The sequence below is a fragment of the Osmerus mordax genome, chromosome 12 (assembly GCF_038355195.1).
Source record: "Osmerus mordax isolate fOsmMor3 chromosome 12, fOsmMor3.pri, whole genome shotgun sequence".
In the NCBI taxonomy this organism is placed as follows: domain Eukaryota; kingdom Metazoa; phylum Chordata; class Actinopteri; order Osmeriformes; family Osmeridae; genus Osmerus; species Osmerus mordax.
Genome location: NC_090061.1, coordinates 14,474,473 through 14,618,651, shown reverse-complemented (window position 1 = coordinate 14,618,651; position 144,179 = coordinate 14,474,473). Strand labels below are relative to the sequence as shown.

The window sequence follows — 144,179 nt, the reverse complement described above, 5'->3', positions numbered from 1 at the left end:
GCTTTTAAATCTATGTAATCTTTATAAATAATAAGTAGGCCCGATGCATTTTTATATAAAATATACAGACCCCTGTGCAACCGACGCAAGCAAGCACACCCTACAATTTCCCCAGAAATTGTATCCTCTCTAGTTATTATTATTATTATTCTTTTTGCCCCCCTAAAACTCAGTAAATATTTGGCCTACATAGACAACGTAGGTGTCAAAAGTTTCGTCTTGGTAGCGATTGAGTTGCTTCTATTGGAATTTACGTTCCGTTGCATGGTTTGGGCTTCAGTTAAGTTTTTGTGGCGAAAAGTGAAGCTAACGGTGGCTAATTTGCTAGCCACAGTCACTGACGTTACTAACGTCACTAACGTCACGAAAACACGCGTGACTACCTTTGGCAGAACATTCGTTTCGCATCTGTTAACTTGGGGGATAGCTAGGCTAACTATAGCTTTACTGCAAGGCAGCTGCAGAAACGCCACAAGCAAAGAGGCCAGGGTGATAAATATTTAATCATTTTACTTTGTGATACGACACACAATTGTGATGTGTAATGTACAATATAAGCTGATATTATTAAGGAAGTACATCTACTTTCGGAAACAGTAGTCTACTATTTCACTGACATATTAGCATCATGACATTAGCCTGTGTTGCCCGGGCAACACATACTACAGTGGTCTATGATGTATCTGTTTTCAATCGTTAAAATAAACATTCCTCACATATACATTTTCGTTGTAGGATTTATTCTGACATTAGTAAACGATTTGTTGGTGAAATTACCATTACCTGTGGTTTCAAACCAGTGTAGCTCACTGCAACGCTGTAGCCTACTGTACCCGAGACACTAGTGTGAGTAGCTAACAACAACTCCTCAGCTGTTTAAGTCAAACGGCAACAGAACATGTTCGGCACTCCCCTTACTCAAAAGTCTTTCAGTAGGGAAACTATCTGACTACTAACCTGAACTTCATTGCCACAGCCTAAACTTTGTCAATCTGTTCATGAAAATAATTAATTTCAGCCTAAACCGTACAACGGAACGTTTAATCGAATTCAACCAACGCAATCGCTATCAAGACGAACACAGCAGTAGTCTAGTACTGTACTGTAGTAGTAGAATTTACCGGGGCAGCTTCTCCACACAGGGCTATATCGCATTTTGAGTTGTTACTGACAATGATCGCTACCAGTGAGCTTTTTATGAATGAGCTATTTTCCACTAAATAAATGTCAAGCTTATTTACGTTTTTGGGGGCATATTTGCAGTTAGCAGATGGTACTGTTTGAATCGCGATTCTATCTTCTGCCGGTAAAGTCGTAGAATAATCTTAAAAGGGGGTTCTTTATTAATGAATGAATGCAATATGAGTAGTCTAAATGCCTGAAAATATCACGAGAAGGGACAACTTAAAAGGACGTTTAAGTCATAGAGATTAGGTCCATTTGTACACCGGTCTGCCAAATGTATTCGTTTTGATTCAGCCTGTCAGCTGCCTCTTGCAGGGGAAATGAGAAGACATCATATTTCATTCTACACTTCACTCATATTTTGAGTTGTAAATGAGCAGCAAAAAAAAGATGCTTTTAAATCTATGTAATCTTTATAAATAATAAGTAGGCCCGATGCATTTTTATATAAAATATACAGACCCCTGTGCAACCGACGCAAGCAAGCACACCCTACAATTTCCCCAGAAATTGTATCCTCTCTAGTTATTATTATTATTATTCTTTTTGCCCCCCTAAAACTCAGTAAATATTTGGCCTACATAGACAACGTAGGTGTCAAAAGTTTCGTCTTGGTAGCGATTGAGTTGCTTCTATTGGAATTTACGTTCCGTTGCATGGTTTGGGCTTCAGTTAAGTTTTTGTGGCGAAAAGTGAAGCTAACGGTGGCTAATTTGCTAGCCACAGTCACTGACGTTACTAACGTCACTAACGTCACGAAAACACGCGTGACTACCTTTGGCAGAACATTCGTTTCGCATCTGTTAACTTGGGGGATAGCTAGGCTAACTATAGCTTTACTGCAAGGCAGCTGCAGAAACGCCACAAGCAAAGAGGCCAGGGTGATAAATATTTAATCATTTTACTTTGTGATACGACACACAATTGTGATGTGTAATGTACAATATAAGCTGATATTATTAAGGAAGTACATCTACTTTCGGAAACAGTAGTCTACTATTTCACTGACATATTAGCATCATGACATTAGCCTGTGTTGCCCGGGCAACACATACTACAGTGGTCTATGATGTATCTGTTTTCAATCGTTAAAATAAACATTCCTCACATATACATTTTCGTTGTAGGATTTATTCTGACATTAGTAAACGATTTGTTGGTGAAATTACCATTACCTGTGGTTTCAAACCAGTGTAGCTCACTGCAACGCTGTAGCCTACTGTACCCGAGACACTAGTGTGAGTAGCTAACAACAACTCCTCAGCTGTTTAAGTCAAACGGCAACAGAACATGTTCGGCACTCCCCTTACTCAAAAGTCTTTCAGTAGGGAAACTATCTGACTACTAACCTGAACTTCATTGCCACAGCCTAAACTTTGTCAATCTGTTCATGAAAATAATTAATTTCAGCCTAAACCGTACAACGGAACGTTTAATCGAATTCAACCAACGCAATCGCTATCAAGACGAACACAGCAGTAGTCTAGTACTGTACTGTAGTAGTAGAATTTACCGGGGCAGCTTCTCCACACAGGGCTATATCGCATTTTGAGTTGTTACTGACAATGATCGCTACCAGTGAGCTTTTTATGAATGAGCTATTTTCCACTAAATAAATGTCAAGCTTATTTACGTTTTTGGGGGCATATTTGCAGTTAGCAGATGGTACTGTTTGAATCGCGATTCTATCTTCTGCCGGTAAAGTCGTAGAATAATCTTAAAAGGGGGTTCTTTATTAATGAATGAATGCAATATGAGTAGTCTAAATGCCTGAAAATATCACGAGAAGGGACAACTTAAAAGGACGTTTAAGTCATAGAGATTAGGTCCATTTGTACACCGGTCTGCCAAATGTATTCGTTTTGATTCAGCCTGTCAGCTGCCTCTTGCAGGGGAAATGAGAAGACATCATATTTCATTCTACACTTCACTCATATTTTGAGTTGTAAATGAGCAGCAAAAAAAAGATGCTTTTAAATCTATGTAATCTTTATAAATAATAAGTAGGCCCGATGCATTTTTATATAAAATATACAGACCCCTGTGCAACCGACGCAAGCAAGCACACCCTACAATTTCCCCAGAAATTGTATCCTCTCTAGTTATTATTATTATTATTCTTTTTGCCCCCCTAAAACTCAGTAAATATTTGGCCTACATAGACAACGTAGGTGTCAAAAGTTTCGTCTTGGTAGCGATTGAGTTGCTTCTATTGGAATTTACGTTCCGTTGCATGGTTTGGGCTTCAGTTAAGTTTTTGTGGCGAAAAGTGAAGCTAACGGTGGCTAATTTGCTAGCCACAGTCACTGACGTTACTAACGTCACTACGTCACTAACGTCACGAAAACACGCGTGACTACCTTTGGCAGAACATTCGTTTCGCATCTGTTAACTTGGGGGATAGCTAGGCTAACTATAGCTTTACTGCAAGGCAGCTGCAGAAACGCCACAAGCAAAGAGGCCAGGGTGATAAATATTTAATCATTTTACTTTGTGATACGACACACAATTGTGATGTGTAATGTACAATATAAGCTGATATTATTAAGGAAGTACATCTACTTTCGGAAACAGTAGTCTACTATTTCACTGACATATTAGCATCATGACATTAGCCTGTGTTGCCCGGGCAACACATACTACAGTGGTCTATGATGTATCTGTTTTCAATCGTTAAAATAAACATTCCTCACATATACATTTTCATTGTAGGATTTATTCTGACATTAGTAAACGATTTGTTGGTGAAATTACCATTACCTGTGGTTTCAAACCAGTGTAGCTCACTGCAACGCTGTAGCCTACTGTACTCGAGACACTAGTGTGAGTAGCTAACAAAAACTCCTCAGCTGTTTAAGTCAAACGGCAACAGAACATGTTCGGCACTCCCCTTACTCAAAAGTCTTTCAGTAGGGAAACTATCTGACTACTAACCTGAACTTCATTGCCACAGCCTAAACTTTGTCAATCTGTTCATGAAAATAATTAATTTCAGCCTAAACCGTACAACGGAACGTTTAATCGAATTCAACCAACGCAATCGCTATCAAGACGAACACAGCAGTAGTCTAGTACTGTACTGTAGTAGTAGAATTTACCGGGGCAGCTTCTCCACACAGGGCTATATCTCATTTTGAGTTGTTACTGACAATGATCGCTACCAGTGAGCTTTTTATGAATGAGCGATTTTCCACTAAATAAATGTCAAGCTTATTTACGTTTTTGGGGGCATATTTTCAGTTAGCAGATGGTACTGTTTGAATCGCGATTCTATCTTCTGCCGGTAAAGTCGTAGAATAATCTTCAAAGGGGGTTCTTTATTAATGAATGAATGCAATATGAGTAGGCTAAATGCCTGAAAATATCACGAGAAGGGACAACTTAAAAGGATGTTTAAGTCATAGAGATTAGGTCCATTTGTACACCGGTCTGCCAAATGTATTCGTTTTGATTCAGCCTGTCAGCTGCCTCTTGCAGGGGAAATGAGAAGACATCATATTTCATTCTACACTTCACTCGTATTTTGAGTTGTAAATGAGCAGCAAAAAAAAGATGCTTTTAAATCTATGTAATCTTTATAAATAATAAGTAGGCCCGATGCATTTTTATATAAAATATACAGACCCTTGTGCAACCGACGCAAGCAAGCACACCCTACAATTTCCCCAGAAATTGTATCCTCTCTAGTTCATTTTGAGGTTTGTCTGGATAGGCCCATGTCGGCAACCTTGACAGTGAGATCTTCTGTCAGTAGCACGTTGAAAGGTGTCAGGTCTCTGTGCACTATACTCAATCTATGCATGTAGGACAGAGCACTGGCCACTTGGCTAGAAAAATTAGCCACAAAACTCAACGGCAGGGATTGTGGCGGCAGGTGTTGACAAAGGTAGGATCCCCCACCTTGTTGGTTGTGAATCACTTGGCTCAGCGTGTAGGGTAGGTAGGGCATGAGCATGGCAAGTATTCCATCTTCTATGAACCAATCGCACATCTGGATTATGTGAGGATGACCACTCAGTGAAGCGAGACAAGACATCTCTCTCACTGTCGAATCCTCCACACCGTGGACGTGACACTTTAAGGCGAATACATTTCCTGTTACCCGACATTTGACCATGTATACGACTCCGTAGGCGCCTTTGCCGATAATGTCACCCTTTATGTAATTCTCCATTCTGAGTCTGATGGGATATAACCTTTCAGCTATAATTGTGGACAAGCTGAATGAGGGGGTTTATAAAGGGGTGAACAGTTCCATAAAAAAACTGTTACGTCCAACCACGACTGATACAGCCAACCTCAGTGCTCAGCCTTTACAGATCCATTGGAAATTATATCAAGACTGATGTTTTCTGGGAGGTTCTCCTTGATATCTGGATCAGGGACAAGGCTTCGTAACCCTGAAAAAGAAAATTGTAACACTAGTGGAGATGTAAGTTGGTAGAACGTGTAACCGTTTCTATGTATATATGTGTTATAAACCTGACAAACCATTTGTAGCAAATAAAGAATGAATATACGTTTAAGCGTGTGTTTTAAGCCTTTATTACATTTTTACATTTGTAGATGTAACACCAGAGCAGAGGGTTGAATTCAGAACTTCTTCAGTGTCAACAAAATCAGTGTTGCTGCAATGTCAAGACATTTTACGATTGTGTTACTCAATGTGGACAATGTGGACTGTCACTTGAAAGAATTTGACAAAGCCATCCTGTGAAATGATAATTAACATTAGATTACACTCTTACACTCAGTGTCACAAACGGAAACGTGATCCGTTAAGCCGTTACACAGCTTACCCAGGAGTTGTTTTCGACCAGCCAAGTCTTCTGGTTGGTGGCCAGGTAGACAGCTATGTCCTCTCCCACCAACTCTACACAGTTGTCCATGCCCCCGTCCTTTAAATGTTGACACACTACAGCTCCAAAGGCTAACAGGCTGGCGACACGGCCCCAGTTGACGATCCCGTCTTCGAAAAGGTGATTTGCTACTACATCGACTAACTTCACAATGCCCTCTATGTCAGCACATGAAATTGTCCTGATCATACCTTTAAAAACAAATATAGATAACATTGATAAAAACAGCGTTGAGTTTATGCCATTGGATTATTGTTATCATAGACTTATTACCTACCATTGTATACTCCGGCGTGCTTCTCCAATAATTTGCCGACAACCCTTTTCATCGTTGACATAGGTTCCTTTTCTTTCCAGCTAGGTTTAACCACTCCTTTAAATTCCCCTAGAAAGTCTCTGTGTCAAACACATCGCGCCTGGGGCTAGACACCTCAATGTTGACTTTGGATACTGTGTAGATACCCGCCGATGACATCACTAGACTCCTCTAGAATTTGAAAATCTAAGTTGACAATTTAAGTCTAACTGGCAGCTTATCACTCACTTACAGCAAGTGACTAATGTCAGGATCCCGCCCAACTGGGTGTGGCATACACCTTGATCGTCCAACTACATGAATAATGCAAAAGGACAATGTACATGTATTTTATTAAACAACATCAGAATCAGAAACAGTCATAGACATATGACAACATAGACAGTCAAATTAAACTACCGTTCATGCTGACATGTTTGCTACAGTTGGACATTATCTTAATAAAGTACAGGAACATGTATGAATAGAGGACAGTGGTACAGACTTGCAAGTATCATGCCAGAACTTTGAGTTGCGAATGCTTCCTTTTTGTCGTACAGGAAGACGTGCTATCAAAATCTTACATTGACACAAGATACTCTTGAGTTGGCGTCAGGGTCACTACATACCGTTTCGGTTAAGGTATGTAATCCACTGTAATTATATTATAAATTTCATAATTCTGCTTACTTGTAAGAGATTTGTTCATTTCGTAACAGTGTGGATAGTGCCAAGGGCGTAGGTATACCCCCTGGACGGTCATGGCGCTGCAGACAAGACAACGGTTCACCCCGCCGATTGTAATGAACCCGTAAACAGCGTTGGTGATACCAGCCGGGAAGGCAATTGATCCCTTTCTGTAACGTTCCTTACCCAGTTTTGACATCAATTCATTTCGTCGATCTTTGAATCTATCTTCAAGGTATGGACATTGGCCGCCTGCGTTGTAGACATGATATATGTGTTCACCCAGTTATGTATCATTCTGCACAAAGTTGTTGATATCGATATTACACTGAAAGCATGTATGCATGTCAACCGTCTGTGGACGATGATACATGTTGGCAGAGTCTCCCAATACAGTGAAGTCATTGGTGAAGTGTGCTAAAGAACTATCAGTTTCAATACCGTGGTCGTACAAGCGCCAGGATGGCTCGGGTCCTGTGAACAAAGGAGCATCGTTGCTGGACTTAACTTCCAAACTCTTCAGTTTCACCTTAAGGCGTTTGCAAATCTCCTTGCATGCGATATAATGGTCTTCTCCAAACGGACATGTGCAGATGCTGCAGTGTCTCGCCCCTGCAATGTTAACGTATCCATTTTTGGAAGACAACAAGAACTCAGGGAACGCGACAAAGCCATGCTGGAAGCGAAGTTTTCCTTGTAAAATCAGAAGCTCATTTTCACGACCCCTGTATATCGCCTTGATATAACGACAATGTCCTCCTCTTTGCACATGTTCATTTAAACCAGGGTCACCTCTTTTGTAGCCAGATAGTACTATGTTACAATCAATACACTTATACGTATCGTAAGTCCCAGGTATATGGATCATGACGCGAGGGTTGTTTAGCAGTTCGAATTCATTTCTCAAACTTCCACCAAACTGTGTGATGTCATGCGGACGTCTGCTAGAATCTCCATCTGTCTCTAGCTGACAGTCAGAGACTGTCACGATCCTGGGAACCCCCTGAACCATCAGCACCTCTGACATTTGACGAAGTTCGACGTTGTTATCATCTGAAGTCTGCATGGTTCACTCTGATATAGCGCTCTTGGTGGGTTAATAGACAGTTGTGAGGAGATCCATTGGGTCTCGAATTTATAAGTTGGTCATTGTCCTTGGTTGGATAAAACGGTCAGGTTAGCTAATCTCCGTGTGATACATATCATCTTCTCGGTCGGAGAAAGGAGAGCTTCCTCTTCTCGGTCGGAGAAATGAGAGCTTCCTCTTCTCGGTCGGAGAAATGAGAGCTTCCTCTTCTAGGTCGGAGAAATGAGAGCTTCCTCTTCTCGGTCGGATAAATGAGAGCTTCCTCTTCTCGGTCGGAGAAATGAGAGCTTACTCTTCTCGGTCGGAGAAATGAGAGCTTCCTCTTCTCGGTCGGAGAAATGAGAGCTTCCTCTTCTCGGTCGGAGAAAGGAGAGCTTCCTCTTCTCGGTCGGAGAAAGGAGAGCTTCCTCTTCTCGGTCGGAGAAATGAGAGCTTCCTCGTCTCGGTTGGAGGAATGAGCTCCCTTGGACGGTTGGACTGTTGACAAGTTCCATGACATGAAGTCTAAAAGGCTTCTGTATTGTTAGCAAGATTATCATAGGCTTTGTGTTTAGCTGTATCACAAGAATGGACGCCATCGTCAACATCACATTCAATAACACATCATACTATCCAGAGTTTATTTCACAATGTTATTCTCTTTACGAATACAATTGACATTTTACATCCCTTTCCGCCATGCACTAATGATGATCACCGGCTTGGCTGTCAACCTGTATATGAGCATGGTGCACATTGTTTGTGTAGAAAGGAATCAAGTCGAAGAAAGAAGGTCATAAGTAGCCGTTATAATATAGAGTATTTTATTATCTGTTTAACATGCATGTGAATTAAGTGTGGATGTAATGTGTATTGGTATAATTAAACCACAAACCCTCATGGTGTACATCGTCTTTGAGTTTATTTTTGATAGTACAGGTGGCACATGTGATTACAGTGGTTGAAACTTCACATTGATGAAACTACCGCATGTTCAGGTCGTTTAACGCCCATGATTCATTTCTATCACACTCACCAATTCTGTGGGGACAAACGTCCAACAGTTGCGTGTCTTCATCCGACGGTTGATCAAAAACAAAGTCACATCTGATCAACGGGGCATGGTCTGATGTCCCACTGTGGAGAGTGTGCGGCATTGGAACATCATTCTCGTCCAATTCCTCAGTGTCCCTCGTAAGCACTCGGGTTGAACTTGTTGCTTTCACTGGAAGTATATCAGGTTTCGACTTGGTTGACTCAAAAGGAGGATGTGAATTAAGATCAGACAAGCATAAGGCGCTGTCTACCAGCGCCTCTATCATATCAATCAGTTTGGCGTAACGGCTGACAAACTCGTCACCATGAGCTTTGTACTGTTCCAAAGACATGCTTATGAACTGGTGGAAGTTTATCTTCTGAAAGAACACTTCAAACCGGGACATTCCCAGACATTTATAAATTAGAGGGTCGATCCGACATTGCTGTCCGATCCGCCTCAATCTCTTGTGTTGCTGTTGAGAATACATTTGTTTTATGATCCAAAACTAATCCGTATCTCAGATCTATTAAAAATCTAAATCAAGTAGCACACCAGGTTGTACGTCTCTGACTGTGTAATGTATAACTGACTAGTTGAAAAATTGAAAGATGTGCACACTGACATTCTAAACTTCTGATAAACCGATAGCCTTAAGTATGTAAAACAGTGGGTTATATACACTTGAGGAAGGAGGTAACTCGGACGATGGTTGCATTGTTGACAAGTCTCGGTTGGATTTCCTTTCACAGGTCTTAACCTTAGACGGGTGTGGGTTGGAGGAACCAGCTAGTAGCGCCTATGGAGAATTGTATTACTTGCAGAGGTCACTTTAGAGACTTCAGTTTTCTTGATCTTCCACCCTGGCGACTTTTCTCCTTTTTGCCGCAAGCTCATCCACAGAGTACTGTTGAGTGCCATTGCTTTTATGTCGCTGGCTACTTGTAGTGAGCGACTCTTCGAGAGGTTGAGTCTTTTGCTTTTGTGGATTGTTTACTGGCCTCGCCGTACCCTTTCTCATAGCAAGCGCAGCTTGTCCGTCCGAATCGTGTAAAGCCTTTATCATGGCAATGAGTTTTGTTGACCGTCGAGGCCTTTTAGTTATCAACTCTCCCTTTACGGCCATCATGGTAGCATAGTCACGTTTCAACGTTTCCACGGAAAATGTGTCTACTCTGTGAACATTGTTGAATACCTGAACCGCATCCTTCCACTCCCAATCCTCCTCTAGTTCAAGTAAGTGTCCACGATCATCACGGTTGACTCTCAGAAATATCTTGTCTTGATGATAGACGGTCCGCGTAGTACAAAATGAGCTAACGTTTTTCACGGGTACACCTGAGTACTCTGTTGAATACACGCTCAATCTGGGACCGTGGAAGGTGCCTTTTGGACCTAGTCTGGATTCTTTCAGGTGACCTTTGTCGTACGATTCCTTAGGGGAATTTGAAGACATCATTCTTCGGATAACCCCTCCGTAATACAAAGGTGCAGAACATTGAAATGTCTCCCCTCCCAAGGGGCACTTGTTGAAAGTGAGTTCGTTAAGGGGTTGGATGACCGATGTAGCTTCCAATATCACAGAGCAAATCGGGTCAGTGTTGAAGTCCAATGTGAATCTCAATATGAGCTGCTGCTCAGTGCTGCTGTCAGTAGAACATTGTCCAAATGCATTGACTTGTTGAAAGTCTCCATTCTTGTAAGCATCCATCATCGCGACTGAGATATGCTCCCAAAAGACAGTGTGAGACGTTGGCGCATACAGGGCCAGCATGTCATAGACCGCTTCAAGTGGAATGGTGACAGATCCTATTTTCTTGTAATGATTCGACTGTAGTTTCTTGTTATGAGTCGTGTTAGTATTGGTGGCGTACCTGTAAGTGCACAGATTGTAGGTCTTTATCTTACCAGCACGAGGTGGGACTTTACATGTTGAGCACAACATCAACATCTCGTGTGCTGCAGCGTGTCCACCCTTGATCTCTTCCGTTGAGAAAAACATAACATCTACACCTGAAATGCACAAGTTTCCATTTTTCAAACTGGTCTTAAGGCGTTGCTCATGTATCTGGGTCAAGATGTACCCTAGCACCTTGCACGCAAAGCGTCCCTGTATGTCAACCACCCGAGGACATATGTCCGGTAGACAGGCTGCTGTGCAAAGTTTGTATACAGCGTTAGTCTCCAAGCAGATCTGACCGAATGATAACTTGTTCAGAGCTTTCAGTCTATTCTCATCCATTTGCTTCATGTAAACCCTCAAGTCAGGACAAGCCTTCTCATCAGGGATGTCGGTCCACGGAGGGATCCATATGTCAAAGACAAAGTGACAGGCCAACTTCATGGCCTCAGCAAACACCAACACCAAGTACTGCTTGTACTTGAAAGCTTGCGGGGTGAAAGACGTCAGTGTTTCTATACAACCCTTTACCCTCTTGAACTGATAGTTCAACACGTTGTTAGCGTAACTCTTGCCCTCTCCGGGACCTGTGACGTTGAAGAACATAATACGCTCGATTGTGTACCTGGGCGCAGTGTTGACAATGATGTAATTAAATGTTGTCGATGCCTGGAACAATCTGCCAACTTGAAGACTGTCACAAAACAAGTAGCTCACCACTGCAACGTCGTACAATTTCACTGGATTGAGAACGATAGCGTTTTCCGAGTAGTCACATTGATCACTTGGTGAGAGGTAAAACGATTCGTGGATCTCCAAAAGGTGACAACCGAGAGACAAGCTGGAGTTGCTGAGTTCGTTGTCCATAACATCGCAAAGACCTTCGTAAAGTGCTTCGTTTTCACAGAATTGATGCCGTATCAGGATGTTGAAGACCATATCTGCTATACTCTCGAATTGCCTGCGTCTTGACTTTGACTTTCATTTCTTTGCTGAGGCGCTCCAGTTTACCCAGATGAGGGTAGAGGCGTGCAAAGTAATAGACGTGCTCGTCTTTACTCACGATGAAGGGGTGTCGTAGGGACGAGTTGTAAAAACATGAGTACGCAGTCTGACACTCTCCGCGGCATGCTGCAGTTCTAAATTCAAATCCAAACCGTTTGCAATAACACTGTCCGTTGCTCACAAGTTGCTCACAAGTCGTGAGCAACCGTCAAGATCTTTTGTGAAAGCCTTCAGATTGTCCACAAATTGCTTATCGTCCAACATGGTCATGTCATATCCAGTTCGAATGACTTTCTGCTTCACACATTGTGCACTTGTGAGTTTGGAGAGGAGTGATATGAACAGTGTCTTGCATTCTCCATCGCCAACACTGTCCGTAAGCCTACCTATGGAGTTTTCCAGAACCTTGAGATTCATATCCATTATAGTATCTGGTAACATGACCACTTGCCTCCCCGCCTGACAGGCTGGTGTATACATTGAACCCTGTAGGTCCTTGACTTTCTTCTTGTCGACTTTGTTAGAATTAAGTGTGTCGTTGTGGATGTCCACCCAATCAAAGATAGAAGACAGCTCTCCCTTATTGTCTCGCATGACTATCATTGCGTTATTTAGGGATGACGCCTTTTGTCTAACCAATTGCAGTCGCATAAAGGCGTTGAAAGCCTCCTCCTGTAGTTCAATCATTGTCAAATCTGTTGACGACGCTACGCTGTCAGCATCCTCAGGGTCGTCTCTTCTGAATACATCCATGTTTACACTGTGTATGAGACTGAGCAGCTGGCTATTGGACACACCGTCATAGGAGTCTGTCGGCTGTCTGGCTTGTAAACCGTGGCTAGATGCTAGGTCATCCGTGTCAACTGAATCTTCACTACTCATTTCCAGAACGAAACAGAATAAACGCCTGTGAGCAAAGTCTTCTCTGATGGGAGGTGACATGCTACGAAAATCTGGATGCTCCAAAGTCACTTGGAGAAATACCCCTTTGCAGCAATATGTCAGGTATAGGAGAAATTGAAACGTTGCCCTGTCGTTTGGCGACAACGCGCCGAAGGACAACTCTTCAGACAGTTTGTCGTACAATACATCTGTTCCAACTGCAAGGAATAACGCTTTTCTATTGGACGGTAGTCTTATGGTTTCTAACACAGAGGTATCCGCTTCTCTATGAGGCAGTATGTTACATTCGACTAACACAGTCTTTCCTTTCTTATTTGCCATGACTAGCAAGTGGGGATTCTTCGCTCTTACGAAACGAGCACAGTGTCATTCCTCCCTAACCCTTAGACATGCATGTTAGACTGAGTGTCATTCCTTGAAAGAGGGGTTTTAAGCTACACCCCTTATATGACAGCTGGACATATCCGTCAAGGTTGGAGACTTCCTCCCTATTTTTTTTAATGATGTATATATACACGTAGATTCTTCCCTTGACTCGAACCTGTTCATCCAGATGGATCGGTTTCAGGCTTGGATGTTTGCTACACATACAAGAGTGTACATTTGATATACAAACATTTTGGAGAAAACTCACAAGTTTACCGATTTGGAATCATGCAGAAAGCAGTGCCGTTTGTGGATTTCTTTCCTGATATCTACCCTCAATGCAGAGTCGTCCACCCTGAAGTTGAACATGATCTTGTCGGGGTGATATTAAAATCCATCCTCTTTCACAAGCAAGAAGAGGCTCTCTTGTGCAGAGTTTTGGTGGTGCAGGGCCGACATGCTAACATCTACACCACAGTACATTTAAAAGTTACTGAAATATCTCCTGTTGTGGGTTACGACCTAGACCTGATTCTAGACCAAGACGGCGAGCAAGAGACGTGGGAAGTTGTACATAAAAAGTGGTCCCAACATTTTGCTGCCGATCCGGTGAACATCCACGTTTTTCACGATGACATTAAACAAAAAGTAAATGCACAAGTCTTTCCACTTAAATGCATTTCTTTGGCCAAAAAGTACGTAGAAACTGTAAGAGGAGCGCTGACTTTCGGAGACTTTTGTCCCGATAAGGGATACTACATTTCTCAAGATGGTAACATGCCTGCTTTATGCTCCAGTGTTATGTTTGGCAGGATGTATTTCCTACCTACAAACAAGCTGAACGGGGCACTGTCAGCCTCTGAACTGATCTACGATCACGACAAGTCAGTGGTTGAGACTAAGCTGTTTGACAGTAAACATATGCCATATTTCTACAAGGCAGCGTGTCTGGAAATTGAGACCGTCTTTGACAAATGCCACCAGGATAAGTCTCTAATATGCAAATCGTTTGCCTACAAGTTCCCATACTGTACCCAGAGTAAGGTTGCGGATATGATAGAATATAGAACCAAGCTGGTTCAGAGGCTAAACGTCGGCAGGAAGCAATTGCCGAAAGAGAGTAGAAATGTCACCATCCCTACTTTGTCACCCGATATGCCAGGCCAGCAACACGAGATAACGTGTGTGTCTCTCGTAATTCTCAACTCTCATATACCCAAGACGTCACCCAACCACCACAGAAAGGCCCTGATAGTTCTCTATAACAAATGTAAGGTAACACAAAATCGTAACCTAGAAGCTGATTACGAATTGGCCAAGGGAGTCGGTATAGAAGATGTCAAACGGATTTCGTTTTACCCCTGTTCTGGAGAGCTCAGACTTCTGGAGACAACTATCCGACTCTTGTATGACCACGGTGTAGAACTTCTCTATGTGTTCAATGCCGAATTTGACGTGCGGGTAATTGAACAGCGTGTTCATTTCTACGCTGACTCGGATTACACCAAACTCTGCGACAGTGCTACCCAAAAACGATGCTCCTCATTATTACGAGCCTGGCATGGACTCTTTGTAACCAGGGCCATGGCAGATGATGTGTTACCTTTCTTCCAATTCGAAAACGTGCGCTACCTGGAAATGTACAAGGACATGCTCAATAGTATAGGTTCGGTGTTACAGAGCAAAACCTTAACCGACTACAAACTCTGGCTGATATCTGACCACATTGACAAGTTCAACAAAGGGAAGGCGAAATTGGGACACTTCAAGATGAATAGCTGTGGCATGAACATCATAGATCTCTATAGGGTGGTGGGAACTCAAGAGATTAAGTTTGCATGCACTAGCATGAAGTTGAACGACGTGACACCTTTTGTAATAGCAAAGGTTAGGGAGCTGCACAAAAAACCTCCAAAGGATGCCAGAAAACTGTGCAAGGTGGCAGATGTCAGTTACTCTAAAATGAACAAGATGATTACAATGGGAGGGAAAAGTCTCTTTGCCGTGCTCATCTATAACTTGGTCGATTCTCAACTTTGCGCCAGGTTGGCTAAAGTGCTGAACCCTGTATCGTCTCTTTTCCATCGATGTAGGACGACTCTCAATATAGACGTTGTTGTACATGGAAGAGGAGATAACTTTGGAGGTTTCGTGCAGAGTATCCATTCTGTTCAAATCCCACAGCTAAAGTTTAGACTTGATAGCCTCAAAGTCAAAGCTGGACCTGTGGGTATGGAACTAAACAGTCGTCAGCGATGGCAGCCCCAGTACAACTCTGAGTGGAAAGGAGGTGCTGTCTTTGACCCCCTCACCGGCCTACACTACTCCGGACCCGGTATGGGGTTGGAGCTTTCGTTTGACTTCTCTGGCATGTATCCATCCATCATGTGTGCTCTCAATATCTCACCTGAGACCACCATCCCTTGGCCTCCTGTGGACTTTCCTCACGATCTGTCCGGGTGGTTGTGTTACAACTGGGAAGCTGAGGGTTTTGAATACTCATCCCTCCTTCTCAAGTACGACCAGGCCCAAGGAGCCTTTGTTCGTGTACCAGCCGTATTATCTTCCTCGGTCGAATACTATCTTAATCAACGAGCTGAGTTTAAAAGTAAACTCAAAAACCCTGACATCAGTGAGGTTGATCGGGTATACTACACTACGCAAGAGGGTGAGTGTAAAATCCTAGCCAACTCCTTCTATGGGACGGCTCCTTACCCCTGCGGGCCTCTTATATCTGGTCACGGTAGACAACAGATGTCGGTGGTGAATAGCTGCGTGTCTACTTTTTACCGACATAGATCCCCCGTAGTCTACGGAGACACTGACAGTGACATGGTCTCCGTTGGTTACACACCTGGGGGGCGTCCTGAAAACTATGTTAGCGATGTAGACTTCCACAAAAAAGACACAGCTGACCCTGGACCTGAAAACAAACACCTTAAGAGCTTCGCCTATAAGGCCAGAAAGGCTTTGGCTGACAAGTTTGAACAGGCTGGCGCACAGGTGCCTGGGTTTCTGAACCACGTACACACAGCCTTGGTTGAGGACACTCTTAAGAGGATGTATTTGATAGGCAGAGGTAACACACACCAAAATATAGTCAGAGACCCAAGTGGGAGATTCACCAAGGAAGGATATCCCATCTACGGGGCTAGAGTCCCTGGGTCTGAAGAATTTGTAGATGTCACCGGACCCTTCGTTAGAGACAGGAGAGTTAAGCTGGAATATGAGAACAGCAGCTCCATATATTGCCATGTAACCAAGAAGACATACGTTGCTCTCACTCATATCCTAGACAACAAAGGGAGTCTTTCGTCAGTCTCCGTCATGGTCAGGGGGTTGTCAGCTTTCAAAAACATTCGCACACCTTGTGATTCCGCTGTGACCGACACTTTCATAGCGTGTGTCATGAGGGGAGACTGCATCAAACTGGCGACTGACAACGTCTCATGTTTTTCAACATGTCCCTGGCATCAGCTAAAGCGAGGAGATGCAATATTGTACACGGATAGGGAACTCCTCGTTGATGACCTTGGTAGGTGGCTAGAGTTACATCAAGCTAGTTCCATTCTCACCCCTTGTAGAGTGGAAGATGTCATAACGTTACAACTGGACTCGGGTTTCTTTGCTGTCTCCACAACGTTGACCCCCGTGCACGACCATAAATCAGTGTCTGATGCTACCCTTACAGTGAGAACGCTTTACAAGGACCAGAAATATTGCATGAACCATATGTTTTCACGCAAACAATCCATTCTCAGAGACCTACTCACATGTAAAGCATCTGAGATCATCGCGTCCAAGATGGGAGCAGGCTTTTTTCCTTGGAGTAGTCTCATTAAATCTTCGAAGAACAAGCACTTTGGTCAACAAACACTGGATCGGTTGAAAGTGTCCAACGCCAGTGTCAAAACTACCTATGTTGAAATTGTAAAGACGTGGTTAAAGCCGATCACAGGACTTTCCATCACACCTGTGAAGTGTTATGAGTATTACAAATGTAACCCTTGCGAGGCTGCTTTTCACAGATACCCGTTGAACCTACAGGCTGAGACAGGGTGCGTCACTGCTATGTTTGGAGGCTCACTCAAATGTGAGGCTAACCTCTGTGGATCCGGTAATGTCTCTGAAGACGATAAGAGGTGCAACGGTGACAGTGCATTATGCCAGGACGGTGATGACGGGTCTGGTGATCATTGCGAAAGACAAGACGAACCCTTGATCGACTCCTCCTTTCAGACAGGTCTCGTATCTCGCCCAGACCAGCCCAACAAATGTTTTGCCAACTCTAGAGTGTGGATATCTTACCAGGCAGACTCCACCTTGGTCAACGTCTCCGGAAAACTTGTTGCTCATTGCATTATAGACTACTGTCTACCTTGCCACATGTACAGCCCTGCGTTGGTGCCACACTGTCTAGATGATTGTAAACAGCATCTGCTAACCACAATATCCTCTGTCAGAGAGAGGTCGAAGAGAGCAACCAGTGCTTTCAACTCTGTAATGTATAATTGCCCTGAACATATGATACCGGCCTGTGGGATTCGGGAGTTTGAGCACTTGAGGACAAACCGAGAGACTGTGACACGTATGCCGGGTGAGAAACTCGAAGTTTGTCGCAAGGTCATAGTTGAAGACATGTCCCTACGACCCAGTGATGTTTACAAGACGCTAAGTGTGTTACTTGGAAAAAAGCTCAGTAAAGCCATCTCTGAAGGTATTGTGGTACATAGAGACGACTCATCCACCCCTCCCTGCTCGGACACCGACATTCCACTTTCGTTGCCAAGTGTCATCTTGACAGACGCTGGGATAGAATCCTCTACTGGTAGACTTTCTATAGCAAGAAGCGAAATATGTGAGAGACGTTTGGTTGACTTGGCTAGTCTTCTGTGTCAGGCGGTGATCGTGTTGCAAATACACCCCCCCAAAGTATTTAGTTCGGGGGCCGTCATGTATCCCGAGTCTGTTCTTTGTATCATGCCTTACTCTTGTGAGGATGCAAACCTAATGGGAAGGTGGCTAGAGACATTCAGAGATAAGAAGTGGCTCAAACGCATCGAAGCCAAGCACCTCGACAATCCAGGCAAGAGGAAACTGTCTACAGATGATGGCAGGAAGGTTACCTATCATTGCACAGGCTGTAAAAAATTCTACAGACTTCTGACCGCTGACAACGTCTCACCTGATGATCTTGTGCAGCACGTCTACGGCCAAGACAAGAGGAGAAAGATGGGGCAGTGTATCACCGAAAGCCATTATTCTTGTCGAACTTGAATTGAACTGAAACATACCGTATATATACGATTCTGTATCCATACATTGGATAAAAATTCCAGTGAATACACATTCTTGCTCATAGTCTCTGTTCCATTGTCCAAGATGTCTTTCAGTCAAAAGGACTACGTCTTCTCCCATACGATGAACAAGCTTGGTCAGGCTCATCAGCCTGCAATGTTTAAACTTAACTTGCGTGACATCATACCGTTCGGAGAATACAGTACTCTGTTTGTCATTGATAACATGCGGATTAACGCCTACAAGCAAGGTGGCTTGGAGACAATACCAGTGATGTTTACAGTCATCAACGATAACACAAAAAGGGTCCTGACCAACGACCTGTGTAAGCTTTCTTCAGAGTGGCATGTCGACATTAACGGTGGATCCTATATGAAGATAGCAGGCACCGATGTCGTACCTTTCAAACGCAACCCATCGGTTTATGACGTTGAGCACAGACAGGCTTTTGCCAACGTCTTGGCTTTCATGATGTCAAACAGCCTGTGGGCCTCAGACAGAGCCAGAGGGGCTTTTGACAAGCTAATCGCCTCTACCCGAGGGGAGTTTGAATTCACATGTGACATGTGTTCAGGAATCAGACTTGCTTGCGTCGTGAAAGGACCAAGTGGATTACAGTCGTTCAATTTCCCACAGTGACCCAGTGACAGGCTCTAAGAAATATCCTAGCACTCTTACGATCCGCTTCCCTTGACAACCTTGACATTTTCAAACTTTTTACTCTGGAGATGGCCTCCTATAGAGGCTTTGAGGACCTCAACTGTGCACATTTTCCTCCTAGGCATATTTACACGGGGGGTATTGTAATCCCATATGTGTTGATGAAATACATAACCTCCTTTTACCAGACAATGAGTGAGTACGCTGACAACATCGCCATCATAGACGAAAATACACCTCATATCAAAGTATTAATCGAGAGTCCCTCTGACAATATAGGTGAAATCACCGGTTGTTTGTCCCTTACACTAATCTACGGATTAACCCTCTCTGCCATTTATACCAAAATCACCAACGGTCTGCGTCGTGAGGAAGAATTTGATGAAGAAGAAATCTACAGTCATGCAACTTTCACACAGTTGAGCACGGATGTGTTGGTTAGGAGAACCCGGTTGAATTTCATGTTGAAGAATCACATGTCCTTAAAGGATTGGTACGACTTCTACTATGGGTGAAAAGGGAAGCTTTCGACGCTAAATGACATTTCTAATGTATATGAATAAAGACAGCATATCTCCGAAACAATGTTGCTTTATTGAACAAAATTGTTGAATGTACCTGAAACTCACAAAGCATGTTGTATTGGTTTAATTTTAAAAGTGTATAGATTTGTTCAAGTGGTATTAAACAAAATTGTTAAACAATCACACAGGTCTTTCTTGAATGCTCTGTAATAAATGCGTTGATTTTGGCTTGAACTTGTCTTACCATTCCCTTTATTGACTGAGACAAGATGAGTGTTTTATAACTGAATAGTTAAGATTTGCTCACCATGATTGCCTCAATGCACTTCATTAAAATGGTGAGTGTGTGTCTTATATGAAATAACCATCTGCTGTGTCAAGTTACAGTAGTAGGCAGGTCAAATATATGCTAGTCATTGCTGCCATATAGTTCAGAATTAACACCTCAAAATCATTGCACATCTATCCCATTTTCTATCTTACACTAGTGTCAGTAGGCCTATGTATAATACGGACGATCATACAAACGAGTAAATGGCTCGTGATACCATTTCTCAAACCATGGACTCTCCAACCATGGACTCAGTTTCATTTGGTTAGCCATGGAACACTATAAGTTGGCATATTGCACACTTGCAAGTGCAGATGACCGTTTGCCTTAATAGGAACTTTCTTACATCAACTCTGCTCACGATTCGAAATGTAAGCTAACCGCGTCAGAGGCTCACCGTCCAACGTATAAAACCATGTCGAAATCCAGTATCATTGATATTGCAGCCGACGGAACCTGGGTCAATTTGGAGGTTTCAGAGACGATTGAATTGGTGTTAACTTGGATCAAAATCAACGGTTCGAATCAAAAGAGGTTTTTGCTGAAAGAACATGACTCTGTGCGTATGCTGTACTGGAAATCCGACCGTGTCGTCGATAGCTACAAACATTTTATAGAATTGCACATCAAGAAACCTGGTTCAGGGGAGACGTATTTTTATACAGATTCTTTATATAAACCTGTAGTGTACCACTTTGAATATCTGGGTTGAAATGTACAAGTGAATATTATACATGAGAAGTTGTGACTTTTCAGGGGCAAAGTGATATTATAGGTATCTACCAATTTATAAAAACCCAGACTCTTCACTCATGAGGCTTATGAACATGGAATTTACAGCTCAGATGTCCTAAGCGATTCAATTATCTAGAAAGATATAATAGATAACATCCTCAATGAAATGTACATTTTAAAATGAGGATCCTTGGGAGGTAACAAGACATGATGGATGCCGAGTTGAAAGTGATATGTGTAAACGTGGTATATGACAAATTCTCAGACAGTTGTGATTATAAACTTTATTATACACAACACACTTTATAGAAATCACAATTCTGTAGAATTTGTGTTTCATAATCTTGCATATATAAAATGTGAACATTAGTATGTCATGCTACAATTTCCAGATCATACGTTAGATTACATCACACGTCCCCGACGAGTCGCCAAGTGAGGACTTTTACAACACCATCACGCACACATAACCCATATTCTAATCCCGGTCTCGGACACTTCAGCTTCCACATTTGACAGGTGTACTTCATTGTCTTGACCATCAATTCACAATCTGCCGCAGTCCAGTGTTCAGCTTGGGTCTTCACTGCGACAGTTGTAAAATCGGCCAACTCCAGGCCGATTTTGTGATAATCGTAGCATTTTGGACATGAGCAACCTCTTACATTCCAGAGAAGACTCTTCATCTTTTTACACCATGACGAAAAACACTTGTAGTTGGTTACCACTGTCATCAATTTATTAATCCCCAGCATTTTCGGAATATAGTTATAATCTGTCCCACATAGTGCCATGAAAAACACCTTTTCCATTTGCTCCGTCTCATTTCGTGTTATATTTCCTTTTATTTGCATGAAAAAATGTCGTCCGGCTTGTTTCAACTTCAAAAAACGTCCATAACTACCCTGTGGCACCATCCCCCTCCTGTACGCAGTACTTAACTGTTTGAGGCCATCCATGACTTTGTCTTTTTTGTTGTTGACAACCCCATTTTCTGTGCTGTTGTCTAGGTTAAACTCAGTGGCTGCCTTCTCCTCCAGACATGACATCTTCATCTTCTTATTGTTGACAACCCCATGTTCTCTGCTGTTGTCTAGGTTAAGCTCAGTGGCGACTTTCTCCTCTAGACATGACATCTTCCTCTTCGTACCAGTGGACGGAGGTTCATTCGAATTATACCCTGAAAGCACACTCTTGTCAGATGTAAGGTCTAGTGTTTTGAATATTTGACCAACTGTATTGTTACTGACACAACCTTTGATGACTCCCCAATCCTCCAATATATTCCAGACATTCAACTTGAAAAACTTGCTAGGAAGGTGGAATACACAGAGCCTCTGATCCCGCCTTCTCTTTAAAGTCGACCTTGGCGTGTTTATCCAAAATGACCTCGAATGAGTCGTGTTGCTTTCGAGCCGTCTGCAGCAGATGTTCGTCCTCAGCTGTGATGTTGCACATCATTCGGAATCTATCGTCAGTTAAAGTCATCTCCTTAAATGGAAACTCGGACGACCGGTTTTCAGGACTATCGAATACATTATCCCCAAAGGTCGACATGTACATGTCTAGATCTTTGTAGTAGCCCTTGTTTTCTAGTCTCAAAGTAATACCCTCGTTTCCACAAGCCATCAGCACTGCCACAGCGTCTGAGTCTCCGGAACAAACTGTCACGCTACCTTCCAGAAGGTTTGCTAACTCCACGAGTAACATGTCAGCTTCTACATTCTTACATTGCAGACAGGCGTCCCTCAATGTAGAAACTTCTACAGTCTCAGGATTCGCAAAAGTCGCCACGGATACACCCTTGAATCCGGCAGGTCTTTCTATGGAGCCGGTATGGCAACCGTCGGGTGTGTCACACTCAAGAGGTTTCATATCTTCAGGTGTCGTCACAATTACGCTTTTGTCCTTACACTCCTGGCAGTCCAAGTACTTTTGGTGAAACGACACCAGGTTATTGATCAAGTTTCCCTTGACTATATCATTCTCTACTGAGTCTCCGTTTGACCCGGTTACTAGAAACAGCTTGTTTTTCATACCCATGCCAGCCAACATCTTCATCATGGTGTATTCAATGGCGCACAGATTACGTCGGCAGAACTTTATATGAGGCTCAGGGTCTTGCTTCTGTCTGACCTCTGTCACAGCTGGCTTCGGAGCTGCTGCTCCATCCTTCACAAGCACTACACACCGACTGCCTGAATCTTCCCATTTGTAATGAGACGCCAGCCTCCTGGCCATATTCACAATTGACGCTTCTGAATCATCCTTAATGTAGTCAACAGCTTTGACTTTGTGGATTACCATTAGATGATCTATCAGAGTCCAAGTCTGTTGTTCACAAGGTTTGTTGACAAATTCAAATGGTGCTAGGTGAGGGTTAGCTAGCATTGCATGGATAGCATTGTGTTTCAACCCCATTTCGCCTTCTAGAAAAATGATGTTATCCGATAAAATGTAATTAAACTTGGGTATGTGCTCTGTTTACACACTGACTAGAGTCCTCCGTGAGTGTGCTTTATAGTAAGCACAGGTGGATGACTATTGCAGGGTTGGAGGCTCACAACTACCCCCTGCACATGGAACATTAGGACAGTACATGTGAGTATATTATTACTATTCATCTTGATTTGTAACAGTCTGCATTTTCAATACGACGTCATCTGAATTCTCAACAACTTTCATCCTTTTCTCCTGGTTGAAAAGTGTGTTTCTGTAACACAAATCGGTAGGGTCTAACCAGGAGACAGTGTTTTTCAGTGAGGAGGCCAGCTTAGTTTCTACTCTCATGTTAACACGCATAGGAGTGAGACAGTTAAGTACCTGGGAACAAAAACACTTCAGCAATGGGAACGTCTTGCGGATATTCTTAGAAATCGTTGGCCTTGAACAACTTCTTATAGTAACCTGGTTGGTCCCCGGTCTGATTATCACCAGGTAGGCAGCTGACCGCTCTGCCATGCTGGGGTAAGTGAGAGAAAACATCACCCATGTCAGCCACAGCTGAGTGTTGTATCGTCTCAAGGTGACAGCGGCTAGAATGTCACGGTTCCTAGTCTTGACCTCCAACAGTGCTACATTATCCTTAACAGTATCATGTGCCACCAGGTCCACCTCTTTGTACAATCCCCCCGTGTAGCAAATCGACTTACAGCCCCTAGTACAGCTGTTATGATACGTGTACGATCGAGGTTTGCTGAACATATCCGGTCTAGGTACACCGGCGACCTTAAGGCCTGCACAAATTGGAGTAAGACGCAGAGCCTTCAGCTGTGTGAGTATGAGACGTGACACAGGGCCTACATCATACATGGTCTTTTTTCTATTGAACACGTCCTTACACTCCTTGTCTACCGCAACACCTATTCTGATCGACATACGACTATTGTCCCATAGGAGTCCGGAGTGGTACAGAGTCAGGGATTTAGACCTAACGAGTTGCAACAGCGCTTCCTTGAATTTTGCAACCTTCGATTCTGGAAGGTTCAGATTTTTTGATAATCAGAAACCCACTCAATGGAGCTATCCGGGTTGTCATTAATTGTGTAAAGATCCATGTTTATCATGTTGTGACCAACCGAATGCTTTTTGTACCACTTGAGTCTATTCAGAGGTTTGGTGATACCCTTGACCTTATACCAACGTTGATCGGCTGTTGACTTTGCATACAGCACACCAGGTTCCGTGCTTCGGAAGTCAATCGCGGGTCTTTGGAGCTTCATTGTATTAAATGTTCAGGCTTGTTACGTTGCTACAACAACCATATACTTTTGAAAGAACATAAGGTTGAAGTTTGCAGAATTACAGTTGAGTCAGACCCACGTTGAGTGACATGAGTCTCAGGAAACCAAACATGAGAGGCTTTGAGTCTCTGATATCCACAAGTAAGGATCTGTTTAACAGTAGAATGTCAACGATGCCAACGGTGTCATTATGAATGTAGCCAAGTTCAAGGGCAAGTTGGGGGCCACCATCGCTGTCATCACCTCTCTGATCGTTGGATTTTTGACAATCCCTAACAACATTCTCTACTTCATCAACAACAACCACAGTACAAGGATTAAGGGCAGGCTAGATGCTGACTCCGCTCATCGGTCTCCCTCGGAGGGGAGACCTGACTATGAGTATGCTTATATACACTCAGGAATATCACTCATCACACTCGGATGTCTGGCCATGGTCGTGAGTATAGTGCTTAGTTATTTCGCCTCCAAAAGCAAACGGAAAATCAACGATTCTGAGGGTTCTTACAAGGGTTTGGAGTCACCCAACACTACCGGGACAGTGATGGCATGTCTCATCATGATGAACATTGAGTTGTTCATGTCTGTGATCGCGGGCTGCATGGAGTTACTGTACCGACCTTTGATCACTGATGCTCAGAGATTGCATAATATGGAGTGTGCTATAGCTGTGTTCAATATCATAATCTACATCATGTACGTGGTGACCATGGTGTTGACTTCCACTGTCCTAAAGGGAAAGTATAAAAGAGTCTCGATTGATGTTCAGAGAGAACCGTCTGATGTGGTGAACATGCTACTCTCAACCCGAGACTATATGAGCAGGGGTGTCAACTCTTACAATTCACAATCCAGCTTCATGTAACAAACTCACCACCTCCAAAGTCTTCACATTCTACGTTGGGAAACAACCTTGGAACTGGAACGCTCTACACGTTGACAGTCTGCTGCCCTCTGGAGAACCTGGTTTATAATATTGCTGTTATTATACATTTCAAAATAACCTTGAGTGTCTTGTTGTTACAACCCATCTGTCAGTATAGCCCGCAGGAACACAGAAAGCAGTCAGACCCTCTAGAAGAGACGCTGTCTAGGACAGACGCTGTCTGAGTTGTTATGTAGTAGATGTTTTGTTATTGTTATTATGTCTCGATGTAGATGATTGAAGTACTGTGTGTTAGTGTGAATAAAGTACAATGGAACTGTACCACATCACGTTTCATTTTTATTCACTTACAACCAACATAAAAAGGTTATGTCTATTAACATGTAAACTTACAATGAATTGGTTTCATGTGACAGTGCATATTTATCCAGGCTACATTCACTTTTTATCACAAACAGGGAAGCTTTGCAGGCGAGGCAGTGGTAGACTGTGTCAAGATGATCATTCTTGAAGAAATTATAGACCTAGCAACCGATCAGATGCCTAGTGAATGACAGAAATGTTTGTTATCACTTTCACAATGACAACTTTAACAATACAGACATGACACAATGTACAAGATAACAAGAGTTGAAGAGTCCATCTCACCCAGAAAGTAAGAATAAAGCAGACATACCTAACCCTCCTGTCACTAACTACCAACATATTAACCATGGAGTCATCACAAGATGAAACACCCAAGTCACTTACATAACTAATGTGGACATCTCAACCTCTCCATCCTCCTAACAGCGTTCGTCAACTCGCAGTGAAATATTATCAACAGGCAAATGGATCAGTTTTACGATTGTCTCCTCGTAAAGAACAGGATCCTGACAAAATACGAGAAAGAAACCTTACAGAGCGTCAACGTAACATTCTCTATCCACGATGATGGTGATACCATGATATCATGGGAGTCAGATGGCTGAGCGCTGAGGGAGTTGGGCTAGTAATCTGAAGGTTGCCTGTTCGATTCCCAGCTGTGCCAAATGACGTTGTGTCCTTGGGCAAGGCACTTCACCCTACTTGCTTCGGGGTGAATGTCCCTGTACTTACTGTAAGTCGCTCTGGATAAGAGCGTCTGCTAAATGACTAAATGTAAATGATAGGACTTACAGACAGTCACTTAATCAGACCCATTTACCTAGAGTTGACACACTACTATCATCTTGACGCGATATTAGCCATGGTTGCAACTTACATAGATTCAGGAGTGAAAAGTCTACATGACTATCCGGTGAGACATGTGCGATGTGAAGCAACATAGGGAGTCCAATCGTTACGATCCACTGTCACTTACAGGGATGAATACATTGTCACTTCGTAATATGGCACATTCAGGCTTACATAACAACAGCAAATGTTAGAGATCATCCCGTCGCTGCAAGTTCCACAGTATGTATTATACCAATGGAGTGAATAAAAGTATGACTGAACATCCCATTTAACCCGTTGGTGTTGGTGTTACACAAGTCCCAAATGTGCTACGGAAGACGGATTGCACAGTCCATTTAACACTTATCCCATTCCGTTGTGAATGTTTGTGTCTATATATATCTACATATGTCTCGTTGTGGTACAATGCAGAGACAGATGGCTACATTTTATATCACGCATATGACAGTTGTTACATTCCAGGTGTGTGGTGGTTGTGCAAAATAATTCATTACTGAGATGTGTGAGGTGTGTTTTTCGTGAGGACGGACTAGGTACTAGGGTTACAGCCTGTGTGAATTCCAAAAGTGGATTTAAAAACACCCCTCCTCTACTGTTATCATGTCGACTGTGAAAGGTCTTCAATAACCCTTGTGCTACCTTAGGGTCGTTTTGACCCATAGGTATGTTTTGCTAATTTTTCATGCTAAAAAAACAAAGTGAAACATTTTCTCTATCCTTCGCGCGGTATCGGGGTCGTTTTGACCCACAGCTATGTTTTGCTAACTTTTCATGCTAAAAAAACAAAGTGAAACATTTTCTCTATCCTTCACGCGGTTGCTTCTTTGGCTCTCGACGAAGGCGGTCGCATTTTTCTATCCTCCCCTCCCTGACCTTCCCTGCTTGGCTGTGTCTTGTCTTGTCTCAAGATACTCTCTCATCATCACTCTACGAAACTAGAAGCATGGAATTAATTAGCTGGTCTCTCAATGCAATTGACACCATCTTCTCGAAGAGAAGCTCGGGTTCGGGGGAACCTAACTGTCCGGACGGGACGTTCGTAGCTGGCTACACGATGGACGCGTGGGAGAATTGGCGTGTGGTGTGTCCAGCGGCGCTTTCCATGGAGGACGTTGAAGACATCTTCATATTCGGAACCATGATTACAGGCTTTCTGCTGTTTGGAATAAGCGCTGGCTTTGTATATCGGAAAATCAAGGAAACGGCTGCAGCCATCAAAAGCCCCGTTAGGCTGCCCGACATGATTGATGCGGTGGGCAGAGTTGTTGGAGCTCAGACTGTGAACTTACAACGCAGCATTGATTACAACAGGGATAAGTTTGCGGCTCTGCAAAGGAAGATGGAGGACATGGAGACCTTCGTGAAGGGTGGACGTGAAAATTGAGTTGCGGCTACTTGTCAGAACAACTACCCCAATCTTATTCACTTTCGGCCCCGTAACCAGCACAGGCCTTGGCCAAGGCCGTCGCAGGGAAACAACTCCCCTGGAGAGCGCTGAAGCGGGACTATCTTGCTCTTCCCTCCCCCCCCACGACATCTGTGGTTTGGTCTCTGCCCGGGTCATGACCAAGGATGTCTCCTGGTCAACACAATCTGCATAGGGAGAATCGGACTGATTGTGGCCTAGGTCGAGGGCGCCAACCCAGACCTACTCACACATTAACTTTCACCTACTACAGATATCACCACCCCCCCACCCCATCCAACGCCTTCGCCTGCTTGTTTCCCCAGGGTGGCTGGCGGGTCTGTGTCCAGCGCCTACCATAGCTGCAGGTCCAGATGCTGCTTGTCTACCCCCCAATTCCCGTTGCAAGTCACGTGTTTTTGTAAATGTTGTTGTGCTTATGTGCTGAGGTTTTTGTCTGTTCCCACACTGTACTCCTCTAGGAGCATTGTCTGGGGGTTGCCTTTTTCTCTCCTCCTCTCTCCTCATGTTATGCTGTAACATTCTAGTTGGCGCCGAAAATGGCTGCCTAGGTAGGCTCTCCTGCCAAAGTAAATTCCTTGTCTGTGCAAACTTTCATGGCGAATAAACACCAATTCTGATTCTGATTCTGATCGGGGTCGTTTTGACCACAGCTATGTTGTCTGCGTTGTCTATTACATCACCCTCGCGCTGTCTCCGGGTCCTTGTGAGCCCCCTGCACTAATGTGGCATTGTAATAATGTGTTTTGCTCCTTGTATATTCTAAAATAAGGAGGAGGAGGAGGAAGCATAGTTTCATTCTCAATATAATGTTTCAGTGCTTTTGACATGCGTTTGTTTAGAACCATCATGAGTCAAAGTTGAGTCATAGTTGGTGTGTGTGATGATGATGACAGTGATATAGACACATCCAAGACTACCAGCACTAACTGGGATGGAGGGAGGGTGAACACCTCCAAAATAATTGAAACTAACACACACACACACACATACATACTGACAACTCTGAGAGACAGGAAGAGTAAGACAAAAAGTGAGAACATTTCATTTCGAAATTTTATTGTATATAAACAAACTTAAAAACAACAACATCAGTGACCCACAAACCCTATTTACAGAAACGTTTATCTTTCAGACAAGGGACAAAGTCATGGATCAGCAGACTACCCTCTTCCCATATATAGGACAAAGCATTTACACCCTCATCCAACCCACACCTACATCCACACCCATATCCTGTTAGCTGGAGTGTAGACTAAATGACTCAGACTCTGTGGTAGTAGAGGTTCCTGGGCGTCTAGGAGGTGGGCTTGTCATACTGGAGATGAGGAGACCCAGTGTTGAGTCCTCCTGTCTGGCGGACCTCTTGAAGTCCGCCCCCAGGAAGGCGTACAGCAGCGGGTTTAGACAGCAGTGGGCAAATGCCATGGGTTCAGCCACCGCCAGCCACACACTCAGCACCACCTCCAGACTGCAGCCCCTGGGAAGGACCTGTAGGCGCATGAGGGCATCCACAGTGATGCCAGCACCATACGGGAGCCAACACAGGAAGAAGCAGAGGATCAACGCCACAGTGGTCCTGACAGCTCTGCGCTTCTGTCTCTGCCCCTGCAGAGGCCCGATGCGTGTCAGCCTGGACACGATGACACAGTAACACGCCAGCAAAACTAGGCCCGGTACCAGCAAGCCCACCAACACCAGCTGCAGGTGGAGCACTGACTCCCAGAGAGGAGCGTTGTCAGCTGGGTATAAGCGCTGGCACACAATTGTCCCATCTCCTGCTTCCCAAGTCCTGGCAAACACTATGTCTGACACGGCCAAGAGAGCCGCAGGCGACCAGGCTCCTGGAAAGGAGAGGGGGTGAGGGAGACAAAGAGGAGATTCGGTGGTTAGATCAGGAGATGGAGAATACAAGTGAAGATGTACCCCTGTGCATACATCTGAAGCATGGGCACGTCATGAGAGAGATAGAGAGAGGGATGAGGCTAGAGACGTAGCTCACCTACAAACACCAGTCTCCGTGCCAGTAGCTGTCTCGTGCGTGAGGTGTGCGCGTCTGTTGCTTTGACCACAGCTAGGTAGCGGTCCAGACTGACGAAGGCCAGGATGAGCACACTCCCATACAGGTTCACCGTGTAGATGACGTGCACGGCCACACAGGTTCCTAATCCGAAATGCCAGTCCGTCAGGGCGGCATCCGCTGCCCAGAACGGGAGCGTCAGCACAAAGAGAAGATCGGCAGCAGAGAGGTGCAGCCGGTAGCGGTCTGTCAGACTCAATTTTGACCTGGGGACAATCAGATAAAACCATTTTGTGTCATCTTCTACATCAGAATCAGAATGTGTTTTATCCGCCATGTAATGTGTTGTAACACAAACAAGGAATTTACTGTGACAGGAAGGTGCATATAATAAACGAATGTACGGATCTTTCGTTCTTTCTTTTTCAAAAGATTAAAATGTACAAAGTAACTAACTAAACTTACTAAAGGACTAAACTAATATAACATCTTTGTCATCGTCTTCTTTATTCTCACCTGCGCTGGCAGCCAAGCACCATCAACACCAGGCCGTTCCCAGTGATGCCCAGGACAAAGATGAAGCCGTAGACCACAGGGAGGAACACTCTCTGGAGGTCAGGGGTTATAACTTGATCCAGGTCATGCGGATCCTCCAGAGCCAGCCCCAAGTCGCCAGAACCAGTGTCGTTTATGTCATAGTCAAACACAATATGCTGTAGGGAGGGAGAGACAGAGAGACGGATAGGAGGGGGAGAGAGATGGCAACAGTCATGAGATACATAGAAAGACACTAGTAGATGAAGTGAGATAGAATAAGCAGTTTCACCATAAGCCACCATAACTTGCCTTGATAAAAAGGATGACATGATGACTGTTCTGAATTGAACTGAAAAGATTCTTGACCAAACATATATTTTTTAAGTTGCACAATCATCTTTCTATTTGCTGAGACCAACTTTCCAGACTATAATGATCCTTTATCCTTTTTATAAATATCCTTTATCTAAAGATAAAGCCCAAATAACTAGACAGACCTGCCACATTGTGACTGTGGGACCTTCCATTGGGGAGCAGTTGTAAAATGACCTTCAATGTACACCTACAAATCATAGATACGTAAATACAACAACAAAGCTGAATAAGACCTTGCCGCATACCTCATAGTAGGACATGATTGAGAGGAGCCTGGGTCTCTGTCTCCTCTGCTGAGCGGAGCTGAGTACACTTCTCCCTTCAGTGGAGTTTAATATCTCTCACATTCACCCCCAGAGCCCATACAAGTCTTGGTAAGTAAGTAAGTAAGACTTTATTTATATAGCACATTTCATACAAGAATTGTAGCTCAAGGTGCTTTACATAAAATCAATAAAAACCATAATACAAGTGATAAACAATTAAAAAAATAAGATCTCTGTTCAAGAGAGAAAACAACTTTAAAAGTAGGAAAACCCTTTTGAGATAAAATTACTTAAATGCTTCGGTAAAAAGGTAGGTTTTAAGCTGTCTTTTAAAAATGTCTAGAGTGTTTGCTTCCCTAATATTTATGGGTAATTTGTTCCATAGTTTTGGGGCGTAATTGACAAAGGCCGAATCACCAATCTTCTTATGACTGCTTCTGATGACCTCTAATAGGCCTGCATTTGATGATCGCAGTGTTCTAGCTGGTGTGTAGTTTATAAAGGAGTTAGCAATGTAGCTAGGTCCTTGTCCGTGTAGAGCTTTGTATGTGAGGAAAAGGACCTTAAAGTCAATTCTGAAGGTAACAGGGAGCCAGTGTAAAGTAGCTAGGACAGGACTAATGTGTTCTCTCCTTTTAGTTTTGGTTAATAATCTAGCTGCAGAATTTTGAATGAGCTGTAGTCTTTCAGTGGTTTTCTTGGGAAGACCAGTGAAAAGTGCGTTACAGTAGTCCAGCCGGCTGGATATAAAAGCATGAATTAACTTCTCTGCATCATTTTGGTTTATGAATGGTCGTACCTTTGCTATATTCCTCAGGTGAAAGAAAGCTGTTTTGGTCACTTTATTAATGTGAGAGTTGAAATTCAAATCTGAGTCCAGGATTACACCGAGACTCGTCACCTCTGGTTTAAGACAGGGGGTTAAGCCTCCAAGATTCTTAATAAGCATCTCTCTTTTGGATTTGGGGCTACATAGTAGGACTTCGGTTTTGTCTTCATTTAATTTAAGAAAGTTATCATTCATCCATTTGTTTATTGCCAACAGGCAGTTGGTAATGGAATTGATGGCCGTTGCATCGTTGGGTTCAGTGGATATATATAGTTGTGTGTCATCCGCATAGCTATGGAAATCTATGTTATGTTCTCTGATTATGTCGCCGAGTGGTAACATATAAGAGAAAAAAGTAATGGACCTAAGCAGCTTCCTTGAGCAACCCCATAGCAGTTCTCATGTTTGTTGGACCTATGGTCACCTAAACTAACATAAAACTTCCTTCCTGTGATATATGATTTCAGCCAGTTCAATACACTATCCGTGAACCCAATAAGCTTTTCCAGTCTATTGATTAGGATGTCGTGATCAATTGTATCAAATGCTGCACTGAGATCTAACAGGATAAGGATAGAGACTTTATTTGCATCAGAGTTTAGTCTGAGGTCGCTAATTATTTTGGTGAGAGCAGTTTCAGTACTCTGATATTTCCAGAAACCTGACTGCGAGACTTCCAGGATGTTATTTTCTTCAAGAAAAGAATTTAATTGGACTAAAACTATCTTTTCCAGTACTTTACTAATAAATGGAAGGTTTGATATTGGTCTGTAATTTGCAAGTAGACTGTTATCCAATTTGGGTTTCTTTAATAGGGGCTTTACAACAGCTGTTTTGAAGGCATCTGGGAAGACGCCAGTTCTAAGGGATGTGTTTATAATCTCTAGCACCGGACCTGAGACACTATCAAACACTCGCTTAAAGAATGTTGTGGGTATAGGATCAATATCTGAGGTTGTGGAGTTAGATTCGCTGACAATTTTGGAAAGTTCACTAAGTGTGATACAGGTAAATGTGCTCATGGTTATGTTGCAGAATCTACTGATGTCAGTTTCGACCCCACTATTAATAATACTCGCTCTGATCAAAGTTATTTTGTTCTTGAAGAACAAAGCAAGCTCTTCACATTTAACTGCTGAGGATGGAGGTGGGGCAGGGACAGTGTTTAGCAGCTGGTCAATGGTGGAGAAAAGAACTCTGGAATTTCTGGCATTTTCTGTAATAATGTTGGAGAAATATTCTCTCCTTGCTAGACGGATGGTTTTGTTATAGGTGGTTAGTGTATCTTTGTAGATATTGTAGTGGATAGTGATCTTTGTTTTCCTCCATTTTCTCTCTGCTGCACGGCATTTTCTTTTCGTTTCATTAACATTTTTATTTCTCAGCCATGGGGAGGTTCTGCTTGTGCACTTCTTTTTGGTTTTCAGTGGTGCAACAGAGTCTAACACAGATAATAGTGCATCATTGAGGTTCTCTACCATTTCATTCAGAGAGCAATCATGGTTAGTCGGCTCATATAGAGCAAATTGTTCAGAAAATGTCATCATAGCTGTATCGTCTAAATATCTTCTATGGACTAAGAATTCTTTTTTGTTTTTTGTTAGGATAATTTCCACATTAAAAAGTATATAATGATGGTCTGAGAGGGGTAGATCAGTTATTGAAATAGTATTGATATTTAGTCCAGTTGTTATCACTAGATCTAGTGTGTTTCCGTGCCGGTGTGTTGGGTCTGTTATGTGTTGAGTTAGATTGAAACTGCCAAGGAGATTTAAGAGCTCAATAGTTCTTGGGTCTGCTTTTTTATTTACTTGGATATTTAAGTCTCTGTTTAAAACTACTTTGTCATATCTAGTGACACATAGTGATAATAGTTCAGAGAATTCTTGTATGAATATTGGCGAGTGCTTGGGTGGCCGATATATAATAACAAAAAGTATTGATTCGGTTTTGAGCTCTATAGCAAGATATTCATATGATGTGAATTCACCTAGCTCAGTGATTTTGAACAACAGTTTAGAGGAGAAAATAGCTGCGACTCCTCCACCTTTTTTTGATGTCCTTGAAACTTGGTGAAAGCTGTAATCAGGCGGACACGCTTCTATCAAAGTTGCTGTTGCCGTGTCATTGTTTAGCCAGGTTTCTATTAGACAGATGCAGTCTAAGTTGTTTTCTTTGACCAGATCATTAACTAGGAATGTTTTGTTATTTAGTGATCTAACATTTAGAAGGGCCAGTTTCATCTGTGGGGTATTAACAGATAAAACAGGGGTAGATAAATATGTTGGAATAATATGGATAGTTCTGTGACTTCTAACACTAGTTTCAGGTTTGTAACCATGCATTTTACCATGCCATTTTCTGTTTGTGATGATGACCGGTATGTCCAATGAAATAGCATGGTGGCTGTCCTAGCGTAGCTTTTCTTTGGGAAAGTCTCTGTCACTGAGCTGTTCCATCACAAGGGAATTCATCCGGGGGGTGCAGATCAGTGCAGGGCCCATGTCCTTGCAGGAGGCTGTTTGAATGTTCTGTTCTGTTCCATGGGAGGTTGTTTGGGATGTGTCAGTCAGCTTAGACACAACAGGGATAGGGAGAGAAGCTTGATTTGTGGTCAGGAGCACGTGATTGATGTTTGCTGTTAGTAGTCGAGATCCTCTACGGTTTGGGTGGAGTCCGTCAGCTTGAAAACGGTCTGCACAGTTCCAGAACACATTGAAGTTATCGATAAATCTCAGTTTGTGTGTCAGACAGACAGATGCCAACCATGTGTTGAAGGATAGTAGTCGACTGAAGGCTTCTTTTCCTCTGCGAAAGCATGCAATCGGTCCACTGATGAATACATCTTGATATCTGTTAAGTGTGTTCAGTAGCTGGGTGAAATGTTTTTTAAGTATCTCAGTGCCAGTTTTCTTGTGTAGGATATCAAACGAGCCAGTGTGGATGATAATCTTAGGGTTGTTTGGTTTATTGTTGAGGATTGTTTGTACCTCTGAGGACAGTTCCTCGACAGATGTGTTGCTAAGACAAATATTTTCTGTCTTTGCCAGTTTAACATGTGCTGTCATGGCATCTCCAATCAAGATAGTGGCCTTATGTGGTGTTGTGTTTGCATTTCTAACGTTTGCCTTATCAGTAGCTGCGGGGCCAGTTCTTATCTTATTTGGGTTAGCAATAATAGGACCTTGTGCTAGACTAAGGTTAGACACTGCGTTAGTGCTAGCAGTAGATTCTATAGTGCTAGCAGTGTTAGCTCCTCTAAGTGTTGATGGGCTGTGGGTAGTCTTAGCATACCTTGGATCTTGATAATCCTGTGATATTGTTGTCTGATTAGGCTTGATAGGGGGTCGAACAGCGCCCCGAGTGGTCCGAGAAGGGCTTGGAGTGAAATGGGGGACTCCCGGTCGCAGCAGATGATGATGTGTTGGATTTGCATGTGTGTAGTAGCTACCATCATGGTGTGTCGGCGATCTGGGCCCTTCATGTTTGTTAGCTGCGTGGCTAGCACTCCTGTGCCTCTTCGCCTTGGATTCCACACACAAGGGAGAGAAAGTTCCCAGTGGTTCAAAACCGTTTCTGAGTGTGACAGGAGGAGAGGTGATGCGGGAAGAGTTTCTGCCTCGCTTTTTTTGCTGTTTATCCTTGGTGACAGTCCCATCTCTGATGAAGGTAGAAGCGGCGCTAGGCCTCTTTGGTTTAGCGCCGAGAGCAGGCCATGACTCATCCGGTCCAACGGCCGGTGGAGAGAAAGCTGGTTCCAAGGGTGGCTCATTGGCAGGTAGCTTAGCCTCCGGGCTAGGTAGCATGGAATCTATGAAGTCTTCAGTCTCTCTGATATCTAAGAGGGTTCTGACTTTTAGCTCCAGTTCGACTATCCTCTGAGTAAGTTGTTTGCAGTCATTACAAGCCATAGTTCTACAGGGAACAAGCTTTAGTTGCCTTGCCTGTGGTCAGTCTTGGAGGGCAGCCCAAAATACTTCTGTTCTCCTTGGGCTTCAGTCCTCTCAGGTTGTTCCTTTTTGTAGTATTTGATTTTGAGTAATATCTTCAAAAACTATCCAAATGATTGAAACTTCAGAGCATTTCTCCGTGAATAACTAGACAATACGATAGAAGCCAAGCAGGGAAGCAAGCAGGGAAGGTCAGGGGGAGGAGAGGGAAAGAAAATGCAACTGCAACGCAGAGAATGTGTCAGAAGAAGAAGAAGGCGGAGAAGCTAGCTACATTTCTGTTATTCTCTCGTATAATCGAGCTAGCGCGATGACTCTCCATAACTAAAAACGGTTCGACTTTTTTTCCACAATCGACCAAATTGGCCAAACAAGGTATGTACATTGAGCTTAAAGTGTACATAATCTAGCTAGATCGTTTTTATTTTAGCAAGTTTCACAGAAATCTGCAAAAATCGAGGCTCAAGACTGTTATAGCTGACCGTCACGAACAGCCAAAAACCGGGGCTGGGGCATGTGTTTGCTGCAGCTGGCGTTAATCCTACGAACAAATGCTTCGTAACTGGAAAGTTTTTACTTTTAATTGACGATATTGAACACAGATGTTAAGTAAATTGTTTTTACTCTAAATATATTCTCCTTTTTCAATTTGAAGCAGTAAATCTAACACAGTAGGAATTCTCCCACGACATCCGCTCACTCTGCTTTGACTAACAAATATGTTCTCAGTCCACCATACATTAGACAAGCTAATTTTCGAGCACTTTCGATACAAGATACAGGCCATGTTAGAGTTGAATTGTGTGGTCAATGTAGAACAGCAGACAGATTTGAAATATGATCTTTTGTTATGGCCATTCTAGTGACACTACGACTGTCATCATACAGCGAAACCAGGTCACATAGCTAGCTACGTTTTTCCAGACATAATATTCGTTACCTAGCTACAAACAAATGCTTCGTAACTGAAGAGTATTTACTTTTTATTGGCGATATTGACAACAGAGGTTAAGGAACTTGTCTTTAATCAAAAGATGGTCTCCGTTTTCAATTTGAAGAAGTAGATATGGCTTACTGTAGAAAGTCTCCCATTGCATCCTCTCTCTAGCTTAGCTTCGGCTACAGATGGACGACAATCACTATGCATGCATTATTCACGCCTACGGTGTTAATACAGTCTGTAAAAATACCACTTTGACACACTTGCAAGATGATCCGCTGGTTAGATGTAGCATGATCTTATTTACTACCCACAATAGTTAAACAGCATTTTAATCAGTTAGCTCCAGGTCCTCTCTAAAATACATTTCAGACCAATTTGAAACCTGAGCAAATGACTTTCTACAAAATTTTCTAATTCTTCTGAATTATTTTTCTTTTTGCATTATTCTTCTCTTTTCTGTAGTTTTATGCTTTCGTCCAGCTCCTGCCCCTTTGAAAAATACCTTTCGGGCGCTTTGAAGCTTCAGCTTATAACTTTCTACAAAATCTTCACAATTTTCAGCTTTTTTAGCATGGTCAGCTATCCCCATTCAGGTTTTCAGCATTCTCACTGCTGTTTCGCAGGAACAGCCTTTTCTAGTTATTATTTATTTTTGCCCCCCTAAGTCTCAGTCAATATTTGGACTACATAGACAACCTAGGTGTCAAAAGTTTCTTATTGGTAGCGATTGAGTTGCTTGTATTTGTATTTACCCTCTGTTGCACGGTTTAGGCTCAAGTCAAGTTTTTGTGACGAAAAGTGAAGCTAACGGTGGCTAATTTGCTAGCCACAGTCACTGACGTTACTAACGTCACTACGTCACTAACGTCACGAAAACACGCGTGACTACCGGTAGCAGAACATTTGTTTCGCATCTGTTAACTTGGGGGATAGCTAGGCTAACTATAGCTTTACTGCAAGGCAGCTGCAGAAACGCCACAAGCAAAGAGGCCAGGGTGATAACTATTTACTCATTTTACTTTGTGATGTGAAACACGAATGGAAGGAAGGAGGCCCACATCTACTTTCGGAAACGGTAGTCTACTATTTCAATGAAGCATTAGCATCATGACAGATTAGCCTCTGTTGCCCGGGCAACACATACTACAGTGGTCTATGATGCATCTGTTTTCAATCGTTAAAATAAACATTCCTCGCAATTAATAACAGTATATTGTGTCTATGTGTCAGGTTAATAGATGTTCGGGGTCAGGAGAAAGTACTGGCATTGCCACAGCCTAAACTTTGTCAATCTGTTCATGAAAATAATAAATTTCAGCCTAAACCGTACAACGGAATGTTAAATCCAATTCAACCAACGCAATCGCTACCAAGACGAACACAGCAGTAGTCTACTGTACTGTAGTAGTACAATTTACCGGGGCAGCTTCTCCACACAGGGCTATATCGCACTTTGCGTTGTTACTGACAACTAGAGAGGGTACAATTTCTGGGGAAATTGTAGGGTGTGCTTGCTTGCGTCAGTTGCACAGGGGTCCGTTTTCTCATCTCTGACAGTGACAAGTCAACCTACAGAGAGGAGGTTGATACCCTGACATCATGGTGCCAGGACAATAACCTCTCAATGTCAGCAAGACTAAGGAGATTATTGTGGACTATAGGAGGCGGCAGGAGGAGGAGCATGCTGCTTCAGGTCAGCTGCAAGCAGGTCAGCTGCTTCAGGTTCCTCGGGGTGAACATCAGCAATGATCTCACCTGCTCACACAGTAGTTAAAGCTGCCCGGAAACGCCTGTTCTTCCTGAGGAGACTGAAGAAGTTTGGCATGGACTGAGTCATCGTCATCCTCACTAACTTTTACATTTAGTCATTTAGCAGACACTCTTATCCAGAGAACCAGATACAGATGCACAATAGAGAGCATACTAACTGGTTGCATCACAGTGTGGTATGGGATCTGCACAGACAAGGAACACAAGGTCCTACGTAGTGTGGTCAGGTCTGCTGAGTTCATCATCGGCAGGAAGCTCCCAGCCCTACAGGACACCTACCACACACGATGCCTCAGGAAAGCTGGCTGACACTGTTACCACCCATCCTTCAGTCTTTTTGCCCCGCTGCTTTCTGGCGGGCAATACTGAAGCATTCGGTCTCGCACACGCAGACTGGAGAATAGTTTCTTTCCAAGGGCCATCAGGCTTCTGAATGGACACATTCTCACCACTTTCTTACTAACCACTTTACACACTGTCACTTTCAGCTACTGGTTGTACTATCAGCAATATTGCACTAATTGTTACCCCACTTGTCTTTAGGTTAGTATAGGTTTATACGGTTAGTTTAGGTTAATATGTGTATTACAGGTTTAGTATACTGTATTGTATATTATTTTGTAGTTTTTAATTTATTTTCTTATCATAGATGTAATGTGCAGAGTACTTATATGTTATGCCAGGTTGCTTTGTATTGTCCTAAGAATTTCAGTGCCCAGTCTGACCTTGTGTTGTTCTGTGCATCTGACAATAAAAGACTTGAACTGGAACTCAGCTAAAAATCAGACTAAAGGGTAGAAGTGAAAACCAATCCTCCTGTGGACACAAAACAACTTAAAATACATGATATGGTATTACATTTTAAAACCAGCACATACAACTCATAGTCACCTCTTCTTTGTCAGGGACACATTAAAAAGGCTCTCTCTTGATAGTGACTTAGGACTCCAGCAAATAATATTGTCCAAACATTGAAAGCAGGCACAAGGACAAGTAACTTTAAATGCAAAAACAGTTTATTATCAAAATAGTAAGATAATCAATACATTATGACAATGTAACAAAATCAATACAGAAACAAACGCTACCTTCAGAGCAAACAATAACAAAGGTATTTTAAATGCAAATAAACATAGCGCACCTAACCTGGGGGGTATTCCAGGTAGCAGGTTTAGTGAAAACTTTGAGTTGTTTAACCCTGAAAAGAGGCTTACTCCGAGGTTTCCGTTCCAGAAAGAGAGGTAACAAAACCTTTTGGTAAGTTTCCATGGTAACTTACTCCGTGAAACTAACCTGCTCGCTAGAAGGTTTTCCATGCCAAACTCTGCGTTTTTATCTATCCCCTCCCTCTTTCTGAGCCTGATAGCGTTGGCAGACTAGGGATATCCTTTCCTGGTTCAGCCAACCGATCTCGAACAAAATTTAATTCGCTTAGTTATACGCCGGGAGAGGATTTTAAGACTGCGATTCGATGTGCTTTAATTCACTGATGAATACCTAGGTTAACGTTACCGTTTCCCGTCACAATCTGTAATGTATTTTAGCAACATTGTCAGCCCTTAGGCCAACATCGCTAATGTTACTCGCCGTGGACGTGCACTCAGAACTGACCAAATGCTTTTTGGCACTGAAATAAAGACAAATAATTGAAATTGTATTTGGTCTTCTTCATTGCCTACAAATAGAAATTTAACAATGAGTATGTTTATTGGCTATTGTTCCTATAATTTACATGATTCACCTGTGACCATGTACCATCCTGTAACTGGTGTTTCAGCAAATCTATTTCAACATTGTAGGGGGTCAATATTGGCCAAACAACTGAAGCTAATTCCCCTATGGTTTGAAGGAAGATGGGAAACTGAACAGTGTATTAACATTAACCAAATAATGCCAATACCAATGGAATTACAGTTATTTGACTCTATGGGTTAAATCAGAGCAAGAATGGTCAAAGTAAGGTTAAATAATATAATAATGTAATCATATTGCAAATGAATGAAATCAATGAAGGTTAACTCTTACCTACTCTCCCATGATTATTGTAAACTAGAGATAGAAAGCAAGAGGTGAGGAAGAAGGAGTAGGACAAGCCAGAGCTGAGGAGAAGGTCTCAGGAGATCAAGAATCCACAGATGCTTCACAATTCCTTTTATACCCAAAACAACTAATAACACCAAAACCTTGACCCTTACTTATCAACATGACTAGCAATGCCACAGTAAGTTACACAATGATGTGTGAGAGCCATCAAGTTGAGACTCCATCCAGTAACTCCAGATTTTACCATATGAGAGGTGGGGGCAGGTTGATAGCCTTACAAGATCAGCCTTTATTCTTCTGCCCTAAGTACACCATCTCTTGGTCAAAATAGAAATTCAGCAAATTCAACAATTAATATTGATATAGATTATTGTTTCTACAATTAACATCACCTGTTACATGCATCCTCCTGTAACTGGTGTTCCAGGAAATCTTTTTCAAGATTATCCTTTATTCTTCTACCCTAAGTAGGCCTACACCATCTCTTGGTCAGTTTTTGGCAATTCTTCATGAGGTGCAATTTGTACAACTCATGTACTTGTAACTGGGAATACATGGGATTGCATTACATTTCACAGTTCCACATGCAGAATTCACCTGCCATTAAATGAACATATCACTGTATACTGCATCCATGCTCTGTTCAACAGGATCAGAATGTGCAAATCGTTTTTTTATATTCATTATTCTCATAATGTCAGTGTAACTGACAATTCCACACAAGCCTGTAAATAAAAGTACATGGGGAGAGAACTACCAGTAGCTACCATACATAATTCTCTGCATATTTTCTGCGGCAGCAGTCAATGTCTCTTCGTCATCTTAATCATCATCGTCATCATCCTTTGATGAAAATATTAAGCAAATTACCAGAACTGCATTTTTCCATCTACGTAATATAGTCAATATAGCCAAAATACAAAAATTCCTGTATTTTGTAGCAATTCAATGAGGGGATCCCTCATTTAATTGCTCCTCCCAAGGTTTCTTCAATTTCTTCTCCTGAAGTGGGTTTTTCTGGGAGTTTTTCCTTGTCTTCCTTGAGGGTTTAGGTTGGTTGAGGTGCAGTTCTATGGGCGTATGTGAACCCCTCGACATGCTTGCGTGTAAAAAGGGCTATACAAATACATTTAGATTTGATTTGAAAAGCATTCTGTTGGGGGAAACTGCTATTACAAGTTGAAATAGGCACCAATTGATATTTACTTTGTATCATGTCGATATATGATTAAAACCAAGGTGACTTCGAGGCTACAATCACAAGCGTATAGCTTAAGCAAAATATCTTACCTGTTTGTAGTATGTTTTTATATTCAATATAACATTGAACATGCTATTTTATTAAGTCTCCCACTTTTTCTTCTGTAATATTAACGGTATGGATTGGCTATTACATCAAATGTATGCATTGACTTGGCAGTTTGTCTCCCACGCCAATTGTATACGCTGCTACAGCCGTGTTGCTTTTTTTCCGTAATATGTGCTCAGATTGAACACGAAATAAGACTTATATCTGAAGTGTGGTGAAGTAGGACAAGGTTTTTTGTTGCTGGGTGCCATGGTTGATCCCAGTATCGGAGCTCCATTGATGTTGGCTTTTAATAGTTCTCATGCGCGCGCTTAACTCAGAGTTGACGTACTCCGAGTTGAGTTAACAAATTCAAAGCTTTTCTGGAACCGAGTTTTCAGAGTTTCCAATTTTAAAGTAACTCAACTCAGAGTTCAGGGTTAGGCTCAGAGTTTGTTAAACCCGCTACCTGGAATACCCCCCTGAGCAAGTATAGGAGGCTAATCAAACTCAGTGTTTGGTTTAGCTTCTCCTTTTGTAAACCCATCCTGCATACTAAAATAGCGACGCCGGCTATATGAAGAAACAATTGCCTGACACATACAAATTCAAATGGACCATCACCGGTACTTGGCTGCAGTAAGCCAAATATGCCTTTGCAAGACAAGAGAATATGTAAACACTTGATCATGTACTTTCATGTTTTTCTCCCATTGATAGCTAGCTAGCCACTTAATAGCATAGCTAACTTACCACATAATGTCAGACGCTTGGCGTAGCGGCGTCCGTGATTGCAGACGCTTGGCGTAGCGGCGTCCATGATTGTCAGACGCTTGGCGTAGCGGCGTCCATGATTGCCAGATGCTTGGCGTAGCGGCGTGCATCATTGCAGACGCTTGGCGTAGCGGCGTCCGTCATTGCAGACGCTTGGCGTAGCGGCCTTATGGCAGGCCTAGTGGGCAAGTATTAAGACGCCCCCGTGTGTCAACCACGCGTAATTAACGCCAACTTTGCATGCAAAGACGGCGTCCATTGCGCCGACTTCCATACAAAGTTGGCGTCTTTTTCGCCTCAAATCGAACCGTGTCACGTGACACGTTCAAAGCACGCGTCTAAATAAACGCGTGCTTTTTTGAGACGTGTCTAGCAAACCACACAAAATTAACGCCTGGTTTGGCTCAATCAGCGTCTGGTTTTCCAAAATTAAAGTCTGCTGACTTGAATCTCCGATGGGAAATTATGACAAGAATTGTAACAACTAATACGTAAGTAAAGTAGGTCTAAGGATGCTCGTGCGAGCTACTATCAAATACTATGTTGGTTAGCTAGTTAGCTATTAGTATTAAGTTGGTGGTCACAATTGCAATACTGTAGGATATAAAAAGGGGTGCAGACAAATACAGTAATATCAGGCTGGCTGGCTGTCTGGCTTGGAGCTTTGTGAACTTCCCTTGCGCTGCGTTTGCGTTGCCTCAGTATTGTGCGCAATTTGGTTTCACTGCCAACATCCCTTAATGTAAGAAGCAATGCGCAAACTCAGTTGGTGGCAATATACAAGTGTTGTTAGGCTACTATTCAAGTCAAGTGTATTTTATTGTCATTTTCAGTTACGTATGGTTGTACATACTAAAAACGAAACAGAGTTTCAAGTTCAAGATGCACAGACCAACACAGGGTCAGACTGGGCACTGAAATTCTTAGGACAAGATAACGCAAAGCAACCTGGCATAACATGGAAGTAGGCTACTCAGAAGGCAATAACATGACGTATAAGTACTCAGAACAAGTTTACACCTATGGTTGTTTCCATCCTTATTCTATAAGTATAACTTATTTTAGAGTTCTCTTCCCCTGGAACAGATTTCATGTTCCAACCGAGGGGGGCTGTCGCTGTCTTGGTGTGTGGGGCTGCATCAAATACCCCTTTTTTGCTCTGTTAAATTGCTGCACCAGTCCACACTTGACCGGTGGGGATCTCATTCTATTATGACTGTAACTGTTAGCTGCTCCTGGCATTCTCTAATCCCTGCTCTCCTCTCTCTGTCCCCCCCCACACACATCCCTTGTGGTGTGGGGGGTTTGAGTTGTCAGCACCTGCCTGGTCGTCGGTCGGCCAACGCTGGACCTGGTCGCGAGTCTCCCGGTCCTGTCCTACATCTATAAAGTTGAACAATGGATTTTGGTGTTTCAAAACCCATCGACACTGTATGACTATGTTTAGCCTGTGTTCTGCTCCTCTCTCTCATCAACCGTCTCTGGATGAGGCGATCCCTCTCTGAATTGCTCCTCCCAAGGTTTCTTCAATTTTTTCTCCTGTTGAGAGTTTTTCTGGGAGTTTTTCTGGCAGTTCTATGGGCGTATGTGAAGCCCTCTGTGACATGCTTGCGTGTAAAAAGGGCTATACAAATAAATTTGATTTGATTTGACAAGCAAACATAATGTAATAAACCTCCTAAATAAATACAAAATAAACAATAGAGTATACTAAACCTATAGGACCACAGGACGAAACCTATTTCCCCAGGACCATGATGCCATATAAAACAACATATAACAGTAATTGGTGCCAGTGCAAACGTATGTAGCCTACAGTGACAGGACAGTATGTACAGTGACAGGACAGTATGTACAGTGATTGGAGGTAGCAGTTATGAAGTGATAGGTTCTCGTGCCAATATATTGTGATGCCAATTTGTTGAGCGGTCATCTTCCTTGTATAGACCTAGAAAAATGAAATACACAGCCAAGGTGACAGAAATAAAGGTGAATCAGAATCAGAATGGGATTTATTCGCCATGAAAGTTTGCACAGACAAGGAATTTGCTTTGGCAGGAAGGTGCATACAATAAACATATACCTAAAATTTAAATATGTGGACTATCTATACTAAGGGTACATAAACTAGCAGTACTAAGTGGTATTAGAATAGAATTAAATATACAATAAAATAAAATATAAGTTGCCGTAAATTACAATATAAATACAAAAATACAAAAATACAAATATTACAAAAAATACAAATGTACAAATGTATACAAAAAAAATACTAAAAAAATACAAATGTAATACAAATGTACAAATGTATACAAATGTTCATCGGCTGTCCTTCACATTCGGCAAAAAATATATTCCCCTTCTAACTTTTACATGTTTGCAACTAGTATCAAAAGCTTTTTATGGCACACTCTACAGGGCATGAGGAGCCACCAAAATAATGTTGGGGTGTGTCAGATCTTATAGTCCCAAGATATGAGGGGGGGAGGATTTCGGCAGGTGTAACTTCCATGACTCAATGGAATACTCAACAGACATTATTTCATGTAGAACTCCCCATGCCTTCTGACATCTTGCAAAGTATTGGCTACTGTCAAGACAAGAGTGTACACATTTATGAATTGTTGAATTTGTGACTGTGTGTGTGTTGGGGGAAGCTTGACCTGTCTTGTTAAATCTGCTTCCATGTTTTTATTTATCTATTTTATACATTGTCTCTTTATCATTATTGGCCTTGTTCTGTTATTTTACTTAATAATTTGTTTTCTATTTTTTTTTTTCCTATACAAATGTTTCTATGTACCATTCCATCAACCTGCCCAGGGACTACAGGTGGAAAATAGCAATCTGCTAGAACCTGGCACAATGCATATTCTCTTGTTGTACATTAATGTTTTATTGTGCGCTGTCCCTATCTTGAAATAAATAAATACAAATACAAATAAAAACAGTGTTGCCATAATCCTACTCCCCTTCTAACTTTTACATTTTTGCAACTAGTATCAAAAGCTTTTTATGGCACACTTTACAGGGCATGAGGAGCCACCAAAATAATTGGGGTGTGTCAGATCTTATAGTCCCAAGATATGGGGGGGGGGGGGGGGAGGATTTCGGCAGGTATAATGAACAGTGTTGCCAAAATCCTACTCCCCCAGTAAGTTAAAAAGAAATACTGAATTGCTGCATCATTAAATAGTTGATTCAAGTTGCAGTTGGTTTTTAGGATTGTTAAATTGGTGATGTAGCGTGCGAGATAGAGAATGCATACAAGGTCAAAATATGGGGGCATTTAGTTGTATTAAACACAGCTTTATTTGAACATTTCAGGGAATTCAGTTTTATCATACTGTTTCTATAATGCATTGTGAAATGCATTGTACTGCAAATGCGACGTTTCACATAACTGATTACGTAGGATAATGTCTGCGGATTGAAAAACATCTGATTGCTGTTCTGCTACAAGGCAAACTGTTATATCCTTAATGGAGAAAGTGTTTGTCATTTCACTAACGGAGTTACAAAATTAAGCTGAGTTGTGGGTTTTATAAGAAGTCTATTATCAATCTGCAGATTGGAGAGAATGTTTAAATAACACAACAACTTTAAATGAAGTCTCAGAGGATAGGATGGTGTTGATAGTGAATAGAGAAAACAAATATTACATGATTTACAGTCAAATAGGGTTTGTCAGGAATCAGAGTGCAATCCTCTTTACAGAATCTCTCCAGATCATCCAGGGTCCTACTCTCTTGTGCACTCATCTTCAACTCAGCCCACAGGTTTGCAATAGGGTTAAATGAATATTTTCCAATGTGTTGCCAGTAATTCTGGAGTTGGCTGTATGAACAGGTGATAAGGAAATGGCTATTGTGATCAGCATAAGCACATAGGAAATGTATTTCTTCCACCCCCTATATCCCTGAAATGTTCAAATAGAGCTATGTTCATCTATGTTTACAGTTTTTCTCGATTGGTTACACACATTTTCTGAATGCTTACCTCATACTTTCAGAACTCTACACACAAATAAAAAAAACACACACGCAATGGGCAAAACCCCTCACTTCTGCAAATTTTCAAATGGAAAAAAAGACCATCATATGAATAGACATTTATAATTAAGCAATAAGGTACGAGGCAGTACATTATCGTCCATAAAGTACGTGTTCCAGGGTTTGCCGGCACTCCGCTGCGCGTCGGGCCTAACAACACCCTGGAACACGTACTTTATTTACATTTACATTTATTCATTTAGCAGACGCTTTTATCCAAAGCGACTTCCAAGAGAGAGCTTTACAAAGTGCATAGGTCACTGATCATAACAACGAGATAGCCACAAAACATTGCGAGTAGCCAAAACATGAAGCACACATTGTGAACAACCAAAGTAAGTGCCAAAGGGAAGAACCATAAAAGCATGTAGTTAAACAAGTTACAATTAAACAACATGAACTGCTATAAGTGCAAGTGTACCTGTGGGGAAAAAAAAGACAAGCAACAATAATAAAAAACAATATATCACAGCGAGTACAAACAATTTTAAATCAGTTACCACTAACCACAAGAGCAACAAGTCTCTGAGCAAGAGTCATTGTGATCCTTGAGGGAACTAATATCGGGTCAAGCGAACCATTCCTAAGTACCGTTGTACTCCCGGAACAAGTGCGTCTTGAGCCTTTTCTTGAAGGTGGAGAGACAGTCAGTGTCTCTGATGGAGGTGGGGAGTTTATTCCACCACTGGGGGGCCAGACAGGAGAAGAGCTTGTGTTGGGACCGGGCGGTCTTGAGCGGTGGGACCACCAGGCGGTTGTCTGAAGAAGACCGTAGGTGACGGGTGGGGGTGTAAAGCTGCTGGAGAGACTTGATGTAGACGGGTGCAGTCCCGTTCACTGCTCGGAAGGTCAATACCAGGGTCTTGAATCTGATACGGGCCATGATAGGTAGCCAGTGGAGAGAGATGAGGAGCGGGGTAACATGGGAGCGTCTGGGTAGATTGTAGACCAGGCGGGCCGCTGCGTTCTGAATCCTCTGAAGAGGGCGGGTTGCACATGCTGGGAGACCAGCGAGCAGCGAGTTGCAATAGTCCAACTTGGAGAGGACAAGTGCTTGGACTAGCAGCTGGGTGGAGTGCTCAGGCAGGTATCTCCTGATCTTCCGGATGTTGTAGAGGGTGAATCTACACGACCGGGAGACCGCAGCAATGTGGGCCGTGAGGGAGAGCTTGTCGTCCATGGTAACCCCAAGGTTCCTGGCAGAGGATGAAGGGGTCACTGTCGCAGATCCAAGGGTGATTGAGAGATCGTGGGAGATGGAGGGTTTAGCCGGGATGATGAGAAGTTCTGTTTTGGCGAGGTTCAGCTGGAGGTGGTGCTCGGTCATCCAGGCGGAGATGTCTGTGAGGCAGGCCTCAATCCTAGCTGAGATCCCCGGATCGGTCGGGGGGAACGACAGGTACAGCTGCGTGTCGTCAGCGTAGCAGTGGTAGGAGAAGCCATGGGAGGGGATGATTGGTCCAAGTGAGGTGGTGTACAGAGAGAAGAGGAGGGGTCCAAGGACGTAGCCCTGTGGGACACCAGTGGAGAGCTGGCGAGGGCCTGACAGTTTGCCTCCCCAGGAAACCTGGTAGGATCTTCCCGACAGGTAGGATGAGATCCAATGGAGTGCAGTGCCAGTGATGCCCATCTCAGAAAGTCTGGCGAGCAGGATCTGGTGGTTAACCGTATCAAACGCTGCAGAAAGGTCCAGCAGAATGATGACGGATGACCTGGAAGCCGCTCTGGCAGACTGGAGGGCAGTGGTGACAGAAAGGAGGGCAGTCTCTGTGGAGTGGCCAGTCTTGAAGCCTGATTGGTTGGGGTCAAGCAGGTTGTTCTGAGAGAGAAAATTAGACAGTTGGTTAGATACAGCACGTTCAATTGTTTTCGAAAGGAAGGGTAACAGTGATACCGGTCTGTAGTTCTAGAGGACGGCGGGGTTAAGGGAGGGTTTTTTGAGTAGAGGGGTAACTCTAGCCTGTTTGAAGGGGGAAGGTGCCAGAGGTAAGAGAGGAGTTTAGGACATGGAGAAGAAAAGTTATGATGGAGGGGGAGATGGTTTGAAAGAGAGGGGAGGGGATAGGATCAAGGGGACAGGAGGTGGGGCGATGAGAGAGAATGAGGTCAGAGATCTCTGCCTCAGACAGGGGAGAAAAAGAGTTTAGACATTTAGTTGGGTCAGTCATGGAGGGTGAAAGGGTAGGAAAGGTGGGTTTAGGGAACCGACTGCTAATGTCGGCAACTTTTTTCTCAAAGAAGGAGGAGAAGTCGTCTGCTGTCAGGGTGGAGGGAGGGGGTGGGGGAGGTGGGTTAAGAAGGGTGGAGAAGGTAGAAAAAAGTTTGTGGGGGTTTGAAGCAGAGTTAATTTTGTTCAGAAAGTAGAGGGTTTTAGCACCAGTTATGTGAGAAGAGAAGGATTTGAGGAGGGAGTGATACTTATCAAGGTCCAGACCGCCTTTGGACTTGCGCCATCTCCTCTCAGCTGCCCGAAGGGTGGACCGTTCTTCACGAATAACATCCGTAAGCCACGGGCAGGAGGGAGAAGATCGTGCAGGCCTAATGAAACACTCCTAATGTTTGATCATTCATTATCATTCCACAAATTTGTCTTAATGTTTATCCGAAATCTCAGGTTGGCAGTGACAGCTGCCTCAGATGGTTCCATCACTGTTGTGCTCAAATCCAACTGAGAGGAATATGTCTGTGTGGTTTTCAACGTCAAACAAACGACTTGATTAGCTAACAATCAGTAGTTTTAGCAGTAGGTAGCTACAGTACAGACATAGCTTGCTTCCAAACGAACTGTAAATTGTTAGTTTACTGTGTGTTTATTTGTTTAATGAAACAGTAGCACAACGTAGCTTATGTGAATCAAGTATTGTTCAACATATTTAAGTAAGCTAAACGTTTAAAACAATTCTGGTACAATCATCTGCAGGGCTCTCAAGTTTTGAAGACAGGCAAGAGTGACGTAGCTTATGTGAATCAAGTATTGTTCAACATATTTAAGTAAGCTAAACGTTTAAAACAATTCTGGTACAATCATCTGCAGGGCTCTCAAGTTTTGAAGACAGGCAAGAGTGACATTCTCCCCCCCCCCCCCCCCCCCCCGTTGTCGTCAGGGGGTCAAAATAAATTTATTAATTAATTTCTTTTTACCTGACATCTTTGAAAGGCAGCAATGATTAATGCATCGATGGCCAAGATATAATTATAAAATATGACATTATTTTTAAAGTGACCTATAACATCGACTATGCAAAACACTTAAATGTATTTAGTGCTAATACAATTATTACGCCTATTTGGAAAGAGATGTTTATAATGAGACAATATGTCAGTCATCGTGTGATAACGAAAATAAGACTAGGCCAGTTATATATAACAGACGAAGTATTGCAAGCTTCGTCAGAGGTATCGAGCCTATGTTCGTCCCGCACTGGGTTCGTACCTGCCACCTCTGACATTCTCAGCGCAACCACTACCAACTACGCCAACGAAAATCTGGCAATCAGTTGATGCGTGTGGCCTGTTACATACCTGAGGAGTGAGTTTCACCGATACACACTGGCTACATCTATGAACTACTTTTTCTGAGCAGGTGTTGTCAGTGAACAGACTGTAAAACTGTTGGTTAAGACACTCATGAAAAACTGATGCTAATTATCTGGTAAACATTTTCTAACAGCAGTCAAGTTGTCATTGTTTGTGTCAAACAAGTTGTGAATATGTTGTAACAGTAAAACAGGAGATCATGACTGTGCTCAAAGTGATGCTCGAGCTCCAGTGGTTTGCTTTGTAGGTGAACAAAACTTTCAGAAGATGTTGTAGCAGAATCACGAAAAATTACAGGATATGCTTTTTTCCCATTGGTTGTTGCATTAAATCTTACCCAGATACAATGGTGCTATTTTCCGATTGGCTATTGTATAGACCCTTTCTTTTTTTTGATTGGCTGATAAGTGGCAGGCTCGACTAAGAACTCCAGATTAAGCCTATGAGAGCGGCGCGGACAGAGGAATTTTGGTTGGGTGCTGCGGCATATTAAATATATTATAAATATCTTTTTTCTGCGTGAGAAATACAATGTGTGGCGGGAGGGCGTGACAAAAGACAGAAATGAGTGACTGTCACGCTCAATGCGTGACACTTGAGAGCGCTGCATCTGTTCACTTATGATAATTTTATCCAATACGTACTTTTAGACTATTTGTTTTGTTATATTGAAACCATAGTGCGATTTTGGCAAGCCCAACTACTGTAGGTGTCTTATATGATAAAGCCAGTACATTAATAAAACTTCAAAAAATTATGAAAGCAAGTGGATTTGATCTGTCAGCTAAATGAAATCTGCAGCCTACTGTCTTAAAATTAACCATATAATTTGTGTAGTTCTGCACAATGCCATACAACTTTATTTACATTTAGTCATTTAGCAGACGCTCTTATCCAGAGCGACTTACAGTAAGTACAGGGACATTCCCCCCGAGGCAAGTAGGGTGAAGTGCCTTGCCCAAGGACACAACGTCATTTTGCAGAGCCGGGAATCGAACTGGTAACCTTCAGATTAGTAGCCCGACTCCCTAACCGCTCAGCCACCTGACTCCTTTATCATCTACTATTAATACCTTTATTAATACCTTTATTATCAACCACTTAAGTAATGCTAATTAATGTACACTACTTTGTTAGTGTAACTGATATTTATGCTCACCTTGAAGCAATATTGTCTACTATTTCAGTGAAGTGGAGGAGTTTGATAGGGGGATATCTAAACAATTGTGCACAAAAGGGAGACCATTCAACTAGTAAGTAGTGCTGTTACCGACTTCACAATCTGGGGTTTGAATATTTAAGGACCAGGAAAAGTCCAATATCCATAATGTTTTTTTATATTTGTTTTTCTTGCTTCTGTCTCTCATTGAAGGATGAAGTTGTACGGAGGTCGATATGGAGGTCTAGATGGAGTGATATGGAGGGGGGATGGAGTGATATGGAGGGGTGATTGTCATTGTTTGACAATTGTTCAAAATAAACAATGTATATCTTGAATCTGCCCTGAGAGTCAACCTTGTGTCTTGCCTCTCTAACATTACACATTTGTGGTTGAAATTGAGTAACTGCAAAAGCCATAGCAAATAGAAGAGAATATAACTTCACTTTACCAGAACTTTGTGGTGTCAGACACATACAAAATGTAGCATGCACATTGGCATGTGCAGTATTTACAGGTACGTATATGAAAGATGATCTGATCCACTGACGTGGTCAATGTTTTGAGTCATGTCCAATACAAAACAGTTCATCCTAGCATGCCCATCCACACCAAAGGAAGCATCCTTATGCAGCCCATCCATCCACCATAGAGGTTCACCACCAGCAGCAGAAGAGAAGGAAGCGGTGGATCCTCCGCAGCCCCATCCATCCCACAAGAAAACGTTTTTTTTTGTGATGACATGAAAAAAATTAAGTATAACTGATTAGAGTTTAACTTAAATTTCCTCAGATAACTTAGATATTTATGTATAATAGAGCATAGAATAAAATAATTAAATGAATCATAGAATACGTACATTGCATAAGTATTTTGACCGGGGAGAAGACAGGACTCTGTGTGTGTGTGGAATTTAATTATCTGCAGTATGAATCAAGGATTTACTCATGTTTAGTAGTTGTATTCCCAACAGATGTGGTTACATTCTCAAGGCATAATGTTTTGTTGACTTTGGTGAAGTTAAGCCCCTCAAAGCAACTCTAGAACGAGTTCAGAGTATCTGCAAATGTGCCCGAATCCTTAAGGCCCATGTTGCAGGGTGTACATTGGTTCTCTGTAGTCCCAGAAAACGTTTTAAAGTCACTCCAGGCATCACACCTGTCCACATTGATATATTGTCCATCTTTTCTTTAGGCTATTTTATCTTCCTTTATTTGCTTACTTCATATTATCAAATTACACTGGATCTACCTGGAAGCTATGTTGTCGGGGGCTTTATGCCCCTGGTAGGGTCACCCAAGGCAAACAGGTTCCAGGCGAAGGATCAGACAAAGCGTGGCTCAAAAAAACTACCATGAAGAAAACGAACAATGGTTCTCAGTTGCCCCTGCCCGGAAGCGGGTCACCGGGGCCCCCCCCTGGAGCCAGGCCCGGGGGTGGGGCTCGATGGCGAGCGCCTGGTGGCCGGGCCTTTTCCCATGGGGCCCGGTCGGGCACAGCCCGAAGAGACAACGTGGGACCCCCTTCCAGTGGGCTCACCATCCGCAGGAGGGGTCATGGGGGTCGGGTGCAGTGCGAGACGGGCGGCGGCCGAAGGCGGGGGCCTTGGCGGTCCGATTCTCTGCTGCAGAAGCTAGTTCTAGGGACGTGGAACGTCACCTCGCTGGCGGGAAAGGAGCCGGAGCTGGTGCGCGAGGTAGAGAAGTTCCGGCTAGATATAGTCGGCCTCGCCTCGACGCACAGCATCGGCTCCGGAACCAGTCTCCTTGAGAGGGGCTGGACTCTCTTCCACTCTGGAGTTGCCCTCGGTGAGAGGCGTCGAGCTGGGGTGGGAATACTTGTTTCCCCTCGGTTCGGCGCCTGTACGTTGGGGTTCACCCCGGTGGACGAGAGGGTAGCCTCCCTCCGCCTTCGGGTGGGGGGACGGGTCCTCACTGTTGTTTGTGCTTATGCATCAAAATGCAGAGTACCCACCCTTTTTGGAGTCTCTGGGAGGGGTGCTGGAAAGCGCTCCTCCCGGAGATTCCCTCGTCCTCCTGGGGGACTTCAATGCTCATGTGGGCAATGACAGTGAGACCTGGAGGGGCGTGATTGGGAGGAACGGCCCCCCCAATCTGAACCCGAGCGGTGTTTTGTTGTTGGACTTCTGTGCTAGACACAGCTTGTCCATAACGAACACCATGTTCAAGCATAAGGGTGTCCATATGTGCACTTGGCACCAGGACACCCGAGGTCTCAGTTCGATGATAGACTTTGTAGTCGTGTCGTCGGATCTGAGGCCGAATGTCTTGGACACTTGGGTGAGGAGAGGGGCGGAGCTGTCAACTGATCACCATCTGGTGGTGAGTTGGCTACGATGGTGGGGGAAGACGCCGGTCAGGCCTGGCAGGCCCAAACGTAATGTGAGGGTCTGCTGGGAACGGCTGGCAGAATCCCCTGTCAGAAGGAGCTTCAACTCCCACCTCCGGGAGAGCTTCGACCATGTCTCGGGGGAGGCCGGGGACATTGAGTCCGAATGGACCATGTTCCGGGCCTCCATTGTTGAGGCGGCTGACCGAAGCTGCGGACGCAAGGCGGTCGGTGCATGTCGCGGCGGTAACCCTCGGACTCGGTGGTGGACGCCGGAGGTGAGGGAAGCCGTCAAGCTGAAGAAGGAGGCCTATCGGACTTTGTTGGCTGGTAGGACTCCAGAGGCAGCTGATGTGTACCGGCAGGCCAAGCGGAATGCGGCTTTGGCGGTCGCGAAGGCAAAAACCCGGGCATGGGAGGAGTTCGGCGAGGCCATGGAGAATGACTTCCGAACGGCTTCGAAAAGGTTCTGGACCACCATCCGGCGACTCAGGAGGGGGAAGCAGTGCACTGTCAACGCTGTATATGGTGGGGATGGTGCGCTGCTGACCTCGATGGGGGACGTCCTGGATCGGTGGGAGGAATACTTTGAAGACCTCCTTAATCCCACCAACACGCGTTCCGACGTGGAGGCAGAGTCTGGGGACATTGGGGGGGGCCCTTCTATCTCTGGGGCTGAGGTCGCCGAGGTGGTTGAAAAGCTCCGCGGTGGCAAGGCCCCTGGGGTGGATGAGGTCCGCCCGGACTTCCTTAAGGCTCTGGATGTTGTAGGGCTGTCTTGGTTGGCACGACTCTGCAACATCGCGTGGACATCAGGGACAGTGCCTCTGGACTGGCAGACCGGGGTGGTGGTTCCCCTCTTTAAAAAGGGGGACCGGAGGGTGTGCTCCAACTTTAGGGGGATCACAGTCCTCAGCCTCCCTGGGAAAGTCTTTTCAGGGGTGCTGGAGAGGAGGAGCAATGTGGTTTTCGTCCTGGCCGTGGAACTGTGGACCAGCTCTATACCCTCGGCAGGGTTCTGGAGGGTGCATGGGAGTTCGCCCAACCAGTCTACACATGTTTTGTGGATTTGGAAAAGGCGTTCGACCGTGTCCCTCGGGGGCTCATGTGGGGGGTGCTCCGGGAGTACGGGGTACCGGACTCCCTGATCGGGGCTGTTCGGTCCCTGTACGACCGGTGCCAGAGTTTGGTCCGCATTGCCGGTAGTAAGTCGAACTTGTTCCCGGTGAGGGTTGGACTCCGCCAGGGCTGCCCTTTGTCACCGATTCTGTTCATAACTTATATGGACAGAATTTCTAGGCGCAGCCAGGGCGTTGAGGGGGTCCGGTTTGGGGACCTCAGGATCGGGTCGCTGCTTTTTGCAGATGATGTGGTCCTGTTGGCTTCATCGGGCCGTGACCTCCAGCTCTCACTGGAGCGGTTCGCAACCGAATGCGAAGCGGCTGGGATGGGAATCAGCACCTCCAAATCTGAGGCCATGGTTATCGACCGGAAAAAGGTGGAGTGCAATCTCCGGGTCGGGGGGGAGATCTTGTCCCAAGCGGAGGAGTTCAAGTATCTCGGGGTCTTGTTCACGAGTGAGGGAAGGATGGAGCGCGAGATCGACAGGCGGATCGGTGCGGCGTCCGCAGTGATGCGGGCTCTGCATCGGTCTGTTGTGGTGAAGAAAGAGCTGAGTCGAAAGGCGAAGCTCTCTATTTACCAGTCGATCTACGTTCCTACCCTCACCTATGGTCACGAACTGTGGGTAGTGACCGAAAGAACGAGATCGCGAATACAAGCGGACGAAATTAGTTTTCTCCGCAGGGTGTCCGGGCTCTCCCTTAGAGATAGGGTGAGAAGCTCGGTCATCCGGGAGGGGCTCAGAGTAGAACCGCTGCTCCTCCGCGTCGAGAGGGGCCAGTTGAGGTGGCTCGGGCATCTGATAAGGATGCCTCCTGGACGCCTCCCTGGTGAGGTGTTCTGGGCACGTCCCACTGGGAAGAGGCCCCGGGGAAGAACCAGGACACGTTGGAGGGACTATGTCTCACAGCTGGCCTGGGAACGCCTCGGGGTCCCCCAGGAAGAGCTGGTGGAAGTGGCCGGGGAGAGGAAAGTCTGGGCCTCCCTGCTTAGGTTGCTGCCCCCGCGACCCGACCCCCGGACAAGCGGAAGATGATGGATGGATGGATGGACACTGGATCTAGACTTATGGATAGGAACATTTGTTTCAAATTTTATGTGATTATAATTTCTTTAATTATCCTGTTTATTATTCGAACATATTTTCAAATATTATACCTTGCTATATTATTGTCTCATCAAACGTCACATATGCCAGAGTTTTCCTTGTTTCTTGCCTCTCACAAACTATTCAACTATCTTGTTGCGATCTAGTGACATCGTTAGGTGGCGCTGTTATGGTCCTAGAACTGCGGTCCTGAAACTGCAGCTCTACGGGTCTCCGGGGTCTCCGGCTCTGCAGGTTCATACTATTGGGCAGTTGTCCCCTTATTAGACATTCTCTGGTACTATTACAAAAATGAGATGCTTTGGATATGACTTCACTCTACTGGCAATAGTCAGTAATGCCCCCCCCCCTCCCCGACTCCATCGTCGCTGAATGATGACGTACATTTTACTAGGTGTTTACAATGGCGGCTACATGCTAAATGAAGTAATAAAGCAGCATTGTTTTTAATAGTACCAAATACCTAGCTTGTAGATGAACATTTTCCTTACCTACTTTTGCAATGAGTAACAGAACAGCTTATTTCTACGACCCGGACGTGGGAAACTTTCATTATGGTATGATTGGTTTCAAAATGAGAAAGAATAAGTCTAAGCAAGCTAGTGCGAGCCGACTAACGCGTTAGCAATATAGCTGGTAGCGTACACTGTAACCGGTTTCTAGTTTTCTAGACAACACTGCGTATTTGTTATTCAAAAATATTTTATTAAGCCTATAGTCGACGAGCCATTTATATTCTATGTTCATATGTGCTCTCAGTGGTTGCTAGCTTTCTCACTGATTGTTATTGGACCATAATAATCACTAGTCACTTAAACCTGGCGTGTCTAGTTGTGTAACGTTTCCAGGTTTAAGATAAAAGTTCATTCTTATCATTCAGGTGCGGGTCACCCAATGAAACCCCACCGTCTGTCCCTGACGCACAGCCTCGTCCTCCACTATGGGCTCTACAAGAAGATGATGGTGAGGTTTCTACATCTGGAATAGTGCCTTGATACTTCCAGTGTTATGTTCTTGCATATACCATGCATGATTTAACTTTGATTTAGTAATAGGTGCAAAATACTCCTGGAAGCTTCAGCCTTGTCATACATTTTGGTGTGTGTGTGTGTGTGTGTGTGTGTGCACGCCACAGGTATTCAAGCCGTACAAGGCCTCCCAACACGACATGTGTCGATTCCATTCAGAAGACTACATAGACTTCTTGCAGAAGGTCAGCCCTAACAACATGCAGGGGTTCACCAAGAGCCTCAACACTTTCAATGTTGGGGACGATTGGTGAGAATACTATTCATTATATTATATCTGCTACTCTACTGTGCTCTGCTGTTACATATCATTATTGTAAGGTGTTGAGTAGATGGGTAGGACAAAATCGATTTCCTTTTTCCTTTTGGAGGAAGGAGTATATGGAGTAGTCTGTTTGGATGAAACAGGAAATTGTTTCAATTTTCCAATGGGTTGAATACATTTGCAGTGCTCTGCATTTCAAACAATGAAAATTTTCAACCATACAGACTCATTTAAAAATAAATAAATGAAATTGATGTTTTCCCACCCATCTACACAGCACCCTATATTAAAAAAAGATAACACCTTTTATTTTGTTGGGACCCTTCAGCATCATACCTAACTGTGTCCTTTAACTGTCTCTCTCCAAAATCTTTCAAACACTTTGCATTCAATGTGTTTCTATGAGAAATCAAATGTGGATCAATCTCTGCTCTTAATTACTCTGCTAGTATGCACTTTCCCAGAGTTAACTAACTAAATAACAGCAAGTTATCAAGGCTCTTGGGCAGCAGACTAGCATCAAACTATTATACAGCTTTTACTGAACATTGTGCTAGCTATGAAGGACTGCTATAGCAGTTATTTGTGCTGACAAATGAACCTATTAATCTCTGTAGGAAAATGACTGTCAGTACATTGTGTCCATGAGTTGAAAAAGATTGCTATCTAGTATGTTAATGTGTATTATTGGCACATGTGTTCCTATAAGGTTACATGCTTGTGTTATGTTAACGTGCCTGTCTGTTGGTCAGTCCTGTGTTCCCAGGTCTGTTTGAGTTCTGCTCCAGATACACCGGAGCTTCTTTGCAAGGGGCCACTCAGCTCAACCACAAGGTAGGACACACACACATAGTGTATGTTGGCCTTCAGGGGTGATTGTTATCTAGTCCAAAGGACCAGCACAGTTTCTCTGCTGTCCTGCAGGGCTAGGGTAACCGTCTCAGCTGTAGTTGTATCATATGCTTGTGTGTGTGTGTGTGTGTGCTGTGTTGTCCTACAGATATGTGACATAGCCATTAACTGGGCCGGAGGACTCCACCACGCCAAGAAGTTTGAGGTGAAAAACATTTACTTTTTATCCATGGCTATTGAAGTGTTAAGGTAACTGGGCGTGTTACCGGAGATTGTGATGACCGACCACGTTTTGTGTTTCTGTAGGCCTCGGGGTTCTGCTATGTGAACGACATTGTCATCAGCATACTGGAGCTGCTCAAGTATGTCACACGCACACACACACACACACACGACACACACACACACACACACACACACACACACACACACACACACACACACACACACACACACACACACACACACAGACCACCTCTGGTTCTATCTAGCTCCTCCAACTAGAACACATCTCCTGCGTTTCTCTACCATCACCTCTAACTACAAAGCCACACAGTTACGGCACATAGTCTTCAAAAGCTGTACCTGTTAGTGTCCTTGTTACATTGTCCCTGTTACAATGTCCTTGTTAGAATTACCTTGTTACAATGTCCCTTTTACAGTGACCCTGTTACAGGGTCCTTGTATATATAGTTAGCCTTCACATGGTATAGGACTTCCTCCTCACGTGTAGCTGTTTCCATAGATACCACCCTCGGGTACTGTACATAGACATAGATATTCACCACGGCGACGGGGTACAGGAGGCCTTCTACCTGACAGACCGAGTCATGACTGTATCCTTCCACAAGTACGGGAACTACTTCTTTCCAGGGACAGGTAAGAACTGTGTGTTTTACATCATGCCAGGATAGCATGTCAGTCTTAATGGTGACCCTCGCCTCAACGTGTGTGTGTGTGTGTGTGTGTGTGTGTGTGTGTGTGTGTGTGTGTGTGTGTGTGTGTGTGTGTGTGTGTGTGTGTGTGTGTGTGTGTGTGTGTGTGTGTGTGTGTGTGTGTGTGTGTGTGTGTGAACTCCACCAGGTGACATGTATGAGGTTGGGGCAGAGAGCGGGCGGTACTACTGTCTGAACGTTCCTCTGAGGGATGGCATCGATGACCAGAGTAAGTCTACTTCCTGCCTGCTACCTTGTTGGCCAAGCAGGAAGCTGACACTGTCAGTCTGGCCAATGAGATGTCAAAGGGGTTGGAGTTGTGTGTTACATCAAAAACATTCAGGCTGTTTAGACTGTATTGCTAATTCAGCCTGTACTCTTTATGTGTTGTTAGGTTACAGACAGCTGTTCCAGCCGGTCATAAAACAGGTGGTGGACTTCTACCAGCCTACCTGCATCGTTCTACAGGTGAGTCCTGACAAACACTCTCTTACACTCACACACACATACACTAACTCCTGTCTCAAACACACACACACACACACACACACAACTCACTCTTGGCTTACTGACCCTGTCTGTGTGGAGTGTATGGGTGTTCAGTAACAGTGTGGCTGTACCCTCACCCTCCTGTTGTCCACAGTGTGGCGCTGACTCCCTGGGCTGTGACAGGCTGGGCTGCTTCAACCTCAGCATACGAGGACACGGGTAAGAGACGCCCTCACATCAGGCCTGCGCTGGGTCTAGGAGCTCATAAGACATTTATCTATATGCTTTTTTTTTTTTTATAGCATCAAATATTTTTTTTGACAGTGGCTTCCTGTCTCTCTGTGAATATGTCTGTACAGTACAGCCATTCTTTTTTCCACTATACATTCAATTTTTGCATTAGAATTAGAACTCGGGATGTTGAGCTGTTTTTAACATGAACTCATACTACCCCCCAGTGGTGGAGAGGAGATGAACGTGAGGGAAGCTGATTGTATGCTTTTGTGTTCCTGTGTGTGCGTGTCCTGCAGGGACTGCGTGGAGTTTGTGAAGAGCTTCAAGATCCCTCTGCTGGTGCTGGGAGGTGGGGGCTACACCGTGAGGAACGTGGCCCGGTGTTGGTGAGTGGGGCTTCTGGGTCACAGCAGGGTGTGTGATGTGTGTGTGGGGGGGTCCTGTGTATATGTATGTGGCCTGCGTCCAGACAGGAAGTGATGATCTCTCTGTGGCTTCCAGGACCTATGAGACGTCTCTGCTGGTAGACGAGCCCATAAGTGATGAGCTGCCATATAGTGGTGAGTCCTCCACATGTACACACACACAGATACACAGACAGACACACAAACACATGACCCCTGCCCTCTATGAACACTTGTTCCAACTTTCTAATGCGGTCTTTATCCAACCCTTAAACCCCCCCTCCAGAGTATTTTGAGTACTTCGCTCCAGACTTCACGCTCCACCCGGACGTCAGCACCAGGATAGAGAACCAAAACTCCAGACAGGTACCGTCACCTAGGCAACCCTGTTAACCTTGCCGCCCGCATATAACAAAAAATCCAACGGCAACATCAGACTATACGGCGGAGGCGACCAACAGCGCTGTGTGTGCGTGTGCGTGTAGTACCTGGAGCAGATTCGTCAGACGGTGTCGGAGAACCTGAAGATGTTAAACCACGCCCCTAGCGTCCAGATCCACGACGTGCCATCCGACCTGCTGAACTACGAACGCGCGGAGGAGGGAGACCCTGACGAGAGAGGCTCCGAGGACAACTACTCTAGGTGAACACACACACACACCAGGTTTACAACTACTTTAGGTGAACACACACACACACCAGGTTTACAACTACTCTAGGTGAACACACACACACACCAGGTTTACAACTACTTTAGGTGAACACATACACACATACACACACACAGGTGTTGTGGTGTGGTATTCAGTCTCATAAATTATGTTATTACCTTAGGCCGGAAGCCTCCAACGAGTTCTACGACGGTGACCATGACAACGACAAAGAGAGCGACGTGGAGATTTGAGGGAGCAGACCTTATCTCCCCCTCCTTTCTCTTCTGACTGGGACTCTATCCATCCATTCATCAGTCGTTCCACCAGCTGTACTGAGGGACTTAATGGACTGGATCCAAAGTCAGAACACTCCTCTTCTTCACCATCGCTCTCTTTTTCCTTTTTTATCTGTTTATGTTCATATGTACTCTTTTATATGTGTAGAGGACAGAACCAGAGCAGATCTGAGTCGGCACTTCATCATTGTCAGATTGCTGAGTCACTGTGATGGACCCTAACCCTGGTACAGATACTACCAGATAAACTGCTCAGCCACGCAACATGGTCCAATACACCAGATTTAATACGGGGATGTTCTGTATCCCAGCCCCCGTGTTCCAGTTGCAGATAAGTTAATGGTGGTAGAGGGGTTTACAGTTTCAAGGTGTTAGGCTGTTCTCTGGGCAGCACTTATCTGTTTGCTGTCAGACTGCCAACACACACAGGGCTGTCCTCAAACAAGCCAGGAAAAAAAAATGATCTAAGGTTTTGATGAAGTCTTGTCAACTTTTTTTTTAAATGAAAGAATAAACCAACGGAAGTGTTTGTTGTGCTCCCTAAATGAAAGGCTGCCCTCAGCCAGTCACATAGATAGCGATTATTTGGTGTTCAATACTCAACTTAAATCACATGTAGGATTATATTTATCAATGCAAACAATTGAATTTGTAATTTTTAAATTTTAAGTTACTTAAGGTAATTACTTAAATCGAGATTGACGTTGACAAATAATGTCTATACACCTACTGTAGATAGCAGTATTGTATGTTCCAATTAGGGAGTCAGACTGCTAGTGAAGTCAAGGAGCAGAACATGCAGAAATTAGGTCAGAGAAACTTTATTACTCATTCATTCAGTTTCACATCATGCACAACGATGCAAGACAACACTGTAGACACAGGTAAAGAGGTGTACTATGGTAGATATAGACCTGAAGGCTGGGGAACTCAACAGGTTTTGACAACCATGTACTCCATATAAGGACTTTTCCAAATAAATAGCTTTATTAACATATTAAAACCGTCCATTTGACTTTTCGTTATAACAGATATAGTAGTTGAGACACATTCTCACTGGCACGCCTCTGACCCAAACAAGCCTCTTCGTAAAGGAACTCCAAACAAACACGTACATATTTGGACGATACAGCAGTCTTATCTCATTCTCTATCAGCTAACAACAGCAAACAACAGGGACGGCAACTAGTGATGTTTCTGCCACGTGGGTTTTGTGATGTCACCATTCTGACGGTGTCACTTTATCATTTAACGACATCTCCAGTCAGCCCAGCCATACAGAGGAGATGGGGTGTGTGTGTGTGTGTAGGGGACGTGTGTGAAAGAGAGGTCTCTCTAAATGACCAAGACTGGGTGGTGGTGGTGGGGGGTATTAAAGTGCAGCTGACCATTCTGGGGGTCTGGTTGGTTTGTTGTGGGAGTCCTGCATCACAGCCACACTGCGGTTGTTATGCCGACTTCTGTATCATGGTAACGAGGCTACAGTGAGGCTGAAACGCTTTCCCAGGGCTGGTGAGATCTGAGAGGCAGGGGGGAGGGGATGAGGACATCCACATGAGCGGGGACAGGGGGGGGGGGGGGGGGGGGGTAGGGAGGTAGGAGGCCGGGGACAGGTTTCAGTCAGGAGTCAAATGTGTGTGTGTGTGTGTGAGGGGTCTAGAGCTCCTCGCTCTCGTACAGGGGGGCGGTGTGCTGGGGGGGGGACTCCACCGTCAGGATGGGTAGGTGGCTCAGCTGTTTCAGCTTCTTACCAGCAGGGGCAGGTTTGTTCACACGAGCTGCAGGGGGAGAGAGAGGTAGAGGTGGCAGGGAGAGAGAGAGAGAGAGAGAGAGAGAGAGAGAGAGAGAGAGAGAGAGAGAGAGAGAGAGAGAGAGAGAGAGAGAGAGAGAGAATGGAAGACAAAGGTCAGGGTAGGTACTCACAATAACACATTTCTCTGAACCCTTGAATCTTAATAATAGACACGGACAGACATTTCCTGATTGAGATAGAAAGGAGAAGGTGACAGGAGAATTGATGGGTTTCCCTGCCATGATAGAATAATTTCAAACCAATCAGTTCACATACAGTATAATTAACATATTTTCTGATCATACTGGGTGTGGCAAATTCATTAATTGGGATCTCATTAGTTGGACTTAAATTATGTAATGTAAAAGCTATGTGCAATTTTTTTTATTTGCTGCAATCGCAGTAATATGACTGATTCAGGAAAACAAACTCAGACTGGCTCAGCTTCATAAAGCTGGTATAAGCTCTTAGATATGAAGCAACCTTTGTTGTTAGCAGGCATGTGAGGAATGATCACCAGGCATGTGCTGCTATCCTGAGAGGGCCCTTAAAATACCCCCACAGACAAGACTGCCCCTCCCTGCCTCGACACACTGCCTCCCTGCTCAGCTCTGCCTCTCCCAGACTTTCCCTTCTTCTTGCCTGTTCTGCCTCTTGCTCTGCCTCTCCCTCTCCCTGCATCTCCATGCCCTACCTCTCCATCTTCAGATTCAGTCACCCAGATGACTAGTTAGCTTGTGTGTATGTGTGTGTGCCAGCCATGGCTGCCAGTAAAAGGCTACAGCCATGCGGATGCTTAACGGGACCAAAACAACACTGTGAAAGGATGGCGGTATTTCCTACTGACACACACACTCCATCTACTTACTCCCTACGTCCAGCCTGGCATTGCAGGTGGACATGCCCGCCTCGTTGATAGCAGACAGGGTGTACCAGCCTGCATCCACCTTCTCCACCCGCTCCAGCAGCAGACACTGGCGCCCCGAGCCGTCCTGGTACAGACTGCAGGGGACGTAGAGATAGATGTACAGGATAGGACACACAGTGAGCTGGCCAGCTGGAAGAACAGGGTTCGGGGTGGCGGGTCACCCTACCTCATCCTGTTGGGGTCGATACGAAGCATGTCCTTGTCCTTCTTCCAGTGCAGCTGGGGGGGCGGGGAGGCGTCCACCTTGCACTCTAGCCTGACCGTGTCCCCCTCCAGTGCTCGCTGGTTCAGCATCTTCTGGATGAAGGTGGGGGGGCGCAGCACTTCCTGGGCTACAGCGGGGGAGGGGTGGGGGGTTAATTGTTTTTGTTTCCCCATGTTCACGCAGTGACTTCCACATGGGAACTTAGCAGCGAAACCCACCCAGCACGTCTAGCCTCATGGTGAAGCGGCTCTCCCCGGCTCGGTTCCTGGCCACGCACTCGTACACGCCGGCGTGGTGCACGGTGACGATCTCAATGATGAAGGAGTGCATGCTCTTCTCACACACCAGCATCTTGTGGTAGTCATCTGGTCTGATGGCTTTGCCATCGAGGTACCAGCACACATCTGGTGTGGGAAGCCCGCCCACCTACACAACACAGAGAGAGTGCCGGCATGTGGCTTCCTGTGTACTAAGTGTGTGTCTACTAAGTACGTGTGTGTACTAAGCGTGCATACTACGCTTGTGTTTACTAAGCGTTTGTGTGTGTGTACCAAGCATGCGTGTGTGTGTGTGTATACCTTGAAATCGATCCTGCAGAAGCGTCCCTCTTCCACTGTGAGGTCCTGGGGGACCTGGAGGAAGCGAGGAGCGTAGCATTTCTCCTGGATGGCAGATCCCTCATTCCCATCCTTTCCCGAGTGGCGCTTTCCCCTGGAACAGGAGGAAGACAGAGAGAGAGAAAGGGAGAGGACGCGTGGGGGGAAAGGGAGAGAGAACGAAGGGGGGTGTTAAATGGTGAGAAAGGAAAAGTGTATGGAGAAAGGAGGGATTGAAGAGGGACATTCATAACTGCTCTGCTGGCTGACTGAATGAGAGAGGTGCAGACAGGGACAAAAGAAACCCAGACTGACTGCTCAAAAGACTGCACGGCCTCTCTCTCTTTCTCTCTCTCTGTCTCTTTCTATTTCTGTCAGTGGTTCCAACAGCTCCATCCATGATGAACATTGCTTACATTATGTGTTGAGTGCGTTCTTGTTTATCTCTCCTACTTGGGAACTAATTGTGTGTGTGTGCGTGGAACAAGGAACATTTGAATGTGTGGAGACTTTTTATTGGTCCTCACAAGTTCAAGTGCTATTTGTCTGTAGGTTTGCGGTTTGAACTAGTGTTAGAATTACAGTAAGGGTTGCAAATAGTTTTAGGGTTAAGGCTCAGGTTAGGTTTTTTGAATAAGGTTATGATTTTAAGGTTAGGGGTTTATGGAAAACTGAATTTTGAATGGGACTGAATTGTGAGTCCAAACTTGAGTGTGTCTGAGGGTGGACAGTTCCAATGTTTAAATGTGTGTGTGTGTTTGTGTGTGTAAAAGAGACATTGTCGTCTCCAGTGAAAGCTGTCCTCCGTTGATTCATGCTCTATTATTGTCCCTCTTACAGCATGGCTGTGGAAAAGGGAAGCCAGGGGCTGACCAGCAAACAGGTGGTGGGGGGGGGGGGGGCACACACACACACTCAGACACACAAACACACTCCTGTCCGAAGGAGAGACCTGGCTTGGACTCGACTGGCTTGCTCTGGTCTGGGTTTAGCTACTCTGGTCTAGGCTGGTCTGGGTTTAGCTACTCTGGTCTAGTCTAGTCTGGTCCGGGCTTCTCTGGCCTGGGTAATACCAACCTGGGCTCCCCTGGGCTGGGCTACTTTAGGCTTGGCTGCTTTGGGTAGTCTACTCTGGAGGGGGCTATTTGCAGAACGTGAGTTAGGGCGGACTGTAGCAATGTTGAAATGTGTGTGTTTAGGTGTGTGTAGAACTTGGTAGGATGATATTTACCATAATCCTCCACTGTGCCGTCCCTCAGGTAAATCTGGCTGTGAGACAAACAGACAGACGGTAAATCAAATGGAATTTAATTCTGTCACACCTTTGCTGTAGGGGAACCCCAGTCTAAACACCAGGCTCCTCATCACACTGGTACAATTGGTCAGAGGAAGTTTAAGGTCCTCCTCCTTGGATGACATCATCAGCGTGAGACAACCTGTTAAGTGTGAGACAACTAAGAGGAATGACTGGTCAGTGAGTGTGTGTGTGTGTGTATACAAACACAGTGTATAAACACGCTGTGTTTGTATGTGTATGGGGGAGGGGTGGGGCACTGTTGGAGGGGTATGCTGGTATGTATTGGGTGTAGTGTGTGTGTGTGTGTGTAGGGGGGGGGCAGTCAGAATGCCCCCTTGGCACAGAGGATTCACGCTAGCTATTTCCAGCCATGTTCTTGGAAGGGGACAGTGGATTGGCTGTGATTCAAGAGAGACATCGGATGGGTTAAAGCTTCATCTCTACTGACAGATGACCAGACAGCCATTGTTTGAGGATGAATAGAGGGAGGGATGGACACAGGAAAGGAGCGAGGGATAACGTGCGATGGGAAAGATGAATGGATGCAAGATCGAGGGAGAAAAGAGGATTAAAAAGGACAAACAGAAGAAGGACGGATGGAATGGATGGATGGGTGGAGGAAAGGAGGGAGGAAGTAGGGGATACATTTAGTCATTTTACATTTAGTCATTTAGCAGACGATAGATTTACATTTACATTTAGTCATTTATCACATAGATAGACAGATGAAAGGCAGTAGTGAGGAAGGATAGAAGGAGTGAGGAGAGAGGATAACAGGAGTGAAGATTGATAGGTGGAGGAAGGGAGGGAGGGATGGATGGATGGAGAGAGGGGAGGGAGTTGTGATGGACAGGGGCAGAGGGACGGGCTCTGGGACAGATTCAGAGACAGGAGGGTACAAAAGAGGGAACAGCTAAGCTGGACTAAACCCTTCAGACCCAGCTCACATGCTCCAATACAGTACAGTATAGCACAGTACAGTACAGTAGTAGACTAGCCTACACCCTTGAAGGTGGTATTGTGGTTAAATAATGATTGAATAGTGGTTGTACAATGTGGTTGTGCTGCAGATGTATATTGGTTGTTTATAGTGGTTGTACATAGTGATCGTATATAGTGGTTGTATGTAGTGGTTGTTTATAGTGGTGCTATTCAAATCATATTTGATCTGATTAAATTATGTACAAAGTGGTTGTCTGTAGTGGTTGGAAAGTTGGATGGCAGTAGTAATACAGGTGTGATAAACAGTTGCCTGTGTACCTGGTCCAGTTGTGAGTCTGACGAGTTCTCCAGGTCAAACACGTAAGCAGCATTGTCTGGCCCCAGCAGCCTCCTGGCCATGCGCTCCTCGTACGAGAGTTTCTATTGGACCGCAACATGCAGGAAACCACCCGTGATTGGTCAGGACCAAGGCTTGACTTACTCTATCGGTGATGGTGCTACAGTTTGAAGAGTATCGGGGCCACACGCACACACATACATACATACACACAAACACACACACCTGGCTGTTTCTCCTGCGAGCCTCCTTGCAGCGTAGCTTGTTCTCCAGATCCTGGATCAAAGCATCCTTGGAGCCCTGGATCTGCTCGTCCGTGGAGCGGGACACAGGCCTGGGCGCCACCGCCTTCCTCAGGACGGGCTTGGGGAGGCTGGGGGGGTGTGAAGTAAAGTATGAGATTAACTTGTGTTTCTTGTTGTTTGACTTGGACTGGGCTGGACTTATCATGGAGTATTTGACCAATCAGTGTAGAAAACAACTCATATTTAATGTTTTCAGACTATCTACTGTATACTGACTATATGAGGCCTATTTCCTGCATACTGACTATATAAGGCCTGTTATACTGTATGTGTCCTGTGTTAACTCACATGTTAGGAGACGCTCTGTAGCTGGAGGGCAGAGACACACAGGAGGGAGGGGGCATGTTCTGCTGGGGTAGAGGGGCCGCCATGGGGAGGCAGGGGGAAATCCTGGGGGCCATGGGGGAGAGGGGAGCCTGGCTGGGGGGGTTCAAGGACAGTCCAGTCATCGAAAGGAGGTCCGATCTCCTGGGGAGGGGGCTAGGGGGTGAGAGAGGGGAGCGGGTCGGAGAGGGGGGCTTGGGGAAGGGTAGGGTTGGGGAGAGCTTGGACTGGGAGGGCAGGACGGAGCAGAGGTAGGCGGCCGGGGAGGGCCTCTCTGGCTGGGTGCTGATGGTGGCACTGCCCGCGCCCACACTGGGCACCCTGGGGATCAGGGTGATGGTGGAGCGCATGGGACCACGAGAGGGGGAGTCGGGCGGGGCGGAGGAGGGCTGGGAGGTGGAGGGAGGGGAAGTGTAGGGAGGGGAGGTGGAAGGGAAGGTGGGGGCAGGGGTGGAGGAGATAGGGGAGCTGAGGCTGGAGGAGGAGGGGGAGACCTTGCTGTTGCCATTGGCCTGGGGAGGAACCTGGGGCTGGGCTAGGGGCTGGATCGGGACCTGGGGATGGTTCTGGATCTGGTTCTGTGGTGGGGCCTGGGGAAGGGCCTGGGCGCTCTCATAGCTGGGGGCCTGGAACTGAGGCTGTGACTGTATGAAGTGGCGGGGCCGGGCGTAGTTGAAGGCGGTGGGGGGGTAGAGGCTGGGGGAGAAGGTGGGCAGGTCGGTTCTGCTCATACTGCCCCCAATGGACTCCCCTCCACTTTGTAAGCAAGGCCTGCTGGGAGTGAACAGCTTGGGGGTGGGCTGTCTGGCCGTGGCCGGCTGGGGTGGGGTCGAGGCTGAGGGGGGCGGTGGCGGCGGGGTGGGCGTGCGGGCGAGCTCGGGTGACCTTTGACCCTCGGAACTGAGAGCGCTCTCCTCGCTGGGGCCAAAGGCCTCGTCCGCGCTCTGACTTGCTGGCTGGGAGTCCGGGAAGCTGGGTGAAAAAAAGAGAGGGAGAGAGTGATAGATAGAGGGGAAGAGACAGGAAAAAAATTAAAACAGAGAAACAGAGAAACAAATAAACAGTAAGATGAAAAGACAATGACAGAAAATTATTTAAGTTTAGTAATCGAAATTGATTGACCACCATTTAGCTCCAGTTCAACGACCCAAATGGGGTCCATGGTAACAGCATTCTGGCTAAATCAGTGAACCTGCAGCCTGCTTTACGAAGGTAGGTAGAATACAGAGACAGTACAGACTTTCACTTCAACTACTGGGCTCAAAATACTACAGGAAACACAAGTGTTCTGGGTTGGCCTTACAGCAATGCGAGTGTGAGTGGACTGTTACAGCAGGAACAGCTATATCTGGAGGTTGAGAGGCAGGGGGGAGGTACTAGGTCTCGCTGACGGTAGCTGGCAGGTGCAGCTCACCCCCACCCCCCAACCAGCTCATCCCCCACCTCCCAACCCATCCGCTGCCCCACCCTAACAAAGAAAGGCATCATGGGTAGGAGAAGCACGATCCTCGGCCACACAACGCTCAACACAGACTCAACACAGACCCCCCCTCCCCGACACTCCTATCCCTCCAAATTTGACTACAAATGCTACAGGTCACAACTGAATTGACAAGTTATCAAGAACACAAAGTTCAAGAGCCTGAACTTGAATCACGCACACAACTTCTACCTGTTCATCGTGGACTGCACTCCCATGGCTGGAAGAGGAATTGAGCTACGTGTCTGTTCGGTTCTCCAGGTAGCTGTTTCTCGGCACCTGTTTGTCTTCTGTGATGCCATGACTGGGATATCTGCATCTGGGTCTCTAGTTTCAAGCCTTATGATCCGTATACATTCCCTTTCTAACAGATGCACAGCGGCCGCTTTGAAAAGCATACAAAAACGCACGCATGTGTGCACGGATACACACAGATCAGGTGATCCTGCCTCCATTATGCAACAGAGGGTACTTGGGGAACAAAGAAGTTGTTCAAGAGAGTGTGTGTGTGTGTGTGTGTGGTTTGCGAGAGACAGGATATGCTACTGGAGATGTCTGTTCTATGGAACAGTCTCAGAAAGCGACACCTCTATTCTCTTTGAAGCATAGTAAATAACAGTGACGAGTTGTCCAGGATCATTACTGCGTCCTCTCTAAATGACTCAATCCAACCTACAAATAATCTGACCATATATGTACATGGCCATACATACATAAATTATTCAGAAAACAGTATGTTGACCACTACTAAGACAAAGCTGGTACACAAGGTGCCCTTCCCTGTAGTGCCAGTGGACAGCCAGGCAGCAACCTACCCCAGGGTCCCCTCTAATACAGCTAAACAGACATTTGAGAACACCCTTAGTTGCCCACATACCATCGCAGAGTACACACAACCTTACACACACAGGCACCCCATTACAAAATCATCTTAAGTTATCGCGTTATCGAATGGAGCAGAGAGGTTGTCACTGCAAGATCCAAAAAGTCCTTCTTCAGGGCTAAACTCTAAAGGGCAGAAAAGCTTTGGTGAAAGTTCAAGTGCATTGCATCCCAGGTTTTGTACATCCCATAGAGATTGGAACACATTTTACCAGAACATAAATACATCCAGGAATATAGAACTTCAAACGCTCATACCGTTGCACCTGATTTTCAGCGTCACTCAGGATCAAGAAACAAATTCACAAGATGGAAAGAATTAAAAAAAACAAGACTACATTTAAAGATACAGAGCCAATCCTACCTGTGAGAGCCTTCAGATCAGAGACATGTAAAAAACGAATAGCGTCTGCCTCCGCATCAGTCTGACAAATGTTACTGAATTTAAAAACCCGAGTGCAAGAGCTCTTTGACCACATGCGCGGTCTCGTTCGGAATGCCAAGCGCGTGCGAGCACCAGCTGATTTTGTATTGACAGCGACCCCACACTCTCTCGCACGATTTTTTTTTTTTGCCTTAAGTTCTTTGCGCACTCGAGAGTGAACTGAAACACGCGGATGCCGCATGCCAAACCTTAGCACATACGTTGATGTTAATATAAATGGGAAAAAAGAGTAGCTTCGAACCAGCCGTACTTGGAACTTGACCGGATGAACATTAGGTAATGGCGCCCTCTTCAGGTACAAACATAAAGCTACATAACAGAGACTTCTCCCCAAGGCTTTGGCGCCATTACCCCAAAAAATGGGTCCTTTTGTGAGAAGCAACACTTATGACTCCTGTGTGTACTGTTACAGGTAAGAACCAACAAGCAGGAACTAATGCTGTGTCTGTGTGGGAGCAGGGAGGAACTCACTCTTCCTCCAGCGGAAAACAACTGTCCTCCAGGGGGCTGTCGGGCCACTCTGGAGGGGGGATGGCTGAGGTGTCACACAGCAGCGATGGGCTGCTCTCCTGCTCCTGCCTGGGGGGCTGCTGGTGGAGAAGGGGCGGGGTCTGCTGCAGGGGCGGGGGCTGTTGCTGGTAGGGCGGCAGGTAGGGGGGCTGGTAGGGGGGGTCGTAGGGGGGCTCGTAGGGGGGGTCGTAAGGGGGGTCGTAAGGGAGGTCGTAGGGGGGGTTGTAGGGCTGTTGGACAGGGTGGGGGGCTTGTTGAGGAGGAGGGCACTCGTTCTCCAGCTGCTCCTCAAGGTCTACACGAGGACAGGGAAAGAGGGGATGAGGGTGATGAAAGAGTACACTCAGGCCAGATGAGTAGGAAGCTGTAGCAGTGTGCTGTCTCACCCATGTAGACCTCCAGCAGGGCACTGCAGGACACTGTCCCATACTGGTTCAGAGCCATGCACTTGAACATCCCAGAATCCTCCGGGAACGCCTCTGTGATAACCAGGGTGCACAGCTCCTCTAGCAGGGAGGAAAACACACACACACAGGTCAGAGATACACACACATAGAGATACACACCCAGGTCAGAGATACACACACAGAGAGATACACACACAGGTCAGAGATACACACACAGAGAGATACACACACAGGTCAGAGATACACACACACAGAGAAACACACACACAGAGAGATACACACACAGAGATACACACACAGGTCAGAGATACACACACAGGTCAGATATACACACAAAGAGAGACACTCACAGGTCAGAGATACACACACACAGAGAAACACACACACACAGAGATACACACACAGGTCAGAGATACACACACAGAGAGATACACACACAGGTCAGAGATACACACACACAGAGAAACTCACACACACAGAGATACACACACAGAGATACACACACAGGTCAGAGATACACACACAGGTCAGATATACACACACAGAGATACACTCACAGGTCAGAGATACACACACACACAGAGAAACACACACACAGAGATACACACACAGAGATACACACACAGGTCAGAGATACACACACACACAGAGATACACACACAGGTCAGAGATACACACGCAGAGATACACTAACAGGTCAGAGATACACACACACACACACACAGAGATACACACACAGGTCAGAGATACACACACAGAGATACACACACAAGTCAGAGATACACACACACAGATACACACACAGGTCAGGGATACACACACACAGAGATACACACACAGGTCAGAGATACACACACAGGTCAGATATACACACACAGAGATACACTCACAGGTCAGAGATACACACACACAGAGAAACACACACACAGAGATACACACACAGAGATACACACACAAGTCAGAGATACACACACACAGATACACACACAGGTCAGGGATACACACACACAAAGATACACACACAGGTCAGGGATACACACACACCGAAATACACACACAGGTCAGGGATACACACACAGAGAGATACACACACATGTCAGAGATACACGTACACAATTCAGAGATGCACAGATTAACACACACAGATCATAGAGACACACACAGACCATACAACCACACACAGCTCATAGAAACACACACAGGTCCTAGATACACATACATCACATATACACATATACACACATACACACACAGACCATAGATACACACAGGCCCATGCTGTACGGAGTGTGAGAGAGGTTGAACCATGGGGGAGTGTTGACACTCACCTGGGACTGACACTGAGCTGGCCTCTGAAACACAGACACAAGGTGGCCGAGGGTCGGTGATTTAGATATTTACATTACCTCCTCCACCCTCTACTCCTTCTTCCCCCCCCCCCCCGCCACCTACTCTTCCGGAGGATTCTGAAGTCGGCAGAGTCCAAGATCTGCTCGTCCTCGCGGTACCAGAGCACCTGCAGCGGCGGCGTCCCCCGGATACGACACTCCAGCACCACCAGCTGCCCCTTCACTGTGGTGACGTCATGGAGACACTGACGGGAGGGGGGGGGGGGGGGGGGGTTCACACACACACATATGCATGCACACACCCACACACACAGGCTTGTCAGTTCTCCAGAACACAAGTCATCCTCACTTTAATATTAACATTTTCACTCATTAAAACATTCAAGAAATGTTTTCTTTTCACTCATTTTGATCATGATTCATCTAATCCTTGTTTGCAGATCATCCCAACAGGTGAACCCTGTCCTTCAGTCCTAGTCCTTCTCAGGGGCCAGTACTGTATCAGTCGCAGGTGAGTTTCAGGTCAACTCTCTAGCATGGTTAACCCTACCATTATATTGGGGACTACATTGGGCTAAACTCATTCACATGGGAGTTACAAATACAAACACATTTCATATAGGCGTTAGAAGTTTTTTTAAAGGTTAATATTTGTGTTTTTAGTAATATTAGTATTATTGTTTATATTGTTATTCTATAGTTGTATTGTCATATATTTATTTATGTATAAATTCAATTTTGAACCATATAAGATTTTGGTCAAACTGCTAGGAAACAAAGACCCAGAATTCCAATGCACCCATCCTAGTAACATGCAGACACACAACACATGACAATCAAACTTGAGACTTGAACTTGAAACGTTTGCTTTGGCATAGACAGGCCTTCAGTGTTTCCTTAGTTGTCTACATCTATACTATATATGAGACAACAATGAGAGCCTGCCCTTCCTCTCCTCCTGATTGGAGGTTGAGTCAATACTGGCACCCCACAAGTGTCTGCAAGCACCATGCAGGTGTGAATCCGTGATAATTGGTTGGCTGATAAGGATACGATGCCAAACAGCATCAATTTACTGTTGTCCTTGCAGTTGTGTTTAGGCCTCAGCAATTGGAGCTGACTGGTATAATTTAGAATCTCCCTATGTGTAAAGGCCTCTGGTCAACCTTGACCTCAACCTTTCTCTGTCGTCATTGTGTTTCATGACGGTAACAAATGGAGCTGCAGTTCCACATGCAGCCAGCAGGTGGGGGAAGAGATCAGGTTCCTGATCAGCTGTGTGCTCAGGAGAGCTCAGGTGTGTGTTTTCCTGTCAAGGCTCAGGGTTGTGCGAGCCAAGCAGAGCTGAGGTGTGATTGCGTATCAGGATCCAGCTTACCTTGACGAAGGTTGGGGCCACTCCCCCACTGCCTATGTACTGTTGGGAGTAAGAGGGGCTTTGAGTCTGGAGAAAACAGTAACACAGGGGCTTCCATTAGTAAGTAGCCCATACACTTCTACAGGTAAAAGTGTGTGCGTGTGTGTGTGTGCATGTGTTTGTGTGTGCATGTGTGTGTGTGCATGTGTGTGTGTGTTCACCCTCTGAGGGCTGATACAGAGGGGCTGCACCAGCGTGGACTGTCTCTGCTGGAGGATGGTGGCGGCGGAGGAGGAAGAGGAGGAGGATGAAGAGGAGATCTCTCTGCAGGAGGAGATGGTCAGAGACATGGTGCTGGTCTTCTTCTGGACACCCTGGATGCTGCACACACATCAGCGTTGTAGGTTGTACTGTCATTTACTTCAAGACTACTTGGATGGTGTGCAAACATGAGATTGTCAAAATGTGTCCATGTGTGAAGTCAAGTCTGTACTGCTCTTTTGTAAGTGTGTGTGTGTCTTACTGGGCCATGTTTCAGGCTTTTCCAGGGGAGAGAGACCACTGTGTCCAGAGGGGGTCTGGGTCCTGCAGCTCCTGGTCAGAGGACAGAGAGAGTCACACACCACTAGGATACAAGAGGAAGAAACCAGAGGACATATCCTTAGGATCTGTGTGTGGAGCAGGAAGAACCCAGCCCCATCATCCTGTGCGACTCTCCAGTCAACACTGTGGGCACTATCCTCTCCCACAACCTTAACCCTTGTGTTATCTTCGGGTCATTCTGACCCATCAGTCATTGTGACCCACCGTCGTATTGCGACAGATTTACCGCATACAAAGACAAAGTGAAGCATTTTCTTTTAACAGCTAGGCTGTCTCAGACCCCCCACATTGCAAAGGTTAAAATAAAATTATTTTAATTTGTTTTTGTATTGGGTAAAATTGGGTAAACACAACGATGGTTCGTTATGAACCTTTGGGTCATGTGACCCGAAGGCAGCACGAGGGTTAAGTGGGAACCAGACATCAGCTCCCTCACCAAGAAAGCACAACAGAGGATGTACTTCCTACGGCAGCTGAAGAACATCAACCTGCCAAAGACAATGATGGTGCACTTCTACACAGCCATCATTGAGTCTATCCTCACCTCCTCCATCACCATCTGGTACACTGCTGCCACTACCAAGGATAAGAGCAGACTGCAGCTTATCATCCTCACTGCTGAGAAGGTGATCAGCTGCAATCTGAAATCGACTCCTCCCACCCTGGACACACAGTGTTCCAGCCACTCCCCTCCGGAGGAGGCTGCGGTCCATCAGGACCAAAACCTCACGCCGCCATAAGAACAGTTTCTTCCCATCTGCAGCTGGCCTCATCAACAAGGCCCCCAACTGACACTAACACTCTGACACTTTAAGGCATACAGCCCTACTGCACTCTTTCATTTTTAGTTTTAAATTTTATATTGTACAGTTTGTCAGTATTTTGTTGTACATGTTTAAGATTCAATTTTTTGTTTATTTTATATTTAAAGACTAAACGCACATTTTAAAGATACTGTATGTTTATTATACTTCTACTGTACCTGCCCACCATGGTAAATTCCTTATATGGGTACACAAATTAAACTTAATTCTGATTCTGAAGAATCTAGATTCAACACTGTGGGGACAATTGACCACAGTTACTACCTAACTATTACATATTGTCACGCATTGTTGCAGCGGTGTTCATGAAAGGCTTCTGTCCCAATAAAACTACATTTAATCCATATGAAAAGTGCCCAGAGACAGATGATGAGGAATATTTGAACATGGGACCCATCAGACAGTCAGAAACCCCACCCTCCTCACCATACAGAGAAAGGCATGTCTGAAGGCATCACTGTCAGGAGTACAGGTTCGATTATCAACAAGCTGCACTAAAGGTAGGGAGTGTCTGTTGTTGTTGTTGTTGGGTAAATGTACTGTTAATCTAGTTTGAATCTGCCCCAAACACCAAGCTGATGGATACTGGCACAAGGCTGGGGCTATTTATACAGAAAGGAGATCCCACTGGAACACACACACACTCATACACGCACACACACACACACACACACACACATTCAGACACACACACCCACACACATAGACCTCATTCAAACACACACGTGTTTGAATACGTGTGTGCATTGAATGCACACACGTATGCATTGGATGCCACAGTCCATACATTGTATTGACTGAACACACCCAACTCGGTAAAGTTGTGGAGTCAGTTGTGGAGTCAGTTGGCTGAGCGGTGAGGGAATCGGGCTAGTAATCCGAAGGTTGCCAGTTCGATTCCTGGTCATGCCAACTGACGGTGTGTCCTTGGGCAAGGCACTTCACCCTACTTGCCTCGGGGGAATGTCCCTGTACTTACTGTAAGTCGCTCTGGATAAGAGCGTCTGCTAAATGACTAAATGTAAACAGAAAGGCTGCAAGACAGAATCTGTTGATGATCCCTCATCTCAGTGATGATGGTCTCATGTGTAGTAGGCTTGGCTTCTCTGGCAGCATTATATCAAGCTCATGGCTATGCTGCTGTTGATCCTGAGACAGAATGTTTGCCAACATGCCCCCCCCCCCACTCCCCCCCCCATTCTCGCCTTCACAATCTGACACATGGAGGGTCAACATTTCATCCTTTTAGCAATGTGGTGTGGCTAAACCTCTCCGATAACAACACCATACTTCATATCAAGAGCTGGAGAGGAAATGTCTATAAATTGGCACAGATATTACTAAACAGCTGCTGAATTATTGCATCCCCTTCACGTACACTTAACTATTAACTCACTGTTAAATAGTCTAATGTTTGTGGTAACTAGTGCAGTTTGAAGGAATTCTATTCTTATTACGAATAGATGAAGCTTTCTAATACAAGATAGCAGGGCCCCTCAACAAATTCTTCAAGATCTAGACAGCAAAATATTTAGGATTTAAGATGAAATGCCATTATTTACTTGGTCATCCTTGAATAATAAATACTAAGTACTATCCCAGCTAGGTACAGCTCACTCTCCCAAATCCCTGTAGCTCCACCTCAAAAAAGCTCACATGCCCTGCCCATAGGAGAGATTCCTGAATCTTCCAGCCAAACACATAAGGTCAGAAGTCGTCCCAAAATCCCCATAGTGGATCTGTACTCTGATCATAGTGGATCAAGTCTTTCCTGGAGCCTTCTCCCTGACTGCTCTCCCAGCTCTGCCCAGCAGGAGAGGCTGTAGCTGGGATGACTTAGGACCCACTCGCTTTGTGCTGCTTACAGGAACCAGGGCCACTCCATCACTGCTCTTATGAATGCCATTTTTGTAAATAATGACCTGCAGCGCCAATCCTCTTATCTGACCTGAGAGAGTAATGAAAGGGTTTGACCCTCTTCCCCTCCTGGCAGATAGAGATCTGACCCCTTACCTCTCCTGGGGCTCCAGTGGAGCCCCTCGTCGGTGGGAAATCTGAGCTAACCCAGCGAGCCGAAGGCTAATTTAGTTTCTGCTCCAGCGTGTTGGATTTAGAAACACATGGCGTCAGATAAATCTCTCCCCCTCTCTCTCGTTCCTCATCTCTCCCTCGCTCCCTATTGCTCCCCTGTTTCTCTTTCTCTACCTCCTTATTTCTCCCACTCTGTTTCTTACTCTCCCCATCCTTCTCTCCCTCTCTATCATACTATCTGTTCTTTCACAAAATGAGCCCTCCAACACCAAGGGCCTTAATTCCCATTTTTTACACAAACACTGTTCCCAGTGCCCATCCTCTCACTGGACGACCCGGCCCTCGACCACACAAGAAACAACAGCATCGACTTCAACAATGGTGCCTGGCATTTTGAAATATGTGCACAAGGTCAAGGAAGCCACAGATTGACACCCTGACACCCCCCCCCCCACACACACACAGGGTCTAAGGGGGAGGGGGGCTGGGGGGGTCCAGGTGTAAAGAGACAGCTAGACAGTAAACAAAAAACCACAAGGGGCTGTCTCAGTAGGGGCCATCCCCCTAAATTACTCGACATTTAGCCTTACTGTACAACCTTCGCAACTACAATACTCTGAAATACAACCATTTCTATCGTTTCCTGAGGAGCGGCAAGTCAACAATAAACATGTGAGAGTCCCAATCCTAATCCTGCAGTATCATTCCACCAGCTTTAGAAGCTTTGTGTCTTCCAAATAGACAGCTGAAGCTCTCTCCAACATTCCCAGGACTGTCCGGTCCAGCATTGCTGTCGAGCATTCTGGACCACATTCCCGCTCCTCATCCACAGTGCCCTGCCAACTATGATAATACAGTTCTGCCACCAGGCAGTTAGGATATTATGATACAGTTGAAACAGATGCATTTGATTATGTTAGTCAGGGAGTGGGCAGGAATTCTTTTATTCATGCAGTTGTCTTAGTTGTTAGTAAACCGATCTAGAGGAAGTCCAGTGATACCAGTTATACCAGGGCAGCCATCCAGGCTGTAACTCATGTTAAACCCATGTTCCAGTTGGTCAAAGCTGTAAATCGCATACTGGACAATGTGAGCATGATAGAAGGGAATTGTGTAAAAGTGACCTTTTTGTGATGTATCATGTTTGAGATATGATGTTGTTTTAGCTCTGTGTCTTGTAACACATAGCTTACTGTACAGTTCTAGTCCTTTATTATTTGTTGCACTTTCCATAGAATATACAGTTTGATACATCTTTGGATGAAAGTATCTGAACGAACCAATGTTAATTATTTGATCAACCAGTATTAAATGGGACTTATCCTTCAACACGACCCATATAGATGACATGTTATACATGTGACCAGTTCTTAGTCTTAATTACAAGTTGTTGCATAATCTACTGCACATGGGGCTATGGCGGTGACCTCACTGACCTCTGTCTATGCCAACCAGGAAGTGTCATACTTAATAAGCAGTTGACAGCCAATCAGCAGACAGCATTTCTTATTTGTTATTCATTTAGGGAACAGTTGTCCAGAGGACAAGAGTACAGTAGTTATAATATCACACAAAGAACACCAACAGAAAACTAACATGAGCAAATAAACCAATAACACAACATTTGAGGAGTCAGATGGCTGAGCGGTGAGGGAGTCGGGCTAGTAATCTGAAGGTTGCTAGTTCGATTCCCAGCCGTGCCAAATGATGTTGTGTCCTTGGGCAAGGCACTTCACCCTTCTTGCTTCGGGGGGCATGTCCCTGTACTTACTGTAAGTCGCTCTGGATAAGAGCGTCTGCTAAATGACTAAATGTAAATTTAATATAGTGTGTTTATGTTATTTTTGTTGACCGGCATACAAAATAATTATTTTCAAACAAACAAACACGCCCGCATGCATACACACACACACACACACACACACACAAACAGGGCTGTGATATGAACGGTGTTGCCTGTATTATCCCTGCTGCAGCTCCCCTAGTTGCCTTTACTGGACAGATTTAGCAGGAGGGTCACCTGACCTCCGGGGACCAATCCCAGTGTTCGCTCTGCAGAAGGTGTTGTAAAAGCACGTTCCTAACTAGCGTTCCCTGCAGCCCCCCTCACCCCCCCACCGACCCCCCAGCCTCGGCCCCCCACCCTGTCTCCCCCCCCCCCCCCCATCTCCCAGGCGCCACCTTGCCATGCTAAGTTGCCTCACCCTTCTTGTGATCTACACATTTGACACACTTTTCCATGTCCACATCTAAAGCCTGCCAGATGCAACAGGTTTTCCCGTCCATCTGACCAGGGGTGTCTTAGCACGGAGCTGGCTAGCATCTCCCCACAGACTAGCTCTGCAGACAGCCTATCCCTTATGGAGACAAGGAAGCCTGTTGTTAGGGATCACAGCCTGGCTTCTCAAGACAAACTGTTGGTCTTCACAGCCTGGCTAGGTACGCTGCCTGTCAGGGTCCTCAGACTGGGCCAGACAACTGGGCTCCTACCACAGTCTTGACAGATAGATGACTAAGCAGACAGATTTAGCCTTGGGGCCTAACGACAGACCTGCAGGCTCCGAGCTCCCAGTCTCCTGGGCAAAGAAAAGCATGACCAGACAAGACTGGGCCAGAGCAGAGCAGGCCAGGCCAGACTAGATGAGGCAAGACTGGACCAGACCAGGCCAGATTAGACCAGACCAGGCAAAACCAGGCCACATTATACCAGGTCAAGTCAGATTATACAGGACCAGGCAAGACCAGGCCAGATTAGACCCGACCAGGCCAGACCAAAGCAGAGCAGACCAGGCCATTCTAGAACAAACCAGTCCAGACAAGACCAGGCCAGACTAGGCCAGATTACACTAGCCCAGACTATACCAGGCCTTGATAGCATGATCCACACCCAGAGCTGCTGGAGCAGATATCAGACACATGCATCGGCCTGCCTGTCCTCCTGTCCCCTGGGTCTTCCTGTCTCCCCAGCACCCCGGAGAGGAGCTCCCGACCCAGGCCTTACCAGTTGATCCCAGAGCAGCAGGTGCTCGTGGGAGAATAAGTCCAACAGTACGGTTGGTGAGTGCTTGACGCTCCTGTCCTCTCCTGTCCGTGTGACGGATCCCTCTCTTTCTGTCCCTGGTGTGCTGCTATGCCCGGAGCCTCAACTCTGCTCTGCTTAATGACACACACACACACACACACAGGGAGTGGAGGGACGGGCGTGGGGGTGAGGGTGTGTGTGTCGGGGGGGCTGAAGGGGCAGAAGAGGGAGCAGGGAGTGTAAGCGTCGGGGGGTGGGGGGGTGGACTAGGAAGTTAGCTAAGGGTCTTGTATCACATTACATCCCCCCAGCCCAATTCCCCCCCACCCTACTGACTGAGCTGACTCCACAGTAAACCATAGGGACCTAAGCACTCCCCCCTCAAATATAGACCAGTGCCTCCCCCATCCCCCATGACTCCCACCTCCTCCCTTTGCTGGGATGACTCCAGCAGGTGGGAGTGGCCTCAACCACCTCTTCACAATAACCACGGGAACACGACAGGGTGGTCTACAAACTTGTTTTGTTTTTATTTGTTCAACATTGTTTCTTCATACAGTTATAACACTTTTCTGTATTAGTGTCACTAATTAACTTCATTGTTTGGTATACAGTACATTGTTGTTCAAAAGAGATTTCCAGTGCAAAAAAAAGCCAAGGTCACGTCAACAAAAACAAAATTAAGAAGATGTCTTCATTTATATTAAAAGCGCAAATAATAAGATTAGAGAAAATTATAAAACTTGTAAATATGTTTCTATATATAAATTGATCTTATTATCATCAAGTGTGGGACAAGTTTTTTTTCTTTCTATAGACACATCGTATTTAGAATGGTGAGACTGTCTGGTCCCCCATCCAGTCATGTTAATGAAAACGTTCCCATTTCCAACATACAACCTTCCCAAACTCTGTCTCTCTTCCAAAACATTCTCCTCAAATCACCCTCTACCAGCTCACACACACACAAACATGTCGTCATTAGCAACATCACCCACCTGACACACACCCGACTGTCATCAACCTTCTGGATCCTTCTTATACACCTACAGCTGCTGTATATCACCGTCATCATCCTCATCATTCTCTCCACCTTCTGGTGGTCTCCTGGTCCCTGACCTGACTAAACAGTTCTTCAGCTATGACTTGCCACTTGAATCACCTATCAGCTAACTAAAGAGATACAAAAAACTAAACAAAATCGAATCTGGGAGATTCAGATTTATTCAGCTAAATATATGAGTCAACACATGACGAGTCATGTGAATTGTCTTTACCAGGAAGTACCAAACTGTTGCTGATGCCTACACCCTAGAGGCTTTTATGACTACAATACCCTAGCTCTCACATTGTCAAGTCTTCAATTGTTTGTTGAAAAGTTTTTTTTTTGCCATTTAAAACATGCTTACAGAACCAGCTGCAATATTCCTGTCAAGAAAAAATAGCAGGTATAACTGTTCAAATACCATCTATATAAAATAAAGATATGTGGCCACAATGTTAGCCATTAAAGAAAAACAAAGAAGAGGATGGAATTAAATAACTGTAAAAAGAAAAAAGTTAAACATCTAAATCCCAGAATCTGAGAGTATGAGAACAGGACCAGAAATCTATTGATGAGATTCCATTTTGTGTGGCTCTAGCATACACTAGTTGAGCCTGCAAAGCCTTTAAGCCTCCAGGAGAACCCTTTGATGCAGGTAAAGAAGCATTGTGCTCGCACTCCATTAGAATGAACATCTGACACAATTACTGTTCATCCATCTGACATCAGTTCTAGTCCAGAGTCAAGATGGAGCAGGAAGAAGCATCTAGAAAGCGTGTGTCCACATCTAGTGCAGAAGACTGGCTTAATTCTCACCTGACCAGGCCACTGTCCTGCATACGCACGCACGCACGCACGCACACACACACACACACACACACACACACACACACACACACACATACACACACACAAGCCCATGTATAAAACATCTATAAAACAGTGCAAATAATACCAGTATGTACATCAGATGCTGTACAAACCACCAAACAGCATACAGTCAGCCATCCTTTTGTTGCTGTCTCCTAAAGGAACTTGTTATGAAGCATTTTGATACAGATCGAAGAGGCAAGTCTATCTACACAGTCTACAGAAACAGACTGTCCATCTAACTGGTGTATATAGAGTAGAATGCTTCACTGTGCAATGAAAGTCTACCATTGATAGAAACCAACCACTCTCTCTATAACTAATCTGAACTGGTTTTAACTAGACTTCCCAGGTCACTATAATTGATCTGAAGTAGTTTCAACTAGTCAGAACTGGTCTCTCTATAACTAATCTGAACTGCTTTCAACTAGTCAGAACCAGCATCTCTCTATAACTAATCTAAACTGCTTTCAACTAGTGTGAACTAGTCTCTCTCTATAAATAATCTGAATTGGGTTTAGCTAGTCTGATCTCTCTATACCTAATATAAACTGGTCTCAACTAGTCTGAACTGTTCTTTCTATTGAAATGTAATCTGAATAGATTCCAGTTATCAACAGGCGTACTACAAAATGGCTGACTGTCTCTTCTTCTGAAGCGAGGACTCTGTATCTACCTCCCTGAGGTAAACATATACATCAATATGCAGCCTTGATAAAGCAATATGTCAATAATACTGAATGGTAGACAGTGTCTCAGAATTCCATAAACATGATTATAATAAAGAGCAATCACTATATAACCGTATAGCGATCAACAGATCATAAATCAAGGAATAGATACATTTGTACATAAACATGAGTTGTGCTTTCAAGTCCCTGTGGTGAGACATGACAGGAGAGTAATGAGTCGGAGTGTAATGTGTTTGTAAGTAAAACTTCTCCACACATCTTGGATCAGGAACATTCCTTGCGCCAGACAAGACTAGTGGAACAAGGAGCTATCAGATAAACATCGCCAGTCACCCAGTCGTCACCCAGACATGGTGAGTTTAACCGACAAATGTAGCTGAGACTCTCCAGTTGATCAGGATGGATGACAGACAAAAGGATCAGGATCAGACACTACTAGTGGAGCAGGCATCACCAGTTGAAGAGGGAGTTCTGACCGAGGGTCATGAAGTAGATCTGGCTGCTGCCGCCAGATTGAACCGACGCAAAAAACACCTTCAGAGAACGAGGGAGAGAGAGAGACAACTTCAGTCCATTCACCAAAACCATCACAAACATGCTGCTGCAAGCGGCTGATTTCAGCAAAGGCTGGCCGAGAGAACCGTGAACGGAGCGGCCTACCTTGTCGTTCCTCTCGCACAAGAACTTGAGTTTCTGGGCCTTCTTGTGCATGAAGACGCCCTCCAGGTTCCCAGTGTCGGCAGAGCGCAGCTCGATGGCCTTGTCCCCCCAGCCCATCACCTGGTTAGACTGCAGGTAAGCTGCAGGGAGAGAGAGAAAGAGAGAGAGAGGGTGAGAGAAAGAGAGAAGGAAAGAAGAGAAGGGGGTGAGAAGGGTAGAGAAAGAGGGAGCGAGGGAGAGGAGAAGAAAGAGAGAAAGGGCAAAAGAAGGGAGACAGAGCAAGGGAGAGAAGAGAAAAGGGGAGAAGAGGGAGGGTGAGAAAAGGACAGTGATGGAGCGAGGAAGAGAGGCTTTTTTATCTCCTGAAGAACTTCAATAAGAAAACCAGCTCATCTGTGTATATAAATCAATACATGCTGTTATGTAAGCGGGAGCAAGTGATGGTGTCCCCCCCCCCCCTCCCTCCCTCCCTCCCCCCTCCCTCCCTCCCTCCCTCCCCCCCACCACTCTACCCCCCCCCCCCCCCCACATTCAAGAGTGCCGATTGGCCAACACATCCCCTTCACTAGCCCCCCAGGGGCAGGGCAGCATAGGGCTGATGTCTGGGTGTGACCAGAGCGGAGGAGCAGGCAGCCTTCTGTGGTCGGTCCATCAAAGCTTGTGGTCCCGACAAGGAGCTGACAGAGACAGCCCTGCTCTGAGGCAACAGCGTGGGAGAGTCGCGAGCGCTGACTCACACCACCGCTTACCTCAAATACTGCGCAGACACCAACGCCAACCTACCTTGAACATTCGCAGGTGTGAAGTGTGTCAGTGCGTTCCTTGCCTGTGTGTGTTTGTGTGTACAGCTCGTGTCAAGCTGTGTGTGCATGGAGCTTGTATACATTTGTGTTGCATGTGTGTAGTTGGTGTGTGTGTGCAACTTGCGTGTGTGTGTGTATGTGAGAGAGACTTACCGACAGAGGCGGGCATCTCTCCCCATTGCAGAACGGTTTCCTTGGTGATGCGTCCGTACGTGTCGATGAACACACCCTCATCCTCGTAACACACCAGCACCTCCGTGCCTCTGCTACTGGGGAGGATGATGATGGCGTGGGGTCGGATTACGCCCTGGATCTGACACACACACACACACACACACACAAACACACTAAATTCAGAATCAGACCATGTGACTCAGAAGTTCAGCCTAATTATAAAAATAGACTCCACAAAACAGCTCAGTGTCTCTCACTTAGAACACGTCTGTCACTGCACTGATACAATAGAGGAAGCAACAACCTCCTCCAAGATACACAAGTCTCACACCCCTGGACTCAAACACACAACAAACCTTCAAGCCCCTCCCTTTGAACCCCCCCCCCCACACACACACACGCACACACATGCACTTCCAGGACCAATTTTCCAAGTGCCACTCGTCCATGGCCAAAACACACAGATAACACCTGGTCATCCTTCTAGGGTGATACACCAATTAACCACCAATTAAACAACTATCAAACTATCAAAGAGCTCCACACAACAATGACATAGTATTGTAACTATACTAACACAGCAAGACAAAGTTTACACTTCTTTGTACTCACTAGCCCTCTAAGTCATTCTCTATTCTACATTCTCCGACTGCCCCAGCCTCAGCCTCAGCCTTCAGCCTCAAGTCTCAGCCTCCAGCCTCAACCCCCAGCTCCAGCTTCTGCCTCAAGTCTCCAGCCTCAGCATCCAGCATCAGCCTCAAATCTCCAGCCTCGGCCCCCAGCCTCCGCAGAAGGACCATACTTGCCGGAGAGGGACTGTGTGTCCCTGGAGGCCACAGAGGGGGATGCTGTGGCCCCTGTGCCCAGCTGGCATCCTCTCGGAGGGCCACCACTATCCTGAGCATGAGCACGGGCATCCACAGACGCAGAGCGATCTTAATCCTCTGGCGAGGGAGACGCATCATCTCATTCTTTAATGCTGCCACCGCAACAGGCACAGAGAGACAGAGTGAGTGCGTGAGAGAGAGAGAGAGAGAGAGCAAGCAAGAGATGGAGACAGATAGCGTTGAGAGAAAAAAAAAGATTGTAGGTCTGTGTGGGTGCTAGGGTGTTTGCGTGTCGAGCGCGAGCGCGTAAGCGAGTGTGTGAGTGTTTGTGGGCTGTGTGTGTGTGTGTGTATGAAGTCGAGGAGCGACCAGATGAGTGGTATGTCAGCGAGAGTGAGCGCGAGAGCAGAGAGAGGAGAGAGGATGGGTGGATGGATAGAGAGAAGTGGTAAGGCACCAGTGTCTCTGCCTACTTCTGATGCTCTCTAAATATACCAGAGTTATCAGAAAAAACCTGGTACAATGGGTCACCCAGCCGCTCTGGGCTGAGGAGAACTGGGGTATATATATATATATAGAGAGAGACATCTATTTACTGGAAACTGGAACACAGAGAGGATAGGAGAGGAGGAGACAAGCAAGAGAGAGAGAGAGAGAGAGGGGGGGTGGGAGTAAGAGAGTGAGAAAGAAAGGGATGGAGAGAACAGAAGGTGAGGAGAAAAAGTGTGTGTGTGTGTGTACGTGTGTGTGAGAAAGAAAGAGAGAGAGGGAGAGGAGAGAGAAGAGTCTGTGGCAGCCAGTGTGGGCCAGCGAAAGTAGGGGGGGGGGGGGGGGGGGGCACAGTGTCCCATTGGGACATGGCCCACAGAGACTGGGAAAGAGAAGTTAAAGTGCGTGTTCTCATGTGTGTGTGTGTCTGTGTACATGAATACATGATTTTTGAAGCCCGGCAAAGCTGTTTTTCCAGATCTGCATACCCTCTGCAGTATGTGCTGTCCCAGCATCAAAGTGGTGTGTGTGGGTGTGTGTGAGTGGGATCATCAGAAGCTCGTGCAAACCCGGGTGACTCGATGGAACTCTGGCTAGGAGACTCATTGCATCCCTACAGCTTCACATCCACCCATCCAGTAGGAACACCCAGAAGGACTGGTACAGGACTACCAGTCTAACACGGACCAAGGCCCACACACCACCACCATCGGAGAGACCACGAGAGACATCAGTATCACAGAGGGAGAGATCAGCATAACAAATAGACCAGTGATCACATATAGATAACAGAGAGAGAAAGCAAGAGAGACCAATATAAAAAAATAGTCCACTAATCACAGATAGATAACACAGAGAGAGAGAGAGAGAGAGAGAGAGAGAGAGAGAGAGAGAGAGAGATGCGTGTGCGCCTGTGAGTCGAAGCTGCTGTCAGCTGCACCCACGTACAGAAGCTGAGATACCGGAGATCTCCCTCTCCGTGAGGTTAGGCTGATCCAGCAGTAGAGTGGGTGGTTGACGAGGGGAACGGAAGGAAGGAAACGAACAGGGAGGGATGTAGGAAGGAGAAGTGGATCTATGAATGGAGAGACCGATGGAGTGAGAGGAAAGACGGGCGTATGGAAGGAGGATGGAGGGATGCATGGATTAATTAACGGATGAATGGGTTGATGGATGGAAGAAGGGATATAGGGAGGAAGGATGGATGTTAGAATAGACAGATGGATAGTGTACAGAGGGGTGGATGTACTCGTGGTTAAATGAATGGTTGGATAGACAGTACATGCATAAATAGAGATAAGGATGGAAGGATGGATTGAACATACATGAATGATTAGAGGGAGAGGGATGGAAGGATGGATTGAACATACATGGATGATTAGAGGGAGAGAGGGATGGATAGAACATACATAGATGATTAGAGGGAGGGAAGGATGGATAGAACATACATGGATGATGAGAGGGAAGGAGGGAGGGATGGAAGAATGGATGGGATGGAGTGTGTATCTTACATGTGTCGGTAGGTAGAGGTCGTAGGGTGTTCCAGAGTCTACATCGATGGCGTGGAAGCCATACAGCGAGCCATAGATGACCTTTAACCTCTGACCCTCCTCCACTGTCAGGTCCACCGACAAGGGCTTCTGGGGTAGGGAGCCGAATGACTACACACACACACACACACACAGTTAAAGAGCTGTGCACACACAACACACTTATTTAGGAGTGAACCAGGTGTTGAGTTACTGGAGGACATTCCTATCTATTGGCAAGTAAATAAATCATCAACCATTAACCTGCTATGTCTTCCAGTGAAATCAAATCCCATCTTGTTCTTTGGCTATGGTTGTAGTCTGGGCAATATAAATAAGATCTAATGCTACCTAGGGCTTCCCACAAACCCGCAGATATCAAGCCCCAACCTAAACCCGCAGAGAAGACAGGGAAGAAGAACTTAGGAGAAAGCCTGTCTCAGAAGGAGTTAAAGCTGGTGGTGTCGTTAGTGTCTCCTGACGAGAGGCTGAGGAGATGTGGAGCAGGACACTCAGGAGAGAACAGAACTGGGACAGAGAAGGAGAGAGGGAGGGTTGGGGGTGACCCTGATAGAGGAGAGTGTATTTCAGTGTACCATTCGAGCCTCCTGGATGGATGAAGAAAAGAGAACAGGTCGAGAGAGAGAGAGAGAGAGAGAGAGAGAGAGAGAGAGAGAGAGGAAGATTAAAATAGAGAGAAAGAGAGGGAGTGACAGAAAGGGAGGGAGAGAGTGATCCTTCATAGGATGTGTTTGACGGTATGCATGTGCTCTCAGATGTTCCGCAGATGTGTTACCTTGAAGGCCATGAACTTGTGGTAAGGTTTAGGCGCCCAGGCATACACCTCCACAGCGTTCTTCAGAGCGATCACCAGGAACTTGATCTTCTCATAGCGAACTGTCAACACCCACAACAAATCTATTAGTTCTTCCTCTAACCCTGAAGACAACTCTACCAGTCGATTTTCACCAACATCTTCCTAGACACAGTCTAGATGTCTTTCGTAGCACTTCATATCTCGCTTCTACCAATAAACCGCACATTTGTTGCTTTCTATCTAGGAATTATAAACACACAGAAACACAAGGTGAATTTAAAGAGTTTCTCAAACACTTAATTCAATATCTGTCTACATCCAGGAAGATGGTTTCAAAACACCGCTCATGTCACAATAGGAATGGTCCTGATTTCACTGGTTGAACAAACAGCTGCTGTTGTGTAAAGGTCTTGGGAAAGGCTGTAGAGCCTGCTCTGTCACAACACACCAGGACCTCCGACTACGCCTAACAATGCAACTGGTGTTACTGGCAGGAAGGAGTGGCTTCGCTGTGAGTTCACTTCCTTCCTGAGATGACCGTGTCTTCACCCCCTTCTCACAGGAAAGCCACACAGGAAGCAGCTTAGATCTGCTGCGGTCAGCACATTCAAAACACCAATACATCCACACACACACACAAACACGCACGCACACACTCTCTCTCCATTCTCTCTCACACATGCCTTGACCGATGACCTACTTTCACAGAATTTGGCTAGGATGAATACATGCGTACCCTAGCTAGTATGCTCGCTAGTATGTACTTACCAACTTTGTAGTGCACACAGCCCTCCAAGTCTCCTACCGACGTCCAGCCCTGCCTCTTCTCCACCTCTGGTTCGTTCCTCAAGATCTTGTTCCTCAGCCAGGACAGGTAGTACAGACGTAGCTTGTTCTTCTTGCCTGGACCAACACACAGTTCCCCTTTACATGTCTGTGTGTGTGTGTGTGACAGTCAGGTAAAGTAGTGAAGACAAAATAATGTAGTTATTGTCCCTTTACCAGGACATATATAAGCTAGGCTATTTTATATATAAATATAGATGTGTGTGTGTGTGTCTCATCCACAAGTGCAGCTTGTTCTTATCTGGAGGAGAAAGAACGTGCAGGTGCTGTGTCTGTGTGTGTGTGTGTGCGTGCGTACCTGAGATGGTGATGAGTACGTTCAGGCCCTCCAGGACGTCCATCTGCTGGAAGCGTCGTCGGCTGATGAGAGAGTAGACCTTCCCCTGACCACTGCGGTCCAGCAGCCAAAGACCATTCTCAGTTCCTACTAACAGGTTTACACCTGAGATACAACACACACACGCACGCACGCACGCACGCACACACACACACACACACACACACACACACACACACACACACACACACACACACACACACACACACACACACACACACACACACACACACACACAGGTTACTATTAATGCTTCTCACCTCTAAGGTTAAACCCTTTTTAATGCATGTAGCATTTAAAAGTATTCAAAACATCGGGGGAACACTTCCATCTCTCAGTAAATCACTGCACATCTACTGCAGAACAGTTAGAGGCATGTAGATGTTATTCTGTTGATTCTCCGTTTAGATGTTTTTCTACAATGTTATTCTGTGGTGATTCTTTCTGGTAAATGGGGCCTGTACATTCGAAACTGTAGTCAAGCATTTGCAACACAGCTTTTGAACCAACAGGGGGCACTGTGGTCTTTGACAAAGCACCGGCTTCAGAGCTTTCATCAAGACATTCTTCCAGGGGAGAAACCTCTACTCATCGTGGAGGCAGAGTGAAACAGGACCCCTCACCCTCCCCACACACACACATGCACACCTACCCCAGAGTCCAGCACACAGGATCTCAGCGGTGAACTTCTTCTTGTACTTGCGTATCTCTGGCGTGTCGCTCTGGGGGCGGATGTTGGTGGGGTTTACGTTCACCACCGAGCCTTTCCTGTGGTTCTCCCTCCTCATTGGCTCAGGCTTGCTGCCAGCTGGAAGGGGGCGGAGCAGACACATGGGTGATTGATCAAACCCTTACTCTTTTTTGTCATCCGTGCCTGGTAGAACGTATGTGTGTGTGTGTGAGGATACGTGTGTGAGTGCGTGAGTGTGTGAGGATACATGTGTGTGTGAGTGTGTGTTCTCACTGGGACTGTGTGCTGTAGGGCTTTGCGGGGGGGAGGTCTTCAGCAGTCGGGGGTCGATGAAAGTGGTGAAGGAGGAAGAGGAGGAGGTGCTCTTGCCTGGAGGGCTAGAGATGGACATCTAAATCGACCACAACAACATGAAAACAACAACAACAACAACAATATCAGACCTCAAACCTGGGGGGTGTTCCATCAACGTCGATTAAGGAAAAGCGAGACTTATTTCGCCAAGTCTCACTTACTTTAGCGAGAGTTCCGTTTCATTAAGGTGGCTTATTTGAGTTCTAGCTACGTAACCAAGGTAACTTATGCTTCGGAACTAGCCTGATCCGTTTCAGGCTAAAAGTCGAGCTAAACTAAAATGTGTTGCAGATTATTTCATACAGGGGGAAACAGAATCTCAAAAGACAGTTCTGTTGAGTAAATTCCTGCGCGCAAAGCACTTTAGTCCGTGTTCGGAAACGTAAATTCAGAGTTTTTGAAGTGCAGACATGAATGATTTACGTGTTTACTTCATCTCCAAAAAATATATAAATTTAAATAAACGAGTTAAGAAATAATGTCACTTTAACTGTTTTCAAAAGCCATTGGTTAATTGACATAAAATAAGGCCTTAGAAACTAAGCAGAGCATCTAGACAAGTTACAATCAATTATGGCGAATCCGTTCTTTGACAACCCTGTGGTGGATGAAGGTGCTCAGATTATACAAAGAGCATTGATCCCACCAGCCCCAAGGGTCTTCAGAGACAGAAGTAATGCTTCCCTGACCAGTATCTGTGGAAGAAGTATAGGTTCAGCAGGCCCAGCATAGCTTATCTAGATAGATTTAATTGTCATTCTTAAAAAAATAAATACATAAATATATATATATATATATAAAATAACACTTTAGCAACTCTTAAGGATGGCAATGAACACATAAGAGCAGCCTACCATCCTTTGTAGAAAGTAATAGAAAGGAGAGTAGTAGACTATAATAGTAGAAAGGAGGGTAGTAGAATGCAGTCTATGTAGGTAGGCCGAGACTATGTAGTCTGCTGGAATCACACACAAGGAAGTAAACTCACTGTAGCCAAGCCACTGTTCAGTCTGTCTGCATCTCTGTGTGTCTTTTCATGTGGGACATTCTTGAATGGGCAACTATGCCAGGAAATATGAAGGGGATATACCTTGCTCCAAAGCAGTACCTGAATATTATCATCAGTTTTTCATGTCATCTTGAAAAACAAAGAATCAAGGAGACTTTTTATTAAATTGTATAAAGTATTTTCATTGTTTAAAGTAGCCTATATGTTGACCAGCCTCTATATTACCTCTCCTTCTGGCTTCCCCAATATTATAGGTGCAATATACTGTCCCCATGGGTGTATCCAGGCCCACTGGAAGACTCAGGGGATGACTGTCTGGTGCCCCCATGGTTGAAAAAGTGTTTCTAAAATGCCCTCTAGAGTGGCAAAAATTAGACCAAGTGCCCTACTGTCTGCCATTCACATTGTGAAATATGCTTGAGTGCACAGGATGCCCCATGCAATAAATGATAGTGTGCCCTCTATAAATGTAAAAACATGTCTTCATGAGTTCCTTTATAGTAGAGAAAATGTGATGCAGTACCTTATAAGGTGCCCTTACAATGGTCTAAATTGGACTGTTCCCATGCCTTTACTTCCAATGGAAAAGGGTGTTGTTATGAAGTGCCTTTATGCCCAACAGTCTCCCCTAATGTTCCCAGTAGGGCATGCTTTCCCAAAGTGAGGCTGTGACAACACTTGGCACAGCCACAGTCTGTCACTGTCCAAGCCCCCTCTGGATCTGTGGAGGCAGACTATGTTAATTGGAAATCTGGAAATATGGGGCAGCTGTCCATACACTGTCAGCCATAATAGTAATAATTGGATTTGGATTAAATATGCACGCGTAACATAATAATGATATATTCTTAGTCATGCTGAGAAATTTTAAATGATTGTTCTGCCAAGCAAAGTGTGCTACAGTTTTGGTCACCTTCTGATCTGAAGTCGGTGCTGGATCTTTGCAATACTGGTTATTTCAGTGAATCCCCATTTTAGTCATGGTTATCTTTCCCTTTTATCTTAAAGCTTAAAGCTCACCATTCAGTTAATAAATGCGTGTGGCAAAGTTATTTTGAAGTAATTTATTAATTTTGTTCAAGATGTGAAGACAAAAACATTATTAGCCCACATCAAGTGCAATTAACCATGGCCTTCTTCAGTGTTTTGAATTTTATCCTACAATTTTCAATTGCTGCCACGTTCTTTTTTGGGCTATTATTCTCAATCTCCTGTTGAGAATATCGACCATAGGCTAGCCTACGGTTTCAGACAGCTCATCAAATTACGCTAATTATCAGTAGGCCTAAATGCATGTATATATGTTAAGTAGATTTGGTAGGTCTACAATTTACGCATTTTAACAGTCGTAATGGTTTGACAAGTTGTCTCCTTTGCCATGTTAATTGTGGCAACATTGCCCTTTTTGGGGACAACTCCAAAAAAACTCAAAAAATCCATTTACGCTGTTGAAACAACACCACTCTGCTGGTTTCCGCTTTGCTTTTTGCGACATAACTCTTCTTTTCGACGATCCCCTGACCTGGGCTGCACAGTCTAAGCTTATTGAGGTCTAGCTTGAATTAGCGATGCCTGTTAGTGGAACAGAACATTAGTGGAACGGCTTGAGGCTTAAGTCTAAGTTGACGTTTACCCAACTGAGACTTATTTGTGTTAGCGCGACTTGCGTTAGCGACGTTGATGGAACACCCCCCTGCAGTCTCACAGTCGGAGCCATGAGAGGCTCTGGACCAAAAACATTGACATAGGCTCCCCTCTAGTGGACAAAACAAGACTCTACAGAGGCACCCAGTCCCTCACCTGATCTGAGAAGGGCCCTCGGCTGCAGGGAGACTGGGGCTGAAGGAGAGCCTCGCGGGTGGGGCTCTTCTGCAGGAGGTCTGGTAGAACGTAGTTTTGGTCCGAGTCTAAAGCCACCAGTCTCTGTGAGGGCCCGCTCCGGGGCCCTGACACAACCTGCTAGGGGACAAACATACACAGACACACGCGTTCACAGGAACACACACAGACACACACACACACAGACACACAGACACACACAGCGATGTACCATGCTTAGACAGGAGAACACATTGGCAATGGCAGCATATGCCTGGTTATTACCCCATATGAGTCATCTGGGCATTCATTGTCACAATAACACTGAGTGGGAGGTGTGTGTGTGAGTGCAAATGTATGTGGGTGGGTGAGTATAATGTTTGAGAGCAGGATGTGTGTTTTTGTGTCCGAGTGTGTTTGTGTGTGTGTGTGTGTCTGTGTGAGTGTATGCGTGTGAGTGTGTGTCCAAGACGCCAGAGGAGAGACACCAATGCTGTCAGAAGTCATTGTTTGGGGTTCCATGACAGCCGAGGAGCAGTAGAAGATTAAAACTGGGACATACATTGTGTGTGTTTGTGTGCGTGTGTGCCTGTGTGCGTGTGTGTGTGTGTGTGTGTGTGTGTGTATGTGTATTGTAGATAAAGTTGATGTGTGTCTGTGTTCGGTTGACAGCAGAACAACAAGACTGACAACACATCACATCCTGTGGTCTGTGAGATACACTGCTTTGTGAGTGAGTGAGAGAGTGAGTGAGAGTGTGGTTTTGTCTACCTGTGTGTGGTTAAGGTTCTGGTGAGGTTGTAGAACAATGTCGTCAAGAATCCCTCTGAAGAAACGACGCTCCCCATTGGTCGTCACGGATCTGAGGGACAGAGAGATGATGATGATGATGGGAGAGAGAATATTGATTATGAAGATGATGGTAGAGACAATGGTGATGATGATGGTAATGGTAATGATGATGATGGTAATGATCATGGCAATGATGATGATGGTAGTGATAATGGTAATAATGATGATGGTAATAATGACGGTAGTGATAATAATGGTGATAGTAAAGGTGGTAGTGGGGATGATGGTTATGATGATGGTAGTGATAATGTGGTGCTGCTGCTGCTGCTGGTAATGATGAAGGTGGTGATAATGATGGTAATGATGATAAGGACCGAACCTTTTCTTGTCCTCGTCATCACTGCTGCCGACCTCGTCACTAGATGAGGAGTACTCTGCTGCTTTACCCAGCGGGCCCAGCCCAGCCTTCAGTCCAGGGAGCAAGCCCTGCACACAAACACACAGACACACACACACAGAGACATGTAAACACAATTCAATATCGATATTACACTGATTTACAACTCTGCAGTAGAAGCTGTGATGTGACACTGCCACAGTGAAAATAACTTCAGTATGGAGATAACTGTTCCTTGTGCTGTAAGCTGGCAAGAGGCTGCAATGTAACTGTTACACAACAACACTGTTCTCCTATGCTCTATTCTGATCGGGGCTCTTCTACTCTGGTCTTACTGGGAGGAAGTCACTGGAACATTTTCCCTACTCCACATCGGAACGATAGGAACGCTAACTAGGATCATGCCTTCAATCCCATTCCCCTGACTTCCAGCCATAACAATGGTCTCCTAGGCTGTGGTCAGGTGTTAATAAGGCAGAATGCTTTGAGGCCTTTCTCAGACAGAACATTGCTTCATGAGTCTGTGAAGGAGTCGAGCATGTAATCGAGTCTCCATGGTTACTAAGCAGACGTCCCAACGTCAACAGCAACAGGCACACAACAGAAACCTCCCAGTGGTGGAGAAAACCAGGTTCTGATTTCTAGAGTGTTCCTTTGATGGAGCAGAGCCTCAGAGTGTGTTGGTGAGAGGGTGACTGTACAAAACCTCTTGTTCCTGCTTGTGTTGTATTAACTGGGATTATCCAACCAGAGCCAACGACCAAGTTAGAACTTTTTAGGACATTTTCTCAAACGTAGATCATTCGATAACTTTCACGAGACGTAGTAAAAGTTTTTTGAGCGTGTGTGCATGTTTGTGTGTGTTACCTGGTGTTGAAGAGGCCGTCCAGGACTGTTGTCCTGAGTTCTCCTGTAGTGCTGGACTTGTCTCTGCAGCAGGGGGCTCTCCAGTCTCAGGTAACCTGCGGCACAAACACAAACAATAGCTTCAGAACATCTCTCTAGCCTCGAGAAGCCAGGCGACAAGCAAACATCTGGAAGGATCTTTTAACCATCAGGAAAATTACATCTTTCTAATACCCTCTCCCAATTCACTGACCTAAAACAGCAACAAAGCAGTCGTACCTCTCTCTCTGTGTGTGTGTGTGTTAAGCTTGGATGAGTAACAGAACATTATCTGGTCTCAGCTACCATGCATTAAAAAGCTAAATCTTTGTTAAACTCTCTCTCCATTCCATCCCGTTAACCAGGAAACAGTGACACGGTAGTTTCTATTTCCTCCAGACACCAAAGCCAGACATCCCCTTAAGAGAGCTTTGTGTGAGGTCTACAAGACCTAGTCTTGTAACCACTGACCTCAGTGGCTTTGAACCAGACTTAAATCATTTCAAAGTTATGAAGCTGCCCATTGTAGCATTACCACAATAGCAGCAATGCAATGCAACTTGTGCGATAAAAACAAGAGATATTTTGAGCTTCAAAGATAGTGTGATCCCTGACCTTCTTCTTTCTGGCTTACTTCCTGTGAGATCTCTCTCCTGTCAGGTCTCAGACTCTGCTGTCAGGAAACAGGAGCTGTCAGAGGGTGAGTCTCAGAGGCAGGCTTCGAGGAGAGAGAATGTTGAGGAGCTCAGGCTGTAACGCCCTCCTCTCCTCCAGCCCTGCTTCTCTCCTTTCCTCTAGCCCTGCTTCTCTCCTCTCCCCAAGCCTTGCTATTCCCTTTCTCCTCTCCTCTTGTCCTCAACTCCCACTCCTCCTCCCTCTTCTCTCCTCTTCTCCCTCTCCTTTCCTCACCTCTCCTCATCTTTCTCCCTTTCTCCTCTTTTCCTTCTCTCCCCTCCTCTCCAGCCTGCCTACTCCTTCTCCAGCCCTCCCTCCCTATCTCCTCCCCACCAGCCCCACTTCTCTTCCTCCCTCTCTTCCCTTCTCCTCTTCTCTCCCTTCCTTTCAGTCTACCCACTAGTTGACCTGGGGCTGCCCACACCCATTCTACCGCATGCTCCACTGCTAACCCACACGCCTTAGCACACTCCCACACACACCCTAAACACAGCGCTGAAACACACACACACACACACTCGCACACACCCTATGCACGGATCTCACACAGTTTTCCTAAAAAAGAAACCAAAAGCAGAACTTCTGTTTCACCAACCCGGTAGAGACACACTGATCTGGTGAACATTTACAGGAACCCAGACCTGGCCTACTCTCCCTGTGAACTGTCGGGTCCACAGTCAATCTGACAGGATGCTTGGATATCACCGTAAAGGGTGTGTTTCTGAGAGCTTACACGTGTGTGTGTTGGATGAGTAAATAACCACAGGGTGTGTATTTCAGTGTGAGGACTGCAACTGTAGAGTCATGTCTGTGTGCAGCTGGGGAGCAAAAGGTTGTAGGTGAACAGCGTAACTGATGGTGATGGAGATATGGATAGAAGGGGAGGGGGTTAGAGGGAGTGGAGAGAGGGTTAGCACAGGAGATACAGACCTGACGGGGGGTTGCAGGTGGAGGTCGACCTCCCTCCTCTGTCGACTGGTGACTGAGGGGCTCCACTGGAGAGAGAGGGAGGGAGGTAGAGAGAGAGAGAGGGAGAGAGAGAAATATGTTTTAAAAGAAAAAAGACTTGACATGGATGTCACAGAGGTAAAGATATCCCCCTGAGCTCATGCTAGTCTGTCAGGGGCTGTCTAACCCTCCCTTGCCCCCCCCCCCCCCCCCACCCAACACTCTTCCCCTCAGTCAGAAGAACTGACAGGCAGGACGGCCCTCAGGGACTGAGCCCACCCACAAGCCCCCCACGCAAACCCCACCCATCCACCACAACCATGCTTCCCCAGGGCTGGTGCATTCTGGGTATTTGCACGGTGGTCAGTGTACCTTGACGCTGTCCTCTTGTGACTCATCAGCTCTTTGCAGTAGAACTTGGATGTGGTGCGTTCTGGGACCTGGGGAGGGGGGTGGCGGGCGATAGAGAAAGATATAAAGACAGAGAGAGAAATAAAAAGAAAGCTAAATATATGCCACAAGTTTGCTAGGACTCAGGATCAATGTCTGTGCCATGTGACAAAGCCAGCCTTCCACCACCCTGTCACAAGACCAATCCTATTTGTGATCAGGTGACTAGCGACTGGCATTTCTCAGCCTGATCCGTCGTCAGCAGTCGACCTTGCACCCTCTCCACCTCACATAGGAAGTCCACGCCCAGCGAAACAGGAAGTCCCTCTGATGAAAGTACCCATCTGCCTTACTAGCTGGCTCACATCCTGCAGCCATGCAGCTTACCAGCAAGCCTCAGTCTAGTTCTAGAAGCTCTCATCTGGTTCCCACGGTGACAGGAAGGCAGGAACAGTTGCTAGTAGTTAAATGATATTACCTCCACATGTGCTTTCTAATAAACCCCCAGTTGGCCTTGGGGTATAGATACAGCACTAACACACTCATTGCTGGGGTGGGGTTAGGGTGGTGGGGGTGGGGAGGCTGTGCTTGTGTGTGAGGGGGGGGGGGGGGTTATAAAAAGCTTCACCTCTCAGTAATGGCTCTGAATGTAGGCCAGAGGGCACTGCCAACTTGGCACAGTTGCCTTTCTTGTCTGCCGTGCGTTGCATGATCGTCAATAACAATCCTAACATCAACAACAACAACAGTGTCCAATATGTCAGCTACAACATGCACATCAACCACCCCCCTCAGAGATTACATCAAACCCATATGTTACTGGAGCTGCTGAATAGGTCCGCATGAAGGAAACTTCAAATTGCACTGGAATGCAAAAACGTTTTTTTCTTCTATGCTATTGCCCTCATATTATAAAGGTTTACGTTTTGAAGAAGTCACTCAATATAATAAATTACATTTTTAGGATCACTGAATATTCAGTATGTCAGCAGAGTAGACTTGTCGAGGCATGTCTTCTGGTCAGTTTTTCTGGATCTTTCTCTGCTCATTTTAAGGTGTACCAACATTCAAAAAAGCATATCTTCTTCAACAAATTTCAGATTTTAATGTAAAACACATAATTTGAAAGCGTACAATATGCACTTTGATATTCTATATGATTACCAGTACTAGTGAGTACCAGCAGACAGCGAGAACCAACCCTGGACAGTCAGGAAGACAGAGGCAAACAGGCAGGCTGGCACACAAACAACCAGGTCATACAAAAAAACAGCCAGCAAGCCAGCAGACAGACACACAGACAGGCGACGTACCTTGGGAGGGCGTTCAGCAGAGCTGGGGAAGTCCCAGAAAACCTCGTCATGGGTGGGGGAGAGGGGGGTGAAGGGGGAGAGAGGGGAGGTGACCATGTCTGACAGGGAGCTGCTGTGTGAGGACTCTCTGCTGGAGCGCAGGTTGGATTTCTGGAACAGAGAAGGTTCCGGGTTAGACCACACAGGGACACCATGCCACGCTGTGCTAAACTGCACTGCACTGGTGACACGATCTGTTTTCATTTAATTAGGGTTTGAGTTGGTTGACATTACTTGACATTTGATTAATTTAGCAGATGATTTTAACTAAAGCGACATACAAATATATCAGTTTAAATATATAGAGTGTGTGATTTAAAATGTCCCTCTAGAAATGCCTGATCTAGGAGTAGAGGTGTGTACTTTGAATATGTTTAGGGACACCTGCTTAAAATTATAGTTACTCAGTCACTGAATTACATTTATTTTTGAATTTGATTAAGCAGACACTTTAATCCAAATAGTGCTTATCGAAAGTACAACAGAAGTTCAAGGTGCATTGTTTATCTTTTTGGTGGTCAACGTCAAGGCAAGGCCTGTATTTATTAGCCACATTAAAGGTCAAGGTCATCAGGCACACTGAACATAAGAAAGAATATTACACTAGAATACTTGCTCTGCACCATTCTATAGAGGCATGCCTGCTTGTCAACATCACATTCATATTTTCTACAAATATATTTTTTTATAGCAGTTGTTATTCTAGTAAAGGCAAATCAGAGAACCCCAGGAATAAAAGACTAAATACTGTTATGCATTACAATATTGTATAAGTATTTTATATCTAACTGCCAATTGACTGCCATGAGAAAAAGGTAATGCCTTGTTCTATGGTACCAAATAGATGAAGCCTGTTGTTGCACAAAGAGGAAGTTAGTGAGAGGAAGTTATAGTAGTTTAAAGATCTGATTCTTCCTTTAGAAAAAGGAACCGTGAAATCAAAACGCATAAATAATAGTGTTAGGTTTTCTGAGACATGCAAAGCACACCCGATGCGCGCACACACACGCACACACGCACACACACACACACACACACACTTTGATGCATACCCATGACCACAACCACACACAGGCAGACAGCTGGCTGTTGGCTTACGTCATCTAACGCTGAGTCGCTGAGGTCAGCCCTTTTTAGCAGATTTTTAAATGTAAGTTTTTTATTATTTAACAACATTTGGCAACACTATACATTAACGTTACATTAACTAATATGTAAATACATAGCATTTCATATGTGCCTACAACATTTTTTACTATATTTCTGGGTAAATTAATGATGGAAGTGTTGGAGGTATAGATTATTACAAAATGGCACAGTATGGGGTAGGGGTGTAAGAGTTAAGTGGATGTTGTAAAGGGGGAGTTGAGCGCTGTGTTACCAAAATAAGAGCAAAGTTAACATCCACTTACCCCTGGAAAGCCCAACCTCACCCAAGTTTGACTTGTGTAATAACTTGTTCCACATAAACCTTGATGAAGTGTAACTACATATACCTGGATGATATAAACTGAGGTCCTTTGGGAACTGAGTTGGGAAGACTTCTGCACTCAAAAACTCAAATATATATGAGGCATACCTTAACCATTATGATTTACTGTTCGACTGACATGACAGTTGTGGATTTGTACCCCTAACCCTTGCAACCATGTCATGTCCTGACAGCTTTTCATCAGAAAAGCAAAAGGCAATAAAAACCCCACACAAAGATTTAACAATAAAACTTGAATCTTTCCATGTTTTTTTATATTTGTGTTTGTGTAGGAGGTTGTGCTACCTGGGGCAGGTTGGCCCTCTGCATTGCGGGGGTACAGGGGCTGGAACTGCTGCCGGAGCCCAGGCGAGAGTGCACGTGGCTGGGCAGACCAGCGGCCGCCACCAGCCTGTTCAGGTTAGCCTGCTGGCTGTCAGACCTCCACATCACCTCCTCCATCTAGGCCACACGAAGATGGACAGTCACCCTCCAGAACCACATTCCGTTGGCCAGATGGTCAGTAGGTCAGTCAGTCAGTAATTCATCAACCAATCAGCCAGCAGTCCCAGTCTGTCAACCGATATACCAACCAACCAATGAAATACCCCATCCATAAAACAATCATCCCAAGCTAAAACACTGACAACAAACTGGGTGCTTTGAGCACGGACATTTTAAGCATGGCATTGGGGCATACAGAGAGGGAAAGAAAATGGAAAGGTAGACAGGGTAAACAGAAGCCGGGGAGGTGGAATGGGTTAGGGTTGGGAGCGACGTGGAGGAAAGGGGGTCGGGGTAGGGAAAGGCAAGTTGGGATGGGAGTGAGAAAAGGGGGGGGTGAGCCAGCTTTACCGCTGTGCGCTGGCTGTGAGCGGGAGGGTAGCTGGGAGGGGGGATGCTGGCAGGCTGGGGGGGCTCCTTCTGCCTGTGTCTGTGGTCGTGCTGCAGCGACAGAAGCTGGGTCTGGTCCTTGGGCAGCGTGCGGTGGAACCTCCGGCCCTGCTGAGAGCCCTGGGGCGGGGCTACGGGAGGCTGGGGCTGAGGGGGCTGGGGAGGACGAAGCTGGGGCTGGGCGTGGCGTGGAGCCTGGGTTCTCCTCTAGCACAGAGGCACACCAGGGAGAACACAGGCACAGAGAGACACGGAGAGAGACGTCAGACAGTGAGACATGTAGAGAAACAAGGAGAGAGAGACAAGGAGAGAGAGAGAGACATAGAGAGAGAGAGAGACATAGAGAGATATAGAGAGACTGGTCAGATTACCAGCTCACTGAGAAGAAGCACATGGGGAAATATCACCCCTGAATCCTCACAATTTAAGCATAGAGGCACACAGACACACGTTGAGACGTGGGCACTGACATGCAGGCAGGCAGACAGACAGGTGCACACACATTTGAGACACACATGGCTTACACGGAGGCAGGCAGAACTCACCCCTGAATACACACATTTACTGAAGCACATAGAGGGTCAAGGCATGTGGGCACACACACACATGAATGGAGAATCATCTGCTGTTCTTAATATAGCAGTGCCGGAGGGTGTTCTGTACATGTCACACTGCTGTTCCTGCATCTACCATCACACTCTGGAGAAATGGCAAGGTCACACTTTAGGGTCAAACTGCATCTCACACACACACGCACACGCACACGCAAGCAGGCACACACACAACCTCACCCACTCACAATAACAGGACTATAGTTATGTGGGTGGCTGTCTACTGTTTTGGACACTAGAAGCTATCCTTTAGGAACCATAGATGGCCAATATGTTGATCGCTATCTCATCCCAGAGCTTTATTAACATAATCACATTACCGTCAATTAAAGTAAAGTCCAAAACAGGCTTTTTCTACGATTAGGCGTTTAGCCTTTCAGACACACACACGCACACTCATATTCAAACACTCCAGAGGCATAATGGCCGTGAGGAGATAAGAAGGACTCGAGTCAGACAAAGCAGATATTGATAAAAAGGGAAGCTGCATTAATGATGTTGCAATCTTAAAGCGGTGGCTTCACACATGCCTCCCCCCATGCATGCTTTTATACAGTTTATCCTTTGTGTGTGTGTGTGTGTTGCCCCCTCTCTATGCTATGTCTCTGTCGTTAGCTCCCCTCTGTCGTGGCGGCAGGGGATCCGCAGCTAGACATAGAGCACAACACTCTTGATGTGTCTGTTTGATTATCAGTCCCTGCATCGGAGTGGTGTGTGGGTGGGGGGTAGGGAAACGCATGCCTCCTCTAACGTATCTATCCCAATCTCCACCCGGCACACGTTTGTGCAACTCGTCACACACACCACACAAGCATGCTCTTTGATGCGCCTCCCTGACAGAGCCGCACTGTATGGAGTGAAGGGTCCTAAACACAATCCTGCTGAGGGTTAGCCGAACGGGTTAGCTGAGCAGCAGTCAATGTCGTAGCCTTTGGGCAGAGCTGTAGTTTTACCTCGATAACTCTGCGCTGGTATACAAAGGCAGATCTGGATGTATTTACATTTTCAAAAGCAGGCTATTGATGAACAAAATGCCTTAGTCTTGTTTTTTTGTGTCGTTTTTTCTTTCCAAATTTAGATCCTATATGTTCATGCTGATTTCACTCAACAGGATCAATGTCACAAATCTGGGAATGGTAGAAATTCCCTGGCACTGCTCATTTGAAACAGGTCCCTTCCATTCCAAAGTCTTGCCTGCTGGTGTAGAGGGTATGGACAGCCCGTGGCACAGCCAGCTTTCACTGATAACAAACCACGTCTAGACTTCCCATTCTGTCACTGCTGTCTAGACCCAATGCTTCGTTATCACAAACGCACACAAACACACTCACGACATGACGTTCTCATGCGAGGTTACGCTGTACAGTAACAGTAACATCTACTGCCAGACATTTCCACATTCACCAAGAAGCCCATTCCCCCCCCCCCTCCCCACACACACACACACACACACAGGAAGCAGGGAGAACACACAGGTGACGCCATGGCCCGGGTCCATGCAGAGGAGGTGAAGTGATGGGAGTGAGAAGTTACTTCTTACCTGCTCTGCTCCGGAGACCACAGGCCTTACTGACACATCCGTCCTCTGTCTGCCCCTCTCCTCCTGCTGGACACACATAGACCCGCACACACACACACACACACTCTATTACTTCCTGGTTTCCTGGGAAACCCAGTGACTGAATTTTAGTGAAAAAGTCTGAAATATTCATTTTCAATATGACAGCTAGCTTGCATAAGGCTCTTAACTACCCCACCTCTAAATATTTTACATCAAAATCAGCCCCGATCACTCCAAATGGACTGACAGAGCACAGCAGTCAATTAAGAGTGTGTGATAGGGAAAGTGTTGGTGAGTGGGAGAGTGTGTTTGTGCATGAGAGGACTGTTTATGTGAAAGAAACTGAGAGAGGAGTGGATGTATGTTAGAGGGCCGGGTAGGGTCAGAGTTTCCATGTTTATATAATTACTTTGGGTTATAAACAGAACATACTTACATGCAATGCACACGTGCGCACACACACACACACACACACACACACACACACACACACACACACACACACACACACACACACACACACACACACATACAGCAGAGACAGACAGGATTGATGGGTTCATCAGACTGTCGGAGAGTTCCATCTGTGTTGAGTTAGTGACTAGGCTAGTCTCCAAGACTGTCCCTTCTCATTAAACTACATCCATAACCCCTTTCTCCCCCTCTCTCCCCCTCTCTCCCCCTCTCTCCCACTGTCCCCCTCTCTCTCTCTCTCCCTCTTTTTCCTCTCTTTCCTCTCTTTCCTCTCTTTCCTCTCTTTCCTCTCTTTCCTCTCTCTCTCTCTCTCTCTCTCTCATACACACACACACAATGTGAATATATGCAAATATATTTTCAAAAAAGGCTTTCCAATGAAAAGTTGGGGGAGGGGGATTTTCTTATGAATATTCACTATTCACTACTTATGGAATATATTAAATGCTCTAAGTGACACTGACACACCCAAGTTATGTTATTATTGCTTGTTCGCTTGATCAAAATAGAAAGATGGAGAGCGATTGTGGGTCTGTAACAACTGAAAGGTCATATACACTGCTGAGGATCGCTTTCAGGTTCAAACGTTTCACTAATCCTAATGCCCCCTCTCTCCAGGTGCTGAGGCATTCCTGCAGGAAGTGTGATGTGCAGAGAAAAAAGGCCTCCATTTTGGCCGACACATTCATTACAATACCATGTCGCCGTTGCAACTTAAAACCTTCATATATGAATCATTCAAATAATTCACACATCATTTAGTTATCTATGATTAAACACATTTTAATTTAAAAAAGCATAAGGCTGTCAAGCGATTAAAATAATTAAGGCCTAATTAATTACATGCTTTGTAATAAATAAATCTAGATTAATGGCATAAATATTTGGCATGAGAAGCATTAACATTTGACATTATAAACTTTAGAGGTCAATATCTCTTTTAATTTCCCACACATTCTGATATTTGTTTTTCATGGTTCATGAAATTTCATTTTTTTCATGAACCTTATGCAATGTCCATAACAATCAAGAATATGACCAAATGCATTGTAGTGACCGAGTTGGTTAATCGGCCACAGGTAGACTTTACTCAGCCTGTTCGAGTGTGGTTTGACGAGACTTGTTAGCATCACAGGCTATGCTAGTTTTTTATGTTCCATTCAGTGGGGGGAGGGGGGGGGCAGCGACTTTATCAGGGTGGCCGTGGCCCCCCCTAACCTGATTCACTGAGCTAAGAAACACTTTGCATAGAGCGTGATTAATGTGTGTTCATTTTTTACGCATTATCTTTTTCTACAATTAGTCAAAACGTGTTATTTTAACAACCCTAATTTAATCATTTGTAAATCTACAAAAAGCGCTTAAAAATTAGGATTTACCAACAAAAAATTACCATTTTGCAAGGAATGTTTGTAATCAAGACTGGGATTGATGAGTTTGACTAAAGGGGTTTAACTCAAAAAAGAGGTTCTGGTGTTTAATTACAGTTTTTTTGGTGTATCTTGAAATAATAATAATAATAATAAATAATAAGATTGAGATTATCATCAAAGAACATTTAACACACTGAAATACACACCACAATTACCTCTTTTAGGGCATGACTTTAACACACACACAGACACACATCCCCAGTGAGAGCCAGTGAGCTGTGGCAGGTTCATTAAGGTATTCTCCTCATTAAGTTCCTATCAGCAACGTGCCACCTCTCAAAAACGAGCGACTAATAGATCCTGATGCTCAGCAATGCCGCGCCGCTCCGCCCCCCTGCGGCAGCCATCCCATAATGAGAAGTGTTAATAAAGCGGCACGCTTTTAATCATGCCCGTTCCAAGGACCAGCCCAGAGGCGGTCCGGAAAGCCTGGCCTGGTGAGGGTGGGGCTGGGTGGGGGGGGGGAGGAAGACAATCATCGTCACGGTAACGTCTGCTGGCAGGTGGAACTGCAGCATCAGCAAAGTGGACGGAGCCGCTGCCGTCGTTGGCAACGGCAGCAGGATGGCTCCTCTGCAACATGGTGGCGCGTAACCCGGGGCAACCAGGCCTACAGGAGGATTCAGAGCTCAGACTCTGATGTCAGATGTCACTTGTTTGCATCTCACCATGACCAGTATGTCAGTACAGGCTCCTCCAGTTTTAACTGGACATTCAGACACTATTGAAGCCTTCAAATCTTTTCTCCTGGCCAGCGATGGTTATCCCCTGCTCTATTCCAGCACATCTGATACTAACACAGTTCTCACCTGTCTTTTATCACTCCTCTTGTTTCTATCGTCCAATCGGATTCGGTCGTGTGCATCCGACTCCTCCCCCCAGAGCATCTCCTGTAGCTCCGCCCACTGGAACCCGGAGTCTTGAAGCTGTCTCCTTTGCTGCTGTAGACAACATCCCACAACAACATCATCACCACGCTCGTGTACACGAGTATAGAAGTAAACAACAGTATATGCGAGTATACATGATTATACGTCCGTAAATGTCCATACCTGATTGTGTGTGTGGTGTGTGTGTGTGTGTGGGGTGTGTGTGTGTGGGGGGTGTGTGTGGTGCGTGTGCGTGTGTGGGGTGTGTGTGCGTGTGGGGGGGTTCCTTACGTCCTCCAGCCTCCTGCGCTGCTCCTGCTCCTGCTGGATCCTCTTGTGGCGGTCAGCCAGCAGCTGCTGCTTGTACCTCTCCTGCTGCTGGTGCTGCTCCTGGAGGAACTGCTGCTGCCGCTGGCTCTCTGCCCGCCCTCGGCTCTCCTGCTGTAGCCGCAGGAACTCCCGGCGCAGGGTCCACTCGCCCGGAACGTTCACGATGGAACTGGGGCCGGGCGGAGAGCAGGAGAGAGGGATGGAGAGGATGGAGGGGGAGGAGAGAGGGGTGGAGTATGTGGACATGAGTGAGAGATGAACATGCTGTCCTTAGCAAACAGTGCGTGTGTGTGTGTCAGGATCTGCACCATATGGTACTTTGGGTATGGAGAGAGCTGTTCTGCTCTCTCCAGGCGTCTGTCTCTGTAGACAGGCCTCCTTCCTTTTTCTCTTTCTCTCTGTCTTTTTCACAAACACACACACACTATGTTAAATGCGGTCCTATCACATAGAGTGTGTGTGTATGTGACAGTAGATTAGTGATTACATAACCAGCCATATGAACAAAGGGTTGTGTGCACAGGTCATCTTTTAGTGGATCACAGAACGTGGCTAGGGAGGCACCAGATTGAGTTTTTTGGGTCTGGTGACGGTTGGCATGCTGAGATGAAGCGCGAAGCCCAGTGGGTGTGAGGTGGTGTTGTGGTCCTACCTGGGTTCCCCTTCTTCCTCATTCATATCCTCCTCCTCATCCTCACTGCCGCTGTACTCATACTCTGGGCCCTCTGTGGACACGGACAAAATACAGACAGACAGGCAGAGAGGCAGATTAGTCAGCTGAGTGGAAAATCCGAAAAAAATGAGAACAGGGAAGCTGTCCATCTCAGTAACTTCCTCCTCCCCCCTCCCCCCCTTCCTCTCCCAACCCACCACACCCAGGTGTCCTCTCCAGTTTACACACAATTCCATGAACACTCATAAGGTGATCTTTTCCCCTCTTTCGAATAGAGAAAGAGAGAAAAAGACAAGAGACCCAGGGAGAAGGAGGAAGGAAAAAAGAGAGACAGAAAGAGGGAGAAAAGAGAGAGAAAGTGAAGGAGTGTCTTTGCCCTAGAAGAGCCATCTGTTTCTCATTCCCACTCTCCAGTCTCCAGGAGGTTCAGAAAACTCAACCCTGCCTATGATCCAGTCACTGCTGTTCAGGACCAGGCCCAGGCTGTTACATTGGATAACGCCAGCCTGCCTGCCTCTTTATCTGTCAGTCTGTCTCTGTGGAACAGTCACCAAGCCAGGATCTTGCTCCAGAGTGCTTGCAGGATGAATGATGTGGGTGTGTATGTGTGTGATGTCATCACGTGGCGTCAGAGAGGAAGCTGGTGGTGGTGAGTGGTGCATTGTGGGAGATTACTAAACCCTGGCTTTACTGCTCTGAGAATCATTCCTGTCGTATGACACACGTATGTGCTGTGTCACTGGGTGGCCTTGTGCCATGCTAGGCTGCTTTCCTGCCCTAAACCACACACACACACGCAAACACACACACACACTCTCCCACACTATAATACCACGGAGCAGAAGATTACAACTGCTACTGGATAACACACCCTGTCATTACAAACTAATGCCAGCCACACAGTACAGTAGGGCCAGGCCTGCTGTACACACAGACACACACACTGAGACTAAGACAACACACACACGTAGACGCACACACTCTGATACTCAACTAAACAAATCTAGAGTATTCCTACTTTTGGCAGGCTGCTGTTTTGTCGTGGCATACTGTACAACGCCTACAATACGACTTCACCAGACTGTGTCTTGGCCACAACTTGTCAAGGTATTATTATTTGAGATGTATTTGTTCTCTGGTAAGCAATACTTACTTTTAGACTGCTATTTATCTGTGTTCAAGATTATCAACTCTGCGTTCAACATTATTCATTATTAGGTAGGACCATAGTTGTAGTTTCTATGCTGTGTAGCATAATGCGCCAACTGGAGTAGCACTCCTAATTCTATTGTGTACAGAGCTACAATAAAGTATTTCAACTCGATTAAATTTCAGTTAACCCTAACCGCCCCCCCCTTCCACCAGGCCTGAATGACCCCCTGACCTTTGTCTCCCTTCTTTTTGCGCGTGCGGTCCAGGTGATCCTGCAGGAGGGTGCGGAGCTGCCTCTCGTTGGGCAGGTCCCGGATGAAGGAGTGCCGCAGCAGGGCTTCCGTGGTGGGGCGCTGGAGGTGGCTCTTCACCAGGCAGCTCTCCACAAACGACAAGAACCTCTTAGACCTTGGGGGGGCAGGGGAGGCAGGGGGGAGGGAAGTAGGGGTGGAGGAGAGAGAGGGAGAAAGGGAGCGAGGCAAAGGGAGGTAGGTAGGGGTGGGAGAGAGAGACAGAGCGAGAGCGCGAGAGCGCGAGAGCGTGAGAGAGCGAGAGAGAGAGGGAGGGTTGGATACAGGGAGAAAAGAGAGGCCGGGAGGGGAAGAGCCAGGGATGAGGCCAGAGGAAAGTAGTGATGAAGGTATTCCAGTAAGGGAAAGAAGGAGGGAAGGAGGGATGAGGGAGGCAGGGGGAAAAAAAAGAAGAGAGGATCAAGTAGGCGTTAGCTGTGTTCCCATCTAGGCCTGCACTAGCATCTCCACCACAGCGAAGGAACGAGGGATGACCCATCCATAGCAGGCTTTGTGTGAGAGATTTTGGAGAGGAGCGGGGAGCTGGCGGGAGGGGGGGGGGGTGGAAGAAAACAGGAGAGGGTGATGGAGGAACGTGAAGGGGAAGCAGCTGCAGTGTTTGGGTAAGCCTTGCAGTGTGCTGGCACACCAGGTTACCTACACCCTGGTTGGCTGGTTCCTCCAGGAAGCAGGTGATGGACAGTGTGTGTTCAGCCATAACTACTGCTGGAGCTGCAGAGTCAGATGGGAAAACTGCTATCCTGGTCCCAAATACTGTTAGCTAAGCAGCTGTAAAGGCTTTGTGTGTGTGTGTGTGTGGGCAGTAGTGTCTCTGGAGACCTCGCCTGGCGGAGTTTGTGTGTGTGTGTGTGTGTGTGTGTATGAGTGTGAAAGGCTAAGTGTGTATGCTTCAGAGCTGTCCGTCTTACCATTTCTTGGACTTGAGTTTTGGGGGCGGGTTGCGTGGAATGAGGAACAGGGCTCTCATGGGGTGCATGTCACACAGGGCTGGACACACACACACACAAAGGCAAGGGTTACGATGGAAAAGCATGGGTGTTGTGAAAAAAAAAACTCACACACTAACACAATTGGCTGACAACATCTAGTCTCCAGTCTCATTGATCTATATGCTCCGTGTTGAAATGCTAGATGTTCTCAGAACTCAGATTGCTTTGCTGTGAGCCCCTGTTTCTGAGAGCCAGCAGAGATACAGGCAGGAACATCTAACTACCCACACAAAGCACACTGGGCTCACAGGGAGAACTGTACACTTGATTCAAACTTGATTCTTTTAAACCTAAAAACTGAACATTTTTGGAATAGCATTACAAGAAACCAATTCAATCACTAACCACCATATTGTCCATGGCCTAAAAAGTCTTTCAATTTGCAGAGAGAGTGTGTGTTCCAGACTTACGTGGTGCTCCCTCTGCCATCTCCAGTGCTGTGATTCCCAAAGACCACAGGTCACTCTGGATGGGAAAGAACACACACACAAACACACACACAGTCAAAGGTTCAAACACCAACAGAAAGGTGGTTATTTTCCACCAGCAGTATCTTACCTAAAACACCAAAAAAAGAAAAAACCTTGTAAACTTGAACTTATGTAAAGAAGTAATGCTATTAGCATCAGAGGTTAGGCCTCTGTGCATTTCCATAACTGAATGAGTTAGCACCCCAACGTACTGTCAGTGGCTAGCTCCCTGCTTTTGACAATGTTGAGCCGCTTACTGCTAATGCTAACCGCGCAAGCACAAAAAACTCTTTCCCACCCTGTAGTCATAGGTGGAGTCCGCGTTCTCATCACAGGCGATGACCTCTGGAGCCATCCAATAGGGTGTCCCGATGAAAGTGTTTCTCCTGCCTATGGTCCTGTCCAACTGGGCACTCACGCCAAAGTCCACTGGAGTAGTAGAGGCCAGTGAGATAGAGGGTTAGAGACAGATATACACTAGGCTCAAAGGATGATTTGCTGTTTGCAAAGTCAGCTGGATTAGAGAGAGACAGGGGAGTGTGACTGTGCTAGTGCTGAAACCTGATCCCTGTGTTCTCACCTAGCAAACCTGTTGGCTTTTCTCTGTACAGAACTGTGTAGGGAACCATGCAACTCCTAGATCCATACCCTGACCCCAGGTTTTGACCCCCGGCCCAGTTCTCCTCACCTAGTTTGACCTCTGCATTCTCCGTCAACAGGACGTTCTGTCCCTTGATGTCTCTGTGGATCACGTGATGCGAGTGTAGGTGCAACAGGCCCTGGACACACAAACACACACAAAGACACAGGCGTGCAAACACAAACGTCAGGATGCACACTCTCATGACTTCCTGCTTCTGGCCATGTTGGAGTCTGCCAGAGACATGCTGGAGAATGTGTGTGTGTGCCGGTTTGCGGGTGTGCACCCTCTCCCCCTCTCTCTTACAGTACTTCAAAGCAACAACAATAAACACAGGAAGTGAATGTTGTAAAATGACTCCACCAGGTCACACAGGCGCTGCTGTTCTGATGTCCCGACTGTCTCCAGCACTCAGGGTAAACAATACAGGCATGTGCGTGTGTGTGCTATCTGATGTTTATGTGTGGTGTGTGTGTGGCTGGTGTATATCTGTATGTGTGTGTATGCATGTGTGTTTATGTGTATGGTTGGTGTGTGTGTGTGTATGTATGTGTGACTGAGCCCACAACGTAATTCTCAGGACCTCCTGTTCCTAAAAGACCCAGGCGTGCTACTTATGTATTTATCTATCCATTATCATTCTGTGGGTGTAGTCACGGTGACTAATGGGACATGCTGGGAGATGTAGTTCTGACGGCATGGCAGGACTCACTCTCAGGACCTCTCGGCAGATGTAGGCTATCCAGTCCTCCTTCAGGCTGTTTCCTTTGGTCTTCTTCACCAGGTCAGTCACAGAACCAGCCCCGCAGTACTCCATCACCAGCTACACACACACGTTACCAATGAGCGTACAAATCGCACACAGACATACAGTACACATGCTAACACGCACGTACAAACACAAACAGGCAATGCCTCGGAGACACCATCAGACACTGCAGTAACATGTCACAGGTGTGAAAGTTGGTAGGTTTCCACAGTACAGTAGAGTGGAGGATAGGTAGGTACATACAGTAAGGTAGCTAGGTAGGTGGTCAGGTAAAGAAACTAGTGACGTACCCAGAGCTGGTCATCCTGTCCTGCAGGACTCTTCCGGACGAAGGCTCCGTAGTAAGTGGCGATGTTCCTGTGATGAGAGTAGCTCCTCAGCATGTTGATCTCCAGCTTGATCTCATCTTCCTCCTCCTGATGGACAACAATACACCCTCGGCTTAAAGGCACAGTCCGCTCTAAACAGCACACAGAATGCAGGCTTAAAGAGACATTTTGCTCCAAAACTTTCTCACAGAGTTAAAGTGGTCGATACGGGGGATGAGATGAGATGACAGACATTGTCTGACTTCCTGGTTACATTTTGGTTCACGGGTTTGATGTTTTCACAATGTTTTAAGTTTAGAGTCCAAGTAACAGGTACATTGGAATTCTTCTTCACTGAGAACCTCCTCCACTCCACTCTGAGATCATTCTTCTAGTCTCAGCATTTCATGTGGAGTATATCAGATTATAATCTTGCAAACAACATGAGAATAAGATGATTACATCAGTAGATTTTCCAGCCATGCTAACCCTGGCTGGCTGAGTGTGTCTGTATGTGTGTATGAGTGTGTGTAGCATTAGGGCTAGTGGCCTGCCAACATGTGTGCCAATCAACAGCCCACCAATCGAGGCTGAGGTCTTGGGAGGCCATCTTGGCATTGTGTGTTTATATTGGTTGGAGCAGTATGGATATGCTTGCTGATTGGTTTATTCCGGTCCAACCCACTACTATACAGACACTCGGGTCATCCGATGAGGTTCAAGTTGGGTAGAGTTGCACTCTGGTGTGAAGATAGAAACAGACAGCTTTGGAGAATAAGGGGTCCTACAGGGGTTGGTTTGTGTGTGTGCCTGTGTTTTGTGTGTGTGTGTGCGCTTGTGGTTTTTGGTGTGTTTTTATGTGCATGCATGTGTGTACGTAGCCCCTTGGAGAACCATGACACATTGATGTGTTTCCAGTCCCAGGGCTGTGTGGAGTCAAGCTGGTAACAAGACCCTCTCCTTCCTGCCAGGCAGGAAGCCCAGCCCTGTCACAGCCTCAACCCTCTCCGAATCCGGCTCTTCCTCTACTTGCTCTTTCTTTGCCTGCCTCGCGGCCTCCGTTTCAATCTGTCTCTTCCTCTGTGCCTCTCACCCTGCATATCTCTCTCTCTCTCTCTCTCTCTCTCTCTCTCTCTCTCTCTCTCTCTCTCTCTCTCTCTCTCTCTCTCTCTCTCTCTCTCTCTCTCTCTCTCTCTCTCTCTCTCTCTCTCTCTCTCTCTCTCTCTCTCTCTCTCTCTCTCTCTCTCTCTCTCTCTCTCTCTCTCTCTCTCTCTCTCTCTCTCTCTCTCTCTCTCTCTCTCTCTCTCTCTCTCTCTCTCTCTCTCTCTCTCTCTCTCTCTCTCTCTCTCTCTCTCTCTCTCTCTCTCTCTCTCTCTCTCTCTCTCTCTCTCTCTCTCTCTCTCTCTCTCTCTCTCTCTCTCCTGTCTGAAGAGGCACACTAATGGGTTGTGACTTGTTTAAACGTTTGGGGCTGTGGGGAGCAACTTCCCAATCCATATCTTTATATGTGAGGGAAGAGCAGGAGAAGAGGATGGGGGGGAGGGGGGGAGAGAAGGTGAGAAGGGGAGGATGGGGGGTGGGAGAAGAGGAGGGGGGGAGAGGGAGAGAAGGGGAGGGGAAAGTGTGGGTAGTGTGGAGTTGGTTCTGAAGTCAGTCAACCTGGCAGTGAGGCTCCTGCTAGTCTCTCTCCCCGCTGAAGCGACAGACAATACACCAGTGACACAAACAGGGGAGGAGGTCACGCTTATGTGTGTGACGAGCGGAGAAGAGCACAAACAGAGCGACAGAGAGACAGAGCGACGAGGGATAGTGAGGGAGAGCATGTGTGTGTGCCTGTACGTTTGTGTGTTCGTGTATACAGTGTCTGTGTGTGTGTGTGTGTGTGTGTGTGAGCCGGACAGATGTGGTAGTCTAGGTCCCGAGGCTGTGCTGTGGTGTCATCAGGTCTCCAGTCTCCATGGTGCTGAAGCATGATCTAGTTCTCTACTCCCAGCCCAGGGCTACGGCAAGCTCATAAAAAGCCCATTCATATCAAACACAAGATATAAAAAGTTTAAAAACCATTCAGCGCATTTGGAATCGTAATGTACACACATTTTAATGCTGTCTGGCATTACAGAGAATATATATATATATATATATATATATATTTTATTACATGTATACTGTAACTCTTCACACTTCTTCAGCTTGGTCTATTGAAGAGATTGATAGGTTAATATTGCAGTGTGAGTGGGAGAACGGCAGAGACAGAAAGAGAGACAGAGAGAGAAACAGTGAGGAGATATAGAGAGCGAGAGAGAGACAGAGAGAGAGAAACAGAGAAAGAAGGAGAGAGAGACCAAGGCAATGCCACTGAGCTCCTGCACGCCCCATCCTCCTCTACTGAGTGTTAAGAGAGAGCCTGGAGCACACATGCTTTAATTAAATACTTCTGTCCCCAGACATAAGTGTAATAATAACTGCAGGGTGTATAGACTAGTAGACTAGGGGACAGGTCTGTACCCCATAAAGCTCAGGAGGTCGGAAGAAGAAGAAGACGAAGAGAGGAGGGGAAAACATGAGCAGAGGAGAGGACAGGTGAGGTAAAGTAAGGAGAGGATAGAGGAGAGGAGGAAACGAGAGGATGTTAGCATCACGCTAGCGTCATGACCCCAGAGAAGGCAGATGATTGAACCTGCCCAAAGCAGACCAGGGCCCCATCGAGGTGTCCCCTCGCTCCCTGGGATAATAAGCTCTGGTGCTCTGCGTTAGCCTAGCCTCATTAGCATGTCCAACACTGGAGGGTTAGCATAGCCCCATTAGCATTTCCTCTAACTTCCTACTAATAACCATTTAAATTAGCGTCTAACGTCATAAGCCTTGCCTGCAGTGTTCCCTAGGCCAACTTTGCCTAGCAGCATTAGCATTCCCCCTGACATCTCAGCACTTACCTCAGTGACGTCCATGACCTTGATGGCTGCCAGCTGTCCTGTTTTGACATGTCGGCCCTGCCAGGACACAGAGACAGAGTTCGGGTTAGCAGGGGAGACAAACAGACAGGTTGAGAGGGCGGGGAGGGGGGCGGTGCAGGGTACACCGGAGTCGGCTTGGACCCCAGCAGAAGCTAGGGCTGACAGGCGTGGGTGCTGTGTGACCAGGTGAGCCAGACATGGAGGGGTGGGGCTGAGGACACGGAGGCTGCCATGATGGGTAGCAGCAGGCGGAGGCAGCTCTGGGGCTCGGCTTGACAGCCACGGTCAGGCGAGGGTTAGGATAAGCGTCTCGCCTCATGGGGGTTTGACAGTAAAGCTCAGGGTAGAGCTAGGACAGGTATGACATTCTGTAGGGCTGGACTCAGAACAGCCGTCTTCGCTTATAGCCGTGACCTTCCACTGTTGCAGATCCTGGCTGGACCCTTAATGACTTCTCAGAGAACATTCCGGTCCAGATCGTCATGCGTTAATGTCACAAGTGTTGTGGTGTCGCTACGACTGCTTCTCGCTACTGACCACAACTTATAAATACCATTCGAGTCAGCCACACTTATGCCAGTGAAAAACTAGCTTCTCAGTAGTGTTTATGACTCGATCTAGAATTACACTGGCGAGTGAGTTTAGCCATTCAACACAGTTCGATTGATTAGATGATTATGCATCAATCAATACACTGTACAATACATAATAATACACTGTGATATGGTTTAGTGCCATATGATGCGTATGATATGATCTATTACAATACAATATCCTGCCAACACTGCCTTGTATACAAATACAGGCCTGTAGTCCACTTTTCCCAGCATTCACTCAGATCACAGCTGATCATGCCTATGGTATGTCACTTTCTCTCTCTCACACACACACACACACACACACACACACTCACAAACACGCAAACATCATCTCCCTTTCGTCATAGCAGATGTACGATTCCTCTTTGAATGTGACCGTGAATGGACGGCTACAAGTCATCTGTGATGCCAGGCGATCGCTTGCATCACTCCCCGTTTCTCTCTCCGCCCCTCACAGAAACAACGTTGCGGCAACGAGTATCAATTTGCGAAAGAAAATGAAAAAGAGAGAGAGAAAAAAAATCTTCCCGAACGCAAAATGAGTTTCGAAACGCGTTGGTCAATATCCCATTTCCAAATCAGAATGGGAGGGTTGATCAAATGGAACGCTGCAGTGGTCGATACCTACACACTCTCAGATTCCTGCTATCACCTCCCCCCCCCCCATCTCTCTCTTTCTCTCTGCAGTATTAACAGTCTTGGTCTCAGTCCACTAGGCCAGATTGATGCGGTCTACTGGCCCATCTGACAGGTATCCTGTCTATAGATTAGACTCGATGACAAATGCCATATAAATCTGGGTTAGGTTAGGCTGCGCAACGAGGATCTGCAGTAATTCCTAAAAACGTAAACCCTTCTGCATACATCATATCTACTTTCTAGAGTACCAAATATGTACAGTAATATACGCACTAACATACTAGTGCAGAAAGGGGTTGGGGGGACGGGCAGTTGAGTTGAGCTGTCATGACCTTCTGTTCTGTTCTGACAGGATGTGACATCACTGCTTGTGTGGAGCCCAGTTTCTCCAGAACTCCAGAAAGAGATTGAACTGATAGAGATACAGGAGGGAGGGGAACGGGGACGGATAAGAGACAGGGAGGGGCAGAGGAACCGTGCAAAAGACATTGAGAGACAAAGAGACAGAGAACGAAAGAAAGTAAAGGAGAGAGGAAGGGGGGAGAGAGAAAAAGAGAAAAGGAATGAGAGAGAGAAAAAGAAAGAATTAAGGACAAATAGAGAAAGTGAGAGAGACAGAAAGAGAGAAAAGGAGCGAAAGTGAGAGAGAGTGAGAGACAGAACGAGAAAGAGAGAAAAGGAGAGAAACGGGTGAGTGAGAGACAGAAAGAGAGAAAGTGTGTGAGAGAGAGACTGAAAGAGAGAAAAGGAGAGAGAAAGTGAGAGACCGAAAGAGAGAAAAGAAGAGAGAAAGAGAGAGAGAGAGTGAGGGAGCACATTGTGTTTCCCTGGAGGGCCAGGATGCAGGCAGCAGCATCTGTGCTTCCTCTGCCTGAGTAAACTTCAATGATGTTGGGTTTTCTCCTTATGTTGCCAACCTGCATCATTGTGTGTGTGTGTGTGTGCGTGTATTTACATTTGCTGCACAAAGCTATTCTACTAGACGGCCTGTCCCTACAATATTCCTGCTCTTCCCACTAACCCTATAACTCTGTGTCACTAAGAGAAAGGTTGCCTCACTCTGAGAGACTGCGTGGAGCAGAGCATTATGGGAACTGAGTGGCTCGCTGGATAATCATATTAGTTGACAGTATAATGCAGTATTATTACACTACTACTACTACTACTACTCCTACTACTACTACTCCTGTTTCTTTGGCACTCTACTTTTTTCTCTTTTTTTCAACTTGTTCTTTCTCTCTTTCTCACTCAAATTATTTAACAAAAGACACATTCTAATAAAGAGATATTTCATCAGCAAATGTTACCATAAATTAGGGTTAATCTAGAGAGACACAAACACACACACACCAAACTACAGCAGCTAGAACCAAAAACAACCCCCCCCCGCTCCACACACGCACACGCACACGCACACACACACACAGTAGACCTACATAAAGCCAGACTGAGAAATGAAACTGAGCAATAGTGAATACTGTGCACCAGAAGCTGAAATCTAGAATAACACATTACCACAACTATGATGACTTATGGTGATTGTTAATGAGAAACAATTCCAATGTTGTTTCTGTATTAAACCCATTTTGCACTATTTACATGTTAGTTAGCATGACTCTAATCAAATGGATTGTAATAGCTGCAGTGCAGTGAATCTCATTGAAATGGCTGAAGTGATTCAGTCCATGTCAGTCGACACCTCTCTGCCTCTCTCCTTCTGAGGGAAATCTGCTCTGTTTTGCTACTGACATCCTGTTTTCATGCTTGTCATCAGATACAATGTGATGTTATGTGTGTTTGTGTGGAGGGACAGGCCATGACACTGGGGAAGAGGGACTAGAAGGAAATCCCCAGGTCAGGAATATCCTCTACATTCTCTCTCACGCTCACACACACAAACACACACACACAGACACAAACACATTGACACACACACACGCCCAGAGGTTATCGCTCATCACCCACAGTTTATAATAGACAGACACAGACATGGGAGGGGGGGGGGGGGCACACAGCATGACATCAGCAGAGCCCAGTGTCCAGGTTAAAGACCAGCCAGATAGAAAGACAGAGAGATGGGGGCTAGTGGTAGCAGGACACACATACAAAGAGTCAAACACACATACAATCATACACACACGCATACACAGAGTTACACACATATAAAGTACACACACAGTGGTAGAATTCTTTATGGAAGCTCAAAAGAGATCTGCATCATCAGTCTTGCACTATCCGTCACTTTGAATGTGTGTGTATGTGTCTCTCTGGTCTGACCCAGTTCTTCTCTCTCTGTGTCTGTGTTTTAAGGGAGATGTCTGAAGAGGGAGGGAAAATGCTTCCATAGTGACAATATGCCGGCTTGAACAATGTCCGACACATTGACATCCAGACGCACACACACCCGCGCACTGATGATCACATGACAGCAATGTCAAAATGTGCTGCTGTGGAGGAGAGGAAAAGGACTGAGGAGAGAAGAGGGGGAGCAGGAGAGGAGAGGGGGCAGGAGGGGTGGAGAGAGGAAAGGGGGAAGGAGGAGAGGAGAGGGGGAAGGAGGAGAGGAGAGGGGGAAGGAGGAGAGGAGAGAGAGGAGAGGGGGAAGGAGGAGAGGAGAGGGGGAAGGAGGAGAGGAGAGGACGGGAGGAGACATAAACTAAAAGGTCAGTGAAACAGAATCTCCTGGACCTCCTCCTCATCTCGGTCACTCCAGACTACGACACGCCACTTACACGCCACAGCTGAACACGCGACCTGTCATGGTAACAACACAGCCCCGCTATGTCACAGAGGGAGATCCTCTCTGAAGACAATCTACTGCTGGGATTCACACAGTACGGACCCACTGAGATGGACAGAGAGGAGCAAGTCGTGGCTGCTTGGCTTGTGTCGGCAAACAATGGCGCTGGCAACCTTTTATCGGCGTCAGTGTCACTCAGGGCCTGGGGATCTTTAGCTACTAGTCTTGGTGTTGAAGATGCTTTGACAGATTAGAAGTTGTGTTTGCGGCGGTGGAGAGGTGTTTTTGACCTGGGTACAATATACATTTCCCATTTTTTTCTTTCGCACAACTAAAACGAATTAATGTGCATACCTCCATCCCTCAAAAGACGTCCTAAGCGGCTCTGCCATTCTTGTTGTCGCCTCTTGAACTCCGGGGCTAAGTCAAGTGACGAGTGTTAAGCAAACACACGTACTGTAAATGGAGGTTTGATTTGTTTGTTTTTTTTCTCCTTCCGATAGGCCCACCTTCAGATCCCCTCTCTGAACCGCTCATTAAAAACCAGAGGTGAAAGAACACAACGTCCTCATGTTCTGAACGAGCCAGGTGGGCCTTTCAATCAATACCCCCCACCTCACTCAGGGCTTTCTGTTTTGATGGAGTACTATCTTCACAGGAGGGGAGGAGAAGAGTCAGATGGCTGAGCGGTGAGGGAATCGGGCTAGTAATCCGAAGGTTGCCGGTTCGATTCCCGGTCATGCCAACTGACGTTGTGTCCTTGGGAAAGGCACTTCACCCTACTTGCCTCGGGGGAATGTCCCTGTACTTACTGTAAGTCGCTCTGGATAAGAGCGTCTGCTAAATTACTAAATGTAAAAATGTAAGAAGAGGAGAGAGGAATGGAACGGGGAGGAGAGGTGAGGGGAGGAGGGCAGACCAATTTTTTCTCTTCTTTCTCTCTCCGCCCTATACAAAAGGATATCCTGTACACTGTGACCAGTGGCCTGGTGTTGCTGCCTCAAACTGTCAAAGAGTCTGACACTCAAGACATTATCTACCTGGCTGGTCCACAGAGCAACGTGTGTTGAAACACCTATGAAACACCTTCACATGAGGCTGACACACAAACACACACACAAACACACACCTGATGGCACGAGAGGACCAAGTTGCGGAACACAGACCTCTGAAATTTCAAACAATATGCAACCAATCAATTGCAGTGGAGCAATTAGCTGAATGTGCAATAGATCATTCTGTCTCCACCACAAGCTCTCCTTTCTCTTATGGTAAATCCGTGCTCCAGCCTTCTGCTGCTCAGAAACATGTGCACACACACGTACACACACACACACACACACACAATAGGTTCCACCCTCCCATTGGCCCCGGTCTCAGCTGACAGCCTGATACAGGCTGAGAATGTGACTAGCTAGCTAGGGCTATCCAGGGCCAGCTGCTAAACTGGAATATGTACCACAAACCACACACACACGTTGCGGAGATGCAGCTCTCGATAGGGAAGTGGGCCCCACCCGGGGGTGTTAAAGATGTATTTTTGTCAGCAAGCAAACCAGATAGGAGAGCTAGAGAGAGAGAGAGGGAGAGAGAGATCGTTAGAAAGAGAGACAGGGAGAGATAGATAGAGAGAGAGACAGTTAGAGAGTGACGGGGAGAGAAAATTAGAGAGACAGGGAGAGAGATCGTAGAAAGAGAGAGACAGGCAGAGATAGATAGAGAGACAGTTAGAGAGAGAGAGAGAGAGAGAGAGAGAGAGAGAGAGAGAGAGAGAGAGAGAGAGAGAGAGAGAGCGAGAGAGAGACACAGTGACAGTGCAACAGGCAGATTTTTTACTGAGCAACACCAGAGTGCACCAACCTTGTAGACTTGTCCATAGGTGCCGTTCCCCACCACCTCCACCAGTTCAAAGATACCTGCAGGGTCCTAGCAGAAGACACAATATCCACATCCACAACTACATTAATAACTTAACTATAAGGATCCATTGGGGAAATCTCATAGTAAAACATTTATTTAAACTGTAGAACATGCTGTTCTAGTTTTCATTTATTATCCATTAAAAGTTAAAGTTGATCGTTGATCACGACTTCACCAAAAGTTTGCATATTTCTCAGTGCACACAGGATTTAGTTCACGGTTCACCCAAAAAAGTTTACATCAGGGATATGATGCCAATTTTTTTTTACGGTTAAACGGTTTAATTGATACTTGTTGATGTTTTCTTATACCATTCAAAAGATCAAGAAACTGGGTCAGTAGAAGATGTCCACACCACGATCAGATGGTAAAACATTCACAGAAAACTAAACATCGACTCGGTCATGAACTGACGTGCAAGGCTTTTAGTTTGTTGTTACTTTGCTAATCCTCCAGTGACCAACAGATGGTTTACTTTGTTCTCCACATCTGTTGTTGCGCCCATGTTTACTGAACACTGTATTTCAATTAATTAGGCAAGAACATCTTTACTCACCCTCAAAGAAGCGAGGTCAATATTGTCCAAACTTCGCGTTGTGCCGTCTCTCGCCATTTCTAAAACTTGGTCCGGCGGTGACCCAACTGCACTTCAGAAAGTTGACAAGTAAAAGACAAATTTCCACAAAGTAACGTTTTTTCTCCGTGTCAGGCCATACTGTATCTGCTTACGACTCTCCACGAGCGACACAGGAAACTTCTCATCCAGCGAAACCCCGGAAAATGCAGAGGAAACCTCGCCCCCCTTTTCTGCTCTCCCCAAGAAAAGTAAACCAAATAAGTTAGTTTTTGAGTTAACTTTCTCCGCTATTCATGACAATTCGTATAACTCGAACGGTACATGTTTATTCGTTTCCTGTGTGTTTTTGATTAAGCGGTCAATCTATGTCAAGTTCAGTTTTAGTGTAAGTGCCAGATTTTCCAAAACCCACAACACGGACATCTCCACAAGTAGGCAGGCACTGATAGTCTTCGCTCGGCTAAAGAAGACTACCGTGGACAAGTTTTTGTTTAAGTGTTTTGTCACTTTTCATGTTTGATGGATTTGAATTTTTCACACTGACACAAATTGGTTTGCCTAAATTTGACACATTATGAACCAATATTGTACATTTCCTTCCCATCTGTGTTTTATCTGCACTGTGCATGGCTTTCTTGACTCTTCAAAAGGACTTTTCTGGCCTGAGTGAGCCACTCACATGTGGATGATGATGTGTATGTGTGTGTGTGTGTGTGCTGGCAGGAGGAGCCTGTGCCCCAGGCAGCTGACCTTTGTGAACAGGACCTCTGTCTAAGGCCACAGAGAAGCTATTCTCCTGCAAGACACACACACACTCACACACACACACACACAAACTCTCGCTCTCACACACTCACACATCATTTACACTATAGTCATCATCAACGTAGAACCAAATTCTTCAGTAGAGCTGAATCACGGAATAAAATAGTTGGTTTTATGCTTGTGTGTATATATATCAAACAAAAAATAACATTGTATGTGTGCGTGTGGAGAGAGTTAACCATGGATAGTAAACACCCAGGGATTCCTGTGTAGTGGGAGAGGGTTGACTTTCAGTATTCTCATCCAATCCCCCCCACTGCCTCCCGAAGGCACACACATACACACAACAATGCATTCCTATGAAAATAAAAACACACTTGGTCCATTCATCTGGGTTGCAGGCAGACTGGGTGATTCTCATGCCCTGGCAGTCAGCCTCCTGAGGAGAGTGTGTGTGGGTGTGGAGAGAAGTAAGTGTGTGTTTGTGTACGCGCATAAGTTAGCGGGATTTCGTGTGTGTGGGTGTCAGACGTTTGTTGAAACTCTGCCAAATGGAGTTCACCTCGTGCCAGTTACTATCGTCATGCTAACAGCCAACATATGCCACTGCTGCAGCGCAGAACCTGGAGAAGCAGGACTAGAAGGAGGGCTCGGAGGACGACAGGAATGAGAAGGAAAAGAGAAGGAGGACGAAAAGGCTGAAGAATAAGACAGAGCATGGAGAAGGTTAGAAGGAGGGGAGGTGGAGGAATGGAGGACAGGAAGTAGGAGAAGTAGAGGAGAACAAGGAGGAGGAAGGAGAGGAGGAGGCTGAGGGAGCAAACACAACACAAGCTTTCTCCACCAGAATGTCCTTACATGACTTGGTAATGAGTTGACAGGTAGACTGATCTTCAGACCTGAAGGGCAGGTCAGGGGATATATATATATTTATATTTAGTCATTTAGCAGACGCTCTTATCCAGAGCGACTTACAGTAAGTACAGGGACATTCCCCCGAGGCAAGTAGGGTGAAGTGCCTTGCCCAAGGACACAACGTCATTTGGCAGAGCCGGGGATCGAACCAGCAACCTTCTGATTACTAGCCCGATTCCTTAACCGCTCAGCCACCTGACTCACTCCTATAGATATATTCCCCCCACCCCCCCCCTTGGGATTGAGGAATGCTGGATTGGCTGAGACACTGTACACTGGAGAACCTGATGATACTACTCTGACTACTAACATGAAGATTAAAATGTTACTAAACATAACTCCCTCACAACCCTTCAAAATGACGTCCTTCCTCTATGTAAGGTCTGCATGTATAATCCCAGTGTACTAGATCAGTATTGACAGGTTATCTGGATTTGGTCCATGTAACAGTGTTTTGGACACATGCACATCCACATTGTATACACACACATGCAAACAAATACACACTCACACACATGCAAACACATACACTCACACACATACACACTCACACACATGCAAACACATACACACATATCATTGGAACAGCTCGCAGAGAACAATAACAACCTCAGTGTGTGATCATGGGTTGCGATCTATTTTAGTTTGTAAACTCATACATAAACTTTTACACACACTAAGACATTCATCTTTACACGCACTCACACACACACACGGTAGTAATAGTTGTTCTTAATTTCCTACATGGATCTATGCCCACCACAAGGTGGCACTATTGAATGTGAGAAGGAGAGAGATGGGAGGGAGAGAAAAAGAGGATGGGAGAGAAAGAGGGTGAGAGAGGAAGAGAGATGTAGGGAAAAAGAGAGATGGTAGACAGAGAAAGGGAAAGACAGAAAGAGAGATGAAGGGAGAAAGAGAGATGGTAAGGAGAGAAAAAGAGATTTATGGAGAAAGAGAGAGGGAACCACAGAAAGAGGAGGCACTGTGACAGATATTATTGTTTCCATACAAATCTAACCAGGAATATGAAATCCTCCCAGAATAAATCAAACGGTAAACAAGGCATGTGATTTCAACATGATTTAATATACAGCCATTCCAAGGGTCCCATAAAACCATTCACAGGGTTTTCATATCAACAAAACAAAAAAACAAAAGCATATGGACAGTGTGCTGGTGTCTGCAGACAAAGGGAGCAGCAGGCCTGATGAGCCATCTAGGAGCGGTACAGGGTGGGGGTAGGAGCGGTACGGGGTGGGGGTAGGAGCGGTACGGGGTGGTGGTAGGAGCGGTACGGGGTGGGGGTAGGAGCGGTACGGGGTGGGGGTAGGAGCGGTACAGGGTGGGGGCTGAGAAAGACATTGACACGCTCATACGGAAAGTTTTTTTCTTTTTCTTTTTTAGATTTTTTGTCTGTGTGACTCTGACCTTCTGCCGTCGTCATGGTGATGACCTGATGATGGGACAAGGTCCGGTTCAGAGCACGTGTACATAAGCATAGTGGTTATTTTCCTGGTGCATCTGCTGGCTGTTACTGTAAGTCTTTATTAACACCAGCCAGCTAGCCAGCCAAAGAGTCAGTATACAACAGCTAGATGCCAGACAGACAGACAGCTAAATAGTTAGCTAGCCAGCCAGCCAAAGTCAGTAGGCTGTACTAAGCGACTAACTAGCAAAAGACTAACCAACTAGCCAGCCAAACAGCTGAAGAGTCAGGATACAAGGTGACTAACCAGCTAGAGGGCAGCTAGAGGCCAGCTAACTAGCTAGCCAGCTGGCCAACCAGTCAGCTAACTACAGTTGGACAGCCAGACAGCTAACTAACTAGCCAGCCGGCCAACCTGCCAGAGGTTGCACTCTGTAACAGACTGATGGAAAATTATAATTTCGAAAAAGTAGCAGAAGGACAAATGAAAGGTTATGATGAGATGATTCTACACCAATTTGATTCTATTTCTCATCTGGCAGAGAAATGAAGAAAGTGAGTGAGTGCCACTTCTGACCCCATTTCACTCTCATCCTTTCTTCTCCTCTCATCTCGTCCTCCACCCCTCCGTTGTGAATCTTTGTGTATTTAGTATTCTCACTTCCATCATCTGTTTCTGTAGCATAGCCTACAGAGTTCCTCAAAGCCTTCAGCAGCTAGTTGTTTTCACACGCACACACACGCTTAAACATACAGAAAAATGTTCAGGAAAAGCAGATATTGGTGAGAGACAGAGGATGTCGGGTGTGTAGGAAGCAGGGGAGATGGCGGAGAAGTTGAAAAATTATTGATTTCAATAACCTACATTGATTTTAATATAAACTAAAGTAATAACAAGCAGAAATCAGGAGACAGCAACTAGAGTCACAGAATTACAACTCAAACAAATATCATTATTATTGTATAAAACATTTCAAATATTTATATCTAACTGGCCTGAAACAAAGACAATACCTTTGTGTAAATTCAAACGTTATCTTATTTGCTTAAATATACGGTAACATCATTAAAGCTCACAGAGAATGTTCCACCAGTTCTTCCATACATAGTTGTGCTGTGATCCAACCAGACAATGTTACCCCCTCCACCCCCCAACCACACCTCAGGTCAGAATCTCTCCATGTGGCTTACCCCATAAACTCCCAAACACCCCAAAAACAGAATCCTTATTATGAAATGAATCATAATTATGATTGAATCATCATTGTGAATGAATCATCATTATGAATGAATCATCATTATGAATGAATGAATGTCTATATAATATATGAAAACTGTACATAGTTACCATGACTTTAAGCTGTTGGGCCTTAGTCAGATATTATTGTTGTAACACATCTCCACAAGGGAGAACTCTTCAAGTAACAAAACATTGTTTTTTTGGAGCAACTCCATTTTTTCCCTTTGTAGATTTTATGGCTAAACATAATAAAACAGCGAACGAAAACAAATCAATATGTATTATTTAGCTCTAAGGAGATGATTGTGTCTTTTATTTTAGTTCAGTTCCAATAATTTTTTAGTAGAGAAGTCTGATTGGGTCAGTGTTTTATTGTGAAAGTCTGGTCTAATAAGTGTTTGTCTTTTGTCTTGATGAGTCTCATGCAGATATAAAAACGTCCAGTAGGCGAATCCACGGTTGTGTCCTTGCTTGTGTCCACAAGGTTAGAAGACACCTGCTGAGTGTATACAATATAACAAGGTCAACTGCTGACTGTATATTAGTATACCAGGTCAACTCTTGACTGTATACTAGTATACCAGGTCAACTCTTGACTGTATACTAGTTCACCATGTCAACTCGTGAGTGTATACTAGTTCACCAGGTCAACTGTTGAGTGTATACTAGTTTATCAGGTTGGACCACTACCAGGGTTGTTCTGGTAGTGTACAGTACCAGTACATACTAGTGCTAGACTAGTACGGTACCAGTATGGACCAGGAAAGCCCAGTCTCTACCGGACCCCTAGTCCTCCGGGGCGGTCTACCAGATATCGCTGCTGAGTTCACGGCTGGTGAGAGGTACGAAGGTGCTGTTGAGGTGGATCTCCTGCTTCCGGCCCAGCGAGCTGCTCTGGCCCACCTGTCCGTTTAGCAGCGCCATGGGGATGTTGCAGTAGACGTGGCGTCCGCCCAGCGTGGCCATGCGCAGCGGCGAGGACGGCGGCGGCATCTCAAACTCGTAGCTGCGGCAGAAGTGTCTCATCTGGGGGTGGGCGGCCGACGTCTGGTTGAAGTCGGGGATCTCGGCGTGGTGGGCGGGCGCCAGGGAGGCCGAGGTGGCCGTCATGGCGATGGTGGACACGGTCTGCAGGTCCCCGAATAGGCCCTGCTCCCCGGAGTCCAGAACCTGCCGGCGAGACAGCACCTCCTTCCTCCTCACCGGCATCTCACACAGAACCTGCTTCCAGAAGGTGGACTGCAGCTCGCTGCTGCGCGGCCCGCGCCACTTGATGATGGACAGCACCTTGATGGTGTGCTTGAGGGCCTCCACCTCCTGGTAGTTGATGACGCTGCGCAGGTCGGCGCACTCGATCATGATCACCTTGATCTCCCCGGTCACCAGCATGCTGTGGAGGCGCGTCTCCAGCTGGAAGATGCTCCAGCCCCTCTTGGCCACAAACTCGGGGGTGAGGACCAGGATGAGGCGGCGACTCTGCTCCACGCTGCGAGCCAGGTCCTCTATGTAGACTGGAGGGAAGGGGGGGGGGGAAAGAAATGAGACAGAGAGAGTCATGTCAGACATGGAATTCTGGATCCCTGTTGCTTGTATAGTGTCGTTACTCACCAGTCACACACTTATGTTCTGACTGAACATGCTAACAGTCACGAGTCTAATTGAGCAGGCTGTACACTGCTGGCTTCACAGTCCAGAATGACTGCAGAGCAGCAACTTAGGTCAGCTCTGGTCTGACCAGTGACTCATACAGTGTGTGTGTGTGTGTGTGTGTGAAAGAAAGAAAGAAAGAGCGAGTGAGGGAGAGAGAGAGAGAGAGAGAGAGAGAGAGAGAGAGAGAGAGAGAGAGAGAGAGAGAGAGAGAGAGAGAGAGAGAGAGAGGGAAAAAGGAAAGGTGTCATGAGAAAGCAGGAAAGTGTATGTGTGTGGGTTTATGTGTGTGTGTGTGTGGGTTTGTTTGAAAGAGAGTGTGTAAGTGTGAATATGAGTTTGTGAAAAAGTGGTGTAGGTGCTGGGAGAGGTAAGTGGCACATTAGCTCTTGCTAGGTGACACATTCCAGTGGCTGGCTGGCTGATTGTCCGTAGTGTCCTGTTGTCTCCTGAGGGGGCACTATCTTTCACACCTGCAGTGACGTAACACATCACACCTCCTACGCAAAAGACACACACACACACACAGGCCCACACACAAACACACACAGGTCCACACAAGCGTGAACAAGGACACACAAACAAGCATACACACAAACAAGCATACACACACACACACACACACACACACACAGGCACACACACACACACTAGCTCCATGACACTCAATGGCCTGAACACCTTACCCCCCCACCTCCCTCCTTACTGGAAAACACACATCTTCAAAAACTGTTCCCATTGGCTTCCCTCCCTCGCCACTGAACTATCACCTTTTCAGATATCTGTCCTTAAGACTTATCCAGCCATACCTCCTCTTCCATCCTGTTCCCCCTCTCTTCCTCCTCCTTACAGTTTCCCCCTCTCTATTCCTCTGACTCTTCTCCCCCTTCTCTCCCCCTCCTTCCTGTTCCCCTTCTTCCTCCTCCTTTCCTCCTCCTTCTTTCCTCTCCCTCTCCTACTCCTCTCCTCAGGCCTCAGAATCAGGCCAGGGCAAAGGCTTAGAGTTCCATCATATTAGATTAGAACATTTCATCATGCGGCAGTTACCCAGTCAAATAAATACACACACATACACACACACACATACACACAGGCACGCATGCAGGCGTTTGAGCACAAACTCCCAAACGTGCATGCATAATCATGTAGATTTACAAACAGCAAATAGAGAGATCTTTAGTAGAAGAGCTTGACCTTAAATGGCCTGTACACTACACATTCTCTTAATGATCTCACCACTGCTCAGCACACACAGATGTGTGTGTGTGTTTAATAAAGCGTGTGTGTTTAACAAAGTGTGTTTCTGACTGAGAGGCACCCTGGGGATGCTCTGGAGGAGAAGATGCTGGGAGATCATCTGGCACACACACACACACACACACACACGTACAAACAAACACATTGAGCAAGTCTCATTCAGCTCCAGCCAAGCACCCAACAGCGAATAAGCATACAAATGATGCTTCTGCTCTTGCGGGCACTTAGGGACTCACAGGAGCAGATCCGGACAGTGGAGGTTCTCCCTGAGCAGATGCATGGAGGACCAGAAGCCAAGTCTGACCATGGAGCCCCACCAACACACCAGACTCACCATGCTGAGTCAATAAGACATGAATAACCGCCGAGCCACTCACGCTGTCGCACACGTGCACACACGTTTAATAAACATGCGGACAATTTGTTTGCAGAGACATCGGCCCCAGATATATGAGCCTTGCTTTTCGCTGTTGCGTGAGAAGATGTGGCCGTGTATGTGAGTGAGTGTGTGAGTGTGTGTGTTTGGCGCCTGTGCTGCTTGCCCTCATCTCAGTCCGGTTCCTAACTAAATTAACGACATCGGTGCAACAACAACACATTGCAATTTCATGGTCAATTTACGGTGCATAAATAGTACAGTGAGTACAGATGCGATTGAGGGAGGGAGGGAGGGAACAAGAGAGGAGAAACAAGGGAGAGTCTTTTTTTCTTGGTATTTTCCTTTTTCAGTCTTGCTATTTTCATATGCCGATGATTATGTAAATCAATTAATACAGGTAAGTGCCAGTGAACCTGTTTGACTTTCTCCCTTGCCTTTTCCCTCCCTCCCTCCCTCTCCCACTTCTCTCCCTCTGTCTCTCTGTCTTTATGCACAATAGTAAACCAATGGACTGTTTAAAGTAATGTTGTTTCTGGGTCGCGTTTGATTGATCTGGTTCAGTTAATGATCAGGAACCCTCCTCTCCTCCCCTCCCCTCTCCTTTCCTCGCCCCTTCTTTCGTCTCCTCTCCCCTTCCATTCCATTCCCTCTCCTCTCCCCTTCCATTCCATTCCCTCTCCTCTCCCCTTCCATTCCCTCCCCTCCTTTCCACCCCTCTCCTCTACACACACACACCCACATACACACACACAGTGGTGTATTCATGAGAGCCAGGGTGGACCAGCCCTAAGAGTTGGGAAGGTATTTTAGAAGCAACGTCTGCTAAATTATGCAAGGAGCAGACATTAGCAGGGTAGTTTGAGGGCAAGTAGAAGGAATAATTAAGATTTTTATGCAAAATACGCTGGGTCACGGGCACGTGTGTTCTGAGTGTATGTGCTCCTCGGTGTATGTGTGTGTATGTGTGTGTACCTACATTTAGTAAAGAAGTGCAGCACATGATGAGACCTCACAGCAGGCTTTTATACAGGGTGTGTGTGTATTTGGAAGGGGGGGGGCTGACTGATATACTGAACAGTACACATTCACCCCACTCTTGTTCTGTCCGTGAAGACAGGAACACAGGTGAGCAGACAAGCGGCATCCCTGATTCCTGGATAAATTGGATAAATTCTGGATAACAGGGGGATGGTTCTCCCACAAGGGAGACGTACAGACATGGGGTGTGTGAGGACGTGAGTAAGAACGTGAGTGAGGACGTGAGTGAGGACGTGTTTGAGGACGTGAGTGAGGACGTGTGTGAGGACGTGTATGAGAACGTGTGTGAGGACGTGAGTGAGGACGTGTGTGAGGACGTGAGTGAGGACGTGTGTTAGGATGTGAGTGAGGACGTGAGTGAGGACGTGAGTGAGGACGTGAGTGAGGACGTGTGTGAGGATGTGAGTGAGGACGTGAGTGAGGACGTGAGTGAGGACGTGTGTGAGGATGTGAGTGAGGACGTGTGTGAGGACGTGTGTGAGGACTTGTGTGAGGACGTGAGTGAGGACGTGAGTGTCTGTGGAGTTTGTGTGCTTTGTGCGTGCGTGTGTATATGGGAGTTAGGTGGCTGAGCGGTTAGGGAATTGGGCTAATAATCCGAAGGTTGCTGGTTTGATTCCCGGCCAGGCCAAAGGACGTTGTGTCCTTGGGCAAGGCACTTCACCCTACTTGCCTTGGGGAGAATGTCCCTGTACTTACTGTAAGTCACTCTGGATAAGAGCGTCTGCTAAATGACTAAATGTAATGTAAATGTATATGTGTGTGCATGTGTGTGTGTGTGTGTGCATGTAACATCAGTGTATGTGTTTGTCTACGTGACATCTATGAGAGGCCGTATAGGCCTTAATTCATACTTGATCTCACATACACGCCATTACCTCACATATATACCATTATACTCTCACATATACACCATTATACTCTCACATATATACCATTATACTCTCACATATATACCATTATACTCTCACATATATACCATTATACTCTCACATATACACCATTATACTCTCACATATACACTATCATACTCTCACATATACACTATTATACTCTCACATATACACCATTATACTCTCACATATACACTATTATACTCTCACATATACACCATTATACTCTTGCACATAAACTGGCATACTCTCTTACACACACAGAAATACCGTCTTATATGCACCATCATACTAAAGTATGACAATATATGTCAGAGACAAATAGTATGTGTGAAACAGAATGTTACTATATGTAAGAGAATAACAGGATGTGTAAGAGAGAATACTTGTCTATGTGAGAGAGAATACTTATCTATGTGAGAGAGAATACTTGTCTATGTGAGAGAGAATACTTGTCTATGTGAGAGAGAATACTTGTCTATGTGAGAGAGAATACTTGTCTATGTGAGGGAAAATACTTGTCTATGTGAGAGAGTATACTTGTCTATGTGAGAGAGAATACTTGTCTATATGAGAGAGAATACTTGTCTATGTGAGAGAGTTTGATTGAAACGGAAGGCAGTTTGATTGAAAAGGAAGTAGAACTGAATTCTCAGTTCCTGATTGGCTTACACATGAAGAAGAAGGATTTGGGGTAGATGTAGCTAATGCCCACCTTCCCTATCAAGACGAGACTGAGTGACATGGCAAGATGGCAGAGAGTGGGCGGCTTAATGAAGCCATTGGACTTATTAATAACATTTTGAATACTCCAAGTGCTGCGGCGTTAATGTAGGGAGGACAGACCCGTTCCTGAAATACGTTTTTACAGTTATTCCTGGAGACATTATGGAATTAAATTACATATTAACTATACTAAAATACTTGTGCACAATAATATTGGATAAATGTAGACGTTTTTAAAGGTTTTTAATTTTACCCCAAAGCTTTTTGTGAAAATGAGGCTAGTTTCACGACAGCGACTTTGGATGTAGACTAAGCTACTTTAACGTGTTAACTGATTAGCCAGTATGAGTGAGATATGTATACAGTCACATTAACAAACCTCTTCTTTGTAAACTATTTCATCTTAAATACGATGGGAACACATCACAATAACAATTCCAAAACGCACCACACGCCAAACACATTTTTTGTCAAGGCGTCTCAGCTCAGATTCCGAGTCGGATCCATGAAGCTATTTCGTTGCAGTGAATGGGTGCGGGCACTCATCGGGCATAGGGGCCTACACTCAAATAGGATCTTAAAAGTCCCAACTGGAAAATGTTGTGAACAGATTTACATCAAATTCAGGTTGTGGCATTGAAGTTTAGGTTAGTAGCCAAGGGTGTAAAGACCACTCGGCTAATTAAAGACGTCAACGGTTAAAACCCCAGTGCCACGGGACGGTATTCACACAGGCATTGGCTTTAATTTAAATGATAGTTTGTTTCATCAATTGAAAAACTGATCTAGGACTTTTGACTCAAGTAGTGGGGGTCGGTATAGCTTCCTAAACAACTATGGAATTCTACATTTGAGTTTTTTAGTGGATTTGCTTGAATCGTTGTCAGAAATGTTGGAATCAAAGACGACAGCCATCCACAGTGGCTATTTCTAACGCTAACGATGAAATGCGCCGGCTCTTCAGACCTGGATCAGGTGCATCACGGAGCGGCAGCAGCACTCTGTCAGGAGTTAGTCTTAACCGAAATACTGTGGAGTTTGATATTGGGATTGCGCCATCACTTGGCTGGCATTAAGACTAGCTCCTGACAGAGGGCTGCTGCCGCTCCTTGATGCACCTGATCCAGGTCTGAAGAGCCGGCGCATTTCATTGTCAACGTTAGCGTTAGAAACAGCCCCCGTGTATGGCTGTCGTCTTTGATACAACATTTCTGACAATGACGCCGCAGGATTTGGAGTATGCAAAATGTTATTAATGAATCCATCTTGTCATGTCAGTCAGTCTCGTCTTGATAGGGAAGGTGGGCGTTAGCTACATCTACCCCAAATCCTTCTTCATGTGTAAGCCAATCAGGAACTGAGAATTCAGTACTACTTCCTTTTCAATCAAACTGCCTTCCGTTTCAATCAAACTCTCTCACATAGACAAGTATTCTCTCTCACATAGAAAAGTATTCTCTCTCACATAGACAAGTATTCTCTCTTACATAGACAAGTATTCTCTCTTACATAGACAAGAATTCTCTCTTACACATCCTGTTATTCTCGTACATATACTAACATTCTGTTTCACACATACTATTTGTCTCTTACATATATTGTCATACTTTAGTATGATGGTGCATATAAGAGGGTATTTGTGTGTGTGTAAGAGAGTATGCCAGTTTAAGTGCAAGAGTATAATGGTGTATATGTGAGAGTATAATGGTATATATGTGAGAGTATAATGGTGTATATGTGAGACCAAGTAGTTTATGTGCAAGAGTATAATGGTATATATGTGAGAGTATAATGGTATATATGTGAGAGTATAATGGTACATATGTGAGAGTATAATGGTATATATGTGAGAGTATAATGGTATATATGTGAGGTTATGGTGTTGTATGTGAGACCAAGTAGTTTATGTGCAAGAGTATAATGGTATATATGTGAGAGTATAATGGTATATATGTGAGAGTATAATGGTATATATGTGAGGTTATGGTGTTGTATGTGAGACCAAGTAGTTTATGTGCAAGAGTATAATGGTATATATGTGAGAGTATAATGGTATATATGTGAGAGTATAATGGTACATATGTGAGAGTATAATGGTATATATGTGAGAGTATGATGGTATATATGTGAGAGTATAATGGTATATATGTGAGAGTATGATGGTATATATGTGAGGTCATGGCGTGTATGTGAGACCAAGTATGAATTATGGCCTATACGGCCTCTCATAGACATCAGTCTGCGTGCGTGACATCAGTGTGTGTGTGTACGTGACATCAGTGTGTGTGTGTGTGTGTGTGTGCGTGTACGTGACATCAGTGTGTGTGCGTGTCCATCGTCCTTACTGCTGCTGGGGATGAGGTCTCGGTCTGGGATGAAGAGCTTGTATCCGTAGTGCTTCTCCAGGACGTCAGGCAGGACCTCCAGGGCAAACTGCTCCTCCTCGCTGGAGGGACGTCCCAGAGAGTCCAGGTCCACCCTGGTGTAGGACAGGTACGCATCGTACTCCTTGTTATCTGGTGGAGAGAGGTGGAGGGAACAGGAGACTGGTGAGACAAAACTGAGAGAAAAAACAAAGAGACAGAGAGAGAAACAGAGAGACTGGCACAGAAAGAAAGAGAGAGAGGGTGAGAGAGAATGAGAGAATCAGAGAAAGAAAAAGAGAGAGAGAGAGACTTTAAAGATATTGCTTTATATACTGCTTTATTGTGCAGTCAAAACTGCCAGCTAACCAACAGTTTGACCACAACAGACATTTTTTCCTTTACTTAGAGAGAGAAAAAGAGAGAAGGCGAGAGTGAAACAGAAAGGAACAGAGGAAGAGAGGGGGGACAGAGAGAGAAAAAGGAAAAGAGCAAGAGAGGGGGGACAGAGAGAGAGAGAAAGGAACAGAGCAAGAGAGGGGGGACAGAGAGAGAGAGAGAGAAAGGAACAGAGCAAGAGAGGGGGGACAGAGAGACACCGAAAGAGACATGTCTCTGGGAAGGACCAGGGTCTCACCATCCTCCGTCTCGTCGCTGCCGAAGTGTCTCCTGTAGCAGAGCATGATCTCAACGCTGTAGCACTTGTAGATGGCTGTGAAGACCCCGAGCAGCAGCAGGATAGCGCCAAGACCCCCCGCCAGCTCCAGGCGGTACATATCTGGAGACACAGAGATATTGTTTGAAAACAAGTCTTTATTGGGAAGAACAAACTGTCAGGTATCCCTGGACATTAGAAACGTAATCACTTTGATGCAGGATTTGTTTTCATTTTCATTTCTGTATTGTACTTTGGAGTAATCACCTATTTCTCAATTTTATTCACACCATGCAATTGCTATTTACTTCACAGTGTGTGTATTTCTATGTTTGTATGTAGGGTATGTGTGTATAGACGTACATGAATGTTTGCATGTATGTATACTGTACAGTCTGTTTGTTTTGGCAATATTTCAAATAATATTTGATTATCTCAACGTGCCAAAAACCTGGTAAAAAATAATCCATTATTATAATTGTACATTATTATGTAACTTGGAATTGTTATAATTGCTTTCTGATTGATGAGGTTTATGTTCTCTGATGTGTGATGCTAATTGCATGTGTTGTACCTTCACTGTGGACTGCTTTGGCAACATTGTTTAACCTGAACACTCATGCCAAAAAAGCATACTGAATGGAATTGAGAGAGGAGTTTGAGAAGAAGAGAGAAATGGGAGAGAGACAGGAGTTAGAGAAGAAGAGAGAATCGGTGAGAGAATCGGTGAGAGGGAATCGGTGAGAGAGAAAGGAGTTAGAGAGAGAGAGAGAAAGAGAGAGAGAGAGAGAGAGAGAGAGAGAGAGAGAGAGAGAGAGAGAGAGAGAGAGAGAGAGAGAGAAAGAGAAGGAGAGTCATTTTGATTATTTCCCAATACACTGTGAAAGAACTGAATGACAGATAAAACTTCATCTGAGCTGACATCAGTATGGAACTCCCATACAGTAGATCTATAACCTTTATAGAGACACATCGCCTCATCAGAAAGAGATAAGCACAGTCTTGTTTCAATCTCACTTTCCCTGTCTCATCAAGTGTAGGTGTGTGTGTGTGCATCGGTGTGTGTGTTTGTGTGCTTTGGGAAGCCAGCTATAATCGTTCATGTTTGCCATGCTGCCATTCAGCTAACATGGCTCATCAATCTGTGCTGCGTCACTCAGTCAGATAGGCTGGCTGCATCCATCTCCCCTGTCTGCTCACAAGGAAGTGTCTCAGGCACACACAGACACACACACAGACAAACACAGACACACACAGACACTCACACACACGCATGCACACACGCACGCACGCACCCACACACGTTGCAAATCGTATGCACACACATGTACAGAGACCATATACACACCAAACACACACTTTGCCTCTGTACTAGTCTGTGCTCACTGGAGCACAGGTCTGTGATGCAAGCAGCTGTGAGGCCATCCTCACACCTCCACCAGAGGCAGGCTGGAATGATTCCGTCTCTGATCATATTATGCTGCTGGATGGACTCTACATTTATAGGAAGCCGTGACATAAATCTACCTGGGGGGGGGGAATCGTCTTGAGTAGTCTCTGCAGAGCATGTAGTCTGCATGTTTTACGTTCCAATGCTGTTCCAATGCGTGGGATTTCTGTGTTCTGTGTGTTTGTATGTTCTGTGTTCTACTGTGTTTTTTTTTCTCCAGAATTAGTGTGTGTTCATGCGGTATGGTCTGTGTGTTCAACTGTAGGTGTTTGTTCATGTGTTCTATGTGTTTTATTTGTTTTGTTTCCAGTTCTATCCATGGTGGTGGTTGGTCCAGTCCTGATTGGCCAGTAGAGGTCTCTGCCGCCTCACGGCTTGACCAACCAGAGAGCAGCCAGGAACATGAGCAAGAACATGGACAAAATTTGGTCTCATCTCATCATGTCCCCCCTCTCTCCTCTCCTTTCCTTCACTACTATTTAAAAACACCCATTCATGTCTATCAGAGGAACTGACGTTTTTTGTCTCTAAACCCCAAATTTAGGAGACCGCACTTTGATCTCTTGGTTACTCCCTCCATCCTGACCCCGGTCAGACGGCTATCAGAATCACACACTCCGCTGCCAGCCCTCTGACTGGACGTTAATGGGATCACATTATGCCTCCTCGCTCATTAGAGAAGTTTCCAGGGCGCCGCGGGCGTCGGCTGAGGTTTCTGAATGAATTGTTGTGTTTGCCAAACTGAGGCCGCAGCGTACCGCGGGCAGGCTTGGAGAGACTATGAGTCAGCGCGGCGCAAGGCTAGCGACGCCGACGGATGAGGTTTTGGTGCCAAACGGGAGACAAATACTCTCGAACGGCTGTTGATTGGACGAGGCTAGGGGCTTGTGCCCCTTCGCGACGGGCGTTGTGTCTTCATGCGTGTGCGAGGCCCTGTTCACATGGTAACGCACTGGTCGGCATGTCGTTGAAAAGTGTGAAAGCAAAGTCTTGCTCTGAGGGAAAATACATCAAGTACTGACGTGGAGCAACTCCTGAAAACACAAACACGACCCTGCTACAGCGATGCCCTGATTGAGGAAAAAGGTTTTCTGTGTGAGTGCCGACCCAAATAATGCAATATAATTCCCTTCTCCCTTCTAGGCCTCTGAAAACTATGTTCTGGACACAGATTAAGAGTAGAGTGTGTGTGTGTGCATGTGTGTGTGTGTGTGTATGTGACAGGAGTAGGAAGGTCATCATTACTTTATACTGTAATCACCTGTCCTATTAAAGAAACCACAGCGGGACACACCACGGTAGGGGACAGGTTATGCATGTGTGTGTGTGCATGTGTGTGTGTGCATGAGCATGTGTGACCTGAGGGGTACATTACCAGTAATCTGTTATTTCTAAGCAGGCTGTCACATGCTCTAGTTTACCAACTACAGCAGCTTCAAATAGGTCCTCATGAAGGCTTTGTAGAGCAGTGATAATTATGTGGTTAGCAGCATCAGAGGGTTACGGTGAGTTGATCCATATACAGTATCATTATGTATTTAATTATGTCTGGTTTTATGACATTTATGACACAATTATGTCTGTGCAAAACGTATGTGAACACCTATGCTGGCAAGACAAAAGACAGGAAAAAGTTGTGAGAAGGTTATGTACGCATATGTAAGGTTTATGGTCTATGGTTTTGTAGGATTATGCAGCGTTATCTTAGGTTATGTAGGGTGATATAGGGTTAGGCATCATTATCTAAGGTTATAAAGGGTTATGCAGCATGATCTAAGGTGATATAGAGTGATATAGGGTTATGCAGCGTTGTCTAAGGTGATATAGGGTGATGTAGGGTTATGCAGGGTTATGCAGCATTATCTAAGGTGATATAGAGTGATGTAGGGTTATGCAGCGTTAGATAAGGTGATATAGAGCGATGTAGGGTTATGCAGCGTTAGATAAGATGATATAGAGTGATGTAGGGTTATGCAGCGTTAGATAAGGTGATATAGAGTGATGTAGGGGTAATGCAGTGATATTTATGGTTGCGTAAGACCTCTTGACCCTCACCCCTTTTCTGAAGAATGGCGCTGCCGCTCCGCTTCCCGATGTGGTTCTCCACGTGGCACGTGTAGTTCCCCAGGTCCGCCTCCTCCACCGCGTCAAACGTTAGGGACAGCTCCACCTCCTTCTCCCCCAGGTACTCCTTCAACACCCTGCAGGAGGAGGAGGGAGAGGGGGAGGAGGGGGAGGAGCAAGAGATATACGTTTAGTTAGAGAAATCAACACTGGGTCACCAAGTCGTCCTTCGGAAAATAACGTGAGTAGTTTAATCCACTCAAATAAATGTGTTCATCTTATTTTAGGTGTTGATTTTGAGTGTACTGTCCCTTTAACAAAAAGTCCAACTAAATGGGGGCTTGGGAGGCTTGCTTGACCCGATGCTGAGAGAGAGTCGGAGAGTTTTCTCAGGCAGGGTATAGGACTTACTGTGAGGATCAGGCAGTGTTTAGGGGATCTATGTGTGTGTGTGTGTGTGTGTGCACCCTGGACTTTAGTCCCTTGTTTTATGAAGCAACTAACAAGAGGCCAGTGGTGAGGGAGGTCATCCTCGTAAGGACACAGAAACTGCCTCCAGTCTTGCTGCTGCTCACACTCACACACACTCACACACACACGCACACACAGACACTCTTTTGTGTGTATCTGTATGTGTGAACTGTATGTGTGTTGGGGGTCTGATAGTGCAGTCCAGGAGAACATCACATGGAGTGTGTTTATCCGGCACATTTATCCCTGTCTGGCACGTGTGTGTGAATGTGTGTGTGTGAGAGAGTGAGAGAGTGAGTGAGTGTGTGTGCATGTTTGTGAGAGTGTTTGTGTGTATGTGTGTGAGAGTGTGTGTGTTTGTGTGTGTACTGAGAGAGAGAGAAAGAGAGAGAGAGAGAGAGAGAGAGAGAGAGAGCCTGTCAAGGCTGGATTGACTTGTGGTGGGGCTGGTGTGTGGAGTGGAGCGAAGCTAGGTAGGGGATGGGGAGGGGGGGGGCACAGGGTGGGCTATTAGTGGCAATCCCTGTCTTGGGCAGACTCAGGGAGGAAGGGAAGGGGGTGGGCGTTGGACACACAGCACCCCATTGCCACGGCAACAGATTGATGGGTTTGGGCAGTGCGGGGGCTGAGCGTGATGTATCACTGATACAGCTGTCACAGCTGGGGAGAGGGGGCTGGGTATCACTACAGCAGGCCCCCACTACCCTGTGTGGGGATAGAGACAGCGATAGAGGCAGGAGAGAGAGAGGAGAGAAGAAGAGAGAGAGAGGAGAGAAGAGACAGAGAAGGTTAGAGGGAGAGAGAGAGAATGCACATACGCACGCGTACACACACTGACCCTCTGTCTTTCTCTTTAGCTTTACCTATATCTTTTGATTTCTACACTTCTGTCACTCCCTCCCTCCCTCCCTCCCTTTCTCTGGGTGTGCATTAGCTCAGGCGAGGCAGCGGCACTATCTAGGTCAGCCTCGCAGGCATCTCCTGGCTGACCTGGGCTGCTTTGTCTGAGCGCCAGAACACGCCGGAACAAGTCTCTGTCTCTGTTGAGCAGCGCCCCAGACCTTTGTTCTAAGGTTATTAAAGACTCTAAAATAAGATTTGCCCCCTTCCACCTCATCCCTCTCCGTCTCTCCATCTCCCTTTGACTTTATTTTTCCTAATCATCCCTCCTGTCATCGGTGTTAGAAGTTCCCTCCCGCTTCTTAGGTCATGTCAGCGTGTTCCCCGTTGAAGGGAGTTTCCTGTTCTCCCCTCCGTCTCACCCTAACCCTGAGGCCACTCCTGAAGCTGAGGGGAGAGGATGGTGGGAGGACGCAGGTGTGGGAGGCGGAGAGACGGAGAGCATGGACGTAGATCCGTAGGGAGGTGCAGAGGAGAGGAGAGGAGAGAGGAGGAATGGATGGTGCGAGAACGGAGGCGGAGTAGATGACGGGACTGAAAGTATTGACGAAGAGCGGACGGAGGTGTGGAGGAGAGGAGATAGGAGATAGGAGGTGCAGATGGAGGTGTGGAGGAGAGGAGACAGGACGTGGAGGTGCAGACGGTTGCTTGGTGGTCTACCTGACTTGGCTCTCCTTAATATGTCCAGCCAGCTCCTCCACAAACTTCTCCCCCTTGGTCCAGTAGATGATGGGCCTGGAATCTCCACTGTAACCGAAGAACGCCTTGCAGTCCAAACTCAGAGGCATGCCTGCAGACACAGAAACCCACAAGGTCAACAACAACAACACTAAATTCCCCACAACTTCTAACATATAGACTGCTGTGAAGTAGCACAGACATCAGTCACTGTACACTGCTCCTCAGCGTATCCCTCCGCCAAGGGTAAACACCAGCCGGCTGAGTGCTCAGGCAGTAAAGTAGTTCTGTGTTGTTTTTGTTTATTGTGAGTACCCTGGGGCACCCTCTCTCAAAGACCTGCTGGAGATGTGTCTACTACAACTCTCAACATCACACACACACATACATACTTGCATGCACGCACGCAGTCTCACACACACACACACACACACACACACGCATGCACACAAACACACACACACAGAGTTGAGAGCAATATCTTGCCAGCTGCCTGGCTTTGACTGCTTCTGCAGACTGTTACCAGCTAGTTCATGTTTTTTGTTTCAGACTGCCAGTAATCTGTGCCAGGAGCCTGTATCTGTAGGTTACCTTGCAGTGCTGGAGGTCATGGATGTATGAAGCTAATGACTGGTACGGAGGCAGTTTTGCAGTAAATAAACACAATCTGCACACACATTCCATCTACCTAAGGCCTCTATGCCTTCCAGCCTTTTAGCCTTCTAACCTTATAACACATCTAGCCTACTATCCCTTCCAGCCTCTCTCCAGCCTCTCAACTTGACATTTGTCAGCCTCTAAAAATCCCAGCCTCCAGGATTCAATTCCAGCCTTTCAACATCTCTCTCAACATCACATTCTCAGCCTCCCAACCTCCCTGTCTTACAACCTCCTACCTGGGTTTTTAACCTCCTAATCATTCACTGTCTCAACCTAAATGCTTCTATAATTTCCAGCCTCACAGCCTTTGAGTCTCCCTCTGGCCTCTCAACATCCGTTTCTCAACCAGTCAGACTCCTATCCACCCTGCCTCCCTGTCTGAAATCACAGACTACTTGACTCTCATAGGAGAAACTTCTGGAATTAAAAACAAACTGCTGCTGTTTAAAGATTAAGAGGCTATGGTCAATACATTTTCATTTACATTTAGCAGACGCTCTTATCCAGAGTGACTTACAGTAAGTACAGGGACATTCCCCCGAGGCAAAGTGAAGTGAAGTGCCTTGCCCAAGGACACAACGTCAGTTGGCATGACCGGGAATCAAACTGGCAACTTTCGGATTACTAGCCCGATTCCCTAACCGCTCAGCCACCTGACTCCCTAGGTCATAAAACATTCAGCTGTCCCATCACTCCACATCTGCCCCCCGTTATTCTCTCTTCTCCCAAACCTCCCTCCCTCCCTCTCTCTCTCCCTCCGTTCCCTCAGGGCTGTTTGGGAAACATCACTTCTCATTTGGTAGCTGTGTTTAAACCAATGTGTTTGTGACAGTCTCATGTGTGTGTGCTTGTTCATAGAGGTGGGGGGAGACGGGGCGGTGTGTGTGTGTGCATGTGGCAGGTGGCAGGCGCCTCGTCTAACACAGAGAAAGAGAGACCTGAGCGTGCGGAGGGAGCAGACGTGTGTTTGTGTCCCTCTGTCTGTGTGTGTGTGTGTTTGGATGGGGGGGCGTGTAAGAAGGCGACAGGAAGAGTGTGTGTGTCACGTGTGTACCGTGTACGTGTATCTGTTTGTGAGCATGTCTCTGTGTGTGTACATGCATGTTTGTTGTGAGTGTGAGCGTGAGAGTATGGGGGCTGGTGTGTGGACACGTGGGCGTGTGTGTGAAGACGACAGCTCTGCAAAGCAGCAGCTCGAGGGGTCCGCTTGTTCTGCCGTTAATGGGCGACTTAACGCTTGCGAAAGACTCTGTGTGCATGTCTGAGAAACAGCCCTGTACAGCCCTGCATGTGAGGCACAGAGCGAGAGAGGTCAGGCCAAACAGAGGTGCATCTTTCCTGGGTGGAGCTACTAGGAGGGGTGGCCAGTGGAGCGGAGAGCATGGCTGGTCTGAACTCACTCTCTCCCTTGCAGTCTTCTACAGCAGCTCTCTGACTCAACGGTGATGTTGGAGGAGAGAGCTACAAGAAGACTGGAGCTGTTTCATACACAGCTGAGTACTGGTGTCAGTTACAGGTGGTTTATACAGTAGATAGAAGTAAGTTACAGGTTACAGGTGAGTTATACGGGTGTCACATACAGGTGAATTATAGATATGAGTGTTATAGATATAGATAAATACAGGTGAGTTATATACAGGTGTTAGATACATATAGGTCATATATATAGGTGGGTTGTATACAGGTGCCACAGGTGAGTTTTAGATATAGGTTAGTTATCTACGGTGTCAGATACAGGTGAGTTATCGACACAGGTGAGCTATAAACACCTACATATCTAAGTTACATTCCAGGAAAAACACAGTCGAGAGGCTGCGAAGGAGAGATACCCAGCTGAGAACCAATCATGAGCCGGCCTCAGAAAAGGAGCACCATCACTTCCTCTCACGCCGGCTGATGATTGGCCAGCAGGTGGAGGTGACAAAGCTCATTACTGAGGCAATATCCTGAGACACACAGGAGACCTGACCACAATGATGATGATAATAACAATATGAGTCACTGGATATCTAAATAATTAATATTACATTTACATTTAGTCATTTTAGCAGACGCTCTTATCCAGAGCGACTTACAGTAAGTACAGGGACATACCCCCCGAGGCAAGTAGGGTGAAGTGCCTTGCCCAAGGACACAACGTCATTTGGCATGGCCGGGAATCGAACTGGCAACCTTCTGATTACTAGCCCGCTTACCTAACCGCTCAGCCACTTGACTCCCTGTTAGTCTCCATATTAGTTTTATTACTGTGATTGTTTGAGTGTGTGCCTGTGGGTTTTTGTGGGTTTGTGTGCTTGTGAGGGTTTGTGTGTGCATATGGGTGTATGTGTGTTTGTATCGATTTTTGCCTATGTGTTTGTGTAGGTGTGTGTGTTTGTGTAGGTGTGTGTGCTTCTCTTTATAAGTGTGTGTGTGTGTTTGTGTGTGCATGTATCTGTGCCTGTGTATATGTGATCGTTGAGAGCGTAGGTGAAGTGAAGTTTAGTTCTTGTGTCTGTTTGATAGATGAAGAAAAGAGGGATGGAGAAAAAATACATAACATACATTGTTCTGTCCATCCTGGGGACTGGAGACACCAGCCTGAGAGCAGCTGGAGTCAGTGGAGACACACACACAGCCTGCTCTCATGGGCAGGCCAGGGGAGAGGATGAGGATGGATGATGGAGGGTGACAGTGGAGGGAGGATGGAGGAGGATGATGATGGAAGATGGATGATGAGGGTTGAGGATGATGATGGTGGAGGATGGTGGAGGACGATGATGGTGGAGGATGGTAGAGGATGATGATGGTGGAGGATGGTGGAGGACGATGATGGTGGAGGATGGTGG

At 45.7% G+C, this 144,179-nt stretch overlaps 5 protein-coding genes across 5 annotated transcripts; 1 reads left to right on the top strand and 4 right to left on the bottom strand.

The window, feature by feature from the left end:
* Window positions 1-29,362: 29,362 nt before the first annotated feature.
* Window positions 29,363-31,315, bottom strand: LOC136954033 (C-X-C chemokine receptor type 4-like). The gene is made up of 4 exons (XM_067247561.1): window positions 31,301-31,315; window positions 30,660-30,856; window positions 30,126-30,409; window positions 29,363-29,967 (listed from the first exon to the last, which is right to left on the bottom strand). The coding sequence occupies exons 1-4, from the start codon at window positions 31,313-31,315 to the stop codon at window positions 29,363-29,365; spliced, it is 1,101 nt and encodes a 366-aa protein (XP_067103662.1).
* A 25,351-nt stretch (window positions 31,316-56,666) lies between these two features.
* hdac3 (histone deacetylase 3) lies at window positions 56,667-61,903 on the top strand. The gene is made up of 15 exons (XM_067247214.1): window positions 56,667-56,802; window positions 57,126-57,208; window positions 57,381-57,523; window positions 58,291-58,372; window positions 58,539-58,595; window positions 58,697-58,752; window positions 59,136-59,269; window positions 59,474-59,554; window positions 59,720-59,793; window positions 59,969-60,033; window positions 60,345-60,434; window positions 60,550-60,608; window positions 60,739-60,818; window positions 60,938-61,095; window positions 61,287-61,903. The coding sequence occupies exons 1-15, from the start codon at window positions 56,748-56,750 to the stop codon at window positions 61,354-61,356; spliced, it is 1,287 nt and encodes a 428-aa protein (XP_067103315.1). The 5' UTR covers window positions 56,667-56,747; the 3' UTR covers window positions 61,357-61,903.
* A 303-nt stretch (window positions 61,904-62,206) lies between these two features.
* Window positions 62,207-81,167, bottom strand: myot (myotilin). Its single transcript, XM_067248213.1, has 17 exons — window positions 81,017-81,167; window positions 75,081-75,151; window positions 74,779-74,938; window positions 74,579-74,644; window positions 73,304-73,445; window positions 73,180-73,203; window positions 71,831-71,950; window positions 71,406-71,739; window positions 68,092-69,099; window positions 67,724-67,871; window positions 67,480-67,581; window positions 66,154-66,191; window positions 64,905-65,037; window positions 64,545-64,752; window positions 64,288-64,453; window positions 64,062-64,195; window positions 62,207-63,179 (listed from the first exon to the last, which is right to left on the bottom strand). Exons 2-17 carry the CDS (start codon window positions 75,086-75,088, stop codon window positions 63,058-63,060), a joined length of 2,913 nt encoding a protein of 970 aa, XP_067104314.1. The 5' UTR covers window positions 75,089-75,151; window positions 81,017-81,167; the 3' UTR covers window positions 62,207-63,057.
* Window positions 81,168-83,707: 2,540 nt separating this feature from the next.
* On the bottom strand, window positions 83,708-121,975 carry si:zfos-2326c3.2 (mitogen-activated protein kinase kinase kinase kinase 4). The gene is made up of 32 exons (XM_067247137.1): window positions 121,801-121,975; window positions 121,185-121,250; window positions 115,326-115,382; window positions 112,375-112,500; window positions 112,028-112,138; window positions 111,364-111,454; window positions 110,974-111,104; window positions 110,616-110,670; window positions 110,125-110,203; window positions 109,138-109,313; window positions 107,733-107,805; window positions 107,042-107,249; window positions 106,691-106,822; window positions 103,954-104,019; window positions 101,764-102,009; window positions 101,215-101,370; window positions 99,399-99,548; window positions 98,068-98,135; window positions 97,678-97,742; window positions 96,055-96,149; window positions 95,170-95,276; window positions 94,770-94,860; window positions 93,981-94,139; window positions 91,091-91,208; window positions 90,779-90,934; window positions 90,088-90,231; window positions 89,712-89,846; window positions 88,923-89,023; window positions 88,109-88,258; window positions 85,261-85,420; window positions 84,305-84,444; window positions 83,708-84,178 (listed from the first exon to the last, which is right to left on the bottom strand). Exons 1-32 carry the CDS (start codon window positions 121,855-121,857, stop codon window positions 84,095-84,097), a joined length of 3,753 nt encoding a protein of 1,250 aa, XP_067103238.1. The 5' UTR covers window positions 121,858-121,975; the 3' UTR covers window positions 83,708-84,094.
* A 4,999-nt stretch (window positions 121,976-126,974) lies between these two features.
* Window positions 126,975-140,801, bottom strand: il1rapl2 (interleukin 1 receptor accessory protein-like 2). Its single transcript, XM_067248061.1, has 5 exons — window positions 140,674-140,801; window positions 138,628-138,779; window positions 135,111-135,251; window positions 134,420-134,626; window positions 126,975-127,681 (listed from the first exon to the last, which is right to left on the bottom strand). Exons 1-5 carry the CDS (start codon window positions 140,799-140,801, stop codon window positions 126,975-126,977), a joined length of 1,335 nt encoding a protein of 444 aa, XP_067104162.1.
* Between the last annotated feature and the right edge of the window lie 3,378 nt (window positions 140,802-144,179).

What these genes read in the sequence shown, in the direction of transcription:
- hdac3 (XM_067247214.1), top strand. Translation starts at nt 56,748, where the DNA reads ATGAGTAACAGAACAGCTTATTTCTACGACCCGGACGTGGGAAACTTT. An exon ending in GGATGGCATCGATGACCAGA is followed by an intron (nt 59,555 to 59,719) that starts GTAAGTCTACTT and finishes ATGTGTTGTTAG; the next exon opens with GTTACAGACAGCTGTTCCAG. An exon ending in CTCAGCATACGAGGACACGG is followed by an intron (nt 60,034 to 60,344) that starts GTAAGAGACGCC and finishes CGTGTCCTGCAG; the next exon opens with GGACTGCGTGGAGTTTGTGA.
- myot (XM_067248213.1), bottom strand. An exon ending in TCTGTATCAGCCCTCAGAGG is followed by an intron (nt 74,645 to 74,778) that starts GTGAACACACAC and finishes TGTTTTCTCCAG; the next exon opens with ACTCAAAGCCCCTCTTACTC. An exon ending in TGCCAGGCTGGACGTAGGGA is followed by an intron (nt 63,180 to 64,061) that starts GTAAGTAGATGG and finishes CTCCCCCTGCAG; the next exon opens with CTCGTGTGAACAAACCTGCC.
- il1rapl2 (XM_067248061.1), bottom strand. Translation starts at nt 140,801, where the DNA reads ATGCCTCTGAGTTTGGACTGCAAGGCGTTCTTCGGTTACAGTGGAGAT. An exon ending in ATTAAGGAGAGCCAAGTCAG is followed by an intron (nt 138,780 to 140,673) that starts GTAGACCACCAA and finishes CTCCTCCTGCAG; the next exon opens with GGTGTTGAAGGAGTACCTGG. An exon ending in TCTTCAGAAAAGGGGTGAGG is followed by an intron (nt 135,252 to 138,627) that starts GTCAAGAGGTCT and finishes CTGTGTCTCCAG; the next exon opens with ATATGTACCGCCTGGAGCTG.
- si:zfos-2326c3.2 (XM_067247137.1), bottom strand. Translation starts at nt 121,857, where the DNA reads ATGGCGAGAGACGGCACAACGCGAAGTTTGGACAATATTGACCTCGCT. An exon ending in AAACTCAAGTCCAAGAAATG is followed by an intron (nt 109,314 to 110,124) that starts GTAAGACGGACA and finishes TGCCCCCCCAAG; the next exon opens with GTCTAAGAGGTTCTTGTCGT. An exon ending in GACGGCCTCTTCAACACCAG is followed by an intron (nt 95,277 to 96,054) that starts GTAACACACACA and finishes GTTTGTGTGCAG; the next exon opens with GGCTTGCTCCCTGGACTGAA.
- LOC136954033 (XM_067247561.1), bottom strand. An exon ending in GTGCTTGGCTGCCAGCGCAG is followed by an intron (nt 30,410 to 30,659) that starts GTGAGAATAAAG and finishes GATTGTCCCCAG; the next exon opens with GTCAAAATTGAGTCTGACAG. An exon ending in ACGGAGACTGGTGTTTGTAG is followed by an intron (nt 29,968 to 30,125) that starts GTGAGCTACGTC and finishes TCTCCTTTCCAG; the next exon opens with GAGCCTGGTCGCCTGCGGCT.